We start from the raw sequence: 144,179 nt of genomic DNA on the forward strand, positions 1-144,179 counted from the left end.
TCCTAAGATGGTAGTCTTCAAAGTATAGTCCCAGACCAGCAGTACTAGCATCACATGGCAACTTGTTAGAAATGTAAATTCTGGCCCCAGACCTTTGGAATCAGAAACTCTGAAGTAGGCAGGGCAGCAGTATGTGGCTTTTAGAAACTCTCCCGTTGATTCCAAAGAAGGCTAAAATTTGAGATCCACTGGTGTAAGCCAATCATAATGTTCATTTCCTTCATCAGTGATGGGTTTAGAAACAGGAAGGCCTAAAGCCAGTTTGAGCCAATGAAATATAATAAGAGGCCAGCTGGAGATTTCTGGAAAAAATAAATCAATCTCTTGTTGAACGAGGGAATATATTGCCTTACGGGTTGAAGACAAATGACTCTGGGAACTACAGAGCAGACACTTGAAAAGGTGCTGGCACTGTTTGCCTGCTGGACCAAGCAATCCAGAAGTCCATCCAACCTCTGGATTATGTGAAAGAATTCCTTGGTTGAAGCCCTTTCAGTTTCAACCAGCTGAAAGCATCCTTCTACACCAGCACTCATTCCCACTTGTCTTGAACCTGCCTTTGCACCATTATCTTCTCCCACAGTGCCATCCTGTCTTACTTTTCTCTCTTCTATCCCCCCCCTTTTCTCCTGGTCAGATCCCACTCCTCCTTCAAAGTCCAGTTCACTCCCTTCCTCCTAAAGGCTCTACCCCAACTTGTCTCTTCTTCAGAATTCAGTTTCTCTTGCTTTCTGAACCACTGATCTGTGTTCATCATATACTACCTCTTACTGCTTTGTCTCCTGTTGAAGTGCCTTATCATGTGCAAGGATGTAGCCCCTGGCATTGGGTGTGACACTCCAGGATGCTCAGGAAATATTTGATGTAGATGATGGTTCCACTGGTCCACGGAGATGAGGGATTTGGTGTGGCACCAGTTTCTGCCACTGTTAGCAACTGCCTTCCCCAGGTCACAGGCGTTCCTTGACTATGACCACCACATCAAACCCTGCCTGGATTACAACTCTATTCCTGCCTTGGCCTAAAGCTAGAGTTAGACACCTTTATGACATCCATGAGCCAGAAACTCCAGGAGCAAAAAGAGATACCAGGTTAATGCTCGCACAGAAGAGGACTTCATGGCACCGAGGCAGATCTATGCAGTGAGTAGGAAATGGAGTTGCCAGACCATCACTAGCACCCTTCTTGGCATTTGCTTTCTTCAGAAACTGGATACCACCAACCAAGTTGTATTGGGGGCAGGAAGTTGAGAGTGAGGATGGATGTGAGCCAGAGATTACTCTGGCCCCTAAGAAGGCAGCATAGCTTACCATTTGAGGATGTGGGTTTTAGAATCAGACCACCTGGATTTGACTCTTCATAGAGTCTGATGTCTACTTATAATCTTGGGCAAGTTATTTGACATCTCTGACTCTCCATTTCCTCATCTGTAGAATGGGGATACTAATCATACCTCATTTTCTGACATGAAATCAATAGGATCGTGTATGTAAAACACTTGGCATCACTCCTGGTACCCAGGAAACACTCAGTAAACAGTAGTTCTTCTTAGTGACCCAGCCTCTCCATGGCCCAGTGCTGGCTTCCCTCCTCCCTGGGGATGTAGGAGGAGGAGGGCCTGACACTTCCCTGTTCATAGGCAGGGCAGTGAGTGAATAGTGAAGAGAGGAAACTGGAATCTCAAGTGCAGCTCCTGGCTTCCTGCCAGCACAGCAGCTGTGGTTTAGCATCTGAATATAAAACAGACCCATATCCTCCTCAGCACAACACTTCTTCACCCCACCTTCCCTAGCCACCACCCTCAGAGAGAGTCACAGGCAAAGCAAGCAAGTGCTGTGGTTGACATTAACTCCTTGCATTTACGCAGCACTTTGCGGTTTAGAAAGTCCTTTCCCATCTTTTCTCTCATTTGGCCCCCATGCCATCCTAGTGCTGTAGCCAGGGATTGCCCTTGTTAGCCCCATTTTACCCGTTAGGAATCAGAGTGATTGGGTGACTTGCCAAAGGCTGCAGAGTCAGGAAGTTACAGAGCCAGGACTCAGAGAAGCTCTGACTCCAACTTAGTCATCGGCCCGCCCCCTTCATGGCCCATATGCCCTGCACATGGAATCAGGTTTTCCAAAGAAAAGCATAATTCGTATGTTCTACAGGTAACATTATTTCAGCCAAATAGTCAAATAGAGAAAAACTTCTCACCTCTCTCTCCAGGATCCTTTGCTTAATGTCCAAGTATGTATATGGTTCCCAAGAAAAAGAGGGGACAGGTCTGCTTTCAGTTAGTTATGCAGAAAGTATTTACTGTCATGCCTTAACCCTAAGCAGGAACCAAATCCTATTTCACTTGAGTGTTTGCCCAGATCTCAACTTCTTATGTTAATTCAAACCAGACTTCCCATATTTGACTGTCATGGTTCTTTTCTTTCCCTTCATATTCAAGGAAGGAACCTGAAGTGTTTATGAAAACTGCAAGAGGACAAAATCAGATGGAAAGATTTAGAGATCTAGGGTCAAAACAGTGTGAATTCACTGCAACAGGGAAGGATTCTAAGAACTTGTTTGAAACAGAGAATCTTAGTGTGAATCACGTTAAGCAAGCAACTCTGGTTTGGCACAGCTGATTCTTGTGCAGAAGTCTTGTTCTCAGACTGGCTAGGAACTGAAAATGTGGCCACCAATGGAACAACCAGTCTTGGTCTCTGAGCCATCCATACCCACTACTCTAAGTGGTGTAAAGAACCTGGACTTCAAGATCTTACAGACCTGACTTAGAATCCTGCTTCTGAAATTTCCCAGTTTTGTGACCTTAAGTAACTTCCCTAGCCTCTCTGAGCTTTGATTTCTTTTTTTTTTTTTTAAGGATTTTATTTATTTACTTGAGAGAGAGAGAGAGCAAATGAGAGGGAGAACACAAGCAGGGGAGAGGGGCCGAAGGAGAGGGAGAATTAAACTCCCGGCTGAGCAGGGAACAAGACATGGGGCTCGATCCCAGGACGCCAGGACCATGACCTGAGCTGAAGGCAACCACTTAACCAACTCTGATTTCATCTGCAAAATGGGAGAGTAGTACCAACCTTCCAGACTGGTGGGAGGATTAAGTTATCCAATTTAAATAGAATACTTGGCACCAAATGGGTGATTAATAAATGGTAGGGATGACTTCTTAGTTTAAGCAGTTAACAAGAATTTTCTAAACAGCGTTTTCTAAACAATATCCTTACAGATAATACAATTTAATGATATCAAAAAAATGACAAAAATCCATTGGTTATTCTCAGCCCAAACAAGCCCTCCCTGGCCTTCATCAGGTTCAGCCAGCTACTCAAGAAACTCAATTATTTGCAGACAAAAGATTCTGCATCTCCATGTGATGAAATCACTTTAGGATTTAACATCAGATCTAGGCTGCTCCAAGTCGTTCATTCCTGTATCACATTTACTTGATGTGGTCAGCCTGATGTCATCCCCCTTCTGCCATTGACTATTTGTTTGAACCAAGGACTAATTGGAACTAATTGGCAAGTCCCAATTTCCTCATCTGCAAAGAAGTTTGGACATACAGTAAATTTTCTGCAGTCTCTACCAATTCTTTAAAATTGTGATTCTGAAATCTAGAAAGAATCCTGTCTTGACTGCTTGGCGAATAGGTAGCGAGAACTAGAAAGATGAAGAAATCTACCTCATCTTTACCAGGGCACCTACTAAACAAATTGCTCAGAGTGTGTGTGTGTGTGTGTGTGTGTGTGTGTGTGTAAAGATCTGACATTTATGTTTTTGTTGTTATTTTGAGACCCTAAACTGCAGACTCCTACTAAGCTATCACAGTTTAATGGTCAGTATGTAGGTCTTTCCATGACTCAGCTTAATAGTAATAATAATCATAATGCAATGATAACATATCTTCCCGTTTATATTATTTTTCCACATAAAGCAACTTTACATATATATCTTATTTAGGGGGGTATAGCTCAGTGGTAGAGCATTTGACTGCATATATATCTTATTTAGGTTTCATAATAACTTGCTGAAATAAATTGTATTCCCATATTACAGAAAAAGAAATGGAGGTTCAGACGAGACAAGTAATGCTCCTAAAGTTATAGAACGAATAAGGGGCAGAACCGTGTAGTCTTCTGTCTCCCCACCCCGTGATTCCTCTCCAACCCATCATCTTAAACAACAAATCATTACCGATTGTCCAGCATGTACAAGGTGTCGTGACTGCCTCTAGTTGCCTAACTGGTTGCTTCCACCAACGCCTGGCAGAACAGAAACCAGAACCCTCAGCCACCCATCCCATGGTCAGTGCCTTGCACCCTTGTACACAGTGTGATGACTAGGAACTATACTTAGAAACTAATACAAAATGTGACATCGGAAGGCACAAAACAACAATAAGTCTATCGGGGTTACTCCCTTTCTTCTAGAATGTTAGCTTTACAAATGCTATCATAGATTTTCCTCTAAGGCAGCTTCAATGATGTGACCCATTTCCTTGTGTGAGAAAGGCTCAAGAGTATTGGAACTCATTACTTGCCTCAAAGAAGAAAATATTTTGTTTGGCACGATGTCGACTGTTGATCCACAAGTTCAACCTGACTCTTCTACTTAGAAGACGCACAAATGAGTTTAGCTCCACAAATTCAGGATCTAAAGTATTCTGGCCAAATACTAAAGAAATTGGCCCCCTTACAAGTGAAAATTCCAACCAAAATGAAAAACACTTTGCACAGAGGCCATACTGTATATTTTTAGAGATGATGCCAGGGCCATGCTGAGGGTTTTCAGAGTTGTGCAATGATAGCGCTTTCTACCCACGATCTGTCATACTTCTAATTAATTTTTCCCATTGTTTGGTCTTTTTACCCCAAGTAGCAAGTTTCTCAGGTCATGAGGGAACATGTGTTGGTGTCTAAAGTTGTTCTGTTGGGGAATGTGGGGATGGGGCCAAGTGGGCCAGACTCTTCTGGCAAGTCTGAGCCTTCCGTCCTCTCTTCCTCTCCCTCACAAGCCAAATCCCAGAAGCCAAGCAAAGAGGGGCTTGAGGCGTGGCTGTAGGAGAGGCAAGAGTACTGAGGCGCAGTCTGGTATCTGCCCCCTTCCAAGACCAGACCCGGGCTAATTTGAAGTTATCATACCCTCCAGCTATGTCTTCTGCCAAGATTTATATCTGTGGAATCTGTTAAAAGATTTCATTGAGCTAATAAAAGCATTATGAGTGTAGTCAGTAAAATGAGCTTTTAACAACCTGGGAAATTGCTTAGGCCATAATGGTAAATGAAGAAACAAAACAAAACGGATATATAAGTAAAAAATATTCTTAGAAAATAAGATTTGAGGGGCTCCTGGGTGGCTCAGTCTTTAAGCGTCTGCCTTTGGCTCAGGTCATGATCCCAGGGTCCTGGGATCCAGCCCCGCATCGGGCTCCTTGCTCCACGGGAAGCCTGCTTCTCCCTCTCCCACTCCCCCTGCTTGTGTTCCCTCTCTCGCTGTGTCTCTCTCTGTCAAATAAATAAATAAAATCTTAAAAAAAAAAAGAAAAGATTTGAAGAAAAGACACCAAAATGTTAATACTCTGGGTTGGAAGGACTGTGGACTGCTGTATCCTGCCCAGTATACATTCTTCCTCCAGGAAGCAATCACCTATATTTGCTTTGGTGAACCACCCTCCCCTCTTTCTCAGACAAGTGTCTTGGGTAAGCTGCCAAGGTGGGACCCAATGGACTAAAGCTAATCATCTTATCTCATTCCCCGTGCCATGGTTTGTGCATGGACATGTAGCTGAATTCAAGCCAATGAGACACGAGGAGATGTTTGCTAGAATTTTGGGGAAAAGCGGATTTCACTGTTCTCTTCCTGCAATGGTATGTGATGCTAAGTTTCAAACTGTAGCAGTCATTTTGTCACCATAGAGTGAAAGCATGGTAGTGACTCGGGTGACCCCTGCGTAGAAAGCCCAGGGCTCCAGCCGTACTGTCCAATCCGAGTAAAGAGATGGAGAGAAGCCAGGTTCTTGGTGGCATCATTTGAGCCCATGGATCAAAGCTTGCCCGGAGCCTCTGGACTTCTCAGAAGTGGTATTGGGTTATTTTGTCGCTTGCAGTATAAGAAGCCCTAATTGATACAGAAATTGATACTGACTGTATTTTAAATTATAAAAGTAACTTTTCACTCTGTATTTATGAATAGCTGTTCCCACAGTGTTTAAGAGCACAGTCTCACTATTCAAATCCCATAGTCTCTATTAGGAGGAATGAGACCTTGGGATAGTAGCATTTCCATTCTGGGACTCAGTTTTCCCCTCTTTAAAAGGAGGATAATAATACCAGTTGCACAGAGTTGTTGTGAGAATTGCTAATTAAGATATAAAGCACTTAGAAAAATGTCTAGCACGTGGTAAACACTAAGTGTTTGTTATCACTCTGATTTTCACACACAGTAATCCCCAGAAGGAGCAGCGTGGCCGAACATTGTGGATAGAAAAGATTTTTCTTCCAACCCTCGCTATCCCATTACATTTTTGACAAGCTCAAAATATTTAAAATCATTAGAGTGAAATTCACAATTGAATTTCACAAATTTCAATTCACAAATGAAATATTTGTGAAACATGTGGTGAGGTGACAGTGTGGCATCACGAAAGAGCACGATTTTGAGAGCAATAAAGACTTAGGTCCCAGTCCCCATGAGCGAATATCTACTGGGTGGCCTTGAGCAGCTGTTTAAATTCTCAGAGCTTTTGCTTCCCCGTATATAAAATGGGAATGACAACAGCTTCCACACTGGTTTATTGCAAAGATTAATTGGGATAGTAGGTGCCTAGGACAGTGAGTTCCATGTCACACAGCCGGCACTCAAGGAAGGGTAGTATTATGACTGGTCATTTAGGCACTGAAAGTTTGTCTCTGATCAGTTGGAGAAAATAGCGCAACTTATTCCTACCTGGAAAAAAAAATCACTTTATCTTCTTCTTAAAATCAAAATCGCAGTGTAAATGATTTGGAATCCTTTTCTGTATATAAGGTTGGATCATTCAGTCCATTGGTAGCTAGACGCTAGAGGTTTAAAGATATACCGGGTTTCCCTTCTCCCACCTCCGACCATTACAGGTAAACATGTGAGAGGAATTGTCCATTCTTTCATTTCTTGTCTGGCCTTCATGCGTGCCAAAAAAAAAAAGCAGCATAGGAAAATACAGTCACAATAATGATATCAAGAGGTAAAGGGGGGAAGAAGAAAGGAAGGCAGGAAGGAAGAGCCAAGGGAGGGAGATGGGTGGCGGCACATCAGGGCTTTGGTGACCCTCTCTCACACGGCTCCGCAGGCAGAACCAGAGCTGGACACAGAAAGTTCAGTGCCAGGCAGCTTTTTTATTTTTTTCCTTTATTTACCACAATCAAGAGTGTGGGCTGCCTTGAATGTCCCTGGAAATTTTCTACATGACCTCTGAGGCTCAGCTCCCAAGTCAGTCAACCCTTGGGGAAAATGCTCCATTTTAAGCTCTGGCCCCGGGGAACTTGAAAGCAAGTTTTCATCTGGTTGATCTCTCCCCTCTTCTCATTCCCTACACAGCAAAAATCACATTCAGGACAGCAGACACTCTTTATTCTAATTTAGGGTTTCTTATCTATGACTGTCTTGGCAGATGGGAGAAGAGGGAACATGGATTTGGAAGAACTAAAAACTTTCTTCGGGCATGTCAAGTATTTTAGTCAAATTCATTCCAGATTATGCTTTTTCTCTTTGCACTCCCCATTTAGTAAATTTCCCCCATTGCTTCAGAAGAATTATCACAGCATTAGTAGGGATTAAAGGTGTCAAACTCTTGGCTTTCAAATTCCAAAGACTTGGTCAGATATAAGAAGGATTTGGGAAGAGTGTTTGCTGACCAGTTTTCATTGCCCCTTCTGGTAACATCAACCTCCCGCCCACACCCACCTCCGGGCCAGATAAAGACTTACCAAGTTGGGGAGATCAGAAGTACATAAATGAGTATAAGCAAGAGAAGTAGAGGTAGTAAAGGAAAAAAGGCTCCTCTACCATACCCTTTACCTTGAGGTTAACTCCAAGGTGAGGAAAGATGGTGGAGGCTCATGATGATGTTGGGGATCTGTTACACTGTGAAATCCTGGGAGGCAACAGCCTAGCAGTGTTTCCTAGCACACAGTGTTTTGACAGTAGTAAGTTAAAGATGGCCGCACAGAGTAGGGAAAGCGTAAGGCAGCCCTTCTGAATCTCTAGCAGCCCCAGAGAGGCATAGGTGAAGAGCTGAACTGCCCCTAGATCCCCAAGAAGGGCACAGAATTTAGCTGACAAAGGGCGCAAGGGGTCTTATAACGGAGTCACGAAAGTAGAAAGTGGCATGGATTGTGCACATCATGAGTCCAGGTGAGTCAAAAACATCTTCATGGGTGCCTACTGTGGCGGCCATGACACACAGGAACCACAGTGGGTTGTTGGTCATCTCAACAGATGCTAGGCCATGTCAAGACTGAGGACAGAAGCCCTTTCCCATTGCCCCAGAAGTTAGCTCACTCTGGAGAAAAGAAAGTAGAGGAGATCATCTGGACTCATTTGCATACTTTTGCTGTGAGTTTCTCATGGCCCAGAGCACGGGGAAGTCAGTTATATTTCTGGGGTGGAGATAACTCCTAAGATGAATATTGAAAGATGGTAATCAAGTTAGGAAATGAAAGTAAAGAAGGCAATGATAGGGCAAGGGAACAGCGTGAAGCTCTCTTTTCTTGGCATAGAAGCAAGAAACAGTATATTGGAAGCTAGCCCAGGAACCATTAGCAAATTGGTACTATGACAGCCTGGAGTTGGAGGTTATGATAAAGATAAGGTTGGAGAAGTAAGTAGAGGTCAGGTAATGGAGGACTTTTATGACACACAAAAGTGGCTTAGGTGATAGAAAGGCATTGAAAGAAATGGTCAGATTTTCAGCATTTGTGCATGATGGATTTGAGGGTTTCATCCTGGTTGTTTATTTCTCCCTGACATAACTTAGTGATTTAAAATAACATTTTATTATGTATTGGAGTTTTGGAGGTCTGGAATTTGGGCAGGGCTCAGGTAGGCAATTCTTCTGCTCTACGTGGCACCGATTGACACCACAGTAGTATCCATCTGGCAGTTGATGTGGTATGGACGTTACAAGATGGCTTTATACTCATGCCTGGTGACTGGGCAGCTGGGCCCCTGCCCCTCTCCATGTCATCTCAGCCCTCTCCATATGGTCTCACAAGGAAGTTGGACTTCTTCGTGGTGGCTCGGGACTTCCAGAGACCAAGGTGACAGCTTCTCTTAAAGGTTAGCCCCTGAACTGGTTTTTTTCTGTACTGTATTGATCAGTGCCATCCTCAAGCTTAGCTAAATTCACTAGGAAGGGAAATAGACTTCAGCCCTCCACAGAGAAGTATCAAAGAATTTCTGGCCATCTATAACCTACCAGAGTGAGAGGATGTGAGATTGGAGGTAGAGAGAAGTACAAGAGTTCTTATAATCCCCCGTTCCTTAAGTATTCCTGTGCGAGCACTTCCAAATGTTCTCTTAATACCTTTCCCATGGCACCAGGACATGGCTGTAATTACTGGCTTATTTACCTCTCTCTCTCATTAGACCTTGAGATTCTCAAGACCAACACATGTGTCTTACTCAGATCCATATCTAAGTGCCTGGCACATAGTGGATTTTCAGTAATTGTTTATGGGACAAATGAACTGAATAAATTGGACCATTTATTGGACTAATAAATAAATCCCCTTAATTCCTGGGTCTTTGGAATACCAGAGCAAGCTCCTATTTGATATAATTCCCTTCTCCAGATCCAGATCTTCTAACTGACTTAAGAAATGCTGGATTTAAATGTGTAAAAATAACATTCAGTATGAACATATATGTAAATAGCTTTCAACTTTTGCCTCCTGTGTTGGTTTTCTATTGCTGCACAACAAATTACTACAAACGTAGCATCTTAAAACAACACACATTTATTATCTCACAGTTTCTGTGGGTCAAGTGTCTGAGCACAGCTTGACTGGGTTCTCTGCCTTGGGTCTCACAAGGCTACAATCATTTTGTTGGCTGAGGTTGTTGTCTTATCCGAGGCTTGACTTGGGCAGGATCTGCTTTTGTTGGCAGAATTCACCTCCCTCAGTTGTAAGACTGAAGGCCTCAGTTTCTTACTAGCTGTTGGCCAGAGGCCACCCTTCATTTCTTGATACATAGATCTCTCCATATGACAGCTCATAGTATGGCAGTTTGCTTCATCAAAGCTAGCAAGGAAAAGTGAGTCTCCTCACAAGAGAAGTATTACAATTTCATATAACATCGAGGCCACCACATGGCAATTTGATTTTTCAAAGCTACAACAGAGAGACACTAGCAAGATGGGCACTGCAATCTTGCATAACACAGTCAAATCACACAAAGAACACCGAGAACCCAGAGGTCATAGAATTTGCACTAAGAGTCTGTCTATCATGCCCACTTACAGCAAACTAATGATTCTCATAATTTGAAATACGAGCTAATCTAGCTCATATTTTTCCCAGTTTCATTTGACTCTGACACTAAATTCCGTTTATTATTTGTTGATCCTGGAAAATGATCAAACCCTAAAATTCTAAAGGAAAACCGGAAAGAACAATTTTCAAGAAATTCCAGCTATGTCAAGAAGTATATTCATTTAATTTTTGCCTTTTCAGTGGGTACTGCCAGCTACCCTTGAGGAGACAGACACACATTTGCCTAAGCCATCATTTAATCCAATTAGTACCAAATCACTATCCAAATTCTAGGCAAAGGGCTGGGAATTCTTCGCCATACAAGCCCATAAAATAAAATATATATTTTTTTAAAGTTCATGTTGGTACTTTCTTATTTGTCTGGTTTTAGTATAAGTATCAGACTTGAAGCCAAGGAATCTATTTTGTAACTGAAAAGTATTCTTGCATATGAGGGTCAACAAAGGAAGTACCTTGGCTTCTCCAAGAGTTGTGTCAGTTAACAAAAGCAAAGTGTGGTGAAAATCCTCAGGATGATATTCTGAAGCTAGTCTGGGCTATTGCAAAATTACAGTCCCAATACCTGACTTCCTTATCCTGTGTATGTGTCTGGGAAAACGGTTCTCCCTCACTGCTGCTCACATTTCTGCACTGGCCTTTCCTGCTCCCTGAAAGCCCAGGGCTATTTGACAGGGTTTCCCAGAGGTCTAGTGTAACAAGAAGCTAAATGCCCTCTGCTTCAATTTGCGTCTGTGTTTAACCTTTATACAGAGTAGTATTTATTTCATTTCTAACTCTCTTGCTCTACTATAGTTATCCATTACAATGAAATAAAATAAGCAAATTCTAGTAAGATTAAGAAGTTTCTGCTAAATTCTCAATTTTAAAATGATAGCCATGAAACTATGGTGTTAGAAGTCAGAATAGTGGTCATCAGTGGCTTTGCAATCACTAGAAGGAAGCAGGAGGGGATCTTTGGGGGGTATTGGTCATGTTATTTTTCTTGATCTAGATGCTCATTATATGGCTTTGTTCGGTTTGTGGAAAACTTTCAAGTTGTGTTCTTACAGTATGCCCAGTGATTATGTGAAATTTTTTGAAATGGAGTTACGTTATTGCTTAGTTTTGTTGCTGTGAAATGAATTTGTCATGTTTTTGAGCTTGGAAACTTAGTTACAACTTGATTTAAGTTCCTGTTTCATGCTAAACTTATTAAGTAGATTACAGTGTGGCTGAAACTGCTTCATTTTTAAATTTATTTTGAATCACTTTTCATTCTGCTTGGTGAATTAGATGCTATTAGGTTATTACAAAAATTTTAACACATACTGAAACACTGTCCCGGACTCACCATTGATTAAATATTTAATTTTTAAATTTTTCTAAGGTATTTTATGCCAATAATGATAAATGTAAAACTAGGGGACTGAAATTGGTAAGGAGTGGGACCAAGAACGCAGAGGAGGAAACCTTTTTAAAAGAGTAAGGCAGTGGGAAAAGAGGGTAAGGCTATATACACTTGCCTCTTAAATTGGAGAAAAGTGAAGATCGCTCACAAATGATGGTACTGGTTTTTTCCAGGGAATAATGAAACAAGGTTCTGTACTAGGAACAGATGTTGGGGTGGGGCTGATAGTTCAAGGACAAGGGAAATAGTTAGGAAATAGCATTGATAAGGTAAACACGGCTGAAGGTCAAGGGAATTGAAAATACTAGTGAGAGTGCAGTTTCAAAAAAGTCGATAAAAGGGTTCCCACAACTTAGGGAGGTAAGCAAAGGTGGGAAATAACGGATAAACTTTGAGAACAAAGACTGGAGGTCACGCTGAGGACAAACCGTAGACACAATGGGAGAGAGCCAGTAAAAGAGATACAAGAGTATGTAGCTGTGGGTAGAGAGAAATTTAAAACAATTGAAAATTTTGCAGGTGGAGTGATTTCATCTGATGACTGGATTCAAGGAGTAACTACATCTGTGGGTTTCTGATAAGAGATGAAGTTGAAGATGATTGGAAAAGAGAAAGATGAGAAACCATGAGGTCTGAGTCATTATCATGGGTGCTGAAATCATTAGGCTGGGACAGGACATGCAGATCATTCCAAGGCTGACACAGAGTTTCAGAAAAACAACTGGGCACAGGCAAGGAAGTAAACGGCTATCTTGGTCATGGCCAACTGTATGCAAATAGCAAGCAGGCAAAATTGGTCTTCGGCATAGATTACCTTTATTATGTAGCATTTTTTTCCTGGCTTTATTCACCTACTCTGAGTAACCTCATTGTCCTCATGTCGCTCTCTCACTGTACACTTACCACCCTATGCTTTTGATATATGTGAAATCCCAAAGGACCGTAAGGCATACATGGCAAGTTCTTGATTGATATGTCACTTTTTCCCACTTACTGTTGCATCTTGACAGGGTTTTCTCATGACAAATCCTTAACTGCAAAGTGGTCATTTCAGGGCCAATACCCTAAAGAGGTGTCTGCAAAGTCATGCAATTCCAGCCCAGAGGGGAAGGGCTCTTCCTCTTCTGAAAAATCTTTCTTCAGTATTGATTCATTTTTTTAGCCCAGGACTTCAACCATCCCCACAAAATGTGAGTTTCTTAGAGGTTAGAACTGGGTTAAGCCAATCCAGAGATACCCATGAAAGGACTGACTCAGTCTTTTGCTCCCTTGACCAGTGCACAAGGCAGACTAGTGTGCTGTGAGATATCGATTCCCTCCCCATCTTTATTCCCTGTACCAGTAAAATACCATCATTTTCAATATATGCTTTGATGTAAAAGGTTTGGGAAGCCCTGACATAGCAGACATTCAATAACAGCTGGCAAGTATTGAGCACCTACTACATACCAAGCACCCTCACATATTTTAACTCATTTAACCTTTGTAGCAATCCCATTAGGTTGATACCATTATTCTCATTTTGCAGATAAAGAAACTGAGATGACCTGCCCACCATCACAGACATAGGAAGTGGCAGCATCAGGATGCAAAATCAGGCAATTTGCAACCAGAAAAGTACACTTAGCCACTATACATTGCCTCTAAATAAATGTTTGCTAGATCTAAATAAAAATTTTAATTTAAATTTTATACGTTTGTTTTAAACTTGCCTATAAATGGCAGAACTAGAATACAATCCAGTCACACTCTGTAGGTTAGCTGTAGCATGACAGGGAGCAGCAAGAGCTGAACACAGTGGAGCTTTGTCTCTCTTACATCCCCAGATTTGCTTGGAACTCCCTTAGCACTAGAGCTGCTTTTCCGTGTCTTTTCAAAATTATCTGATCGACAAGAGATCATAATTTGTTCTGTGTTTTTCTCTGTCCGAATCCTCAATATAATGAAAAACTTTGTAATTGTTAATTTATGAGTATAATTTGTTCAAGTCCATTAAACCATTATTGCCCTCCGACAGCCTGCCATTCTTCCACAAAAGTCCCTGGCCTCGGGTACACACACACAACCTTATCGTAGAAGTTTCCCATCTTGCTTTTGAGGGGAATAAAGAAATCACAGCCTTAAGGTCCATTTCCCAGGCGGGGCAGGAATATAATGGAATTAGTTTTTGCTAGGTATTTAAATCACAGACTGGGAGTACAAACCGCAAAGAACTAGCTTCTTGGCGTGTCACACCAGCTCTGGGTTCACTGATAAATCACAGCCAAACTCATTTAGCAACTTAAAAATATATGTCGTGGCAAGGTTCATTTATGTAAGACTTGGACCGAGGCCGCCGCCACCACGATCTGCGGTAATCTCGTGTGGAGTCACGACCATCGAGTCCTTCACTTTCCGTGAGAAACTCCCACGCCTGCCCTGTCCCCACGGGAGCCCGGCGGTCCCTCGCGGCTCTGAGTCCCTCGGGGAAGGACGCGAAGGCAGGCCGCGGGACCGCAACGAGAAGGGAGAGCGGCAGGCGTACAAAGCACCCGGGCTTCAATTCACGACCCTGTTATTCCACGAAAAAATGGAACATTCCGCTCCTTCCGCCCGCAGAGGGGAGGTGGGGGGAACCCTTCGATCTGGTCTAGGAAAAGCGACGCGGGCGCAGCCGCCGGAATCCCGGACGCCAGGATCCGCGTTACGGGAATCGTAGCTGCCTGGAGTCCCGCCCCCTCGCCGTCGGGCTACCGCCCGGCCAATACCCTGGCGCGCCGGGTCTCTCTCGAGCCAATCAGCATAGAGTCCCTAAGTCCGGGGGCGGGGCGCGGCGAGGGCGCTGCGGGGCGGGGTTGGGGGGGCGCAACGCCCCGCCGTGGGAGGAGGGCCGCGTGCCGCGTCTGCGGGAAGGAACTCGGAGCGACCCGGAGCAGAAGCGGGGAGCCGACAGGCCCGCGGAGCCGCGCGGGGAACGCCCGGGCGCAGCTGAGCCGGAGGCCGCGGCTGCGCGGCCGACGGGCCCGGCCCGGCCTGGCGCGGAGGGAGTCGTGCGCTATACAGACGCGGATGAGAGAGGCGCCGCGGCCTGAGGTGAGGAGGTGCCGTGGCCGAGTGAAGGGCCGTGTAGCGGGAGGGTGAGGGCTAGGTCGGGGAGTTCGGGCCTGGGGACCTGGCACTCGAGGGGGCCACCCTTCCCCGGGAGAGGGGCGCCCCAATACCGTGTCCGTCGAAAACTTGTTAGTTCCAGCCTGGAAATCCCCACATTCCTCCTTCCTTTCCGTGTTCACACACCTCTGAATTTGATTTCTACAACTTTGTCATCTATATTTCTCAAACGTAAGCGCAGACCTTATCTCCAGCACACACACACACACACACACACACACACACCCTTCTTAGGCCCACGCCCCCAGATCCCCACTTTTTGCCCTTTTCCATCTCCCCTTAATTTCCACTAGCCCCGCACTCGGTTCTTCATTTTCTAACCGGAGATTAGTATCTCTTCACCAAAGCCATCTTTCATCCTGAGGTTCTAATGTTTCACAGGGTTGAAAGTTCACCTTAATTAAAACATTTTAAACTAACGTCTTTTTTCTGCTTTTTACCTCTTACGTGTACCCGTCCTAACGAATCCTACATAACACTATATCTGAGAAGCACCGAATCCATCTTTAAAAGTTCACCCCTCCCCCAAGCTTAAAGGTTATTCCAAGCGGCAAGGTTCTGTTTTTCAGTAGATGAACAGCATTTTATTCATAACTCCAACTGAAAAAATATCACAAGTTAGAACTAAGACTTGCCACTTTTGTTTTTTGGGTTTTTCCTCCCTTAAGAACACCCATTTCGGTTTAATTTGTGTAGCATTGGCATTTTCAACAGTTACGCTGCTTTAAAATAATTAGTGATTAGGATGCCAGGATGACTCTTAGAAAAGATTGGAGCCTTTGGTTAAGTCAGTGCTGTAAACAAACCCTTTAGACTGTGTGACTGCCAGCTTCAAGTTGGAACAACTCTTAATTTGAAATTCCTGACTCAGATCATCATATGAGCTAGCTGTTCGCCATTATCTTAATTTCTTAAATTCATGATAATTCCCATTTGGAAGTATTTTTGAACTGTAAATGGAATTCTGCGTTTATAGGACCAACTTGATATTAAGTTAAATCATGTTTTCCAGCTATTTGTTTTGGGAGATTATTTTGAACATTTGTTTTTAATCACGTGGAAGAAAAAAATTACCTGATGGAGAAAGTGTGAGAAAAGGAGAATAAGTTTTGTAGTGGAATTTTTCCCTCAAGTCTGTATAATTGACAATGCTATACATGTTTAATTTTCTCATAGGTAATTTAGAATATTATAAATACTGCTGCCAGCTAAGTTAATATATTTTCTTATGAAAAACATGCACAGTGTTCTCATTTTTATTTATGAGTTCCAGTGTTTTGAGTTTATTTAAAAATTTTCCCAAGGGAATTTGCACTGCAGTTAAATTTTAGGGTGAATGTCGATTATTATATACCTATGAAGTAAAATGTTGTGATATCCTTTATAGAGAAGGAAGCTGAGGGTTAGGGTCCCTTTGAAACCTAGATCTGTGTAATTCCAAATCCTGTACTCTCAGTTGGTCATTTTGTCATGCTGACACATTTCTCCTAAAGGATCCACTACTACAGTTTGGTTTGGGAACTTGCCTACTCCCCATAACTGATCTGCAAGGAGGGTTTTTTCCCCCACAGAAAGAAGCAAGAGCTTCTCATTTTAACAGGAGTCGACTCCCTGGCCCTAATACATTAGCAGCCTGGCTCCCAGAGAAGTGTGGAATGTTCTCACAGTCTTCTCCATTTCTTTGATTGCAAGGTTGCATGATCACAGTTGAAGTTTCTACTCTTATTATTTTACACAACAAATACTAAACACTTACTGCTGGCTATAGGAATTCACAAAGAGGCATGAGGTATTCTTAGGACCTTTATAGAGTTTACAGAAATTGGGCTGACAGATGTATGAAAAATTGCAAGGATGCAAGGCAGTTTCAATTAAATGTGGAATGATAGGGAAACTGCTATATTTAAATTAGGGAGTGATTTTTTAACGGTTGGAATGATCAAAGGATTGAGCAGAGGTCAGACTTGAAACCTTTATGAGATGTGGATAAAGAGAAAAATGAAGGAAACCCATTCCAAATAAAGGTCTATGTAGAAAGAGTCAGAAATAACCAAGGTATATTAATTATAATAGGCGATACATATGTAATACTTATTTTGTGCCAGTCACTGTTCTGAGCACTTTGCCCGTATTAATTCTTTTAATCCTTATAACCTTAGGAGGTAAATGTTACTATCTTCCTTTTACAAAGAAGGAAACCAAAGCAAAGAGAGGTTAATTTGTCCAGTGCCACACAGTTATTAAGGGGTAGATCTAGAATTCCTACATAGCCTGGCTTCAGAATCTGAGGTCTTAACTGTGATGCATATATTCCCTCTTCATATAGTATACTTGACTGGCAGTGACTAGAATAATATGTCCATTCCAGGAGGTCTTTTAAACCCACTCTTAATTGTCCTCTATGTGTCTCAAAGTATCTTAGATTCTGAGGATATCAAGACATAGAAACAAATAATTACAGTGTTATCAGTCCTGTTACAGAACTGTACACAAGTGCATTGGGAGCAAAGATGTTTGTGGGAACAGGGAAATTTCACAGGAGAGATGATGTTTCATCGAAGTTATACATGGTGCAAAGCAGAGCCTGGGAAAAGACATTGTAGAGTCAGGGGATAGCATATGTAGAAGCAAACTCAGAAATAACAAAGTGCGTTAGAGAAAGTCTAGTAGTTTACTGTGGCTTGAGCTTAGTGTGTAGGAGTGAGCTTAGTCTGTAGGAGTAGGGAATGATAAAAAGTAGACCAAAATGTGAATGGCATGATGAGGTCAAGGAAAATAAGAGCTTAAATATTTGCTTTGTATATGGGAAACTACATAAATAATTTCAGCAGATTGTTTGCTATTCTCTTTAGATGTACAGTGGTGGGGTGGCCTGAGGGAGCTGCCTGAGTAGAGGGGGTTTTTATAATAGACTTTATTATTTGTTTAAGTAATCTCTTTACCCAACGTGGGGCTTGAACTCACAACCCCAAGATCAAGAGCCACTTGCTCTACCAGCTGAGCCAGTCAGGCCCCTCTGGAATAGATTTTAAATACTGGAGAAGATAGGTTAGACAGGCACATGAAGCCAAATTTTTAGGTTCTTAAATAGCTAGAATACTTGGCATTATTATTGACCCTTTAAAAAGCTTTTGAAGATAAGAGTGATGAGTTTAAAGTAGTGTTTTAGATAGATTCATCTACCTATAATGTCAGAATGATTTGGAGGATGCAAAGAGCCTGGAAGCAGGAAGGCAGATAAATAGTAAGGTGATCGGTGCCTAAATTATGTTAGTCATGGTAGAGGGTAGAAAAGAGACAAGTGGGAGAGACATCATGAAGGAAGATAAGCTATAATTTAATGGAAAGGTAAGAGGCAACAATTGACCCCATTGACTTAGGCAGTTCAAGAAGGGTGATCTTAGATGGGGGAAAAAGATAACGACTTTTCTTAGAAGTCAGTGCATTTATATCTATATGTGTGCACCAGCATGTGTGTATTTTTGTATTGTTTTTAGACCTTTCTATTTGAGTCAGAAGCAGAATATCCAAGACAATGATACATAACTGGAATCAAAGATCCCAGCCAGAATTCTTGAAATTATTTTGTTTAAAATAGTGATACTTCAAGTCCTGTGTCTTCATATGTTGGTATTTTTAAAAAATAGTAGATTCCAAATACTTGGGTACTTTCATAGCCAGGAGGTAAACCCTCGCAGAGAATTCAGTGAAGGAGACAAAGAAGCTAAATGAAAGAATTCCAACCATATGATATCATTCGATAGAAACCAGGAGATAAGAGAAATTCAAGAAACAACCGAAACCGGTCAACATGTTCAGAAACATTCCTGATATTGTTACAATGTCTACAGTTTCTTTTTCATTCTGTGTCTGTCTAGTATATCTTAATGAGACTTAATGAGGAATTAGTTAGGTAATGGATCTTGACTAAGAGAGCTATATGTGTTGAAATGTGGCTGTAGCATAGGTTATTATTTTAAAGCTTTATGTTTACATATTCAGAGCAGGAGCTTTATTCCTTTCAGCGCAGTAAATCTGTAGCCCTGTTAAAATTTGGATGTTCTGCCTCCAAATTTTCATTTTCTCTTTACTCAGACTCATCAGTTTCATCCTGTGCTCGGAGGTAGATTGGTTTCATCATTACTTCTGAAGAGTGCATTTCATATTGGTTGTGTACACAATCTGTTTTTGTTTGGATGTTCTGTTGTATGTATACCCTCACCTCCATTCCCTAACACAAAGTAAACTCATCAGAGCTGTGTTTCAGATAGCACAGCTCTGGTTTGTACACTGGCATGTGCTGGAATTTTGCCATTGATAATCTTCATTTGACATTCAGAGTCAAAGATGACTTATAGCTCATGTGTATGCTATTTTCTCTGTTTAGGAAAATCTTCACTTGTATTTCATTTCTGGGCCTTCCCGGACCCTTTGTGAATTGGGTTATTCTCTATGCTTCTGTAGCATTCTATGCATATTCTATCTCTCTAAATTTTAAACTTCTTAAGAGCAAGACCTGTTTATTTGGCTTCAACTATGTGTTTTGTTTTATTTCTTAAGCTGTAGTGAAAACGTAAATAGTCATCAAAATACTCTTTAAATCTTTTCATATGTGTAAAACAGTCAGTGATAATGTGTAGGGGGACTTGCCTGACTCTAAGGTCATAAACATAACTCTGTATTTTCCTCCCGTACTCGAAATCTAAAGATCCTTAATCTGGAGTGTGTATGTATGTGTAATGAAGTAGAACTCCATCTTTTTGCTTGTGGAGCCAGTTGTCCCAGTACTATTTATTAAATGGTCCTTTATTTCCCCAGTGGTACGAGGTGCTTTTTTTTTTTTTAATCAGATGATTAAATTCTTAAATATATATGGGTCTCTTTCTGGATTTTTTGTTTTATACCGTTGATCAGATTATTCACATGCAGTGCCCTGTCTTAATTACTATAATGTTGTGGTGTGCCTTAATAGATGACAGGGCAAGTATTTTTTTATTCTTCCTTTTGAAAATGGGCTTTTGGTTATTATCTAATGTCTTATATGACATTTTAAATTGGTTTGTAAAGTTCTATAATAAACCACTTTGTAATTTAGGTTGAAGTTGTGTTACATGAAGATAATTTGTGAAGAACTAATGTCTATTCTATGTATATTTTGTTTTCCATTCCATGGTATTTAAGTCTTAACTGATGAGCTGTTTAGTAAGGGTTTATAGTTTTCTGTATAAAGTTATTACATAGTTCTGATTAGATTTTTTCTTAGTTATTATAGTTTTTGATGTTGTGAATAGGATTTTTTCTTTTACATTTTAATTGGTTATTGCTGGTATATAGGAGAGCTATGTTTTTTGATGATCTTTTGTTTAACTATTATGTTAAACTCAGTAGTTGTGGTAGTTTGTCATTTGATTCTTTTTCTTAAAAAATAATATCATCTACAAGCTTTTCTTTTTCCATTTTTATATCGTCATTTGTTCTATTTTTGGTTAAGCCATCTAGAACAGTGTTGAATAAGTGATGACTCCAAGCATCTTGTTTGAATTTTGACTTTGATAGAAATGCTTCCAGTTTTTATTTTTGAATATGATGTTTGCTGTAGGTTTCTGATAACGGATTGTGGCAGCAACAGCAAGAGCGGCACTGATTAACGACAGATTACCGTTTATTGAGTACATACTATGAGCCAGGTAGATTGTAAGTGCTTTATGTTTATTGACTTATTCAATCTTCACAAAAGTCCTAGGTAGTATGTGGGTAGGTGGTGGTGTTATCCTCATTTTACAGATAAGGAAAATGAAAGTGAGGGATATCAAATAACTTGGCTAAGATGTTTTTCAAAAAAAATAAAGAGTTGGGATTTGAACAAAGGCAGTCTGATTCCAGAATCTGTCCTCTTCTTTGTTACACTTCATCAAGATAAGGATGGTGTCTTTCAGTCTTTGTTTTTTTGACACTTTTGTTATTATTTTTAAATTTTAAGTGAACAGTTGTTGAATATTATCAGATGATTTTCAAGCATCTGTTGGAATGACTGTATAGTTTTCTTAATACAGTGGGTAATATTTTATCTTTTTGCTTAATGGACCATACTTATACTTTTAGCCATTTTTTTTAAGATTTTTTAAATTAATTCGAGGGAGAGAGCACGAGCAGGATGGGGGGAGGGGTAGAGGGAGAGGGAGAAGCAGACTCCCCACTGAGCAAGGAGCCTGACTTGGGGCACCATCCCAGGACCCTGGGATTATGACCTGAGCCCAAGGCAGATGCATAACCAACTGAGCCACCCAGGCGCCCCTATTTTTAGGCTTAATACTTGTTAGTATTTATGGGGTTTTTTTTTGTTGTTGTTTTCATGTATGTTGCTAAAATTAATTTACAAATGCTTTAATTAGGATTTGTCACACCAATATGCGTAATAGTTTGACAGTAGTTTTATCATGTAATCCTTGCTTGATTTGGTATCCAAACGACTAGGCAGCTTGCACTTAGGGCCAAAATGGGATAAGGAGGGTAAGATTTACCCTTCTGCCTGAAACAATCATAAAACAAAAAAACATATGAAACAGTGATAATCAAGACTTGACACTGAATAACGAAAGGCAGTGGTCTTGATAGATGGGAAACAAATAAGATGAATCCTGTGATTGCACTAGCCTACTACCTTGAGAAAGTTTCCAGGCCATGGCACAGGTAGGGGGAATCCAGGGTCAGCTCTGTGGATTCTCTTTGACCTGTGGAAATGGCTGGGAATACCAAAGGAGCTAGAGTTCACAAAACAGAATACTAGAGGACTCTTGAAAGCTTCAGAGGTCCCATTCAGCTATTCACCTGAGTACTGACCAGTGCATGCATGTGAAGAAATTACTACAGACCAGGGAAAGAACCTCCTGGAGGCCGTAAAGGTAACAGGACTTGGTGCTTCCATTGGGTCAGGAAAGGTACCTGTCCTCACCAGCCAGGTTCGAAACCATTTGACTCATGGGATATTAGATAGAGACAAAGAAGGATCCTGCCTCAGTAGTAGGAAATAAATCACCCTAGAATAAGCATTGCTCCAGTCCCACCCAGTATATTTTAAGTTTTTGTTTAAATTCCTGGGATTTGAACATGATATTAATTTCAGGTTTACAATATAGTGATTCAACGCTTCATACTACACCCAGTGTTTGTCACAAGTGCACTCTTTAATCCCCATCATCTATTTCACCCATCCCCCCATGCATCTCTCCTCTGGTAACCATTAGTTTGTTTTCTATAGTTAACAGTCTGGGGGGCGCCAGCGTGGCTCAGTCAGTTAAGCATCTGCCTTCAGCTCGAGTCATGATCTCAGGGTCCCAGGATCAAGCCCTCCATCAGGCTACCTGCTCAGCAAGGGGTCTGCTCCCTCTCCCTCTGCCTCCCCCCCCACTTATGCTGTCTCTCTCAAATAAATAAATAAGATCTTTTTTTTTAAGTTTGTTTCTTTGCCTTTCTTTTCTTCCCCTTTGTTTTGTTTCTCAAATTCCATATATGAGTGAAATCATACGGTATTTGTCCTCTCCGACTTACTTCACTTAGCATAATATTCTCCAGTTCCATCCACGTCACTGAAAATGGCAAGATTTCATTCTTTTTAATGGCTGAGTAATATTCCTGTGTGTGTGTGTGTGTGTGTGTGTGTGTGTGTGTACACGTGTACATATATATGTATGTATATATGTACACACATTTTCTTTATCCATTCATCAGTCAGTGGACACTTGGGCTATTTCCATGATTTGGCTGTTAAAGATAATGCTACTATAAACATCGGGGTGCATGTATCCCTTTATATTAATATTTTTGTATTCTTTGGGTAAATACCTAGTTACCAGTGTATCTTAAAAGCAAGACCTGGGGGCGCCTGAGTGGCTCAGTTGGTTAAGCGACTGCCTTCAGCTCAGGTCATGATCCTGGAGTCCTGGGATCCGAGTCCCGCATCGGGCTCCCTGCTCAGCAGGGAGTCTGCTTCTCCCTCTGACCCTGCCCCCTCTCATGCTCTCTCTATCTCATTCTCTCTCTCAAATAAATAAATAAAATCTTAAAAAAAAAAAAAAAAAGCAAGACCTGAAAGGACCATACTGTTTCCAAGTAACTTAACTGTGTCCTGGAACAAAGTTCAAGAGTATAGAAATACAGGGGTGTTTGGGTGGCCCAGTTGATCTTTAAAAAGAAAAGATTATAGAAATAGAAAAAAACCCAGTACAGATGCAGTAGCAAATAAGGTGAAATTCAGTGTGCAACATCCAATCAGAAATTATTAGGCATGTAAGAGGCTTGAAAGTACAATGTATAATAAGAAAAATTAATTAAAACTAACCCAGAGCTGACATAGATGTTAGAATTACCAAAGAAATTAAAAGTTATTATAACTGTGTCCTATATGTTCAAAAAGTTAGGTAGAATTATAGAATATATGAAAAAGACCCAATTAAACATCTAGAGATGATAAATATGTGTGAAATGAAAAATACACAAGTTAGGATTCATGGCAGATTAGACATGCAGACAAAAAGATCAGTAAACCTAAAGACACAGCAGTAGAAATTATAAAACAGAGAAAAAAAGGAAAAAGTGGACTGAGCTTCAGTGAGCTGGGGGACTACTTCAAGCATCCTAATAATACATGTTATTAGATCCTCAAGGGTAGGAGCAGGAGGGTCAGAGATAAATATACTCAAAGAAATAATGGCCACAATTTTTCTAGATTTGATGAAAACTATTGAAACTAGCAGATCCTAGGAGTTCCACAAACTCTTAAGCACCAGAAACATGACGAAAACTTTACCAAGGTGCATTACAGTCAGATTGCTCAAAATTAGTGATAAACTAGTTATAAAAAACTTATATGCATCCAGAGGAGAAAAGAGACTTTTCATACAAAAGAAGAAAGATAAGGATGATAGTAGATCTCTCATTAGAAACAGTGCATGCAAGAACTTAATAACTACATTTTTAAAGTACTGAAAGAAAAATGGATTGATTGAGAATCTATATCTAGTGAAAATATCTATGAAAAATAATAATGAAGTATTTTTAGGTATATAGAAACTTAATCCATCACCAGCAGACCCACACTTAAATAATAATAAAATAATAATAATCCTTCAGACAGAAGGAAAATATTAGATGAAAATGTAGACCTTAGACATAGGGTGAGAAGCTCTGGAAATGGTAGTAGACATGGATGTATACACAAGATATTTGTATTATTGAAATCTCTTTTAAAATAATTTAAACAAAAACAATGACAGTATGGTTTACAACATATATAAGGTACATCTGAAGTTTATAAAATATGTAAAAATAAGTTGTATGCCAAAAATAGCATAAAGATCCAGAGGGGAGAAATGGATGTGTACTCTAGTATACTTTACTGTGCATGAGGTGCTGTAGACTGATAAGTTTAAGATGTATACTATAAATCTTAGAGTAGTCACTAAGATAACAAAACAAAGAATTAATAGCTTATAAGCCAAAAAGAAAGACAAAATGGAAATCATAAAAAATACTCACTTAACACAAATGACAGAAATAGAAGAAGAGAGAGAACAGAGATCAAACAGGTAGAAAGCAAATATAAAGATGATAGCTTTAAACCTAACTATATCAAGAATGATATTAAATATAAGTGGCCTGAAAGCAGAGGTTGTCAGATTAGATACAACTGTACGCTACCTACCAAAACAAAACATAACAAAAAACAAAGCTCTTTAAATATGAAGAAAGAAATAGGTAAAATATAAAAGAATGGGGAAAGATATACCATGATAACCCTAATGGAAGAGAAGATTAGATGTCTATAATGATGTCAAAGTAGATTTCAGAGCCAAGAATATGACCATTGGTAAAGAAAGTCATTGCACAATGATATAAGAGTCACTTCATTGAGACCTTACATTTATGTGCCTAATAATGTAGCTTCAAAATAGGGCAAAATCTAAAGAACTGCAAGAAGAAATAAATAAAGCTACAGTTATATTTGGGGATATCAAACCCCCTTTTCAGTAATTGATAGAGGATATAGACAGAAAATGACTAAAGATATAGAAGATTTGAATAACGCTATAACCAGATTGGCCTGATTGACATTTATATAAAACTCCATCCAGCAGTAGCCATGGTTTTTAACTACACACAGAACACTGATTTCAATACTTAAAAGTAAATAGATCAATGGAACAGAATAGAGCAGAAATTGGGTAATTAGAGCTCACAGGTAAAATCCAGGGTGCCTCCTATTTTTGTAAAGTATTGTTAGGACACAGCAACACCCGTTTGCTTATATATTATCTATGGTTGCTTTTGTGCTACAACAGCAGATGGTGTAGTTCCAGCAGAAACATTGTGGTCTACAAAGCCTAAAACATTTATTCTCTGGACCTTTACATAAAAAGTTTGCCCGACCATGGAATAGAGAGGACATAAATAGACCCACACATGTATGGATAACTGATTTTTGATGAAAGTGTAAAGGCAATTCACTTGAGAAAGGGTAGTTTTTCTACAAATAGTTCAGAAACAATTCGCTACCCATATGTAACAAAATGAACTTGAATACCTGCTTTACACCATATATAAAAATTATCTCAAAATAGTTGATAGACTTAAATATAAAACCTAAAACTATAAAACTTTTAGCTAGAAAAAATATAGAAGACCTTTGCGACTTTGGGTTAGGCAAGGATTTCTTAGATACAATACCAGAAGTACTAGTTAATAAATTGGACTTGATTAAAATGAAAATTTCTGCTCTTTAAAAAGCACAGTAAAAGAATGGGAAGATAAGCCACAGATTGGGAGAAAATACTTAAAAAAGGATTTTCTAATAAAGACCTTGTATATAGAATTTTATTTTTTAAAACTTTCTAAACAATACTGAGAAAACAACACACCCAGTTTAAAAACGAGCAAAATATTTGAACAGACACATCACCAAAGAAGAATATGAATATATACCTACCATAGATATGACCTAGCTAGTCTACTAGGTATTTTCCCAAGAGAAATGAAAGCTTATGCCCATACAGAGACTTGGGACTAGTTATATTACAGTATATTTATTCCACTATTATGCACCTGCTTACAGCAAGAAAGTCAGTTTATCTATTCAACAAAGATACTGAGGTGCTTACTATGCTGGATGTGATTCTTGATGGTAGGAAGATAGGAGGGAACAAAACAGACAAAATTTCTTGCCTAATTTGCTAACATTCTATTTTAGGTGCACAGACAATGAGTTAGTTTCCCAGGGCCGCTGTAACAAAGTGCCACAAACTGGGTGACTTAAAATAACAGGAGTATATTCTCTTAAGGTTCTGGAGGCCAGAAGTCCTTCTGAAACTCTGGATAGAATCATTCCTTTCCATAGCTCCTGGTGGTAGCCCTTAGTTAGTCCTTGGCATTTCTTAGCTTATAGCTACATCACTCCAGTGCCTGCTTGTGTTGTCACACAGCATTGTGCCTGTTTGTTTCTGTTTCATAACAACAACCAGTCATACTGTATCAAGGGCCCACTCTGCTCCTTTATGACATCTTAACCAATTACATCAGCCACAGCCCTATTTCCAAACAGGGTCACATTTTGAGATACTGAGGGTTAGGACATCAACATATCTTTAGGGAGGAAAACTCAATTCAACCTATGACAGCCAATAAAATAAACTATTTTAGAACAGGGGTTGGCAAACTATGGTCTGCAGTCCAAATCTAGCATGCATCCTATTTTAATAAATAGTTTTATTAGAATTCAGCCATGCCCATTTGTTTACATACTATCTATAACAAAGTCGCCTAGTTGCAACAGAGACCTTAATAGCCACAAAACTTAAAATATTTATTATCTGGCCCTTTACAAGAAATGTTTGCCAAGTCATTTTAGAAAGTGGTAAGTGCCCTTGAGAAGAAATAGGAAAGGGGGATAAGCAATACTGGGTGGTCAGGGAAGACCTGTATGAGAAAGTGAATTTGAACAAATGCTATAAGTAGAATTAATTTTTATGTATTGACTTAGAAATATATCCAAATGTAGTAAGTGAAAAAAGCAAGTTATAGCACATTTTTGTGATCCCATTTTTGTAAAAGTATATATTTATACAATGTTGTAATATATAAATAGAAAATTTTGCAAAAGTATTCACCAATTGTTCACATTAGTTACCTTGGTGGGATTATAGGGGACTTCTACATGATGTATTTTCAACTTCTCTTCATTTGAGAACTTAAAAATAATTATTTCTTTTGCATTTTAATATATCATTGTAAATTTAATTTCTTATATATTAAATTATATCAAAGGCATAATATGTGTGAAACAGTAATGGAGGATTGAACTCCTTGCCTAAGTTTGAAGTTATCATTTACATTTCAAAGAGGAACCACCATTACTTACACTAGAATTTAACCTAGTACTGAAATATAAACTGAATTTTTATGTCTGTGTGCATAAAATAGTATGGCAGTTGAAGAGTCAGTAGCTTTAACTGCTAGTGAAAGGTAAAAGGTATGATTCTCTTAAAGATTTGCTTTAACTGCTTTTGTCAGATTCAACAAAATGTCCCTTTCATGTTTCTGTGATATTAAATGAACATCAGGGAAGTTTGAAGTAGGCATGGAGGAGCTGATAATGTTTCCAAGTATTTTTTCAAAACAACAGTGGGATGTTTAAATATTGTTATACGAGTGTTTATGGGATTGTTTTATACTGAGGGTCAGAAGGTATCTAAAATGGGATACTTTCAGGAAGGCTTACAGCAGGCAAGGATTTAAGAAGAATGCATATTATTATCAAAGCCAGCTTTCTGAACAAGGCTCTCCTCTCTTTATAGTGAGACCTAATGAAAAGAGCATGACTTTTGGAGGCAGAAGACTTGGTTTCAAGTCCCTGTTTCTTCACTTCCTAATTTTGTGATTTGGGTAAGTAACTTAACCTGTCAGAATTTTTCTTTTGTGAAGTTCCAGTAATTAATCCTTGCCATTCAAAAACCATTGGATGTACAACACCATGAGTGGACCCTAAGGTAAACTACAGACTTAGGGTGGTTAAAGTGTGTCAGTATAGGTTCATCCGAGGTAAAATATACTGTTCTGGTGAGTGATACTGATAATAGGAGAGGCTGTGCATGTGTGGGGGTAGAGGGTATGTGGGAATTCTCTGTATCTTCTTCTCAATTTCATTTTAAGCCTGAAGCTGTTCTAAAAATATAAACTCTTAAAATAATAAAATAATGATTCCTGCCCTACCAGCCTCCTTCTCTAGGATATTAGGAGAATCAGGTGGAGTAATTTACATAAAAGCACTTGTGTAATGTAAAGTAGTATACAAGTGTTACTATGAATTAATAATTAGTAATAATAGAGCAGAGTTGGATAATTTTTAAAATAATAATTAATATAATGTAGGTATGACTAACTCTTTGCAGATTTATTCAGACTAACACTGTAATGTGTGTACATGATACCCTATTGAAATTTTCCTCATCCTGATCCCTATCCAGCTTATTTATTCAACAAACATTACTTTGCCTTCTTTTTGGCAATTGTAGTTCATCTACTAGTAGTTCTACCATTATAGGAGTAATGTTACCATAGTAACTAAGTTTATATTGACATTCTTCCTCCCCTGAAATCTATATCTAAATATATTACTCATGCTTTTTCATTTTGTCCTTGCATCAAAGTAAAAAAAAAAGACTCAAAAATCGTAATCTATAAGTAACAAAAAGAATTTATGAAGGGCAAAACTATTAAATATTTATCAGTTATAACTCCAGTGCATTTTCTCCCACTTAAGAAAATTCATGGGAATGAAAATGAATAAGAGTGATCAACTATAGGGATAATCTTGATTTGTTTTAATTTTTAAAAATCATTTGTAAGCTTTATTACTTTAACAATAGTGAATTAGTTGTGATGCATCTTACAGCACCTTTCAGCACATTACCGTGTTTGAACCACCATAGTTGAGGAGTTGCCACTCTAGAAGGACCACTCAGTGCTTGGGATAAACCTTCCCTGTATCTCTGCTTAGTAGTTAATGTTTTGGTTTCATAGAATCTTCCAAAATAAGATGCAAATTTCAAGGAAAATCATTGTATGCAATATGTGGTTATAATATATACATGGAAAATTCTGCCAGAGATGCGGGAGGATAATGTGTACTGTTGTCAAAATGAAAAGAGAGGAACAGTATGCACTATACTGTCAATTTTGTCCACTTTAAAACAAGATAAGCCCCAAAATGAAGTTGACTATATTGCATTTAATATTTTAGGTAGTGCTACTGTGTTCCATCTCTTAGGTTGGGACTTTGAAAAGATCTTTCTTCATCACATCTCAATGACAATCCTTTAAAAATTAGGAAATGTTACCTTTTTTTTTTTTAAGATTTTATTTATTTGAGAGAGAACGTGCGCACAAACAGGGGAGGGGCGTAGGGAGAGGGAAAAGTAGACTCCTGGCTGAGCAGGAAGCCTGACTCAGGGCTCAGTCCTAGGATCCTGGGATCATGACCTGAGCTGAAGGCAGGTGCTTGATGCTTAACTGATGGAGCCACCTAGGCGTCCGTCCCAGGAAACGTTACTTTCTAACTATTAAAATGTGAAACCTTCTTTGCCTGTTTTCCTTTTATATACTGTGTTTCATGGCCCTGCTTAGATAAATCTAATTGCTTTGTGGTAACTATAAATACCTTTATGGGACCTCTTGTGTCAGAGTTTTGTTCTAAGAATATAGTGCATCAATGAAAAGATTGCCAGTTTCCAGGAACTATAGAGAATCCTCTCCACAGTGTGAACAAGGTACTTGGTGTGGGTGGTCAGGGTGGCATGACCACATACTGCTCTACCAGCATGCAGAGATATTTTCTTCATTTTGTTTTGATGAACAGTTGAATGATGTGGATTTTTCTGATACGGGACTATTTGAAGTTAGGAAGTAAATAAAACAGGTGGAGGAAAATGGTTCCTACAACTTCATTCTTTTATCCTGAGCAAATTATAGAGTGACTGTTACATGGGTAGGGAGTACATAAAGTCAAGTTAGTATTGATATTTAATAAAAAAACACTGTATTCCAAATGCAGTACTGTGATGAAGCCCTCATCAAGAAGTTGATAGTTTTATTTGGGAGAGAGTTTACACAAATATTTTTTAATTTAAATTTAGTTTTTGACTAAGTACTGAAGTCACATGGTACAACATTGGAAAGGTGCAAGGAGTATATGGTAGAGCATCTCCTCCCTACCCTGGTATCTCATCCAGTGGCAGCCAGTCTTTGAGTTTTTATCCTTGTAGAGGTATTTTATGCGTATATAAGGAAATGAGTGTGTGTTTTGTCTTTTTTTGGTTTCTCCCCACAAATAAATACACTGTTCTCTACCTTAACAGTATTTTATTTTTTTATTTTATGTATTTTAGATATCATTACACATCTCTAGGTAGAGATCTAGAGCGTCCTCATTTTTTTCGTAGCTACTTGTATGCTATATTTGGATGTACCATAATTTAGTCCCCTATTTGTGCATCAACCTTTTATTATTAAAAACTGCTATAGTGAATAACCATATATGTATTGTTCTGCTCATATCTGTAGGATAAAATACTAGAAATAGAATCATTAGATTCAAACATATAGATATTTTAATTTTGATCGATAATGCAAAACTGGGCATACACCTTATCTGGATAGTTGTTTTATTTATAATTGAGCTCTAATTTACAAACAGTAAAATTCAGTTTTAAATTCCCACAGTTTGTTGGGAAGCTTATGCCATTTTAGACTGTAAGTGCAGAGTTGAGAATGCCTTTATGTCATAGTCTCAAAATACTGTGTTGATAGTTTTTTATTTTTTATATTTTTGCCAAAACTGGAAATGATACTGGGGTTGTTTTGTTTTGTTTGTTTACTGTTTTTACTAAGTACAACTTACATACAATAAAGTCCACAGATCACAAGGTTATAGCTCAGTGAATTTTTAATCACCATCTAGTTCAAAGTATAGAGCATGTCCGCATCCCAGAATGCTCACTTCTGCCCTCTTCCCCACTCCCCAAAAAGGATAACCACTGTTCTCTATCACCACAGATTACATTTGCCTGATTTTGAACTTCATACACATTTTTGTCTCATTTCTTCTCTGTTATATAGGAAATTCAGTCATATTGTCAGTACCTGTAATTCTTTTTTCATTGCTATGATTGAGTTACTTGAATTTTTCTGTTCTACTGTGTTTGTGTTTTTGGTTGCTTCTACTTTTCAGTACTTAAATAAAACTTGTATGAACATTCTTGTACGTGTCTTTTAGAGGAGTGAAGCACTCATTTCTTTTGACTACCTTGCCTGGGTAGATTCTGTTGGGTTTTAATTGAGGTCTAATTTATAAAAAATAAAATTCATCAATTTTTAGTGTACAGTTTGTTAGGAAACAATTCCCCATATGTCTCTTGAAGATTTGTTTACAGCCTTGGAAAATAGAGATAGTATCTGTCTCCAGAGTAAAAGGCAGGCATGCTTACTGCCATTTTAAAAGATCTGGGTCTCTTAAGCTCAGTCTTCCCCTCCTATAACATGACCCACTGTGTGTACAGGTGTTACCAGTCCCTCTTCACAATGCTCTGTCGGAATTGGGGCCCAGGCAGCTGGCTCAAGAAAATGCTGATACTCTGAGAATGCTGCTCCTGGTATGAGTAACAAGGTCCTTTGTCTCTGACACAGGAGTCTCATGTCTTCTCCCAGTATCCATGGAACTAGCAGGCTAACTTGTTCGCTTGCAAGTAGGGTAAAATCTCATTGCTTTCATAATTCTTGATACAATTCAGTGAATTTTGACAAATTATATATAGAGTTTTATCACTACCCCAATCAGGTCATGGAACATTCCTGTCACCCCTGAAAGTTCTTTTGTGCCTCTTTACATTTATTCCCCTTTTCCACTTCAGCCCAAGCCAGCCCCCTGATCTGCTTTCTGTCACCCTGGTTGTGCCATTTGTCAAATACCCTGTAAATGGAATTCAGCAGTACATAGCCTGTTTTGTGTGTCTTCCTTTATTCAGCGTAATGCTTTTGAGATTCATTCTCATTCATGCTCTTGCAGGTATCACTAATTCATTCCCTTTTATTGGTGAATGGTATTCTATTGTATGGATATACCATTGTTTGGGTATTTGTTTATCCATTCTCCAGTTGATAGACATTTGGGTTGTTTTTAGTTTGGGACTGTTACGAATAAAGCTGCTATGAACATTTGAGTATAAGTCTTCATGTGGACGTGTATTTTTAGTTCTCTTGGATACATTCTTAGTGGAAATATGGATTATTATGTACATTTAACTTGGTAAAGAACTGCCAAATTGTTTTCCAAAGTGTCTGTATCATCTTGCATTCCTTTCTGGGGTAGTTTAATTTGCACCTCTCATTATGAGTGAGGTTGAAAGTATCATTTCATATGTTTTAAATAATTTGTATATTCTTTTCTATAAATTGCCTATTCAGCTCACCTTGCTAGTTTTTCTACTAGGTGTTGGAATTTTTTAGTGATTTGTAGACATTCTTCATATAGCAGGGGATATTTTTGGTCATGGTATGAATTAGAAACTTTTTTTTCCATTTTGGCAAATATCTTTTGAGGTTGCTTTTGGTGGGTTTTGCCATGTAGAAATTTGTCTGTCTGAAGTACTGTCTCACACAGTATTTACTAATAGTGTAAGTCTTCACATAATAAAGAAACAGGATTGCTCTTTTAATTAATCTTAAAGTATAAGTTGTGTTCCATCACTATTTTACGTAACCATAACTCCAGTGGGAATAAAGGAAAATATTCTGAAGATTTAAATTTGTTTTCTGCATTCTCATAAAATTTTACCACCTTTTAGAAGACAGCTATCCAGTGGAAACAAGAGCATTAGGAATTGTGTCTTCACTTACTGTGTGTAATAAGAGGAAAAATAATAAAAATAATACTATATGTGTCTTTTACAGAAATATCTAATGCAAGATGTTGGCATTGCAGACTTGGATAGTGCACGCATTGTTTATCTTCTTCACCACTGAATCTGTAGGTAAGGTTCATGAAAATACCCTACCTCCCAATCTCACAAATCAGGTTTATATATTTTTGTATAATTATATAATTAAGCGGCTTCATAATTATGTAATTATGTTAATGTGTTTTTTTTTTTTTAGGCTCACTATTGAGAGAATAATGCTGTCCTAACCTAAAAATGATTTTGAAATGTAAAAATACTCCTGATAAATTACAGTTTGAGTAGAAACAGTCACCCAGTAATCCTAAATGCTGTTTAGGTATACTAACAATAACTTTAAGGTGGGAGGGGGGGAAATATGTTGTTGGTTTTTTGGGCATTTTTTTAATACATAGGAGAAAATCTGTTAACTTTTAGCACTTCACTTTTTAATAGCCAAAGGTGTCACTGAACAGCAGTGTGATCGTGATACCAGAATAAAGAGGTCTGGAGCAGTACTGCTCAAACTGGTCCACAGCCTGATGCCTGTCTGAGAACTGGTTGTTATTAATTCACAATGAGAGCAGTACAGAAATTAAGAATATATGTTTAGAAACTCTTAACAATTTGACATAGCTGTGACATCCAAGCATGTGATCACTGGACTTAACTCATTAAACATGGTATAGAGCAAAAGTGTAAGTCTGTGAAAGATTGGGGGTAAAAAACCAAACTGATCTTTCACCACAGATAGTTTGAGAAGCACTGCTGTAAATCATCCCCTTTCTAAATCTAGGAATGCGACTTCTTTTTGAACACTTCAAGTGACATAAAACTGATTTTGGAAATTGTTGTTTAGAAAATCTTCCCTTATTCTTGAGCCCAAATTTTCCTTCTTGTTACTTTTTCCCATTATCCCTAGTTCTAGAGTAATCCTACTTTCTCTTCCCACTGTTCAACTCTTGGAAAATATTGAAGGACTGCTTTCATGTGTCTCTAAGGCCTCTCTTGCCCAAACTAAACTTACCCAGTTGTCCTCATTTTTCTTTATAGGACTTGGCTTCTAACCCTGTACATGCTGATTGCCCTCCTGATTCTTCTCTTGGTTGCCCATAGCACATTTGAAATACTAGACCATCACACCTCTTGCACTTACTAGCTATAGGACTTCGGCCAGTCACTTGATCTGTATCAGTTTCTTGATCTATAAGATGGAGATAATAATGATTCCTGACTCCTAGGGGTATTGTGAGGATTAAATGAGTTACTATACACAAGGCATCTGGACAATGCCTGGCCCACAGTAAACATTATAAAAAGGATAGTAATTATAGAATTATTATTGAGGTTCTAATAAAAATGCACTTAAAAATTAATGTACCAGAACTGTACATGGTCTAAGTATAGTCATTTTATTACTTACTTTGATCTGAACATCATTCTTATTCAGTCAGCCTAGTTTTTTGCCAGCTAAGATAGACCATAGTTTCTTGTTAAGCTACTGGTCAGTGAAAATTCTTAGGTTTTCACATGAATTACTTTTAATCCACTTCTGCCTTACCCTATATTTATTTAATCTCAGCCTAAATGAGCGATATTTTCTTTTCTAGCAAATTTCATTATATTAGTTTTGGCCTTTTGGTCTAATCTTTTAAAGTAATTTTAATTCTAATACTAACATCCAAAGTGTTGGCAATCCTTCATAGTCTTGTCCTTTGCTAATTTTGTATGTGTTTGTGTGTGTCTGTTTTCTGCCAAATTACTGAAAAACACGTTCCAAATAACGGAAGTATGTTATTGCCGCCTCACAAATTACTCTAAAACTTCACGACTTGAAATGACAGTAATTATTATTTCTTACAGTTTGTGTGTGTGTCAGGAATAAAGTTGGGCATAGCTAGACTATTCCATCTTTGCTCTGTGATGTCTGGGGCGTTACCTGGAATATTCAAAGATTGGGGACTAGAATCATCTGAAGGCACATTCATTTATATGTCTGGTGTTGATGCTGGCTGTAGGCTGAGGGCTTTGCTAGGCTTGTTGGCCAGAACACCACATGTGGTCTCCCCATGTGGCCTTGGCTTCCCTGCAACATGTGACTGGGTTCCAAGGACAAATGTCCCAAGAGAAAAAGAACACTAGTCGAAAGTTGTGTTGTTTTAACAGTCTAGATAGTCACATAGCACACTCCATTGGCTGGGGCAGACATAAGCACCCACACACATCTGAGGGCAGGAGGGGAATGTTGACCCCATTTCTTTGTGGAAGGAGTACCAGTCACATTGTAAGAAAAGCATGTGGGATAGGATAAATATATAGGTGTGACCATGTTTGGAAAATACAGTCTGCTGCAAGGATTGAAAGCAGGTACTTCAGCATACTTTACTTAGACCTCTCTCGCTGACTTTTTTTTGTAGTATTTTTTTATATATGAGTAATCAACCAGTTTTTTTTTTTTTTTAAGATTTTGTTTATTCATTTGACAGAGACACAGCGAGAAAGGGAACACAAGCAGGGGGAGTGGGAGAGGGAGAAGCAGGCCTCCTGCGGAGCAGGGAGCCCGATGCGGGGCTCAATCCCAGGACCCTGGGACCATGACGTGAGCCGAAGGCAGACGCTTAACGACTTAGCCACCCAGGCGCCCCGAGTAATCAACCAATTAAGAATCTCTTTTTTGAACCTATTAAATTTCTGTTTTTGTAGATCAAGAACAGCCGGGTATCAGCAGTTTTGTAATGTTAAGCTGTTACCTGTTATGGTATATTCTAATCCGTATATCTTCATCTTGTCTACATGATCCCAACTAAGTTTATCAAATACCTTTTTAAAATTAAAATGTTCTCTTTCTACAATTTAATCTCAAATAGCTTAGTAGCCCCGTAAAAATGGGATTAATTTGGCATGGGAAGATTTTAATGAGCCTATGTTTCACTTTGGAACATTACTCATTTCTAGTATCTATCTTACTCTGTGTGATTAAAAATTATTAATACTGAGTCTGTAGTTATGTCTTATGTTCTTTAGTACTCTGTATTTCATAACTCTTTAGTTATGAAGTATATCAAAGTATAAGTATACTTTATATAGTATATATATATGAAGTATATATGTATATATATTTCATATTTACTCTTCCTTATTACTTTAGAGAAAGTAAGTAAAACAGGAGCGATTTTACCAAGGAAATAAAGTGAGGTCTAGGGAGTTGTAAGGACTGGCCCAGTATCACAGGATAACTTACTAGTATCCCACAAGATGAAGTTCCATACGTATGGAAGTGTGGAGTAATATGTGCACTGGGATTTACTGTAGCTATGTATAAATAATAGCAAGGTCATATAAAGAGCCCACCTTATAAGTTTTGAAACAAAGAAATACACTTTCCTACTCGGGGCATTATAGATTTTATGAGGTTCCAGGATTCCATTTGGGAGTATAGTTTTAACTGCAAAAAACTGTTTTTAATTCTTCCTGCTGACTTTGAGAGTCTTCCAGACCCTATCAGTGTGACTTGATATTCTTTGGAGAGTAATAATAATTATGATAGACTACCATTTGTTATTGGTGGACTGTTGAATATCGGGCATTGTAATAGGTGCTTTTATATAAGTAATTTTTAATCTCAAAAACTCTTCAAGATAGCTTTTATTATGGGCGCCTGGGTGGCTCATTTGGTTAAGTGTCTGCCTTCGGCTCAGTTCATGATCTCAGGGGCCTGTGATTGAGTCCCACATCAGGCTCCCTGTCCAGCGGAGAGTCTGCTTCTCCCTCTGCCTGCCATTCCCCCTGCTTGTACTTTCTCTCTCTCTGTCAAATAAATAAATAAAATCTTAAAAAAAAAAAGATAGGTTTTATTAACTTCATTTTCCAAGTGAAAAAACTGAACTTCAGTTAGGATGGGTTGCCACGCAAGAACCCATTGGCAAAAGGATTCACTAGGGAAAGTTGCCTTATGTTTCTGGGCAATGAGGCTCGTGAATCAAGCCAAGTAATTAGGATTTTATCTTGATGGTGTAGGCAGCCATTAAATAATTTAAAATACGGAAATGGCCTGATCATTTTGAATAGTAACTCTGATAGCAACATAAAGGATAAACTGGAAGGAGGTCAGACTGCAGTATAATGGCCTGAGCTTCAGGAGGCAAAAAGGGCTGGTGAGAAAGAGGTTGATAGACATATTAAGAATACAGAACCAACAAGACACACTGCAATATTGTGAAGTTGGAAGAGGTGTTGAAGATGACTACAAGGTATCCGGCCTGGATAACTGGATATAAATAGTGCTGTTAGCAGAAGTAGAGAAATAAGAGTAAGTTTGAAAGGGACTGTGATGCATAAAGTTTTAGATGTGTGTTTTGTTTTTTTTTTTTAAAGATTTATTTGAGAGAAAGAGCGGGTCATTGGGGGGAAGGGCAGAGGGAGAGAATCTCAAGCAGATTCACTGAGCACAGAGCCTGACATGGGGCTCGATCCTAGGACCCATGAGATGAAAAACCTGAGCCAAAACCAAGAGTCAGACGCTCAACCAGTTGGGCCAGCCTGGTGCCCTTTAGATATGTTCATCTTAAAGTACTTAGGAAGTATCTCAGATGGATAGGTCTCGCAAGTTATTGAAAACAGTAGGAAGTTAGAGCTGGAGATACGGATTTAGTTGTCATCAGCATGGAGTTAGGTGATAGTTAAAGCATACAGCTGTGGTATAGTTACTTTTTATACAGGCTGATTTTTTTGTTTTTAATATGGGATTTTATCCCATACATTTATTGTTAAAACTAATAATATTTGACCATCTTGTTCTAGTTATGTTTTTTGTTGCTCTCTTGCTATTTCCTTTGTTGTCTGAATTTTGATAAAATGAGCAATGTATACTATCTTCCCTGGCCCCATCCACATCCCCAACACCATTCAGGACTAGAGAGGGATAAAGCCTACCACTGCCTGTTTGCTGGAGGGTTTTAGACCCTGGGTCTGAATAGAGGAACAGAATTGGTGGTGGAGTAAGTGTGAATCATGCTGCAGGCAGTCTGTTTTTCTAAAGCAAAGTTACAATATTATAAAAAGGGCTGAAGCTTGCATAGATAGGTTTTTTTCATCAGCCTTATAATTTGTATATTTCTTTATACTGTGAGGCACTGAATTCTCGCCATATTATTTTTCACTGTGTAATTCTTTTTCCCTGTCTTCAAGAGATATTTTAGTGAAGATTGAGGGACTGCATTGATATGAAATACCATTTTATACTAGAATAATTCAGTCCATTTTTATATTTTCTCTTGTTTCTTTTCAGGTGAACTTCTAGATCCATGTGGTTATATCAAACCTGAATCTCCAGTTCTACAACTTGGTTCTAATTTCACTGCAGTTTGTGTGCTAAAAGAAAAATGTATGGATTATTTTCATGTAAATGCTAGTTACATTTTCTGGAAAACAAACCATCTTACGGTTCCTAAAGAACAGTACACCATCATAAATAGAACAGCATCTAGTGTCACGTTTACAGATACATCTTTATTAAATACTCAGCTCACTTGCAACATTCGTACATTTGGACAGATTGATCAGAATGTTTATGGAATCAGAATAATTTCAGGCTGTAAGTTTTGTTTTTGTCTTATTTCAAACTTTGTTATGACTCTTGAATTTCATTTGTAATGTCTGTTGGTCTTCATGAAGTGCAGTTATTTTTTGGTTCATTGACTTTTGGACATACTTGTTTTTAAAAAAGGTTTGAAGTGGAATTCCATTTGTTGTATTACTACTATACAAAAAGTTTGAAGAGTAACATAAGATTTATATCTTTCTTGAAAGTCAAGTATCTCTCAGTTTTCTAGAAAACTTTTTACATGAGACCCGCAAAAAGGCAGTGTTGAATTGAAATTTGTGAGTGTATTCATAGTAACTTTCAGTATCCTTTAATTGCTGAAAAGATGCACATATAGAACAAACTATCTGAAGAAAGTGAATAAATACTGGAGAAAGTCCTTCTGTGTCAGAGTAAATAAACTTAGTATGATCCAAGAGTGCATTGTCAAATTGATGGATCCCCAAAACCATAATTTTGGTATTTGCTTTTCCTCCAGCGGAGTTTCAGAAAACAATAGGAAGAGAAATATGTGAATCATTTGTTTCCATTTACTTGGCTTTTACTAACATGCAGTAATACTTTTTAAAATACACTTCATGGAGAAATCAGTTAATATTCTTATCCAGTTATAAATGAAGTTGATTTTGTGTAGAAAATTAATTTGAAACATGCTAGTTAGGGACAGTTATAGAAAATGTATATTACTTAATCTAAAAAGTACAAATTTAAATAGAAATTATTTTTTTAGTCACTAGTCGAATTTCATTATGTCCATACATTTTGCTCATGTTTGTTTGTTTTTTTCCATCTAATTTAGATTGCATATGTCTTGGGTAGTATATAAACTGCATGTTATTTGTGGATATAAAGCTTTTTGAAAATGGCTCATTTTTCCCTTTTAGTGCCTCCAGAAAAACCTAAAAATTTGAGTTGCATTGTGAATGAAGGAAAGAAAATGATGTGTCAGTGGGATCCTGGAAGGGAAACATACCTGGAAACAAACTTCACTTTAAAATCTGAATGGCAAGTTGTTTTTAAATTTTTTGTAGATTGAACTTACTAATTTAGTCATTTGTGCTGGAGTATTTCTTCAAGTGGAAATATTAAATGCAAATTTTTAAGCTTTTAAAGCATCTAAACATATAAAAGTGGAAAGAATAGTTTAATAAATTCCCATGTGTTTGTCATCCAGCGCATGACCAGTCTTCTATATACCCCATCCCAAATTATCTTGAAGAAAATCTCAGACGTCATATCATCTCATCCATAAATATTTTAGTTCATATCTAAAAGATAGGGATACTTTTTTAAGACACATTATATACCATTATAATACCATTGAAGAAACTTTAATAGGTTACCCCATTTTCAGTTAGTATTCATGTTTCCTCAGATGTTTCATGAATATATGTATATACATATTTTTTAATTTTTTTGAGTATAGTTGACATACAGTGTTATAATAGTTTCAGCCATACAACATAGTGATTCAACTTCTCCATATCTTAGGCAATGCTCACCACAAGCATAGCTTCTGTCATTATATAACACTGTTAAAATATCATTGACTGTATTTCCTATGCTGTGCCATGAATATTTTTTTTAAAGATTTTATTTATTTATTTGAGAGAGAGAATGAGAGAGAGAGCATGAGAGGGGGGAGAGTCAGAGGGAGAAGCAGACTCCCCGCTGAGCAGGGAGCCCAATGCGGGACTCGATCCCAGGACTCCAGGATCATGACCTGAGCCGAAGGCAGTCGCTTAACCAACTGAGCCACCCAGGCGCCCTGTGCCATGAATATTTGTATATATTTTTACAAGTCATCAAATCATGATCTAAATAATTTCCATGCATTGCAAATTGATATGTAAAAACATATCACAGTTTTACTATAGATTCTGCCTGGTTTTCTCATCTTTTTCTTTGCAATTCAATTGTTAAAGTAACAGTTAATACATTGTTTAACATATTCCTCTGTCCCTTTTTTTTTCCTAGAAGTTGCTGTTAGATCTAGACACTTGATTAGATTAGGGTTTGATCTTTTTTTTCCCGAAAGTAATCCGTAGGGGTGGTATATACTTCCAGTCAGGACCCACCACGGAGTGTTAGATTCTTTTTCTTCCCTTTTTCTTCTTTTCTTTCTTTTTTTTTTAGGTGCACACCATATTTTATCTTAATGTAACGTGGAGTAATAAACAATTAGACAATTTATGTCTACTATTTCTGTCATTTTTATCTTTTCCAGTTTTATTGTGAAATCATTGATACACATTACTGTATAAGTTTAAGGCATATAGCGTAGTGGTTTGATTTACCTAAATTGTGAAGTGATTTCCACAATTGGTTTATCTAACATCCTTCTTTTTGTATAGATAAAAAAGAAGGAAAAAAATTTTCTCCTTGTGGTAATTCATAGGCTTTACTCTATCCACACCTTTCCTATATATCATACAATAATGTTGGCTATAGTCATGTTGTACATTATCCCTAGTTCTTAGTATTTTATAAATAGAAGTTTGTACCTTTTGACCACCTTCCTCCAATTTCCCCTCTCCCCACCCTCTGCCTCTGGTAACCACAAGTCTTATCTCTTTTTTGTGAGTTTGGTCTTTTTGTTTGTTTCTTTTAGATTCCACAAACAAGTGAAATCCTAAGTATTTGTCTTTATCTCTATTATTTCATGTAGCATAATGCCTTCAAGGTATACCTATGTTCTTGCAAATGTAGGATTTCTGCATTTTTTATGGCTGAATAATAGTCCACAACTTCTTTATCCATTCATCCATTGATGGACACTTAATCCTGTTTCCATGTCTTGGCTGTTGTAAATAATGTTGCTGTGAACAAGGAGGTGCAGATACCTTTTTGAGATAGTGTTTTTGATTCATTTGGATGTATTCCCAGAAGTGGAATTCCTGGATCATACAGTAGTTTTATTTTGAATTTTTTTTAGGATCTTCCATCTTTTTCATAGTGGCTATAGCACTTTATAATTTCACCAACAGTGCATAAGGGTTCCCTTTTCTCCATATGCAAACAAACATTTGTTATCTTTTTGATCATGGCCATTCTCACAGGCATGAGGCAATATCTCATTATGGTTTTAATTAACATTCTTCCCATGACAGGTGATGCTGAGTGTCTTCTCATGTACCGATTGCCCTTTCATATATCTTCTTTGGAGAAATGTCTGTTCAGGTCTTCTACCAATTTTTTATTTGGGTTGTTTTTTTGCTGTTGAGTTGTAGGAGTTCTTTATATATTATGAATATTAACCCCTTATCAGATCTATGGCTTCCAAATATTTTTTCCTATTCTGTAGGTTGTCTTTGCACTTTGTTAATGGTTTCTATGCAGATTTTTATTTTTATTTTAAATTTTTTTATTTATTTGACAGAGCAAGAGAGCACAAGTAGGGGGAGTAGCAAAGGGAGAGCCCAACATGGGGCTCGATCCCAGGACTCTGGAATCATGACCTGAGCCAAAGGCAGACAGATACTCAACTGATTGAGCCAGGCAGGTGCCCCACATTTTTAGTTTCATGTAGTTCTACTTGTCTCTTTTTTATTTTTGCTTGTGCTTTGAGTGTCATATCCAAAAAATCAGTACTATGACCCATGTCACAGAGCTTTATTCCTGTATTTTCTTATAGGAGTTTCATGGTTTGAAGTCATACATTGAAGTCTTTAATCTATTTTGAGTTCATTTTTGTGAAAGGTATAAGATAGGGGATAATTTCATTCTTTTGTAGGTGAATATCCAATTATCCCAGCACTATTCCATCAGGAATTCCCCTGGCTCCCTTGTCAAATATTAATTGGCATAATTAGTTGAATTGTGTTTGGGTTTATTTTCAGGCTTTCTGTTCTGTTCCATTGGTGTGTTTGTTTTTATGGTAGAACTGTTTTGATGACTTAAACTTTATAGTATAGCTTGAAATCAGGAAGTGTGATGTTTCCAGCTTTATTCTTTTTTTCTCAGGATATTTTTGACTATTCAGTCCTTTGTGTTTCCACATAAATTTTAGGAGTGTTTTTCTCTACTTTTGTAAAAAATTACCATTGGAAGCTTGATAAGGATTGCATTGAATCTATAGATGGCTTCTGTGACGTTTTAATGGTATTCGTTCTTTGAATTCATGAGCACATTTATTGTGTCTTTGATTTCTTTCATCAGTGTCTTGTAGTTTTCAGAGTAGAGGTCTTTTACCTTCCTAGTTAAATTTATTCCTATTTTATAGTTCTTGATGCTGTTGTAAGTGGGATAGATTTCTTTCTTTTTCAGAAAATTCATTGTAAGTGTATAGAAGCACTACTGATTTTTGTATTTTAATTTTGTATTGTGCAACTTTACTGAATTCATCCATTAGATCTAACAAATCTTTTGGTTGAGAGCTTTTGTTTTTCTGATACTAAGATTGAGAGGTGGTTTCAGGTGCTGTCAGCTTGATACATTTGTTATAAAATTTCCTTTTTTTTGTTTTTCAAAGATAGGTTTTTGTTTTTTGGACTTGGCTTTGACATGACTGACACACTCTGCATACATTAGTACAAATTGATCTAAAACAGTTCTTACCAGCAGTTTTTATCATATAAAAGCTGGAGGAACTTCACAGTGAATGCTTATACAGATCCATCACCTAGATCCTACAATTAACATTTTACTGTGTTTGCCTTATCACATATATGTTTATCTCTGCATCCTTCTCTCCACCTGTCCATCTTTTATGTATTTGAAAGTGACTTGCAGGCATTAGTATACTTCATCCTTAAACACCTCAGTGTTTACATTATTAATTAGATGTAATTAGAATTTATGTGCATCTTTAAATATACTTAGATACCTTAAGTGTATCAGTCAATGCCTTTTGACTAGTACAGTTATGTAACTCAGACCCTTATCAAGATATAAAACATTACTCATACCCCCAGAAAGTTCACTTCTGCTCCTGCCCAGTCAGTCCTATCCACCACCCTATCTCACCCCATCCCACAAGGCAACTACTGAATTGATTTTCTTCACTATAAAGTTTTGCTTGTTCTGAATGTCATGTAAATGTAATGATACAGTATGTCCTCTTCTGTGAAAGGTTATGACTCAGCAGAATGTTTTGGGAATTTAACCGTGTTGCGTCCCATTAGTTTTTCATTTAAAGGTTTGAGCCATCAGCGATCATTATTTGTACATGAGGTACAAAATAGTGGTATTCTTTTTTTTAAAACCTGATATACTTAAAACTTTCAACTGTTGGTTACCCTGAGGGACAGTTTGTATAGAGAACCAAAATGGTATTAATGTTTTCCCTTTCTAACCAATTTTATAAAGAGTTAGTTCTCTAGCATCCTCCAAAGGATGAGGGGTTTTTCCCTTCATTATGAATTTATATTGAAAAATATTTGATGTGTTTCAGTCCATTACCATTGTTTTTCTTGATACTTATGTTGTCCCATCCTTGGTTAGTAGGAACTTAGACTCAGGTTGGCTCTTCCTTTTGACTTCATTCATTAGTCTTGGACAGCTTCCTTCCTTTCTGATATGACGTGATTTTCCAGATTCACCTTCGTATATATGTCCTGCCCCAGACCTAGAATCAGCCATTTCCTATATAGCCATGGTTCCATTTAGTAGGAACTGCTGTTTAGAGACTACAGTCTGGGTGCTAGGGGAGCTTGTTACTTCTAGGCTTTTACAGCAGAAACAGCTAGGAAATGTTTTTAAGGTAAAATACATCATGCGCTAATACTGGTATTTCCAGTTTAAAATCTGGACTACCTGTTTTTACTTAATTTCATCCATCTAACATCTACATCTTTCTTCTGTGCTGAAAACCTTGGTCTCCAGAAGCACCAATATAATAACTCATTTGCTTTATCTCAGTAAGCATAACAGCTGCAGAATAGCAATGCCAGTATCGGTACCAACAATGTGAATACTAAAAAGAATTTTAAGATTGTTTTTCTTCACTAAGGATATAGTTAAATTACTGTTTTAAAAAGCTACTTAAATTTTAAAGCTACTTAAAGGGGCCGCCTGTGTGGTGCAGTCGGTTCAGCATCTGCCTTCGGCTCAGTTCATGATCCCGGGTTCCAAACTGAGCTCTGAATCAGGCTCCTTGCCCAGCAAGGAGCCTGCTTCTCCCTCTCCCGCTCCCCCTGATTCTGCTCTCTCTCTCTCTGTCAAGTAAATGAATAAAATCTTTAAACAAAAAAAGACACTTAAAATAGTTTTCTATGTGTTACAGCACCAACTCAATACAAGAGTTCATGTTTTCATTTTGCTTTTGAGTTTTAGGAATTTTTAAAGTGAGATATAATTGATATACAGTATCCTGTTTGTTTCAGGTATACATCATAGTAATTCATAAAAGTTACCTGTTGTGGTTTTGACTTACCCTTTTATTTTAAAAAAATGTGTGTATGTGTGTGTATATGTCTTTTTAATTGATGCATAATTTAAATATAAGTGAGTAAATAGTATTATCCACTTGAAACTTTTTTGGTGATAGAAATCAGAAAGTGTTTACCTGGGTTTGACTGGAAAGAGGCTAAGGGGATTTTCTGGGGTTGACAGAAATACTTATCCCTGTCCTCCTGTCACCTCCTAGCATATTGTGCTTAGAAAAATCATACTGTGCTTAAAGAAGGACATTGCAGGTACAGTAAGGATTCTGTTTCAGGAATGGAAAGAAGATCACAGGAAATTATTTTTGGAGAAGGGTCATTGGGGATAGAGTATAGTATTCTAAATGTAATGTTCTTGGGGTAAAAATTTGAAAATAATATGTTTTAAGATATAGATCAAACTCAGTTTTAAAGGAAAGCATGATAGTTTTTAAGAAATTTTATTTTAAGCTGTAACAATCTGGGTCTCATCAAGTAACCTTTTTTACTCTAATTTTTTAAAATCTGTTTTTAATGACCGATTCTTCCATTTTTGTATTTAGGGCAACAGAGAAGTTTGCTGATTGTAAAACAAAACGTGATACTCCCACCTCATGTACTGTTGATTATTCTCCTGTGTATTTTGTCAACATTGAAGTCTGGGTAGAAGCAGAGAATGCTCTTGGGAAGGTTACATCAGATCATATAAATTTTGATCCTGTAGATAAAGGTAGTTATAAATCTGAATTTGAGAATTTATTAGGATATATGCAGTGGCTTATTAATTTAGTTTTTAGATTTTAATTAATACAGAAATAATCATTATTTTAGTGATTTTTACAAATTTATTTTATCAACATTAAAAATAATCTGGAAAAATCTTAATAATCCAACTATACTACAGTAGTTTTCACTTTGAATGTTATCTGCTAGTATTTATGCAATTATCAAACATTTTACAACATAGCAATTATAGTACACGTTTTTTTAATTGTCTTTTTCTTTACATATATCATAAATATTTGTCTTTTGATAACTGAACCTAAAAAGATTAACAAGCATACAATTACTTGACAGAGAAAACTAAAATTTCTTTGGAAACCTTTCCTCTCCAATATAATAGTATGATATCACATTGTTTTCAAAAAAATTAGTTCATTTGGTAAGAATAAATAAATATTGTGAAATAAAATATAAGTAGTATGTTTGAGTTTGTATAAGAAGTTGTAAAAATAAACCATGATAAACATTCGGATTTATTTTATTCTTCAGTGAAGCCCAATCCGCCACATAATTTATCCGTAAGCAACTCAGAGGAACTTTCCAGTATCTTAAAATTGACATGGATCAACTCAAGTATTCAGGGTTTTATAAGACTGAAATACAACATTCAATATAAGACCAGAGATGCCTCAATTTGGAGCCAGGTAAATTGCAAGTTACTGTTTATGCAAAAAGTCTTACAACCCTCTAACCTAAAAGTCTCAATATCCTAAGGTGGTGGTTATATGAAATATTTTGCTTGACACATCTTCTTGATCTGTATTTCATGCAAGGGCAAACAGGAAGACATTCAGATAGAAAAAACAGTTTTGCTGAGTGCAGTAGCTTTTAAGTGAAGTATGGAAGTGATACCAGGTGATAAGGACTAGTATTTTTGATGGGAGGTGAAAGGAACACAAAACATAAGCAAATTAAGTGGGGAGTACATGAAGAGATTATTTGACTAAGGTAGAGCAGGGGTTGGCAAACTAAATCTGCAGGCCAATTTCAGCCTGCCATCTGTCTCTATAAATAAAGTTTTATTGGAACACAGCCACACTCGGTTTTTTGTTTTTTATTGTCTTTGGCTATTTTGTGCTGCAGTGGGCAAGTTGAGTAGTTGGAACAGAGACTATCTGGCCCACAGCCTAAAATATTTACTATCTAGACCTTTTTTAGAAAGCATGTCAACTTCTTAGTAAAGGAAGGAGTTGTGGGGAACTTACAAGACTGAAAAGGAACAGAACACGTGTATCCAGAGATGATGCTGTCACCAAAAGAAGTACTTAGAACTTTTAAAAAGACCAATACCATATAATTGCGCTCCACAAAATATTCTTTGTTATAATTTCATTTGGCACAAACACTATGCTTTTGCTTTTTCTTGTTGCAATAATGAGCTCATAAGGGATTTGAGCCCATGATGTTAATACTTCTGCTCTCCATTCCACTTATCTGAAGGGCTGCTCAAAATAAAGTTAGAAAAAGCAACAAATGAACATGGATTCATGCTTCATGTTGTAGAGAGGATGCATACCTGAACTTCAAAATAGTTTTTTGATATCATAGACTCTTAATTCATTGATAACAAAAAAAATTGACACCTACTTTGTATTCAGTATTGAAATCTCAGAGTAGTAGAATCAGTTATTTATATTCTCTCTTTTCCTGAAAACCAAGTTTGTATACAATGATACCTTTTGTTTTTCTTGATTGAGCTGGATATCTTCCTTTTTCCTATTGAGAGCTGCACTGTGCTCTTCTCTTCTCTACTCTGTCTTGGAATGCTGACCTGTATGGATTTCATCTGTGGGTTCATATTCTCTCTGGTTTCCTAGTGAATGTGGTTAATGGGAGCAGGGGGTCTGGCAAGAGGGACAAGTGAGATCAGCATTACTTATTTTCCCTCCTTCCTCCCTGGAGCTGCCCATGTCTTTCAGCCTAAGGTCACTGCTCCTCTCAGATTAACCCCATCTGACCCTCTTCTCCCAGTTTCTGGTACCTCCCCTCATCCCTTTTGGCCTAGGGGTAGTAACAGCTACAAGCCCCTGAGTAATGACCACTATCTAAGGTTTCCCTACACTCAGCCCATACTTCCTTTTGTGTAAACCCTTCTTGAATTAAATTCTACTTGGAGTATACCATCTTTTTCCTGCTGAGACCGTAAGCGATACAGGCCCCATGGAAGAAAAAAAATAAATAAATGAAGGATTAATAATAGATGTTTTCCATACTTCCCACATCTATTTACTTCATTAACTTAGACTGCTTTTTGATTTCCATTTATATCTCCAGAGCTTAATTTATTAGTCTTGTTTCATTAAATCAGTTTCCAAAATCTTGGAGAATTTAGGACAGTTAAAATAAATGCCATCGGGTTTTTTATTGGTTGATCTGCTTTGATTTCAGATTCCTCCTGAAGATACAGCATCCACCCGATCTTCATTCACTGTCCAGGACCTTAAACCTTTTACAGAATATGTGTTTAGGATTCGTTGTATGAAGGAAGATGGTAAAGGATTCTGGAGTGACTGGAGTGAAGAAGCAAGTGGTATTACATATGAAGATAGTGAGTAACTAAGATATATGAGGAAGGTTTTGGAATTAACGACTATGAATTGTGTCTGGTTTTAATAATACAGACCTCGTTCCTTCTTATTTTGTGATCATTTTATTCAAACTTGTATTTTACACTTTTATTCTCTTTAAGGACATCGGGATATAAAGTGTGCATTATTGATGGTATAAATCTATTTGATTCCTAATAAAATTATCATGGAATGACCAAGAGAAAACCACTGACCTAACAGTTAAGTCCAGAACATTTTATTAAAGGACAGTGGTTCAGAGATATCCCTAGAGAATCATATCCCGACTCATTAAAATGATACTAACAAAATATACCATGGTCCCTCACTGTCAGAAGTAATGTTTGTACTATTATTTGTTTATTTCTACCAGCACTTAATAAACCCCTGGAAAAGAATCCTGGAGTTTTGGTTTATTTTCATTTTCCTTTTTTTCCCCCCACGATCATATAGGGCATATAGTACAGAATCCAAAATTCATAAAAGGGTATATGGGGTCCAAGGTAAGATCCCTGCCCATAGCAGTTAACATCAGTAATTTCTTTTGTAGCAGTCAAGAAATAGTCCTGTAGCATACAGATTTTTCTTTTTGAACAGTTTTCTTCCATAGTTTCACCCTTCAGGTGTCAATGGCAACAGCTCTGGCTTTAAAACCTCCTGTACCACCTCTATCCCTTCACTTCCAGCTCCACCAGAGGTTTAGATAGTGAAATGAGAGAGGCAAAAAAGTAAACTACCTTTCTCCACTAAGAATTTTCTCTTATTCTCATAAATGACATGAAAGAAAGCAATTCTGCTATTGCTGATTTGGGGGTCTTCAACTGGATTTCTTTGTCTCAGCCAGGAATTCTTAAACTGGGATGCTTGGGGCCTTGAAAGCTGGTGGGTCAGTTGCAGAAGGGAGGCGAGAGGAGGGTGGTTCCTGAACTACTTCAGGTGTGGGCAAAATATTATCATTAGTGCCTCTGTACGTTTTCTGGGGAGATGGTACATAACCTTTGTCAGAAAGATACCTGGAAAATTATGAACCATTAGATTAAGCATTTCTTCAACTTAATGAATGATTCCTCTAGGTTCTTTTTATGTTAGGAAGTCTTTCTGGCCTGTAACATTTTCATTATAGTTTCTTGGTCTTTATTTTGTATACTCATGTATGTGTATCTCTTTGAACCTCCTATATGGGCAGCCTTGTCCCCAGTCTTGCCTCTTTCTTTTCTCTCTTTTGTTCTCTGTAATCCCTCTTTATAATCATCATATCACTGCTTAGATTTTATTCAGATCCTTTTTTATTCTATTGAACCATATCTTATAATTGCACTTACAAAAATTTTGAAACATCAGTTGATTCCATAGGAATTTTTAAAACCTAATAGCATTTGATACTTGGTTTTATAAAGTGGATTTTCATTTTTCACATTGTTGGTGATTATGATAACAACACTGTGAATTCATATTTATTACATCCTGTCAACAGTCATCCTAACATAAGGTAATAAACTTAGCCCACATTTACTCCCATTTATTTTGTTTTATATTCTTACATACATACATTTAGGAGTTTTAAGTATATACTTAAATAAAATTTTTCAGTTTGATTTTTAGCAGTAAGAAATGGTGATCCATCTTTGGTTATACCTTAGGATATGTTTGTAGCTTTACAATTTAAAGATTAGAAAAGTATCCCGATATAATCTAAATTATCAAGCTTCATCCTGACTAAAGAAAGACCCAGGCATAGCATGCTAGGGTGGGGCAAATGACAGTTTAAACAGTGACTGAAGGGCAAGAATATTAAGAACAAAGGAAGAGAATAATTTCCAGGATTATATTTTATTGTTAAAAAATTTTATTTTAAAAAGTTTATGTCATTTCTCTAGGACCATCCAAGGCACCAAGTTTCTGGTATAAGATAGAGCCATCCCATACTCATGGCTATAGATCTGTACAACTCATATGGAAGGTAAAAAATTGCATGTTTATGTTCTTTTATCACTTAACATAAATACATTTTATATGGCATTGTGAGTGTAGTTTCACTTAAATTTTTATTCATCTTAATATCAGGAAAACACTTGATAAATAGAAACACAAAGCTTTGTATATACTACATAAAAGGGCCATAAGCTGCAGGTTTTTTTTCATAAATACTTCATCACAATTCCATTTAAAGTTCTATGAGAAGGATCTTATCTGTCATTGAACTTTCCTGAGTGCCTCATAGAAAATAATTATTAAAGGTTTTGAGTAATCAAAATGTATGCCAATAATAGGAAATACAAAATTATTGTCAACTCCATAAGTCTGCAAGCATATCATACTAAAAAAAAAAAATAGAAAAATACTCAGGCATAAAATATAATTTAGGGCCAGATAGCCACAGTGCAGGTACTATACAGAACTAAAAGCTAATGAAATAGTGCTACTTTCCCTCCTAGTCAGAGTCATGGGTTTACTCTTCATTTACTATGTAGTAGTTTTACTTAAGGTACTGACTTGTAAATGAGGTTGCCAGGACCTTTCAGTTAAACATTTAGAGGTTTGACATAACAGTAGAATTTGTGAACATGGAGAAAACTGATTAACTTTTATTAAATACATTTTTAAAATAAACTATTTTATTATAGACATTGCCTCCTTTTGAAGCCAATGGAAAAATTTTGGATTATGAAGTGACTCTCACAAGATGGAAATCACGTTTACGGAATTACACAGTTAATGACACAAAATGGACAGTAAACATCACAAATGATCGTTACATAGCAACTCTGACAGCAAGAAATCTGGTTGGCAAATCAGATGCAGCTGTTTTAACTATTCCTGCTTATGATTTTCAAGGTTTGTGTCTGTGAGATGGAGTTGACTTACGGATGGGAAAAAGTGGTTCCACATGTAGAAGATATTCTGAGGCATAGTGCATAATTATTCTAAGTCAACAGCCAAATAATTTGTTCCATTATTATGTGGCTCACTTAAATAGACTTTGGAGTAAACTGCTTAATTCATTTCGGCCTTTTCTGATTGGTTACCTGGTTTTTTAAATATTAAGGCTCTGGGAACCAAAGGTGAATATGACTTAAATATATTGTTCATTGCTTTCAAAGAAGAAAAAATGCCATTTATATGTAGAAAACATTTGAAGAATTTTAGTTTCAAATAAATTGTAAATGGAAATACATATTAATATGTGCTACAAAAACTGGTTATGGAAATGTAAAATATCAAAATTTCAAGTTTTTTTAATGTTCATTTATCATATCAGTATTCAAACTTTGTTTTAAAGCTACTCGCCCTGTAACGGATCTTAAAGCATTTCCCAAAGATAATATGCTTTGGGTAGAATGGACTGCTCCAAATGAATCTGTAAACAAATACGTACTTGAATGGTGTGTATTATCAGATAAATCGCCCTGTATCCCAGACTGGCAACAAGAAGATGGTACTGTACACCGCACCTATTTAAGAGGTATACCTGGCTAGAAAAAATTTTAAGTTGATATCCTTTAGACAGATTTTTCTTTTACATATTTTTGTGTGCTTTACAGATGTTGTGGTCCCCTGAAAAGATTTTCAGTTTATCAGTTACTAGTTACATCTAGTTTGCCAGATGTGTAACTCTCACCAAGTCACATATAACCTCATTCAATTGCAGGGTCTGTTTATTGACAAAGTGGGTCTAATAGTATCTTCTCTTTAGAGTTAAGTGTTTTGATCTCAAAGGAACACTTAAAACACTGTAAAGAGAACTATAAGATAATATGACCTCTGCTTGTAATTAGTTGCATTTTTTCTATACCTGATTTAACTCCTCATCCTGCAATGAGAAAATATTTTCCTGTAGCATCTGAATGACTTGTTAAACTCTTAAAGCTGTTGAATAGGGGAAGCAGAATTAGAACTCAGATTTCCTTATGTCTTTTAACTGGAAGTTGTAATGGACAGAAAGTAATGATGTTGTAGAGCTCCAAAATAGTGATTGCCCTGTGTTTTAAGATACAACTTACTCTGTGGCTTTGAAGTGATAAAACAGCTTTAAAGAGAAAACACTCAGCTTGTATGTGTTTTGTTTTGTTTTGTTTTAGTAAAGAAGGAGAACCATTAGAATTCAGCTATGAATAATATGATTAATTAGAGAAAAGCTGTAAACAAGGACAAATCTGCCATAAAGTTTGTTTTATTTATAAAACAGGCTATTTGGCCCTCATTAACCTCTTATTTAATAAACAATTTTAATAAGATTGGTTAGTTTATCAGCCTTATCAAAAGCAAGGTGGAGCTAGAGAGAAGATGCATGTTGGTAGTAACTAGACAATAGAAATGTTTTTAAGAAAGCATAGCATAATCTCCAGAGACCTTCAGGTTGCACAGGGAGCCCCAATAGCTCATAGTTCTGATAACATCACTGTATTACAGCAGAGTTCAACACTTAATTTATCTTCTTGATAATATTGAGTCATCAAGAAAAAGTAAAATACTCTGTTTAAGAAAGCAAAGGAGCATATATAACTTTATGAGTAATAGTTAAGGAAATAAAAGTTCTTGTTGAATGTATAAATTTCAGTATAACAAATACCTTATTTTCTGATGTGGACAGATAAAATTCTATATAAAAAGCTTTAAAAAAGATTTTACTATTGTGTATTAAAGGAATAGATTACTTTGTTAATTTGAAGAGATTATAAATGAGGTATTCAAGATAACTTTATTTAAAAATTTTTTTTTACCCTTTGGGGGAAATAGTACTAATTCTTTTTTTCCCCAGTTACAAACCAGGGCCATTTCCCTAGCTCTTACTAGTGGGTCTTTAGGCAGTTTTCTGAGAATTAGTTGAGATGTACAAACACTGAAGCTATAAGACCAAGGATAATTTGAAATCAGTGTTTTATAAGTCCTGATATAAATATAATAATTACTTTTACTGATAAATATTTCCACCATATTGGCAATGAAAGTAAGCTTATACTTTCATAAATAGCTTTACTCTATTAAGCTTGAATCCAGGACACAAAAAGCAATGCTTTAAAGCTGCAGTTTGATGAGTGTTGCTGAGTGGTGGGTGGTGGGAGGGATGGGGTGGCTGGGTGATAGACATTGGGAAGGGTATGTGCCATGGTGAGTGCTGTGAATTGTGCAAGACTGTTGAATCACAGATCTGTACTTGTGAAACAAATAATGCAACATATGTTAAGAAAAAAAAAAGGAGATAGGAGGGGAAGAATGAAGGGGAGTAAGTCGGAGGGGGAGATGAACCATGAGAGACGATGGACTCTGAAAAACAAACTGAGGGTTCTAGAGGGTAGGGGGGGTGGGGGGATGGGTTAGCCTGGTGATGGGCATTAAAGAGGGCACATTCTGCGTGGAGCACTGGGTGTTATGCACAAACAATCATGGAACACTACATCAATAATAATGTATGGTGATTCACATAACAAAAAAATTAAAAAAAAACTGCAGTTTGAAAAGAAAGTTCAATAACCATGAAATTATAGTGTAAAAATAAATAATGGAGTTAGACTTTTTTTTTATTACGGGAAAAAAACGCTTACTCTCCTATTCTTTCTTTAGGGAACCTAGCAGAGAGCAAATGTTATTTGATAACAGTTACTCCAATATATGCTGATGGACCAGGAAGCCCTGAGTCTATAAAAGCATACCTTAAACAAGCTCGTAAGTCCAAATTCATTTTCTTTGAAATATGTTGAGTTTTCTATTAACAAAGACATTTTATCTTTTTTTAAATAAGGATATGTCTTACGGTGTTCAAATATAATAAATTTTAGTAAATTCTAGTGATATACTGAATTATAATGATTTTCAGTTATCAAATACTTCTATTCTAGCACCTTCCAAAGGACCTACTGTTCGGACAAAAAAAGTGGGGAAAAATGAAGCTGTCTTAGAGTGGGACCAACTTCCTGTTGATGTTCAGAATGGATTTATCCGGAATTATACTATATTTTATAGAACCATCATTGGAAATGAAACTGGTAATAAAACTATCAGTTATTAAGAATTACTGGTTTTTTTCTTAAGCTTTTAAATGTTAAGTCTCACCTCCTTAAGTTATATATCTTAGAGTATATTATCATCAGAAAAGAGACATCTGAAGAATATGCCTTATGGTTGCTTTCATGATCCTATTAAAGAAATAACTGCATTGTGCTTATGGGAGAAGAATATTATGTCAGAGATACGAAAGTTATTTTCTGAAAAATATATTTTTTTCCTTTTTAATACTTTGGCAATGTCAAATAAAAGCCAAATCAAGCAGAGACATTGAGCAGTTGAATAAGCCACACTTATGATTTCTTCTAGCTGTGAATGTGGATTCTTCCCACACAGAATATACACTGTCCTCTTTGACCAGTGACACTTTGTACATGGTACGAATGGCAGCATATACAGATGAAGGGGGAAAGGATGGCCCAGAATTCACTTTCACTACACCAAAGTTTGGTAAGAAAGATTGATGTTTGCTCTTTTCTCCTCTTTTTTTCTTTTTAAAATTTATTTATTTTTAGATTTTGTTTATTTATTTGAGAGAGAATGAGAGACAGCACGAGAGGGAAGAGGGTCAGAGGGAGAAGCAGACTCCCTGCTGAGCAGGGAGCCCGATGCGGGACTCGATCCCGGGACTCCAGGGTCATGACCTGAGCCGAAGGCAGTCGCTTAACCAACTGAGCCACCCAGGGGCCCCTCTTTTTAAAATTTAATCAGACTAAAAATGGACTTAGTTAATCTAAAATTTTGTTAAAAATGCATCTTTGGATCATAGAAATGCAATTTTCATAAATTATGGTTTTTGTATTTATGTGATTTTGGTTGTTTCTTTAAACTGTCAAAACTCACCTCTGTTATTTCATTAACTGCTTCTCACTGACTTCATCTATACTCTACAAATGGCAAAAGAATTTGTGTATCTTTCTAAATGGGCTCATACGTTCACTGGCAAAAATCGAGTGTGGTCTCTTTCTTCCTTCTCTTACTCCTTTTTATAGGCAGGTTGCTGGAAAGATGAGTGCACATTTGCAGGCTCTACTGCCATTCCTCCAGCTCAGTCTTCGACTTGCTGAACCCAGGCATCCAGCCCACCACGCCACTGAAATCTCCCTGATGTCACTCAGGGAAGTCCTCTTAGTTATGATCTCCAGGGCCTGCTTTTTAGTCTTTTTTCTGTACTTCTCAGCATTTGACTCTGTTGGCTTCTCCATCCTTGAAACTGCTTCTTCCCTTGGTTCTTCTAAACTTCTTTTTGTAATAGCACTCTCCTGAATCTTCTTCCTCTCTGGTACTTCCTTCTTGGCCTCCTGTTCACTCTTCTTTTTATAAAATGGTTTGTATTTTCCAGAGCTCTATTCTCAGCCCTCTTTTATTATCTACCTGTTCACACTACCTGTCCGTGACTTCAGCCATCCTTTCTCTCCTTCCCAAATACATTTCTCTTTTCCCTGACACAACCATCCGAGTCTTTGCCAAAGCCAGAAATTTAGATAATGATAGTAAACTTCTTCCTATCTTTTTTGCTTACATAAGCCAAGTATAAAGTCCTATTGATCATGCCTTCTAATTACTGCTTTTGCATGCCCTTTGATAGTCTCTTTCCTTGACCCTAAGCTTCTCATGACTTTCTCCATCTTTTTCTGCTTTTCCTAATGTGTAGCCCTATGTTAGTTCCTCACCTTCCCTTGTTTTGGCTCTTCCTTTAGCCTCCCTAATGCAGACTGAAGCTACATTCTTTCTTGTTCCCACATTTTGAATCAGTATAGAAATTACCTTATTTTATTATAAAGTATTTGTAACCTCCACCGTGATTGATAAATAGAAACTACATATTCCTTATTGATTGAATGATTACTGAATGAGCAAATGAATGAATAACTACATAAAATAGATAGTAAAAGATCCTGAGCTTTGCTGTGATAGCCAGTAATGAACATAGTTTCTGGAATAAGATTTGTGGTGACATGTTAATAAAATATATATGTAACAAGTAATAATTGAAGTTGATCTTAAAAAAAAGCTTTTAAAATATTATCCTGATTATGAAAGTAACATTCTATAGAGCAGAAAAGAAGTCCACTCCTAATCCCTCATCTAGAATAATCTCTTAATATATTTGTATATCCTTGTATATCCTTCTGGTATTATCTATGCATATGTTTTTTCCCAAAAATTAGAGCATACTTGTTAGGATTTACTTCATCATCTGCTTTTTTCACTGATTTGTTTATTGTTTTATGGAACTATTATGGCTTCTTAATATAGCGTGGGTCTTGCTCCCAAAGGACCTTACAGTGTATTTGAAGAAATACAGCATAAGTAAAGTAACTGAATGGAAAGGCATTTGGGCCATGGAGGCTGTAAATAGAGTAGGAATTTAAAGATAATTAGTAGGGGGGAGTTTCATCTTCAGAGATGATTTTATAAAGGAGACAGTACTTGAGCCTCGAGGTTAGGTTGTGAACAAATAGGAAGAGGGCATCTTAGGACAGAGTGAGCAAAGGCCCAAGATATAAAAACCTAGTAAGTTTAGCAGCAGTAAAGAAAATGTTCTGCCTGAATTTGATTTGGTATGTATATGAAACCTGAGCATACAAGAGTTAGTATTTGCCAGTCTACACTTTTTTCCTGAGCATTGATCTGACTTACTGATTTGTGTTAAGCTTCATAGAAAATAAAGTTACTTGCAAAGGGATATGTGTGGTGCAAAGATTAGACTAAGTGAATAGCGTATGATTGCAATATTACTTTTATAAAGTTTTCCCATAAAAGACTAATTAGAAGGAGACTGGAGGAGTTAACTGGAAACAACCATAAGGTAAATCATTAAAAAATAACTCCAGTATGAACTATCCAATTAATGATTCATTTGATTAAGTAAGCCCTCTTTTAAATGCAGATTAGGTATCATCTATTTAGAAACCTTATGCTTACTGATTCGGTGATACTGTTCCTACTACCGCCACTCCTTGTACTCAAGATTCTTAAAAATTCTGGGGTGCCTGGGTGGCTCAGTCAGTTAAGTGTCTGCTTTCCGCTCAGGTCATGATCCCAGAGTCTTGGGATGGAGCCCTGCCTGCTCCCTGCTTAGCAGGGAATCTGCTTCTCTCTCTCCCTCTGCCCCTCCCCACTGCTCATGTTCTCTCCTCTCTCTCTCTCAACTAATTGAGATCTTAAAAAAAAAAAAAAAAAAATTCTTATAAATTCTTAGCTATTTATCAGATATGCCTTTTTTTTTTTTTCTAAGATTTATTTATTTATTTGAAAGCACACAACGTGGGGTTGGGGAGTGCAGAGAGAGGGAGAGAGAATCTCCAGCAGACTCCTTGCTGAAATGCAGAGCCTGACTTGGGGCTCGATCCTACTGCCCTGAGATCATGACCTGAGCCAAAATCAAGAGTTGGACACTTAACCAACTGAGCCATCCAGGGGCCCTGACGCCATCTTTTTGAAAATAGTAAATAGCTACTAAAAATTTTGCCTGAACCTTTTATTTTTATTCCTCATAGAGGATCATATTTGTAGTTTCAGTTATTAAGATTGTTTTACAACTTTTCCACTTCTCCCCAAAGATAAGCTTTTGTTAAGATTCTGCCGGCAGATCATAAATGTTGGGCGCCTGGGTGGCTCAGTCATTGGGCGTCTGCCTTCAGCTCAGGTCATGATCCCAGATCCTGGGATCGAGTCCCGCATCAGGCTCCCTGCTCAGCGGGAAGCCTGCTTCTCCCTCTCCCACTCCCCCTGCTTCTGTTCCCTCTCTCGCTGTGTCTCTCTCTGTCAAATAAATGAATAAAATCTTTAAAAAAAATGTAATAAATGGTTAGGTTTGGGAGCTCTAACTTCTAGATTATCTGTCCAATAAAATGAACTTAGTCATTTTATTCCCCTAACCAACATCCTGTGGCCAGGTTACAGTGTAAGGTATAAAGGGCTAGGATATCATTTGCCAAGAAGAGGGAGAGGGGAGAAAACAGCCATTTAAGTTTGAAAAGGCTATAAAAACAGGATGGTATTTCATCTCTTCAACAATCCTCTGGCTGGGAAGTTTTATTATTTGTGTCAACATATGCATTGACCATTATTTTCCTTCTTACCCCTTTCTGTTTTTTAGCTCAAGGAGAAATTGAAGCTATAGTTGTCCCTGTTTGCTTAGCATTCCTCTTGACAACCCTTTTGGGAGTATTGTTCTGCTTTAATAAGCGAGACCTGTAAGTAGCCCTATTTTTATTTTTGCAGTTTTTCCCCTGGATTTATGCTCTATTCTCTCCCTCAACCTCTGGCCCCAAGTAATTACTGATTTGCTTTCTTTGTAGTTTTGCCTTTTCTAGGATTTCATATAAATAGAATCAAATAATAGTGTTTTTTCTATAATGTCTTTCATTTCACATGTTATTGAGACTTGTTGCATATACTATTTTTCTATTTATTGAATAGTATTCTATAGTATAGATTTATCAAAATTTGTTGATAATATCTGTTACAGAAGTTCAGGTTGTTTCTTTGAATTGGGGCTATTGTGAATAATGTTGCCATGAATGTTCACCTACAGATCTTTGCGTGGGCATGTTATCATTTGTCTTGTGTAAATACCTAGTAGTGGGATTGCTGGGTCAGATAGTAAGTGCATATTTAACTTTATAAGAAACTGTCAGACTATTTTTCGAAGCACATATACCATCTTGTATTCTCACCAGCTCTGTGAGCCTTCCAGTTGTTCCATAGTATCAACTCTTGGTACTGTTACAGTTTTTAATTGTAGCCACTTCCTTATCAGTGTGTAATGCTATTTCATTGTAATTTTAATTTCCATTTCCCTAGTAACTAGTAATGGAGCTTTTCATGTGCCGTTTCTATATATTCTTTTGTGATATATCTTCTGAAATCTTGCCCATTTTTACATTGGGTTGTTTGCCTTAATATTGAACTTTAAGAGTTCTTTATATATTCTGATTACAAAATTATTCTCAAATGTGTTTTGGACAATCTGGTCTTGTGGCTTTGCCTTCTCATTTTCTTCACTGTGACTTTAGAAGAACAAAGTTTTTAATTTTGATGAAGTCCATTTTATCAGTTTTTTTGTGATTCTTGTGTTTTATGTCCTATGTAGGAAATCTTTGCCTAAGTCAGTCACAAATACGTTCTGCATTCTTTTCCTCTAGAACTTTAATTATTGTAGCCATATGTCTGTGGTCTATTCAGAATTTTTGTGCATGGTATAAGGTCAGGGTCAAGGTTCATTTATTTTTTTTTTCCATAGATCACTTAGTTGTTCCAGCTTTATTTAGTGAAAATACTTTTTTCCCCATTGTATTAAAGATATCTATCTTTGCCAAAATCAATTATCCACATAAGTCTGGTTTTTTTTATGAACTCTCAGTTCTATTCCATTGATCTGTCTGTTCATCCCAATACCATACTGTCTTAATTTTTACTGCTCTATAATAAGTTTTGAGAGCAGTTAGAATTCTATTATTTTTCAAAATTATTTTGGCTAGAATCTTTGATAAGCTGATACTAATATTTATATGAAAAGGAAATTTCTTTTTAAAAAGATCTTGTACATCATTGATTGAGATTTTATTGAATCTGCAGGTCAATTTTGGGAAAAACTCTAATCTGAACATGAGTTCACATCTTCATAAGTCACATGTTTTTCAGTTCAGGGATATGTTAAGAACTCTTTAGGTTTTAATTTTCTTTTGCAGTATGTTGTTTCCATTAGATAGACCTTACACATCTGATGTTAAATTTATTCCTAAGTATTTTTTATACAATTCTAAATGGCATTTTCAGAAATTTTTATTTTCTAATTGTTCATTGCTAGAAATAGAAATGCAGTTTAAAAAATATATTGTCCTTGTATACTAAGATGGGATACATTCATCTACTCTAGTACCTTTTTGGATTTAGCATTTTCGCTGCTAACCAGTAAAGATGGTTATTCTGATGTTTGTTTTCAGTTATTTTTCTTATTATACTGGTTAAGTAAAACTTTACATTATCACCAGTTTTAAGGGAGAAAGCCGTTCAGTTTTTGATCATTACATGTGATGTTGGTTTTAAGTTGAGGAAGTTCTCTTATATTTCTATTTTGCTGAGAGTTTTTGTCATGAGTGGGTGTTGAATTTTGGCAAATGCTTTTTTGGCATCTGCTGATGATCATATGATTTTTCTCCTTCCTACGTATATGGTGAATTTTATTCATTGATTTTTTTCACACCTTAAACCGTTCTTCCATTTCTCAGACTTTTCTGGATTCAGTTTAATTTTTGCATTTATGTTTATGAGTGACACGGGTTTTTTTGTGTTTTTTTGTTTTTGTGGTGTCTTCACCTACTTTTGAAATCAGGGTAATAGTGATTACCTCATCAAATGAATGGGGACATGTTACCTTCTCTGTCTTCGGGAGAGTTTACATAGGATTCGTATTATTTCTCTTTAAGTGTTTGCTAGAATTTACCATTTGAGCCTGAGATTTTCTTGTGGGAAGAATGTTAGTTTACTTCAAATTTTCTTTCAGTCTCTTTCAAGGAATTCATCCATTGACTGGTTGCTATTTTTGTTTAGGTTAACTTTACTGCTTTTTATATTATACCCAGATTTTATAGTTGTTTCCACAGGAGAGTCTGTCGGGATCTTACTACTCATTTTTATTTTTATATTTGAACTTATTCTAAAGACGACTCACTTCCTGTACACTTATATACACTTAGGGATCTCTAACTTTGGGTTAGGAACTATATTAAATACTCTTGTGAAAAAATGAAATTTGTTTTTTTTCTGGTAGTTATGTGAAAATTTTTTATGTGGTTTTAGTTGGAAATTCAACATTTTTGCTTTTTTTTGTTGTTGGGAAGGGGTGTACTCTAAGGTTTTGTGACCTGGCTCAACTTTTTAATTGTTTTTTATTGCAGAATTTTATTTCAGTTTAACTTGAGTACTTAACAGTTTTTCATTACGCTAGATTAAGCTCATGTTTAGAATCAGGGACTATTCGTTGTTTATTAGTTGTGGTTTTACAGACATTATATTTCCTTTCTCTCCAGAATTAAAAAACATATCTGGCCTAATGTTCCAGATCCTTCAAAGAGTCATATTGCCCAGTGGTCACCTCATACACCTCCTAGGGTAAGATACAATTTTTCTGACTTGTTTATACACGGGCATGTTAGGGTACATTTATAGAGTTGAACCAGATGATGAGCCCAAATTGAAAAGTAAATGATAATAAAGTATCATCACAACATATTCTGATATTCCTTATTCTGTTCAGTAAACATGAAAAGAACTTGATTGAACTTGCAAAATAGAAAAGTTAATGTATAAATACTGCTCTGTGGTAACTGTGTTGTAAGACAAGCATTTTATATAGGATATTAAAATCAAATTTAACAGTATACCAGTTTGATACTGTTGAAATGATTTCTAGAAACCTAGACTAAATTCTTTGAACCTCCTTAAAGGTGAAATGACTGAACTTCATTACCTTCTAATAATCCTTGAATTTAATGTTAAAATATAGAACACATTTTAATCTTACCTTCTATGAGACTTAAGTCATTTGGGTTTGATTTTTCTAGTTTTTATATCCTGGTAATCCTAGGCTGCATAGTCTAGTAATGAAATAGTCTTTGTACACCAGTAGCTTATCAGAATTGAACAACAGTATTAATTTGGAGTTCTGGTGAAATACAGCCTGATTCATGCTTCTCAGAATCATTTCCACAGTATCTGTAGTTCAGCTAGTTGGCAGGGCTCAGTGATCCAGCTTATCTCCGCACCATAGGAATTACTGAGAAGTTTCAGAGATGCATTTCTCTGTGGTTTTAACTAGAACTTGCCATATATGTATGTTTCAGAGTTTCTGAATGAACATATGCCAGAGGTAATAATACATTTTTTCTTTCTTTCTTAGCATAATTTTAATTCAAAAGATCAAATATATTCAGATGGTAATTTCACTGATGTAAGTGTTGTGGAAATAGAAGCAGCAAATGACAAGAAGCCTTTTCCAGAAGATCTGAAATCACTGGACCTGTTCAAGAAGGAAAAAATTAGTACTGAAGGACACAGCAGTGGTATTGGAGGGTCTTCATGCATGTCCTCCTCTAGGCCAAGCATTTCTAGCAGCGATGAAAATGAGTCTGCACAAAACACTTCGGGCACTGTCCAGTATTCCACAGTGGTGCACAGTGGCTACAGACACCAGGTTCCATCGGTCCAAGTCTTCTCAAGATCTGAGTCCACCCAACCCTTGTTAGATTCTGAGGAGCGGCCAGAAGAGCTCCAGCTGGTAGAGAACACAGAGAGCAGTGTTGGCAGTCTGCTCAGGCCACAGTATTTCAAACAAAACTGCAGTCAACGTGAAACCAGCCCAGATATTTCACGTTTTGAAAGGTCAAAGCAAGTTTCATCAGTCAGTGAAGAAGATTTTGTGAGACTCAAACAGCAGATTTCAGATATTTCACAGCCCTATGGATCTGGGCAAATGAAAATGTTTCAAGAAATTTCTGTAGCAGATGCTTTTGGCCCACGTACTGAGGGACAGGTGGAGAGATTTGAAACAGTTGGGATGGAGGCTGCAGTTGATGAAGGAATGCCTAAAAGTTACCTACCGCAGACTGTCAGACGAGGTGGCTACATGCCTCAGTGAAGACTAGTTCCTGTTACAACTTCAGCAGTACCTGTAAACTAAAGCTAATTTTATCTGTTATTTCAGATAAAAATAATCTTCACTCACTGAAGATGATCATTTGCCCTTGAGGACAACAATAAACTGCCCTCCCACATGGGCTGTTTCCCTTCCAGAATATCTGGGATTCTACTTTCAAGCACTACATGAACTGACTTCATCCTCTGAATAGCTGAATGATTTTGTGCTGTTTCAGGATGTTTGCACTGAAGAAAAACAGAAAGCTTGTCTGAAATTTATAAAGTAAAACTTTGTTTTGGTAGCTAGAAAACAGAGGGTATTTAAATAATAAGCAGTGATATACTTAGTACAGCTATACTGATTTTAAGGAGAATAGGCACCAAATAAAGTGGCTGAGATAAGACAAACAGATGAGTGAGATCTAGACGCTCTACTTAGCTGACAGCGTAGAGCTGCAGGTGGCATGATTACAAGAACCCAGCTTCTATTGTCTGACCAAAACCAACAAGAAAAAAATAGTGGGTTTAATTATAATATCGCCCACAGGAGTAGTAGACATTCTCTTCCATTGGTAATGATGCTGCCAGTTACTAGACAAATGGATTTCGAGTGTGAATTTTGCAAATTAAAAATATTTTTGAATATTATATAATCCTAAGTAATCTAAAATTTTCAAAATTTGCTTTCGGTCATTATTTACAAATTCAGCAGAGTGCCCAGTTAAGAGCTAGGAATGAATGCCAAACTATGTTAGCCATCTTAAAAATTCTTTGCCATTTATAAAGACTTAAATTATTAACATTTTTCTATATATATAAACATTGACCCTTTGTTAAAAATGCTGGAGAATTTGGTTGATGAAGCACTTTATACAATGTTAAATTAAAACATTTTAAGGTGAAGATAAATGTTTTGTTTTTATTTTTAAGTAGGCCAAGATTCAAAGGTTTTTGTTTTTTTTTTCTAGTGTTTGAAGCAAACGAAGAGCACATGGGCACTACTTACCAAAATAAAGCACCATCCAAAAATGTACATGTTGATGTTAGTAAATGTCACAGCGCATACCCTGTTATAAAGGCACTTAAGGGATAGTATTTTAATATCTGCCAGTTCTGAGGTAAGTGGAACTTACTTAGTTCCACATTGTGATTTAGATTTTAAACCTCTCCCTGCAAGTTCTTTTCTTCCCAGAGAGAAGTGAGCCAGGCTCGAGTTTAGCACTTAACCCCACTTTTGCATTTCTGCCATACCCTACCCACCACATTTGACAAGGAGGCAGGCTAAAGACAGGAACAAGAAGTATGAAGAGATTTTCATAAATCATTAGTGGCTGACCAGTGCTACAGGTACATCTGCAGAAAGTATGTTTCAGTTTTCTGTCATAATTAAATCACCAAAACCAGGACAACTTCAAATATTTTGTAGAGGTTATTCAAGAATAAAAGGCTAAGAAAAGTTGGTATCCATTGACAGTTGAAATTTAATTCTACTCACTACACTCTCAGAATATTGTTCCTGTTAGACCTTCTGTTTATTAGACCTTATCCTTCATATTCTTGCCTACTGTGTTTCAGAGCACTTTCACACACATGGTCTTTGTGAGACGGGGTGGAGGCAACATGAGAGTGGCAGAATGACAGGATGAGAAGTACATGAGGAAGACTGGACACAGAGAAGCCAAATAGGGACAGAGGGACCCCAAAGTCACACTACAGGATAATGGCACCACCACCATTTAGGTTGGTCAAAGCCTGATCCAAACTAGGATTACATTTATCTTGCTAAGAATCTGTCAAGAAATATGTATCAGCTTTATTTTTCATTTCCTCCAAGTAAGTAGTCATGTTATTTGTAAAAATGGTCAGCTCTGCCCTTCCTCATGCTAAATAGCAGTGTTACGAATAATTCTAGGGTGACGTTTGTACTTGGGGGCATGGGAGCAGTTATAAAATGTAAACTCACAATCTAAGGGAATGAGAATGAAGTCATTGAAGAAAGAATATAAGCAAGTCTTTTGAAACTTGTATAGAACATGGTGCCCTGAGTGCCTCCCCCCCAGGTGCAAGAGCGCTATAGACATACTGAATGGATGGTTGCTGAACCAATAATCCATTCAGAAATAGCCCTAGAATTGATTACTAATACGTGATAGTATTATTAGATAGGTCTTTGCCCAACAAAAGAGAAGCATTCATGAAACTTGTTTAAAGTACAAAATTACTTTCCTAAGCCATGTCTTAGGATAATTTGTGCGGTTTTCTTCAGGTTTTTAAGATAATTTGTTTTGAGGCATGTAAATTGTATTTTACATAGAGAAACAAATCTGGTTTGTATGAAAATTAGTCTATATATGTTAGTAGATGTGATCCTTACTAAATCTTGAGTATCCAGAAATTTCCTTTAAAGTAATGCTGGCAAAGCCTCTCTATGGACAAAACTAATGCACTGCTTCTGATGCACTTGGCCTCACAGAGGAGTAAAAAATAAGCATGTGTGCCACAGGTATTGCCATCGTAGTTTGACTGTTACTGGTGTGTTTGGTACCCTACCCTCATCCCTTATAAAGGCATGATGCTGAGCAACTATGGGAAAACTCCCAAACTTAAAACCCATTAAAATCTAAAAAAAAAAAATTTTTTTCACTTGGATCAGTCAGCACTCAGGAACATACCCAACATGTAAGTAGAAGCAGGGGAAAAAGAACCATTCACACGTTCTGTGTTCACATCAGTTCTCCACCTAGCTGTTCATTTAATTTCAACCTTACACATGAAGTTACCTAATCTTCCTAGCTTACTGTGAAGTTCAAGGTTCATGAAGTAGAAATGTACTTGTAAAACATTTATTTATGAAAGCTCATCCTTTAAGTAGAACATCTTAGTTTCGTAAGTAGAAATCCAAAAAAAATTTTTAATGTCTTTTTTCTATCCAGAGTTAACTAGTAACATCATGACAAATAATGTAGAAGTAGGATAATATCATACAATTCTCTAAAATTTGTTAATTGGCATGTATTGACCAAATATAAGTCAAATAGGAGAGCTCTTCCTCCATTCTGTTATATTCTACATCATTTTCCTATGTTTGGTTTTAAGAAGAAATTTTTAAACCATATACTTAACGTTTTGTTGAAATGGGTAATAATGTAATAAGCTATATAACATTTTTTAAATCAATTGCTAAAAGTTAACTGGGATAGCTTTCTGTTGCAGGTCATGTTCAATTCTATTGCCTAAGTAAGATTGCTTTTAAAAATTCATTGCCCTTTTCTGCATATTGAGAATGTGGAGCCGTCACATGGCAAGTGTTTACGTTTAATGTAGAATTGGTGATTGTCGGGGTGCCTGGCTAGCTCAGTTGGAAGGGCATGTGACTCTTGATCTCAGGGGTCGTGGGCTCAAGCCCCACCTTGGGTGTAGATATTACTAAAAAAAAGAAGTTTTAAAAAATAATAAATTTGGTCATTCTCATGGATTTCAAAGATGGTATAAACTAGCAACTTACAGCTAGTTCTTCTTTCAGACAGTCTTTTGACAGCAGTTCCTTTTCAGAATACTTATAAACAATTGAGATGTAAGTCAAAAGAAACTTTCCAGAGCCAAATGTACTATCTTTTCGATTAATCTTTTTTTTTTTTGTCGTATGTGCTACTAGTATGCATTAGCATGATATTCTAGTATACATTGCATTCAAAAGAAAAAGAAGGCAACTTGGTGTGTGCTCTACTGTTGTCCATTTTTTCCTAAATTTTTAAGAGCTTTTTGCAGTCAGCATCTCCTTCAAGTGGATTAGTTATTTAACTTCATTACCCAGTGCTTTACCTTTGATTATGATGAAAATGCATTGAAGACCAATGGAGATAGCTAGATGTTCTAGATCTTTTATCCCTTAGAGACAAGCTTTGTCTGAATGGTAACTACACGTTTCAAATGCTGTAACATGAATACCAAAATGTGATGTCAAAGGGATATTTTAAAGGCAGATATTTGAAAATTCTTTAGTCTCTTATGTTACTGAGTATACTCTAAATAAGTGTGCAATTTGCTAGTACTACAGTACAGTGATTAGCATTAGGTGTGTATCCTGTTTATATCCTAGCTATGTACCTTTTACTTGTAAGTGCAATCCTTTGAAGTTCACTTGCTATTTTACCGCCCCCCCGTCTACTTCATATAGGTTTGTCTAGAGAGAGTATTGTATTTTTACCTCTGTAGTGAGTTGCATGTGCTAATTGTTACCGTAGCTATCGGTCTTATGTTAACATAACTCTAAACGTTATTGTAAACATTCTTATGTATCAGCTCTAATCTTTCAAGTAAATTTAAGAAATAAATTCTTGTTTAAATTTTTTTCTGTGTGTGATCACTAGTGTGATGTCATTACATGTAATGCTTGAGTTAACAGTATTTGTCACTCCTGCTGTTGGGTCTTAGTGTGAACTAGATGCTTTTAGAGGGTTCTGTGGCTTTTTAAATGTCCATTTAGCATAACGGAATAGGTTTTAGAAGAAAATCGATACATTATCTTGGTCTTAATAACACAGAATGGACCAAGAGATTGTAAATCTGGAAAACTGGTAAATGAATTTGCCAAGATGAGTTCTGGAATCCCAGCACCGTCCCACCTCCCAGTGGATTTTTTTCTACTGGGCTGCCAAGGGACCAGCCAAGTACAGAGGTACTGCGCCATCTAGTGGCTGGTCTGTAGCCACGATGCTAAAGTCTCCTTAACAGAGAGGCATGAAGCCAACTGATAACACAGCATCCCACTGCTACCCCGAGGTTAGTCTACAAAACCAAGGCAACAATTCCACCTGGAAGAAAATCCTGAACTATTAGATCTGCACATCTTCACATTGTGAATTTATCTAAAATATGCAGTGAGTCAAATCCACAAACCAAGTTAACTTTATCCCTTCACATATATACTACAGGTTACAAAAATCTGGCTTTGGGCTAAGCGTTCCTTTGTTTAAAATCCTTCATTTGGCTCTAACAGACTCAGCCTGACTTCTTTGTGGTACCTCTCATCTTATCCTGATTTATATTATGCATCTAGTACATCCTGCTTCCAGAAAGATGACAGAGTTCCCTCAGAGCATTGTTACCCTAGCCCAGGGGCAGAGAAACTGTTTAAGTTCGTGTTTAAGTCGGATGCTTCAGCCAGTTCCCAAGTAAGCAGAAGAGCAGGAGGAAAGCAGAACTCAGGTAGAAAAAGGAGAGCGTGCAGGGAAGCAGAGAGCAGCTCAACCCACCAAATCCAGGTCAGCAGTTCGTGGCCCTGTTGATGCTTGGTTTCTCAACAGCTTAAAATAGTTCTGTCTCCACTGAGGGAGAAAATCTGCCTTTAAATGCAAAGTCCATTTAAACGGCTTCAGATTTAAACAGACGGGACAGCATAGCTTAGTTTTAGAAATCTTTGGTCATCCAAAACCTCCATCTTCTACTTTCATTCTTTGTCACTATGGTTATGTCCCTTAACATATTAGAAAAGTCTAACTAGACCTGTGTTATTCTTGAACTTTTAGTGAGAATTATCTCCCACTTGAATAGTATTTCTTGATTCCTTTATGCATTTGTGCGAAACTGCAATCTCACTAGGATAACATGGTGAGATATATAGGGGAATCCTCGTACAAAAATGAAAGTGGGGGAAAACAACCCCACCTCCGATGAAGTGTATCTCATTCCAAGGGCCCCATCATCCAGGGCCACGCACAATCCTTTAGAGACAGAGTAGCCAGAGTTACCCAGCAATCGCTAGTTTATCCCCCAGAGCACTCGTTCAGATGCTGAGCGACACCCTTGGACTGAGTCCAGACCCCCTTGGATAAAATTGTCTCAATGAACGGGTCCATGCTACAACCAGTACGTCCACATCTCGGTCGCGTCCCTGTAGGAAACTGTTTCCCATGCAGTTCTGGCTACATCCATGAGAAGCCTGTGGCCTAGTGACAGTTTTTAAATGAATTACTATAAATTTCTCTGGAATTGGTTCTGTAAGCTTCCAGGAAGGGGATCATGCCTTTAAATGAATCACCTAAAAGAATATTTAAGGAAGAAGGTACTCAAAGGCACTGAGATTCTGACAACAAAAAACCTAACGCTGCAGGAGCACGCAAAGAATGGAAAGGCAGCCATTCTTCCCTCTCAGACCAAGCCAGCGTGGATTTGACTTATGAACACCTGGACTCCCAACTGGCCTCAGAGCCTAGCTAAGGACCCCGGAGAAAGTAGAAGCTCCACGTGCAGAATTTTGACTGGCAAGGTTTGGCTGCTCATTGCTGGGCTGCATGTTCACTGCACACCCGACAGTTCTCATTACCTACCAGGGGCCACAGGCTGGTGCGGGTGTTTAAAGGTGAACACGTATGTACCATCTATGAAACACTCATGTTGGGTCAGTAAATCCTTAACTCTTCTGAGGTAAGCATCAGAATTATTGGCTGACTCAGGTTTTACAACTTGCTCAGCGTCATATGTTAGACAGCGCAATGGGGTTCCAACTCTAACCTGACCCCAAAGCCCACATCCTTTGCTGTATACACCATCTGTCCCTAGCTGCTTTTAGTGAAAACCTTGCTCGTCAGCACCTCTGCGGCCGGCGTGCACAGTGAATCACTTCTGTTTCCTAGACCTTGCTAACTCTTCAGAGTTTCCCCCCTCCTCACCGCAGCCTCCGCATCACCAGCTCCTGCCCCCAAGATTCCCCGTTCCCAGCCCTGAGCCCAGAACAGTGTTTCTTCATCAGGATCCCCTTAGGCCCTCATCTGAGTTGGCTCAGAAGCCTGCCTTCCCCCTCAGCTCATGCATTTGCTCTAAGCACATAGAGCAACACCTGCAAGGGAGGTAAATGTACTGGAATTTAAATAAAAACAAAAGAAAGAAAAAGAAACAAACAGGGAGGGAGGGAGGAAAGGGAGGTAAATATGTCCCTCTTTCCTCAGAATGCATTTTAACACAACTCCTACAGTCTCATTTGTCCCAAGGAAATGTCCTCTAATGGTGGAATCGGGCCCACGGCAGCTCGTGACCAAAGGGCCTGGGGGCAGGACACCTTCCCTGAGTACTCAGATCCCACACATCCTGTCCGCGGCTGTTCTGCCACGGGATGCCCACGTCTGCTGCCCTGTGCACAGATCCATCCCCACTTGTCCACCTCTGGGGCCTCTCCTTCAGGATGGCTTCCCCCAGCTCCCTCCCATCTCCTGCCAATCCACTAGGGGGCAGCACCAGCAGCATGAAAGGCTTGCCGCGGTCCCACTTTGACCCACGGCCAACATTTGCGTTTCTGGCTACATCATCTTTCCAGAGATACACTCTCTAGTTGCTGGAACATACTGTTTTCTCTTACCTCCCAGCCTATGCACAGGATTTGTTCTTCTAATATGTTCTCCTAGTCCTCGTCCCAGTCCCTCGTTTAGCTAGAAAATTCTTACTTATTAATGAAGAAACTCAAACGATCCTCCTGGATGAGACCTTTCATTCTTCTCTCATTTTCTCCCCAGACTTAGGGCCTTCTGTGTCTTGCGACCACACTGCTGGCCAGTGTTTGACTCTCTCTAACCTAGGAGCCACACCCCCTGGAGGAAGGTTCCTGGGTTTTTTTCAATCTCTGGGTCCCTGGCACCTAGGACGCCAGGTAGATATAGGTGCTTGGTAGATCTTGTTTAGAGGAAGAAATGGAAGCATGAGTAGACAGAACAGATTTCCAAATATGTTAATGAAATTTTTTTTAGCCCTGGTCTCAGGTTTCTTTTTACCCAGGGGTGCATAGTGCCATGGGCAGTCAGGGATTTGGCCTCTTTTTCACCGCCAACATGAAAACGTCTCCTGATACCCAGCCCTACACACCAAGGGCTTAAAAGTTTTAAAAGCAACATAGACACTCAGTAAGCCAAAACACAAAAATTCAAAAAAAAATTTTTTTTAAAGCCAGGATGGATCCTTACAGATCATCTTATTCCATCTCCTCATCCCACAGCCAAGGACCATGAGAAGATAGACTAGCAACCGTTCCCACACCACAGGAGGGGAAAACTCCATTTGGGAGGGGTTACAGCAAAAAGACAAGAGCCCTGTCCTCAGATGTTATTCTGGAGAGGAAAATGAAGTAAACACGATTGGCCTCAGCCTTAAAAAAGAGCACATCAGAAAAGGCACATTAAGTGCAGACTAGGGAAATCAGGTTCTTAGTTATCTCAGGGCTTGAATATAAGGCAGCCCCAAATACAGAGTCATCTCCCAATTTTCCAGTGACGAGATCTAAAGAAAATTCTTGAACATGAATGTATACATTTTATAAATGTTGATTAAATAGCTGCATGTCTACCTATTGTTCCTATTTTAAGTCAGACCATATCCAATACCCAAATATACTGATTTTTCCCTCCTACTTATGAAATAATTCTATCCAGATCTTAGCATGCTCGTGGACAGCGCATTTTTCCGTGTCATCACTAGTTCCTCTTTTTGAATCAGCAGTTTTCCAGAGCTCATTTCTGTCCCTGCCATGCAGCTGTTGGAGAAACAGTGTGATGAAGCTGTCGCTGGAAACAGTCTCCCAAGTCCTGAGTACCTACTTTTGTAATATTAACAGTTTCACCAACTACCTCAGAAGTGCCTATGTATCATCTCCATAAAGTAACTGCTTACCCATTTTGCTTTTTAAAAGGGTCTTTAAAAAACTTGTTTAAAATGAAATCATATATATTTCATAGTGAGCTCATATCATGGGAGTCATGACTAAATCTTTGGGTTTGCCTTTGGCTCCTTTTATGGCAATTCTTCTGGAGATCTCCACTATAACTCCCAAACTAAGCCCAATTGAGGTCATTTTTGTGAATGGGTCTTTCCCAAACACTCCCATTTTCAAAGTAATTGAGAAAGAGCGTGTGATAAGAGAAACTTTGCAAGGAATTTATTATTAAGGAACTCCTCCTTTTCTGGGAAATGATTTTAGGGAAAATACTCATTTGATACTCAGGCAAAAATCTGTTCATCAGGAATGTCTTCCTGGGGGGGAAAAAAAACTTTCTATAAAACTTTGAAGTGATGGACATGCACGGGTCGGAGGAGAGACCAGTATGCGCACACTGTTCTCAAGTTAAAGCTGCCTCACTTCTCTGGTTCAGATTCAACTATGATTCTCTTTATAGTATGAGATTTAAATTTCAAAACCATAAGATGAGATCAAAATTTCAAAGGAATTTTGTTGTCCTTTTTAGAAACACCCAGATATTACCTGCCCTACTTCTAGCACACAGCCCAAAGTGTGATTTTTCTCAAGCAATCAAGGACCCTCGGGGCCCTAACACCATTACTCCCAGGCCGGCCACCGTCAGACTGATCCACAGTCCACAGTCATATGCCAGGGGGAGGTTATCCTGCACTTTTTCTAGTCCCAGGACAGAAATAGGAAGGCCTTCTAATCAACCGAGCAAGGCTTAAGAGAAATATCCAATTGCAACCTTTTTCCTGAATTTGAACAGGATTCTCTCTCCTCCAAAAGAATCATGGAAAGCAAACCTGCCCCATTTCCAAGGAACAAGGCTCTGTGCAAATAATTCTGCAGGTGAGAGTCTCCCCTGATCCTCTGATAATCCAAGTGTCAGGATTTGATGATGTTGGACAGCCTCCCTAGGGCCTCCCATAGCACAAAGGGGGTAGTCAGAAATAAAGTGAGCAGGACAGACAGGAACTTGGTGAGAGGCTGGCGGCTGAGGCCGTCCTGACACTCAGAATACCTAAGTAAGGGAAGCACTTGGTGCACGTGCATGGCTCTGGGGGTAAGCAGGTGCCTCCCTTGTTCCTGTCATGGTTGGAGATGGTGGAGTTCTGGGTTTTCTGTCATCACATGAGACAGGGAGTATTCCTGGTTCTCCAGCTGGGCAAGTGGGGTAACCATGAGATTATTCTAGCACTTGACTGAGGAATGGACAAAAGAGGGTAAACTGGGTGGGGAGGCGGTGGGGGGAGGGAATGACAAACTGTTACAAAAAGTTTCATTGATGCTCATGAAGACTGACACGAGCTTAGTCCTGGAGGAAAACAGGAAGGCTAAGATAACTCACCAGACATCCCAGAAGCCACACTGCCCATCAGGAAAGAGATAAAGGAAGTATATCTGGGTAAATGAGCCAATGAGGTGAGGGACAGATTACAGGCTTTTTGATGCTGTGGATAATGTGTCCAAGGAGAGACATCCTGCAGATAATGAAGGAAGACTAAGGATCTAGGACCCTGACTTATGAGACCAGGTCCTATGTCCCTTCTTTAGTACTGGCAGGTGTCTGTCTTGGGGAGGCAATTTTATTGATTTCAGGGGCTCATGTCTATGCCATGTCTCTGGCTGTGCCCACCAGTTGGGGAGGGTGAAGCCAACAGGAAGGAATGGTTTCCTGGGTGTGACTAGATAGGGAATCTCGCAAAGGTGTCTCCACGCAACCACTAATGGCAAAGAGCTGAGAAAGAGCTCATTTCCTTTTTTAACACAATTGTAGTCAATACCTCTGCCCAGTCAATATTTGCCTTTATCTGTCCTTCCAAGGTTCCAGCATCAACTGCCTAGCCTCAGGCACTCAGTGCCCTGACACTACAGGCCTCACCTGAGGTTCTGTTTGTGGAAAGCATCAAGAAAGACAGTAGTGATGGGTGTGGGGTGGGGGATAGGAAACTGTGGGACTCCTGCCCCAGCTGCTCCCCAGGTTTTCAGTAACAGCCAGGTTCACACCCCATCCAAATTTAGCTGTCCCTAGTTACACACACAGACCCACACAGAAGTCAACAAACTATGCAAGACTACCCATTAGGATCAGCACGGGCTTTGGAGGCACACTAACTTGGTACCACTTCTCTGACCCTCATTTACCTTATCTATAACAACAAGAAGCATACAGCAACCAACTAGACAACCTCTAAGACATGGATAAATTCCTAGAAACACACAACTACCAAGACTGAATAATGCATAGAAAATCTTAACAGACTGATTACTAATAAGAAGATTGAATCAGTAATCCAAAATCTCCTTAAACACAGAAGTTCAGGACCAAATGACTTCCCTAGTAAGTTCTATCAGTCATTCGAAGAAGAAATCATACCAATCCTTCCCAAACTCTCCCCCCACACAAAAAAAAAAAAAAGAAGAAGAGGAAGGAGCACTTCCAAACTTATTTCACTAGGCCAGTATTACCCTGAAACCAAAATCAGATGATGACACTACAAGAAAATTACAGGTCAGTAGCCCTGATGAACATAGATGCAAAAATCCTCAATAAGTCTACAGCCATACCACCCTGAACTTGCCCAATCTCATCTATCTTGGAAGCTGAGCAGGGTCAGGCCTGTTAGTGCTTCGATAGGAGAAGTATTGAATCTCTGTATTGTGCACTTGAAACTAACATTACACTGTAGGTTAAGTAATTGGAATTTAAATAAAAATTTTAAAAATTCTCAATAAAATATTACCAAATTGAATTCAACAATACATTAAAAAAATCATACACCATGACTGAATGGGCTTTATTACAGAGATGCCAGAAAGGACCAACATTTTGACAGAAGTCAACATCCACTTCTGATAAGAAACTCCCAACCAAGTGGGAACAGAAAACACATACCTCAAAATAATTAAGATCATATATGACAAACCCCCAGCTAATATCCTACTCAACAGTTAAAATTTTAAAGCCTTTTTTTTTCTTCAGGAATAACACAAGAATGTCTACTCTTGCCACTTTTATTCAATGAAGTATTAGCAGTCCTAGCCAGAGCAATTAGGCAAGAAAAAGAAATGGCATCTAAATTGGACAGGAAGAATTGTCACTATTTGCAGATGACATAGTTCTATATATAAAAAAACCAAAAGACTATCAAAAAGCTGTTAGAACAAATTTAATAAAGCTGAAGGATACAAAAATCAATATAAAAATCTCTTGCATTCCTACACACTAGTAACAACCTAGAAGAGAAATTAAAAAAAACAATCCCATTTACAAGTGCCATAAATAAATTTAACCCAAGAGGTGAAAGACTTGTGTTCTAAAAACTATAAGACACTGATGAAAGATCATGAAGACACAAATAAATGGGAAGATATTCCATGCTCATGGATTGGAAGAATATTGCTTAAAAGTCCATACTAAGAGGAGTCCAAGATGGCAATGTAACAAGACTCTGACCTCCTCCAGTGGACTCACCAACTCTACCTACATTTAGAGCAACTCTTCCTGAAGAACTCATGGCTGACTGAACAACTTCTGTACATCAAAGGATGGAGGGACCACAAAGAGAACAGCAGGAGACATGGAGACACAATAATAACAGGAACCGCAGCCTCAATGCTACAAATTTCAGTAGGGAGGGATATCACTGAGGGGCCCACATACAGATTCACTTGACCAGCAGCACAGCAAAAAGAAAAAAACAAAACAAAACAAAAAACCCAGCTGTAAGTGAAAGAAAGCTGTTTACTAACCCAAGACAATGCCCTAAATGGTGGGAGAGCTGCTACAACTTTCCTCAGGGTTGGAGGTGCTGCTGAGTGCTACTGTTTGCATTCCCCCTCCACCTTGACAAAGCACATGGAAGCAGGGTCCAAGCACTCTAGCTGTCCCACAGCAGCCCCAGCCATCACCTCAAGGCATCACCCCCACCCATGCCACCTGAGCTACAGCCATCCCACCAAGGTTGCCGTGGTACAGCATTCCCTGGGAAATCTTCAGCCTGTGCCCACTACAACTCCATCCATCCTGCCAGGTGTCCCGGCAAAAAGGATGCTGGCCAGTGTCTGCCCTGGCTCCAGCCATCCTGCTAGGGTGGCCCTGGCATGGAGCACCTGAGGATCTGCCAGGACATACCCACTTCAGTTCCAGCCATCCCAATGTGACACCCCCTGTGAGGAATGCCCCAAACCATACTTGCTGAAGCTCTGGTCATCCCAGCAGGGTGGCCCCAGCATGGAAAGGCCCAAGACCCTGGCCTACACCCACCCAGATCCAACAAACCAGCCAAACCTGCCAGGCATATGCAGTCTACACAAGGGAATTCCAACACAAGCCCACTCGGTCAAGACAGAGAAGTAGAGTTTTCACCTATTTCATAGGAACAAACAAAGTCAAATAAAATGAAAAGGCAGAGGAATAGGTCACAAAAAAACAACATAAAACTTCAGAAAAAGAACAAAACAAAATGGAGATAAACAATCTACCTGATAAAGAGTTCAAAGTATGGTCATAAAGATGCTCACTCAATGTGAGAGAGGAGTAGATGAACTCAGTGAGAACTTCAAAAAAGAAACAGAAAATGTAAAAAACAACCAGTGTTAAAGAATACAGTAACTAAAATGAAAAGTCCACCAAAGGGAATCAACAGCACATTAGAGGATGCAGAACAGATCAGCTATGTAATAGGAGGTAGTGGAAAGCACCCAAGCTGAATGGTAAAAAGAAAAAGAATTTTTAAAAAATTATAAAGGTAGGGGAACTCTGGGACAATATCAAGCATGTGAACATTCACATTATAGGGGTCCCAGAAGGAGAAGAGAAAAACTAAGGGGCAAAAAACTTATTTGGAGAAATAATAGCTGAAAACTTCTCTGACCCAGGGAAGGAAACAGATATCCAGATCCAAGAAGGACTGAGAGCCCCCAAAAACATGAACCCAAGGAGAGCCACACGAAGACACATAGTAATGAAAACGGCACAAATTAAAAAAAAAAAAGAGAGAATCTTAAAATCAGCAAGAGAGAGAGGGGAGGAGAAAGATGGTGGAGGAGTAGGAAAACTAAATTTTGTCTGGTTCCAGGAATTCAGCTAGATAGGGATCAAACCATTCTGAACACCTACAAACTCAACAGGAGATCAAAGAAAAGAATAGCAGCAACTCTGAATAGAAAAATGACCTTCCTGGAAGGTCTTCCTGGAAGATCTCTTCTGATTTGTTTAGTGTATATTTATCTGGGGACGTTGTTACCCTGTTAGCATTTTGTTCTCTCATTCATCTATTCTCCTCTCGACAAAATGACAAAATGGAAAAAAATCACCTCAAGAAAAAGAAAAAGAGGCAGTATTGACTGCCAGGGACCTAATCAATACGGACATTAGTAAAATGTTGGAACTAGAGTTCAGAATGACGATTTTAAAGATACTAGCTGGGCTTGAAAAAAGCATGGAAGTTACTAGAGAAACCCTTTCTGGAGAAATAAGAGAACTGAAATCTAACCAAGTTGAAATCAAAAAGGCTATTAATGAGGTGCAATAAAAAATGGAAGCTCTAACTGCTAGGATAAATGAGGCAGAAGAGAGAATTAGTGATATAGAAGACCAAATGATGGAAAATAAAGAAGCTGAGGGGGAAAAAAAAGATAAACAAAAGATCATGAGGGAAGAATTAGAGAGATAAGTGATACCATAACACAAAATAACATTAGAATAATTGGGATCACAGAAGAAGAATGACAGAGAGGGGCAGAAGGTATATTGGAGCAAAATATAGCAGAGAACTTCCTTAATTTGGGGGAAGGAAACGGGCATCAAAATCCAGAAGGTACAGGGAGCCGCCCTCAAAATCAATAAAAATAGGTCAACACCCCAACATCTAATAGTAAAACTTACGAGTCTGAGAGACAAAGAGAAAATCCTGAAAGCAGCTCGAGAGAAGACGTATGTAACCTATAATGGTAGAAACATTAGATTGGCAACAGACCTATCCACAGAGACCAGGCAGGCCAGAAAGGACTGGCATGATATATTCAGAGCACTAAATGAGAAAAATATGCAGCCAAGAATACTATATCCAGCTAGGCTGTCACTGAAAACAGAAGGAGAGATAAAAAGCTTGCAGGACAAACAAAACCTAAAAGAATTAGCAAACACGAAACCAGCCCTATGAGAAATATTGAAAGGGGTCCTCTAAGCAAAGAGAGAGCCTAAAAGCAGCATAGATCAGAAAGGAACACAGACAATATACAGGAACAGTCACCTTACAGGCAATACAATGGAACTAAATTCATATCTTTCAATAGTTACCCTGAATGTAAATGGACTAAATGCCCCAATCAAAAGACACAGGCTATCAGATTGGATTAAAAAACAAGACCCATCAATATGCTGTCTGCAAGAGACTCATTTTAGACCCAAAGACACCCCCAGATTGAAAGTGAAGGGGTGGAAACACATTTACCATGCCAATCGACACCAAAAGAAAGCTGGGGTGGCAATCCTTATATCAGACAAATTAGATTTTAAACCAAAGAATGTAATAAGAGATGAGGAAGGACACTCTATCCTACTTAAAGGGTCTATCCAACAAGAAGATCTAACAATTGTAAATATCTATGCCCCTAACATGGGAGCAGCCAATTATATAAGCCAATTAATAACAAAAGCAAAGAAACACATCAGCAACAGTACAATAATAGTGGGGGACTTTAACACCCCCTGACTGAAATGGGCAGATCATCTAAGCAAAAATCGACAAGGAAATAAAGACTGTAAATGACACACTGGACCAAATGGACTTCAGATATATTCAGAACATTCCATCCCAAAGCAACGGAATACACATTCTTCTCTAGTGCCCATGGAACCTTCTCCAGAATAGATCACATCCTAGGTCACAAATCAGGTCTCAACTGGTACCAAAAGATTGGGATCATTCCCTGCATATTTTCAGACCACAATGCTTTGAAACTAGAACTCAATCACAAGAGGAAAGTCGGGAAGAACTCAAATACATGGAAGCTAAAGAGCATCCTACTAAAGAATGAATGGGTCAACCAGGAAATTAAAGAAGAATTTAAAAACTTCATGGAAACAAATGAAAATGAACACACAACTGTTCAAAATCTTTGGGATGCAGCAAAGGCAGTCCTAAGAGGAAAGTATATAGAAATACAAGCCTTTCTCAAGAAACAAGAAAGGTCTCAAATACACAACCTAACCCTACACCTAAAGGAGCTAGAGAAAAAACAGCAAATAAAGCCTAAACCCAGCACGAGAAGAGAAATAATAAAGATCAGAGCAGAGATCAATGAAATAGAAACCAAAAGAACAGTAGAACAGATCAACGAAACTAGGACCTGGTTCTTTGAAAGAATTAACAAGATTGATAAACCCCTGGCCAAACTTATCAAGAAGAAAAGAGAAATGATCCAAATCAACAAAATCATGAATGAAAGAGGAGAGATCACAACCAACACCAAAGAAATACAAACAATTATAAGAACATATTAAGAGCAACTATATGCCAGCAAATTAGATAATCTGGAAGAAATGGATGCATTCCTAGAGATGTATCAACTACCAAAATTGAACCAGGAAGAAATAGAAAACCTGAACAGACCTATAACCATTAAGGAGATTGAAGCAGCCATCAAAAATCTCCCAACAAGGGCGCCTGGGTGGCTCAGTTGGTTAAGCAACTGCCTTAGGCTCAGGTCATGATCCAGGAATCCTGGGATTGAGTCCCACATCGGGCTCCTTGCTCAGCGGGGAGTCTTCTTCTCCCTCTGACCCTCCGTCCTCTCATGCTCTCTCTCTCTCTCTCTCTCATTCTCTCTCTCAAATAAATACATAAAATCTTAAAAAAAAAAAAATCTCCCAACAAACACACGCCCAGGGCCAGATGGCTTCCCAGGGGAATTCTACCAAACATTTAAAAGAAGAATTAATACCTATTCTCCTGAAACTGTTCCAAAAAATAGAAATGGAAGGAAAACTTCCAAACTCATTTTATGAGGCCAACATTACCTTGATCCCCAAACCAGACAAAGACCCCATCAAAAAGGAGAATTACAGACCAATATCCTTGATGAACATGAATGCAAAAATTCTCAACAAAATACTAGCAGATAGGATCCAACAGTACATTCAAAGGATTATTCACCACGACGAAGTGGGATTTATCCCTGGGTTGCAAGGTTGGTTCAACATCCGCAAACTAATCAATGTGATATAATACATTAATAAAAGAACCAGAACCATATGATCCTCTCAATACATGCAGAAAAAGCATTTGACAAAGTACAGCATCCTTTCTTGATCAAAAGTCTTCAGAGTACAGAGATAGAGGGTACATACCTTAATATCATAAAAGCCATCTATGAAAAACCCACAGCAAATATCATTCTCAATGGGGAAAAAACAGAGCTTTCCCCTAAGGTCAGGAACACGGCAGGGATGTCCACTATCACCACTGCTATTCAACATAGTATTAGAAGTCCTAGCCACAGCATTCAGACAACAAAAAGAAATAAGAGGCATCCGAATCAGCAAAGAAGTCATCAAACTCTCACTCTTCGCAGATGATACGATACTTTATGTGGAAAACCCAAAAGATTCCACCCCAAAACTGCTAGAACTCATACAAGAATTCAGTAAAGTGGTAGGATATAAAAGCAATGCACAGAAATCAGTGGCATTTCTATACACCAACGACAAGACAGAAGAAAGAGAAATTAAGGAGTCGATCCCATTTACAATTGCACCCAAAACCATAAGATACCTAGGAATAAATCTAACCAAAGAGGCAAAGAATTTGTACTCTGAAAACTATAAAATACTCATGAAAGAAATTGAGGAAGACACAAAGAAATGGAAAAACGTTCCATGCTCATGGATTGGAGGAACAAATATTGTGAAGACCTCAATGCTACCTAGAGCAATCTACACATTCAATGCAATCCCTATCAAAATACCATCCACTTTTTTCAAAGAAATGGAACAAATTATCCTAAAATTTTTATGGACCCAGAAAAGACCCCTAATAGCCAGAGGAATGTGGAAAAAGAAAAGCAAATCTGGCGGCATCAAGCCAGTCCAATTCCAGATTTCAAGCTCTATTACAAAGCTGTAATCATTAAGACAGTATGGGACTGGCACAAAAACAGACACATAGATCAATGGAACAGAATCGAGAGCCCAGAAATGGACCCTGAACTCTATGGTCAACTAATCTTCGACAAAGCAGGAAAGAATGTCCAATGGAAAAAAGACAGTCTCTTCAACAAATGGTATTGGGAAAATTGGACAGCCACATGCAGAAGAATGAAACTGGACCAGTTCCTTACACCACACACAAAAATAGACTCCAAATGGTTGAAAGACCTAAATGTGAGACAGGAGTCCCTCAAAATCCTAAAGGAGAACACAGGCAGCAACCTCTTCGACCTCAGCCACAGCAACTTCTTCCTAAAACACCACCAAAGGCAAGGGAAGCAAGGGCAAAAATGAACTATTGGGACTTCATCAAGATAAGAAGCTTTTGCACAGCAAAAGAAATAGTCCACAAAACCAAAAGACAGCTGACAGAATGGGAGAAAATATTTGCAAATGACATATCAGATAAAGGGCTAGTATCCAAAATCTATAAAGAACTTAAACTCAACACCCAAAGAACAAATGATCCAATCAAGAAATGGGCAGAAGACATGAACAGACATTTTTCCAAAGAAGACATCCAAATGGCCAACAGGCACATGAAAAAGTGCTCAACATCGCTCGGCATCAGGGAAATCCAAATCAAAACCTCCATGAGATACCACCTCACACCAGTCAGAATGGCTAAAATTAACAAGTCAAGAAACGACAGATGTTGGCGAGGATGCGGAGAAAGGGGAACCCTCCTACACTGTTGGTGGGAATGCAAGCTGGTGCAGCCACTTGAAAAGAGTATGGAGGTTCCTCAAACAGTTGAAAATAGAGCTACCATACGATCCAGCAATTGTACTACTGGGTATTACCCCAAAGATACAAATGTAGGGATCTGAAGGGGTACGTACACCCCGATGTTTATAGCAGCAATGTCCACAATAGCCAAACTGTGGAAAGAGCCAAGATGTCCATCGACAGATGAATGGATAAAGAAGATGTGGTATATACATACAATGGAATATTATGCAGCCACCAAAAGGAATGAAATCTTGCCATTTAGAATAATGTGGATGGAATTGGAGGGTATTATGCTGAGTGAAATAAGTCAGTCAGAGAAAGACATGTATCATATGACCTCACTGATATGAGGAATTCTTAATCTCAGGAAACAAACTGACGGTTGCTGGAGTGGTGGGGGGTGGGAGGGATGGGGTGGCTGGGTGATAGACATTGGGGAGGGTATGTGCTATGGTGAGCACTGTGAATTGTGTAAGACTGTTGAGTCACAGACCTGTACCTCTGAAACAAATAATACATTATTTGTTTAAAAAAGAAGAAGAAGAAGAAGAAAAGAAGAAGAAGAAGAAGAAGAAGAAGAAGAAGAAGAAGAAGAAGAAGAAGAAGAAGATAGCAGGAAGGGAAAAATGAAGGGGGGGACATCAGAGGGTGAGACGAACCATGAGAGACTATGGACTCTGAGAAACAAACTGAGGGTTCTAGAGGGGAGGGGGTGGGGGGATGGCTAGCCTGGTGATGGGTATTAAAGAGGGCACATACTGCATGGAGCACTGGGTGTTATATGCAAACAATGAATCGCGGAACACTACATCAAAAACTAATGATGTAATGTATGGTGATTAACATAATAAAAAAAATCAGGAAGAGAAAAGCAACTGGTTGTGAACAAGAGAAACCTCATAAGGCTATCAGCTGATTTTTCAGCAGAAATTTTGCAAGCCAGAAGAGAGTAGCAGGATACATTGAAATGTCAAAAGGAAAAACCAACAACAAAAATACCCTAACTGGCAAAAATAGTCATTCAGAACTGAAGGAGAGAGAGTTTCCCAGACAAACAAAAGTTAAAGGAGTTCATCACCACTAAACAAACCTTATATACTATGCAAATTATGTAGAGGGGAAAGATTAAAAATGTATTGCTTTTATAATGCGTTCAAATTTAAGTGACTATCAACTTAATAGATATCTATATACTTAGGACATAATAGATGAACACTGTACCACACAACAAACCTATTACAGATACATAAAATAAAAAGAAAGCCAAGCATAACACTACAGAAAGTTATCACAAAGAAAGAGAGCAAGAGGGAAAAACTGCAAAAACAACCAGAAAACAATTAAGAAAATGGCAGTAAGTGCCTAACAATCAATAATTGCTTTAAATGTAAATGGTGTAAATACTCCAGTCAAAAGACACAGATTGATGTAATGGATTAAAAAAAAATAAGACCCATCTATATGCTGCTTACAAGGAAGTCACTTTAGACATAAAGACAAATACAGATTAGAGTGAAGGAAATGAAAAAGATACTTTACCCAAACTGAAATAAAAAATAAGCTAGGGTACCAAGACCTTTATCAGATAAAATTGACTTTTTTTAAAAAAGATTTTATTTATTTGTCAGAGAGAGAAAGAGAACACAAGCAGGGCGAGTGACAGGCAGAAGGAGAAGTAGACTCCCCACTACACGGATCCCCAAAATTTGGAGTTTTGAAAACTAGCCTCACTCAACACTGGTAGAACTGTGCTGCCTGGCTAGGCACACAGCTCAGACACAAACAGGGTGAAGGCAGGGATTTGATGGAAGCTGGAGACACAGGAGGGGTGACTGTTCTTCTGTAAGGGCTTCCTGAAGAATGGTAGGTGTGAACTCCCTGCTCCAAGAAGGAGAGAGTGGGGCAAGGCCATTTTCCCCCCACCCATCAGCACTGACCAACTTCCCTGAGCAACAAAGCGCCACCCAGTGGAGGGTGGAGCCACTTACACTAAGGCCCTCCACCCTGTGCCCTGCAGGTGCATCCTTACTAGGGCAAGTCTTCCCGAGACTCAGCACAGCAGGCCCCTCCCCCAGAAGATCAGCACAAACCCCTCACTTGTACTACTTACTGTTCCTAGAGTGCTGCAAAGCTTCACCTCTAGGGGAAATAGGACCCAGCTTTTTTCTTTTTCTTTTTTTCCCCTTTTGGATCTAACTTCTTGTAACAAGCAGACCAAAACACATCTAGTTTAAACCTGCCACACAGTGGACAAGGGCCAAACACCACCCCCACCCACCCCGCCCTACCGCAGTCAAGGAGCAACTCCTTAAAGATTGACCTGAGGGAAGGAGCAGCCAAAACACAACAGCAGAGTGTACATTCTGAAACACCTTCTGAAGCCCCAGGCCCAAGACAGTATAGGACCTCTTCCTAATATAGTCATTACTCTCAGGAGCAGAACTATAACAGGCTTTCCTAACTGTCACACACACAAAAAAACAGTGACCTAGACAAAATAACAAGATGGAGGAATTCACCCCAAAAGAAAGAAAAGGAAGAAGGAACAGCCAGGGATTTTATCAATACACATTTAAGTAAAATACCTGAACCAGAATTTCAAAATGACAATAATAAAGACACTAGCTGCACTTGAGAAAAGCATAGAAGATTCTAGAGAATCCCTTACTGCAGAGATAAAAGAACTAAAAATTAGTCAGGCTGAAATAAAAAAAAAATGCTATAACCAAGATACAAAGTCAACTGGATGTAATAACAAGGATGGATGGATGAAGCAGAGGAACAAATCAGTGATACTGAAGGTAAAATTATGGAAAACAATAAAGCTGAAAAGAAGAGGGAAAGATTTTGTATCATGAATGTATACTTAGGGAAATCAGCGATTCCTTAAAAAGTAGTAACATTTGTACCATAGGAGTCCCAGAAAAAGAAGAGTAAAAGGAGCAAAAGACTTATTTGAGCAAATTATAGTTGAAAACTTCCCTAATATGGGAAAGAAAACAGACATCAAAATCCAAGAAGCACAGAGGACTCCCATTAAATTCAACAAAAGCAGGTCATCACTGAGATACATCATAGTCAAATTCACAAAATACACAGAGACAAGGAAAGAATCCTGAAAGCAGCAAGGGGAAAAAAAGATCCTTTACCTACAATGGAAGACACACCAGGTTTGCAGCATAACTGTCCACAGAAACTTGGCAGGCCAGAAAAGAGTGGTATGATATAGTCAACGTGCTGAATGGGAAAAATATGCAGCCAACAATACTTTGTCCACCAAAGCTGTCATTCAGATTAGAATGAGAGATAAAGAGTTTCCAAGACAAGCAAAAAATAAGGAGTTTACCACTAAACAAACCCTGCAAGAAATATTAAAGGGGACTCTTTCAGTGGAAAAAGAAAAGAATAGAAATACCAACTTTACAAGTAACACAAAGGAACTAAAATTTTATCAATAATCATTCTGAACATAAATGGACTAAATGCTCCAATCCAAAGACATAGGGTATCATAATAGATTAAAAAACAAGACCCATCTGTATGTTGCCTACAAGAGACTGATTTTAGACCTAAAGACACCTGCAGATTGAAAGTGAGGTGATGGAGAACCATCTATCATGCTAATGGATGTAAAAAGAAAGGCAGAGTAGCCATACTTGTATCAGACAAGCTAGATTTTAAACCAAAGACTGTAGCAAGAGATGAAAAGGGGCATTATATCATAATTAAGGGGTCCACCCATCAAGAAGATCTAACAATTATAAATATGTCCCCAACTTTGGAGCACCCAAATATATAAATCACTTAATAACAACCAAAGGAACTAATTGATATAATAATAGCAGGGGACTTTAACACCCCTCTTATAGCAATGGACAGATCATCTAAGTAGAAAATCAACAAAGAAACAATGACTTTGAATGACACACTGGACCAGATGGACTTAACAGATAAATGCAAAACATGTCATCCTAAAGCAGCAGAATACACATTTTTTTTTTTTGAGGGCACATGAAACATTCTTCAGAATTGATCACATACTGGGACTCAAATCAGGCCTCAACAAGTAGAAAAAGTTTCAGATCATACCATGAATACTTTCAAACCACAATGCTATGAAACTTGAAGTCAACAAGAAAAAATTTTGAAAAGACCACAAATACATGGAAGTTAAAAAACATCCTACTGAAGAATTAATGGGTTAACCAGGAAATTAAAGAAGAAATAAAAATACATGGAAGCAAATGAAAATGAAAACATGACAAAGAGGTAAAAGACCTGTACTCTGAAAACTATAAAACACTGATGAAAGAAACTGAAGGTGACACAAAGAAATGGAAAGACAGTCCATGCTCATGGATTGGAAGAATACTGTTAAAATGTCGATAGTACCCAAAGAAACCTACACATTTAATGCAATCCCTATCAAAAGACCAATGGCATTTTTCACAGAATTAGAACAAACAACCCTAAAATTTATATGCAACCACAAAAGACCCTAAATAGACAAAGCAACCTTGAAAAAGAAAAGCAAACCTGGACGCATCACAATTCCAGACTTCAAATTATATTACAAAGCTGTCATAATCAAAACAGTATGATAGCGGCACACAAAAACAGACACATAGATCAATAAAAGAGAATATAAAACTCAGAAATAAACCCACAATTCTATGGTCAATTATTCTTTGAGAAAGCAGAAATGTATATCCAATGGGAAAAAGACAGTGTCTTCAATAAATGGTGGTGGGGACACTGGAAAGCCACATGCAGAATGAAACTGGACCACTTTCTTACACCACACACAAAAATAAATTCAAAATGGATGAAAGACCTAAATGTGAAACCTGAAACTATAAAAATCCTAGAAGATGGGTGCCTGGTGGCACAGTTAGTTGGGCGTTTGACTCTTGGTTTCAGCTTAGGTTGTGATCTCGGGGTCCTGAGATCAAGCCCTGCGTTGGGCTCTGTGGTCAGCATGGGTCTGCTTGGGATTCTCTTTCCCTCTCACTCTTTTTCACCCACATGCTCTCTCTCTCTCTCTCTCTCTCAAATACATAAGTAAATCTTTTTAAAAAATCCTAGAAGAGAGCACAGGAGGTAATTTCTCTGATATTAGCCATAGGAACTTTTTTCTAGATAGGGCCCCTAAAGCAAGGGAAACAAAAGTAAAAATAAACTATTGGTACTTCATAAAAATAAAAGGCTTCTGCATAATGAAGGAAACAATCAACAATGTTAAAAGACAACCTATGGAATGGGAGAAAATATTTGCAAATGGTATTTCTAATAAAGAGTTAATATCCAAAATATATAAGGAACTGACACAACTCAACACCCCAAAACCAAATAATCCAATTAAAAAATGGGCAGAAGACATAAAAAGACATTTCTCCAAAGAAGACATCATGGGATTGGGTCCTGCAATGGGCATCTCCCTCAGCAGGGAATCTGCTTGAAGATTCTCTCCCTCTGCCCCTAAACCCTCCTCTCTGAAATAAATAAATCTTTAAAATAGTAATAATAATAAAATGTTCATTCTACCCAAAGCAATCAGATTCTATACAACCCCTATCTAAATTCCAATGGCATTTTTCACAGAAATAGAACAATTTTCACATGGTTAAGGAAGCACAAAAGAACTCAAATAGCCAAAACAATCTAGATAAAGAACAACAAAGCTGGAAGTACCCTGTTTCCTGATTTCAAACTGTATTATGTAGCTACAGTAATCCAAATAGTATGCTATTGTCATAAAAACAGACACATCCATCTAAGGAACATAAAAGAGAGCCCAGAAATAAACATATGCATTCAAGGTCAGTTAATTTGTAACAAAGAAGCCAAGAATATACAATAGGGAGAGGATAGTCTCTTCAATAAATGGTTTTGGAAACACTGGGCAGCCACATGCAGAAGAATGAATCTGTACCACTATCTTACACCATACATGAAAATTAACTTACCAAGTGGATTAAAGACTTGAATGTAAGACCAGAAACCATACAACTCCTGAACTAAATTCATTTAAGCTCCCAATCCACTCTGCACCACACCAAAATTGTGGGTTTGGTTTTAAGATTTTATTTATTTATTCAACAGAGAGAGGGTGCGAGAGAGCACAAGCAGGGAGGGGGGAGTGGCAGAGGAAGAAGCAGGCTCTCTGCTGAGCAGGGAGCCCGACCAGGGGCTCCATCCCAGGACCGTGAGGTCATGACCTGAGCTGGAGGCAGATACTTAACCGACTCAGCCACCCAGTCATCCCAGAATTTTTAAGAATCTTAAGCACAAGGAGTGGCAGTAGTAGGAACTTTAAAATGAAAATGATGGGGCACCTGGATTGGTTCAGGTCAGGGTCCTGGAGTCCTGGGATCTATCTCCCTGCTCAGCGGGGAGTCTTGCTTCTCCCTCTCCCTGCTCATGCTTGCTCTCTCTCAAATAAATAAATAAAATCTTAAAAAAATAAAATGAAAATGATTATTGAACTCACCTCCTGGAATTGTTGTGAGGCTTAAATGAAGTAGGACCCATAAAACTTTGACATGGTGACTGGTCCCTAGTAAATGCTCAATAAATGGCATTTAGTGTTGGTAACATGATACATAAGGTAGGAAGAAAGAATATAAAACCTGGATTTCTAAGTTTCCTTTTCCTTCCTAATATACCTCAGGGAGGCTGAACATTAAAGAACACAAAATGGGTGGGAGTATTACTTTATCAGGAGGTGAGAGCAGGTCCCACCACTGTTGTTCCAAACATAATCTTGAAGGGAGTTGAGCAGAGAAGAAAGTACAGGCTGCCCGCACAAAGACCCCCCCGGCCCGGCAAGCCTTAAGAAAGTCACCGCTAGAGGCACGTGGGGGCTGTGGCGGGGCCTTGGGTCGGAGAGGCCAGCAGCAATGTCGGTGCCAATTAGGTGCAACAAGCAGGAACAGAACAGTGAAAACACCGCTTTATTCAGGGGGGAGAAATGCTTGGTATAAGGTAGGGTGCGCGAACAGGCGGGGACAGCAGTGGGGAGGCTGCTACTCTAATTCAGGGAGAGGCAGGAAAGGCCCCAACGGTGACCACCGGGTCAGAAAGACAAAGAGGAAGGGATGGAGAAGAAAGGGTATTGATGAGGTGGGATCATCAGTGTGTGATCAGGCGATGACATACGGGGAGGAAGGGAGAGGGGCCACGCCGGCTGCTTTACCGAGCTTACAGGAAAGGAAGGTGAAGGGGGAAGAGGCGTTGGGGACCTCCCCAGGACACACTGGATTCAAAAATGTGTATGTGGCAGGTGCAAGATCACACCCTGAATTCCATTCCCTCCACCTGAGGCCCCCCCCCACCCCCGAGTGACCAAGTCCCACCTCTCACTCTCCAACCGCCTCCCCTCCCCCTCCCCCTCCCACAGGAGAACCTCCGCGCCCTCATCTACGCTTCCGTTTGATCACCAACACCTCCCCACTTTCTCTGTCAGCTTCATGGGTTTTTACCCTCACCACAAGTCCGCCAGGGCCTGTCCCACCCCGCCACACGCACGTGCACGTGACATCCTTCCCTGGATAAACCTCGTTACCAAACTCACACAGGGCCCATCAGCATTACTTGTTTATGAGTCCCATGTAATAGCCAGGCTATTGGACGGAAGAGAGCCTACATCCAGATCCCATCAGCCCCAGCGGTACTGTCCTGCGTCCCCACCCACAACACGAGCTGACTCCTGATCCCAAGGCCCTCCACCTGGAAACAGCCTGCCCCTGAGTAAACAGTGTTGCCCCATTTTCTTCCAGGTTCCATTTTCAAGATGTTGGACTCCACAGCAGTTCCTACTTAGATGCCAGTTGGGTATTTTCAGTTAGAACACTCAGGCAGAGATATTCTACACTCTAGCACTAGAGGTGCAGTATCCAAGGCCAGGGAGTTTGTCAGGAACCTATGAAAACATACGCATCCTTAGAAAAACAATTATTGGCTGAAGCCAAGAAAAGAGCGTTGCTAAGTTGAAATATAAGGATATTTAAGTAAGTAGTTATAAAACAAAATAAATTCATTATTTTAGAAGTTAGAAAAATGTTATGTTGGTAAAAATTTTACAAATTAGAATAGATAGATTTGCTAAAGTCATAAGAATCCCTATAGATACAGGACGATTGCTGAGAAATGTAATCATAAAATAGTTACATATAGTCAAATAATTTCAAAAATGAAACAAAAATCCTTACAAAATTCTTATGGAAAAAATATTATAATTAATGTGAATTGTGGAAACTTCAATGTATTTGACAGTATGTGGGCTCGCTAAGGTCTATGAAAGCTCTCAGGGGGCCCAGGTTTTAGCACATTTAACATCTCCAACCAACATGCCCCAAATGCTGAACCAAATTCTGGCAGACCAGCCAGAAATCAACCTATTCTTCATCGTGTTGCAGGGGATGGTACATTTGACCAATCTAACCTGAGAGGGCCAGTCAGAGCCTCCAAGTGCAGACAAGGTTGCACACAGCAGACTTTGCCAGGGGCTTGGCAGGGCTGTGGGTCTGTTGGAAGGAGCAGATGCTTCTGTGGCACCCGTGCCCTCCAGGAAAGACAAGGGGCCGAGGTCATCCTAGGAGATGCAACAGAGCAAACCCTGAGATCTGTGGTCCCACACCCAGCTGGCTCAAAGGCAAAACCAGGTTAAAATGAACACTGGCTACAGGGGGGGGAAGCCAGAGGATAGAGCATAGCCCATTTTGTTGCTGTTGTTTAAAAAAAAAAATGGAATGAATGTGTCATGGGGTGATTTTCTGTGACATGATCAGGTGTACTGAGGGGGCCAGCTGGGGCCACAAGGAGCATCATGGGTATAGGGAGGGACACCAGAGCCTTACTGGAAGCTGATCGAACCTCAGGAGCAAGCCTGCCGAGAAATGGGGAGTAATGGCCGCCCTCATAACCCCAGCTGATGTTCCAGTTAGAGGATGGCTCCCTGAGGGTATGGTCACAGAGCACAAGCTGACTGAGGGCGTGGCGGCAGGACACATCAAACTGTAGGTAACACCAGCACAAGTACATAACTTTAAAAGAGGGAACGAGCCCACGGAACTACAGTATAGGATCACGCTATTCGGGTTCATGTCCTGAAAAATGCCCCAGTCCCACACAGCTGGGCACTCTAACCACAGGTCCGGCTCCACACAGGCCCTCAGGAGCTGGGGACACACCTGGGCAGGAGCGAAAACCTGGTAGCCACATAACCCTAGAAAAGAGGGCTTTGTTGCCTGGGTTCTGTAGCCTTGATGGTGAGAATAAGCCAGAGAATCCCTGCTTTGTTATTGGGCCTCTGTCTAATCCCACCAGAGTGTGGCCTGGGGGCGCTAGGGTGCCGGGGTGCAAATGCCCCAGAGCTTCCCCATCGGTCATTTCCTCCCAGGCTGCTACACGGGATTTGCCCTGCTCTCCCCTGAAACCACAGGCTGAGCAATGGACAGAGGCAGCAGGCAGCCAGAGGGAGATGAAGATCAGGTTCACACTTTGTTCTCTCGTAACATGGGAGTGACCTGAGCATGTTTAGAAGCTGATGGGAAGGAATCAAGGGGGAGACGTTGGAAAGTACAAGAGAGCCAGAGGGAGGGATTTGCGCGAGCAGGGCCACCTCCGCCTCTGAGACCTACCCAGAAGTCTGGCCTGAAGGAGAGAAGAGACAGGGGCTGGCGCATCCTCCATGAAATTGGGAAACACGTCATCTGCTGAGAGCAGTGAGGGGAGACCCTGAGGGAACTTGAGGAGCTGGGAGTTTGAAAATGCTGCCAAGAGGAATCAAATAGAGAGTGAGAACTGCGGTGAGAGGCAGGTCCAACCGAATCCCTGGTGGGGTAATTCCTACTCATTCCTGCTCTCCCGTAGCTCTTCTGTGTGTCCCCTTAACCAAGAGACTCCCTTGATCTCTACCAAAGGTGGATATTTACATTTTGAAGTCCCATTTTTTAAACACCTGAGTGGGGGCGCCTGGGTGGCTCAGCCAGTTAAGCGCCTGCCTTCGGGTCAGGTCATGATCCGGGGTCCTAGGATCGAGCCCCGCATCGGGCTCCCTGCTCAGGAGGGAGTCTGCTTCTCCCTTTGCCCTTGCCCCTCCCCTTCCCTCCCTGCTCTCTCTCTCTCTCTCTCTCAAATAAATAAATAAAATCTTAAAAAAAGAAAAAAAACCCACACCTGAGTGGGTAAAACTTTAAAACAGAAGTGTAGCTTTACGTGAGAATGTTATTATAGCTTTATTACCTGAAAGACTGAAATACAAACGCATTTATAGTAAAGCATTTTAAAGGCTGTTCTCATTATACTAAAACCCTGTTTTCATACTCTGCTTAGGAGGACAGAACTGCCAGGCACATGCATTACACACTGTAGCGATTTATGAACAATATGTGGAAAAGACAGCATGCACAGCCTACAAAGAGTGGTTCTCTCGGTACAGAGGTCCCATCTTCTGCATTACTATAATCATTCAGAATATTCTGCACATCCATTCTGACTTGCACATTTTGACTTCTTTTTCAAAGTCCAGGCCTCAGGCTACTTTCCTCTCATTTTACCCCACACATATAGTGAAGTTGGGCAGGACAGAGAATCTGGCTCCTAAAAATGAAATCAGCAGGAGGTGCACCTAGATTCCCTTGAATAACCATCTGAGGCATGTGGCTGCTGGCTTTGTGCCCTTGTGGGCTTCCTCCCCTTGCCCTTCTCCCACACCATTCTCCACAGCAAGGGGCAGGCATGTCCAGGCTTTTGCCAACATGGACTGGGGCTGTTTGTGCTTCTGAGCAAACTCTCTCCCTGCTGACCCCAAGGTCTAGTAAAAGCTGCAGAGAGATAAGAACTGCTAATGATGTGTCATACGTGGTCCAGATACCCTCCACCCAAAAGTGCAAGACACAGGTAATGCCACATACAGTAATTACAAATAGACCTTGTCACTAACACAAAACACATCAATGTGAAATTTCTTTTTAAATGCTCTACAAAACCCACATATTTTAAATAGTCAAACAAATGACAAAGTCAACCAGTTGTAAAGTTTGGCTGAGGGCCTCTAATGTCTAGCAGCTCACCTGCTCTCTTAATGCCCCAATGGCTTGGAGGTAGAACATTCTGTATTGTCAACAGGTGGACATGTGGACTATAAAATACACATGAGGAAGTTTGCCTTCACAATGACTTAAGCAACACAAAAACTATGAACTGTCTTTAACCATAGCCAATAAATTGACAAAATTCAGTTTACAGCAGTAAAGAGTTGATTATCATTAGCAAGGACAAAGGAGGCCCCAGACACCCCTAGTGATACTGCAAATCATTGTAACGTTGAGGACAGAGTTGTGCAATATGTGACAACAACTATAAAAGTTTGACCCGGCAATTCCACCTTTAGAAAGAGCCCCCACGGAGTTAGGACAAAGGTGGAAAAAGAAATTGTACAAAGAACAACATTTATTGAAGTTGCTCTCTATACAAAGAAGACATTTAAAACAATCCTATCAACTAAGGGGCCTTAGCAAAACATAATATGCAGGTACACCATGGAGTTCTGAGTGTCCATTCAAAATGCTACCACGATGAACTTTGTTTGTGCATGAAACTTTAAACAGGAAATAGTAAGTGAAAGTGACGGTAAAATACAATAGAATCAATATATAACATGCAATGAGATAAACATGTATATTAGCGCACACAGATCATATAAGGGACTAAAAATGATACAGATAATTGGTATTTAGAGATTTTTGTTGTTGATGGTGTTGTTATAGTACATACAGTCCAAAACAAATTTTAAATTTACCAAAAAAAAAAAAAAAGAACACCTGTGAACGATGAGTAGGACCCATGCAAGTGGGCAGATGGAGCTCAGCCAGGATTTCTAAATCTCGATACTACTGAGGTTTGGGGCCAGAGAATTCTTTGTTGTGGGGGTATTTGGTGCATTGCAGGGTCACTACCAGCACTGCAGGCTTCTACCCACTAGATGCCAGCAGCATCCTCCCAAAACTACCTCCAGGCAGTGCCAAATGTCGAGGTAGGGGACAAAGTAAGCTCTCTTAAGAACCACTGGAGGGGCCCCCGGGTGGCTCAGTCGGTTAAGGGATCGAGCCCCGCATCGGGCTCAGTGGGAGGCCTGCTTCTCTCTCCCTCTGCCGTTCCCTGTGCTTGTGCTTCTCTCTCAAATAAATAAAATCTTTTTTTAAAAAAATCTTAAAAAAAAAAAAAAGAACCACTGGAGTAAGTGATAACCAACCATCAACTCTCCACCCTAGCTATGGGCAGTTGTGAGGCCTGGGACGGGGAGCCAGTGTGTGCCCTTCCTACAGAAGCTGTTCCTACTCAGTTAGAAATCCAGAATGACCATAACATTTTTCTTTCCTTAGCAGCTAATTCAAAGTTAAAACACTTTGTGGGCCAACACTGTGCCATCCGAGCCTCGTGTCTGCGGGCTACCCAGGCGTAAGCGAACTTTCTCTGCACAGGGCCAGGTGGTGAACATTTTAGGCTTTGTGGGAGAAATTCTCTCTCACAACTACTCAGTTGTGGGAGGAAAGCTGATGGATGGTATGTAAACAATGGGCGTGGCTCTTCCTATGAAGTTTCATTTATGGACACTGAAATTAGAATTCCATAGAATTTTCACACGTCATTAAACATGATTCTTCCTTTGATTTTGTTATCCAGCCTTTACAAATATCAACAGCATTTCTGGGTCATGGGCCTTGGAAAAAACATGGCCCAGATTTAGCCTGAGGGCCAATGTGCAGTCAGCAGGCAGTAAGTAGGGGCGTGCCAGGAGAGGGCGCTAGAGCCCCCTCGGCGCGATGGGGCAGCCAGGCACAGGCTTCTCCCACACAAAGCGGGGGAACAGCAGTGGGCATCCCAGGACACACACAGGATGCCTCTCAGTTCCCAACAACCTCTCCCCATCTCCTGCCTCTTTTCAAAACTCAGCTTCCCGCCTGCCCACCCATAGTCTGTGTACTGGGTGTGGTTTACTGCTGCCTCCTGAGAAACCACAGAGTATCACTTTTTTTTTTCCCAGACACAGATTGGCTTTTCTGCCATTCTTTTAAAATTTTCCGGTATTATTAGAAGGGCCATTAAAAAGGCACTGACAAAGCTGCTTACACGATTCCCAGAGCCCCAGAAAACTTCATTGGGGATGTTGTCAGTTTTTAATGAATTTACCCAAACACAAGTTTTCCTGTTTGTGTTCTGTCTGTTTGACATAACAGAGAAAATGTAGATGGCTTTTTCAGACCACAGAGGCAGCCCAGGATGCTGCGAGTGGGAACGGTTTGAGACTCAATCCCAGGAAAGAAAGGCCACCGTGGCCTCGTATATTTTAGGCCTGTGCCCTGTCAATGTGCTCTGGAGAGAGCAGTGTGTGGCCCGCTGAAGGAGCTTCGGGGGTCCTGCTCCCCTTACTGGCAGGAAACACTGACTCCTGGGCCCTACCTTGGGCCATCTAGGACACAACACTGAGCCCCAGTTTCCTTAGCCCTCAAGGCAGAAAAGTCAGTTGAAAAATGATAAAAGGAGGCTAGTGGGAAAGGAAGAAGAAATGAAAAGAAAAGAAAGCAGAAAACACTGAATTTAAATAAAATTAAATTAGAAAAAAAAAAAAGGAAGTGTTAAAAAGATGAGAAGCTGCTGGGAGAGGCGGGAAAGCCAAAGACGGGAGGCAAGAAGGGAGGAAGGGGCGAAGCAGAGGAGGGGCCAGGAGTGTGGCACTTGCCAACCGTCCACCAGAAGACACCTCAGGCTTTAATGAGTGATTAAGGGAGGGGGAGCAGAGGGGAATGGCTGCACCTCTGAGACCCACTCACAGGAGCCATCTGGGACCCCTCCTCTCTCCTCAGACATCTCATTCTTGGGTTTTAGGTTCAAAAGCCTCATCCAGGTGTAATACAGGTAAGATTGGGGGAACTCACTCCAGGCACTCCCTTCCCCCTCCACTTCACCCCTACAGAATTTGAGAAGATCCCTCAGCGGGAGTGGGCATATGGCCACAGGAAAGAGAACAGTTGTGCGGTACAAGGCTAGCGCCTCCCTATAAGTTCACAAGTCCAAAGGCACAGGTGGAAAGGGCCCCATTGGGAACTCGGGGGACAGGGGGCTCACAGAAGTGCCTGAGTCACCACAGATGGGCTGGGGAAGACAGGGCAGAGGGAGCCTACCACAGCTGGATCCAGGGGACCCCTTCTGTTTGGCTCCGTTCTACTCCCAGGACAAAGGGGCAGTTTCCCCAGTGCCCCGCCCCCGGCCTCCCTCATTCCTTGCCTCCTAAGTGGTCACTGTTCTGTACACTAGGCGTGAAGAATTCGGCACAGGGCGGGAGATCACTGTGTGTGGGAAGGTGCTGCAGACACTGGAGATTTCACCGGGAGAAAGCTCTGGGAGAACAGCTCCGCCTGCTTGTGCCTGAGGTAAGGAGGCAGCAATTGGCTGAGGAAAGCGGCAGGTGACCCAACAGGTGGGGCCACAGGCACGTCTCTAGACCAGAGTTAGGCAGACACCAGATGGGAGAGAAAACCCTGCTGCCCCTCTGAATACCCTGTGGCACTCACAGTCAGCCCCAGGGTGGACGGGGGAATCAGAATCCTGAATGTGACTGAGTTATACACCCAAAGACACTCAGAAACCATCAAATTGGTTACCTCAAAATATCCAGGGCTTGGGACAGAAATTGATTTCAGTTTTAATTCCAGAACCCTGGACAGTAAAGTGATAATTTTGCACACCTGAACTGGGAGCCTGTGAAGTTCATGTCTGCTACTCAAGTACTGACTTCTCAAGCCCTCCCATGAAAAAATACCGTCAGCCTTTCTGGCTGGTAAATGCCAGGTTCACAGCACCTCAGCCTCTTGCTTGCTGCCTGCCCTCCCCCGATCTCACCAGGCTCTCAGCCACCTCCACCAACAGGCAGATCAGTCAAAGCCACACCCTAGGAAGTCATCTGGCATCACTGTGGTCAAGATGCGAGGTCTTGGTAACTGAATCCTGCCCTTGACTGTAGTAAGCTCTGTGTTTGGCTGAGGCAAAGGAGAGAGGAGTCCTGGTGTCAGAGTGTTTCCACAGCCTACTCAGGTCGTTCTGGGAAAAGGCCTTGGAAGGTTGTGCTCAGGAAGCGTTCCCAGGCTCTGAGGCCGCATGAGGGGCCAGAGTCCCTGGCTAAAAGCAGGGCAGTGTTTGGTGCCTTCCTGCTCCCAGGCTTGGGTGCAAGATAAAGCGGCAGCAAAGGCCTCTGGGAATTTTTTCCAGGGCTGGGCAATGTGAAGACTGGGGTGGACCTTCTGGCCCAGCCTAGAGTACACTCCCCAGTGTCCTGCTGAGACCTCCCCACATTCCTTGATTTACCAGCAGCCAGTGTGCTGTGAACTAGGGCCAAGAATCCTGGGTGGAGGTACAGCTGCAGACACTTGAGATTTATGAAGTAAGGAGAAGCCTCAGGCAGGCACACCATCAGGAAGGCCTCTCCACTGCCCCTGCCTCTATACGGAGGGAAAAACAAAATCACGAAAGTGAGATTTCAGTGCTGCCTTGGAGGTAGAGCCCAGACCCCAAGGGAGATCAAGGTATAGAGACCCTCACCTCCTACCACACCCTGTCCTCTAGCAGTGGGGAGTCTGCCGGAACTCTGAGGTTCTTCACCAAAAGCTGTGACAATGACTTAATTCCTAGAAGGCCAGACAAATCCACCTTAGGGGCCCCACTGTCCCTTAAAGTCAATGTCAGAGGCCTCAGTGTGAAATTGAAAAAAAATAAATACATAAACTGCTTTTCCTGGGCAACGTGCTCAGACATATGACCATGTTACACGTTTGTGCCAACCAAGCTCAACAAGCCACTCGGGTGTGTGAGAGTTTCTCTAACACAAGCAAGGGTGGGGGGACAGCCAAGGAAGCTCTTCTGGCCAAGTCATGATATATGCTCTCTGCAGGAGTCACCCAAACTGAGGCCCAGAGGGATTTGGGCCACAGCAACAGCTAAACTTCTCTTCTGGCTTCGTCTTGAGGTTTTTCAGATGTGACAAATTCTCTGGTTGTCACTGAATTTTTCAAGTATGGATTTGGTTCTCCTTCCTCACAGAGATGCTCTGGCCCTAAACTCTGAACAGAAGAGAGAGGTTGCTCTTTGGTTTCTGAGCAGGTCCCTTCTAATATTCTAGAGCACAGCTGTTGGGATTTTCTCTGTGGAATCTCGGTTGAAACGGGAGGACGATAAGGCCAATATGGAGAAGTCACATACTCATTCTTCTCCTCTCTCAAAATGTTTTCCTGACCCTTTCCAGGTTCCTCGGGGGAAACCTCTTCCAAAAAATTCTCAAAGTTCACCACCAACTTGTCAATAAAGTCACTGGGGGCCGAGTACGGTTTTAGAACCCTGTCTTCTTCCACGTTCACAGAGTCATCAAACTCCTTCAGATTTAGCTTATCCTGAAAAAGAGAAAGGGACACCTCCAGTGATCATTTGGGAGCTTCACACGAGGTAGTCAAAAGCTCATTAGACTTGGAATAACCAATGTCTCACCTCTTAACCAGCCCCCCACATTCCTTCCAGAGACCAGAAGGGATGTCCAGTCACCTCCACATGCCCTTCCAAAGGAGCTTGGCAAGACTGGCCCATTTCCTGAGAAACGGCACATGGTATTCAAAAACTTTTTTTCCTCTAGAGAGCTCAAGGCTATTTTCCACACAATCATAAGCTCACAAAACCCCAGTTGAGATGGGAGCATCAAAATTAGAGCGCTTACATAAGATGAAAAACCACAATCATGAAGACAAGTGACTTGCCCAACATCACCAGAAAATCAAAGATGGCCACCTGGGCAGAGACAGTATCTTTGTCATCTTTGTGTCCCCAGAGCCTAGCTCACTACTTGGCATTCAGTGAGTGATTAATATGTGCATGCTGTCGAGGCCAGCCCTATATTATTCAAAAAGCATTTTAGACATCAGACAATACTGCCTATAAACTCATTTACTCTCGTAACAACTTTTAATAAGTAGCAAATAGGGTAACACACAGCTGATAAAGGAGAGAAGAAAATAGAAACAACACAAATAACAAAAATTTAAAAAAATACATAAAAATGTCCATGTTTAAAAAAGACTTCTGAGTTGAAACAAGCAAGGGCTAGTACTAAAAATTCCTGCCTCAAGAAATACTAGAAACAGTCTTTCAATAATAAAAATTTAAAGGTTATATTTGATAGGGCTTATTTTTACTTAGCTAAGAAATTATACCTTAAAAATTGCAAAACAGTTTTCAATTTAAACTTATGAAAAAGGAAGTTTTATACTTATGGATAACTCACTAAAAAACCTTATTACCAGTTAAAGTCTGACTATAACTTCCCCAATCTGAGAAAAACAACCGGAGGCAGCCCTGTCAGCCTGTGGATGGCTGTATACATCAACATCCCCTCACGGTCTCTGGTGGTCTCTAGACTAACTTGCTCTTGACTGTTTTTTTAAACAGTCTTGAATCTTATAGCCAGGCTATCTCTTGCTCCCTAATTAAACAGTCAGGTCCCTGAGGGTAGGGCCAGTGTCCTTCAGTGGCATCCCTTATAGGACCAGTTCCATGCCCAGCACACACCGGGTCCTCTGAGCCTAGTCAAGTCCTTTCTGCTGGTTCAAGAGGATGAGGGCCAAAGTCATTCCAGGAAGGCTCATTCCACCTGTCCTGCCAGCCATACGCTGGGACTTCTTAACCTCAAGTTCTATTGCTGTGAACCCTGACAAATCTCAGCCCAGGACTCCTCCCCACCTCCATCGCCCTTCCTTGTCTTCTGCAACCAACCTGCTCAATGATTTCCTTAACAAAAGCAGAAGTATTTACCTTGAAATCATCTCCACGCCACGTGGCTATGCTGCTTTCAGCAGGGTTGGGGACATCAGGCCAACATAAGTGCTTCAATTTGCTAATAAGAGATAAGATTTTAAAACAGGAAGTAAGTTCAAGAAGTATCTTACTTACACTGCATGGCTCTGCCAGAAGAGTGGAGCTTTGCTACAGGGAATAAATAAGGGCAAGCTTCTGACCTCCTAACGGAAGCTGAGAACACATAGTCTGGAGAGTGAAATTCCAAGTCATCAGTGGGATGTGATGGAAAGACACCTTTCTTACCCTCTCCTGCCCCTGCATCCCCATCCCAAGACCTGATGCTGGAAACTACACCATCACAGAACCATGTCTTTGAGATTTATTCTCCAGGAAGGGTAATGCTCTAAGCCTGATAGGATACCCACACTTTAGTGCAGTGATTCTCAAAGTGTGGTCCCAACCAGCAGCAGCTGCACCACCTGGAAGCCTGTTAGACATGCAAAATGTACAAGAGTTTGGCTGGTGGCTTGGTTTCTACCTATGGTTGGGAAATGAGGTTGACATTCACTTCACTAGAACTAAGCATAGCTGCTTGGCAGAGAAGGCCCTCAACTGTGCCATTCCGGAGAGAGAGGTCTACCAGGGAGGGAGCCCTTGACCAGCAGGGTAGCATGAGGCTCTCTGGGAAGAGAAAGCACAAGACCCTGAAGACAAGCTTCCTTTCCCACAGTGGCCCGGGCACGCAGGACAAATGTCCCCGCGGCCAGCCCTCCAACACTGTGCCACGAACAAGGAACAAGTCTATGCTGGGCATACTGCTGGCCAGTGCTCTAATTCCATGGGTACGTTCCCTCTCTACCCAGGAGGTAAGCAAGTGGCCTGAGGCCTCTGCTGCTGAGAGAAACAACCTTCTCCCTAACGTTAGAGGCAGATGCCAAATATGGAAGACAAAGCCTGTGGGGCGGCTGGTAATCCCCTGGCATAAGCCTGCTGCGTGGGCTGTGGGGAGTGAAAGTCCTCTCGTTTGGTCAGTTCTGATGAGCAGGGTATGGCATATAAATAAACTCAGTCAATATGTACCAAATTAATAAACGAATCAACACCCCCTTAATAAGAGAGGGCCCTCTCCACCCACGAAGACTTCCACCCATTTCGATCCCTGCTTTTGAGGGTACGTGCTGTTGCCTATAAACTCACTTGGGTTTTTTGAGACCATATGCCACTGTCAACATGATGAGAATGAGAAGACCACCTCCAACCAAAGAAGTTAAAAAGAAAATCTCAAGGACACCTTTGGGAATAGGAGAACAAAAGTCAGTAAAAGGATGAGCTCCTCACTTTCTTGACAAAAATTAAAAATTAATTTTTTTTCTTCCAGTAGTTTCAGCAACACGTTCCTTATGAGTTTTCTTTCAGTTCAATTAAAATGTATTCATAAAAAGAAACTTGGCATTCATGGCTCCTCTTCTACCTGAATAATAGTGATATTGTAATAATCATAGATCACGACTGGTTAATAATTATGTTCACCAGGTTCATTCTCCAACTTCGTTCATTTAGCACATATTTATGAGCACTTACCATTTTCCAAACACTATTCTGGGTAATAAAACAAACAGCAATAAGGAAGAAATACAAGATCCTTGCTTGCATGGAGCCCACATTCTGGTAGAAGGATTCAGACAATAAAGAAAGATTATTTCAGATACAACAGGATGATAGAGTGTGTTTAGGCAAGACAGTTAGTAACGTTACATATCAGCAAAGGAAGACTTCTCTGAGAGGTGAAATCTGAGCTAATGTTAATAATGAGAGAAACCACTCATGCAAAAATACGGAGAAAGCATTCCTGGCAGAAGAAACGGCAGATGCAAAAGCCCTGAAGCAGGAAGAAGTTAGCACAAATGGAATCAGAACATGGTAGGAGTTGAGGTCAGTAAACCCCAGCTCACGAAGGACCCTGAAAGCAATGGGTAGGAATTTGTATTTTATTTAACACAAAACAGAAGCCACTGGGGGTTTCAAGAAGGGGGCTAGGGTTTTAAACTCTGACTGCAGTGTGGAGAATAGACTGCAGAGGAACAAAGACAGAAGCAGGGAGATCTGTAATCTGCAGACAAGTGTAAGAAATATTGAGGCTCCAAGGCAGGCTCTTGCCTTAAATTTGACCCATGGAGAAAATTCTAGTAGATGATGCAATCTGTGCCTAGTGCTATGAAAATACAATATGAGGGCACCTGAGTGGCTCAGTTGTTAAGCGTCTGCCTTTAGCTCAGGTCATAATCCCAAGGGTCCTGGGATCGAGCCCCGCATCAGGCTCCCTGCTCACCGGGGAGCCTGCTTCTCCCTCTCCCACTCCCCCTGCTTCTGTTCCCTCTCTAGCTGTCTCTCTCTCTGTCAAATAAATAAATAAAATCTTTAAAAAAAAAAAAGAAAGGAAAATACAATATGATTTTAAAAGATTCTACAGAACAGTATCAAAAAGAACTCCAAAAAAGGCAGTATTAGTCCATAAAAACAGAACATATTTTCTATATGGAAACACATGCTATATTCACATTTTCCAGAGCCATAAAGATATTTTTATTCTTTTCAAAATGTGATGAGCAAGAGGCTTTCAAGAGTACTTAAACCAGGGGTGTCTGGATGGCTCAGTGGGTTGGGCGTCTTGATTTTGGCTCCGGTCTCAGGGTCATGAGGTTGAGCCCCGCAATGGGCTCCACACTGAGCGTGGAGCCTGCTTAAAATTCTCTCTCTCCCTCTCCCTTTGCCCCTCCCCACCCTCTGCTCACACACTCTCTTTCACTAAAAAAAAAAAGAGAGAGAGAGTACTTAAACCAGAATATTTTTAATTTTTACTGCAAAAATTGGCAATGCCTCCTACTTTTAATATAAATAATTCTTAAAACAGTTCTAGTATATCTTTAAAATCAAATCTCTGCCCCTCCCTGGGTGGCTCAGGTCATGATCCCAGGGTCCTGGGATTGAGCTCCGCATTGGGCCCCTGCTCAGTGGGAAGCCTGCTTCTCCCTCTCCCACTCCCCCTGCTTGTGCTCCCTCTCTCGCTGTTGCTCTCTCTGTGTCAAATAAATAAAATCTTTTTTTAAAAAATTAAAAAAATATCTCTGCCCCTCAAGGACTTGAGAAAATTAACATATCTCTGTTTCTCCCATTCCCCTTCTTTCTTTCTTCTTCATCTCTCCTCATTCTATCTTCTTTTCCTCTTGAATATTTCCCATAACCATCATACAACACTATATTGTATTTTATATTGTTATTAAATTTTTCTTGCTATTTTTTAATGTAAAAGCTGATAAGTAGAACATATTAGGTACTTTTTTGCTCTAGAATCTCCACAAATGATGGAAGTAAATCTATTTGCTCTAAAATCTCCACAAATGATGGAAGTAAGTCCACCTATGGACAATGGTGCTTGTTCTACCAAAGTTTTCCCTCCAAGGCCCCACTATGTAGTAACCACTGAAACACAGAAACTGGAGACTATGAACGTGGGGACAGCTTTGAAGTAGGGGCTGGTTTGTACTGAGAGTGAAGTTGGAATTAACCTGAACCCTTTTCCTCAAGGTGACATGGGACTACCCATGATGAAAGAGCAAAATGACCGATCTTTTCAAATTCAGTTCTCAATGTGTTTGCTCTCCCTACTCTCTCCTCACTTCCTACTTCTTCCTACTTATGTACTTCTCTTTCATTAGGCTTCCCCTGCCTTTGGCAAACATCATCTCTAACTGGCCTAAGAGAAATGCCAAGGAGACTTATCCAAGGCATAAAGGAAATACTCACTAATTGATAATGTCTTGAAGTTTATCTTGGTGCCGTTGGTTCCCCCAGCACTGGTGCTGGCCATGACTTGAAGAGTATAAGAGGTCTTTCGTGTCAGGGACTCTAGGCCATACTGCAGGATGTTGGAGTTGACTGTCTTGGCTAAAGGAAAAATACAGAAGTCAAACATGATAGCCAAGCCCAAGTAAAAATTGTGCTTTAGGAAGAGTGAAATAAGAGGGACTGGGACCTGTACCTCCAAGTCAGCCAATCTAATACCCCAATCCTTCTGTCCATGTTCCGCTTAACATTAGGCTATAAAGATATATCAAAGACCTAAACATAAAAGCTAACACTATAAAATTCTTAGAAGACAACATAGGGTAAATGGTGGCCTTGAACTTGGCAGTGGTTTCTTGGATATGATACCAAATACATAAGGAACGAAAGAAAACAGATTAATCTGGACTTCACCAAAATTAAAAGCTTTTGTGCATCAAAAGACATTATCCAGAGAGTGAAAAGACAATCCACAGAAAGGGAAAAATATTTGCAAATCATATATTTTATAAGGAACTTTTATCCAGAATATATATATATAACTCTTATGACTCAATAAGTGAAAGACAAACAACCCAATTTAAAAATGGGCAAAGAAATTGAGCAGACTTTCTCAGAGAAGATATACAAATGGCCAATAAGCACATGCAAAGATGCTCAACATCATTAGTTAAGGAAATACAAAATTACAGGAAATACAAAACGAAATCACACTGAGAAACCATTTCACACCCACTAGGATAGTTATAATAATTTTTTTAACAGAAAATAAGTGTTGGTAAGAATGTGGAGAAATTGTAACTCTCATCCATTGCTGGTGGGCATGTAACATGGGGCAGCCACTATGGTAAAAGAGTTGGGTGGTTTCTCAAAAAGTTAAACTAGAATTATCATATGGGCCAGCAATTCCACTCCTAGGTAAATGCCCCAAAGAATTAAAAGCAGAAACTCAAACAGTATTTGCATACCCATGTTCACAGCAGCATTAATTACAGTAGCCAAAAAGTGGAAACAACCCAAATGCCCATCAACTGATGAATGGATAAACAAAATGCAGAATATCCATAGAATAGAATATTCTTCAGCTATAAAAAGGAATGAGATATTATTACAATCTACAAGATGGATAAACTTTGAAAACACAATGCTAAGAAGCCAGATACAAAAAGCCTCATATTGTATGATTCCATTTATATGAGATAGCCAGAATATGTAAATCCAAAAGATGGAAAGCAATTTTGTGGTTTCCAGGGACTGTGGGAAGAAGACAATGAGAAGAGATGATTGGTGCAGTTTTTCTATTTGGGGTGGAAACAGGTAAAGATGATGGTTGCACAACATTACTGATATACTCAATGCCACTAAATTGTACATTGTTCAATGTTTTAAGTGGTAAATTTTATGTTTTATGTATTTTATCATAACAACAAAAAAAGTTAGCCTAAATAGGAATCCAAGCCTAGCCCAGAATTTAGGATGTCAGTAGATACTGTGGATTCAAGACAAAAGTATGACTTGGCAGTGGGCAACAGGAGTCAGGGTAAAGAGTCCTGCACTGAGGTAAGTGTCATCACTCTACTCTTTAATCCAGGCACATCCCACTCTGCGTTAATAATTGGAAAGTTCCCAGGAGACCCACTTGTTCATAGCCTGACCAGGACAAATTGTATCAACTCCTGTGGTTCCTACAGGATTCTTAAGTACAGTCACTTCATTCTCATTTGACTCCAAAAAGCTCAAGAGGTAGGGGCGCCTGGGTGGCTCACTCGTTAAGCATCTGCCTTCAGCTCAGGTCATGATCCCAGGGTCCTGGGATTGAGCCCTGCATCGGGCTCCCTGCTCAGCAGGAAGCCTGCTTCTCCCTCTCCCACTCCCCTGCTTGTGTTCCCTTTCTCGCCGTGTCTCTCTTTGTCAAATAAATAAATAAAATCTTAAAAAAAAAAGAAAAAGCTCAAGGGGTCGGTGCTCTTGGCCTCGTTCTCAGAGAGAATCAAAGAGGCTAAGTGACTCATGCAAGATTGTAGGGCACCAACCCCTATGGCAGGTGTATCCATAGCATCTCTTTGGGGCTTGGGGTTTTCCAACTTGGCTACAAGCACACTTACAGAACTCCTTTCCATCTTCAGCTTGGTAAAATATGGTGTAGTTGCTGATGAAACCATTTCTCTGACTCTTGGGAATCTCTTTCCATGTGACTGTGACTGTGTTCACACCGATGTTGTCTGCCTCAGTCACAGGACCCACTGATGGAACTTTACAGGCCAGGGAGAAGAATAATAAGGACTGAATCACAGCTGAGTAGATCCTTTCCCCACAAATGTTGTGGCTAGTACTCAAAGCAAAATCAGTGCCAGAGGTGGGAGGTAGGGGCAGAGTAGGGATGCAGTGCAACACCTTGTTTGGGAAGAACATAGTTTTCTGGAATTACCCATCTTGAACAGAAGAAAAGCACTGTCAGAGGCCTGCAAAAAAGTACTTTCTTACAGAGCCCTCACTCTCAATTGGCATTCACATACAGTTACACTCTCAATTGGCATTCAGCTTTCACTCATATCGGTAACAGCTATTATCAGATATAGCTGAAGGACATGCCCCTATGGGTTACCTTTGAGCGACAGGATATATTTTCTAATGTTGAATCTGGAAAAGGTTAACTTCCAAGTGATAAAAATAAAGTCTGAGCAATTCATCAGTACAACCCTTGATTACTGCTACACAATTAAAAATAATTTTTTTAGCATCTCCAACTTATGATTAACTCTGTAAGTCCCTAACTTGGTCTTTAAAAAATGTTGTTTCTGCTTACAGGGCTATTGGCACTAAGCTCCTTTGTGGGGTTGGACAAACTATTTCACCTCTCTGAGCCTTGATTTTCCACTTGTAGAATGAGGGGCTTGGACTTGAGGAGCTCTATATTCTACGCCAGCTTTGAAATCCAGTGAACCTACAACCTGACCACAATTGTGTCAAGCATATGTAGCTTACAAGCTGAAGGTGCAACACAGCTAAGCACTAAGGCAACTGTGAATGAGCTACAGACATTCACAGCCTTATCTGGATGTTGGACAGGCCCCAGGGTTTCCTCGCCCCATGGGGCCTTTCCATACATACTGCCTTCTCGGACATAAGCCTGGATGGAATGCGACTGGCCCACTCGGTCTCCCAACACTGGATACACAGAGATGTTATAGCACCAGAAGGGCTTTAATTCATCTGTAAAAAAGAGAGAGAGGGAGAGAGACAGACAGAAAATAAGCCTTAAGCTCAGAGCCTGGCAAAGGAGAACTGTTAGACCGAGTTACATCTACGACTATGGGACATACTCTATTTCTCTACAGTTTCCACATCTGGAAAATAAGGAGGTTAGGTTGGATGGTCTCCAATGTCTATTCCAGTTCTAATCTTTTTAAATTAATTCTTAGAACTAAGTCTTCACCACTCCGATGAAATGACAGAGCCATCCAAGAAGGGAAAAGTAAGAGATCCGGTCCCTCTTCCACCATGGATTTTGTTACATGATTTGGAAGCACTACAGAATAAAACTTAATCCTTCTGTCAATAGCATATCAACCTGAGAACTCAAGTACCATGAATTCTAGCTCCTCTACCATGAACCTCTGCATGAATATAATTCTTTATATGGGTGCCATTAAGTATTAAGAAATGGTTGGACAGACAGGATTGGGAGGGTGAAACCTCACTCATCTGTCTTTCAAGGAGCAGGGACTTTCTTAAAAAGAAGACTATTCTCTATATCATTGACCTGGGGAGGGGACCTAGATCTTAAACAGGGAACCAGAACTAAAAGGGTAGCCTGGGAAGGACTGATGAGAGACAAACTCTAGTGTTACCCACATGATCAAGATATCCAGGAAGGGCTCTCTGATGGCGAGGTCAACATGGTGTTTTCCACTTGGAAACAGACCAGATACCTGGTCTGATATCCATGGCTTCCTGGCCCAGCCTAAGTGGGAACCACCAAGAAATAGGGCAGTTCACTAGGCTTGCACTCACTTTGTCAAATGCTATTCCCCCATATCTACAGCTTTGAAGTCAAAGTTAAAGATTTTAAAACCAGTGGAAATGAAACTGAATCCTATATAGAGGGAACTTATGGGGTCCACAGTGGCTACCTTTCTGGATTGTCCAGTTCCTGGCCTGAGACACAGATTCCCAGGAAAAAGTGGAGGGCTCTGAGTCCAAATCTGGAAACCATTCAACCATCCACGTGTCCACCTCTGGAGCAGAGCTTTGCCACTCCACCACTAGCTGGTCCCGAGTGAGGCAGGCCTGCATGGCCTCAATGCACTGAAATGCTAAGAGAAGGGAAAAAAAAAGAGAGAGAGAGAGAGAGAGAGAAAGCTGCCCAACTCATCCTCCAAATGCACCAACCACACTGGCATCCATTCACTGCCCAAATCATAAAGAAGGTCAAAATTCAGGATCTCCCCTGCAACCTCCGCTTATGGTTGTTTCCATCCTTTTTACTGTATCACTTTTCCTTGCCTCCCACTTTTGATGATTAAGTACCTTCTTAATCTTTCCTTATGTCCCCAAAATTTACCTGTTTCCAAGAAAAGATCTCCCTAGAGAGTTGCTGACTCACAAGACTTACCTTCCACAGGTGCCTATGCAAGTAAAAGGAAGCAAGTCTAAGACAAAGAATGGATCTCTAAAAGCAGAATTTCAGGTACCTGAATTCTACGGCTGGGAGCTGGGAAATGGTGCCCTTACAGTCATACCTGGGAGATGGCTTCAAATTTCGACTATCTAGGCTGGCCCTACACAACCTGGCTATGGACTGCTATCCGCAAGGCAGTGAAAATTGTATCTGTACCAGAAAGATGCAGACACACCCTCCAAAGCACTTAGGTATGGACTGATATGCAAATGACAACATTTTCTGCAGGCCTAACCAAAAAACTCATGTTTGGAAACAAGCAACAAGGACTCCTTTAATAGAAAAGTTATAAATAAAATCCTAAAAAATGGGGGGAAGGACTCGCCTGGGTGGCTCAGTTGGTTAAGTGTCTGCCTTCAGCTCAGGTCATGATCCCAGGGTCCTGGGATCGAGTCCCATGTCAGGCTCTCTGCTCAGCAAGGAGCCTGCTTCTCTCTCTCCCTCTGCCTGCCACTCTGCCTGCTTGTGTGTGCTCTCTCTCTCTTTCTCTGTCAAATAAATAAATAAAATCTTTAAAAAAAAAAAAAGGAAAAGTTGAACATGTGAGTTCAAATACAATACCTAGGATTTAATTAGAATCAGAGAGCTATCTTATTAAAAATGTTCTAAGTAAGAAGAGAGGAGAACTACTGGAGGGCAGTGTGGCAGAGAAGGAGGGCACAAAAGGGGTGGAGCCCAGAAGATCAGAGTTCCACTCTCCCCTCTCCTCCACCCCTTACCACCCACAACATCCCTGAGGCTTCAAAATTGCAATTAACAGAAAGTATGATTCAATGAACACAAAAGACAGTCCTGGATAAAGGCAGGAAACAGTGTCTTTCAAAAAAATTAAAAAGCCTTCTGAAGCTAGAAGCCTAGGCCAAGCATAGGAATTTGGTGTGAGGTCTGGGAGTACTGAATCCTGCTATTTCTAGGCAACAAGCCCTAGCAAGCTGTGTGCATATTTAGGAGCCTCTGTTCTTGAAGGTCACAGTTTATGAATCTTTTTCTCAAACTGGGCCTTTATGAGACACTCCAGCTGCTAGTCCCAGAAGGAAGGCCAGGTAACTTGTCAATTTCCTGAAAGGGTCAGGAAAAGCAACTGAGGCATATAGGAAATGTGAAGCTGGAATAGGGGTGGGGGCCAGGACGTCAACCCCGTGTGATCCCTAGAGCTCCTATTACCCCACCTCCCACCCCCCTGCTCATAGCCTCTAAGCATCCTCATTTACCATTCCAGTCAGGCTATAAAAGGCATTTCTAGAGCTTCTAGAATCCTCCCGAACCTCTGGTAGTGGGTAATGTTCATGCTCCCTGATCTTCTCAATTCCTTCTTACTGTTTGTGTGTGTCTGTATATTTTGCTTGGTTGGAAGAACTGTGTGATATAACTCACACCCCAGAGTCCCTTTGCAGGTCACGCTGGAACCACCCTCCCCAAGATTTTTCTTGCAAATTGTACCTATTATGGTTGAACTCTGTCCCCCCAAAAAGATATCCTCAGTACTGCAGAATGTAACCTTATCAGGAAATCAGATTGTTGTGGATGTTAGTAGTTAAGACAGTGGGTCCTTAACCCAATATGACTGATATCCTCATGAGTGGAATTTGGACACAGAAATAAAGAGACATAGGAAGCTGGCCACATGAAGACCCAGGCAGAGACTGAAGTTATGCTGTTACAAGCCAAGGAATGCCCTGCCAATATCTTCAGTTTAGACTTCTAGCCTCCAGAACAATGGGACAGTAAATTTCTGTTGTTAGAAGCCACTCAGTCTGTGGTGCATTGTTACAGCAACCCTGGGAAGATCACACACCACCTTTGGCCTGGCCAACCCCCCTTCCCTGGCCTTGATTCCTTCACATCCTTTTCTGGTCTCCCAGAGGCACTTTCGTAATAATTACTTGCACACAAATCCTGACCTGAAGACAGGAGTGAGTGTTGGTTCCTAAGCCCACACTCCTTTTCTTCACCAACACTGGCTGTCTGCAGAGCAGGTGTCAGGTTGAAAGAGCCAAACATGCTGCAGGGATGAAGGGAACAGCCCAGGCTCTGGGCCAGAGAGGAGTGGAAAAGGTTCAATTAAGTCATAAGTCAACAGTGAAAGGGCCTGGGCAGGGCTAAGGGTGCTGAAAGAGAAGTTTCCAAATCATCACACTGCTGTGTGTAAACTCACTCCTGAATTCTTCCATTGTTCAACAAGAACATCTAAACAATTTCTACAAATACAACATACCCCCAGGTGTAGTAGAAAATCCATATTCTTCCTGGGAGAGGTGGAGAGGGGCTTTGACTGCCAACACCTTTAAGTTCTTGTGGTTTGCATGAAGGCAGTCACTGTGGGCCCTCAAATACAACCCTCAGGCACTATGGTGCCTCACCTTAGCTGTCCGAGCCTACCCTCAGCTCTGCCCCAGTCTCAACCGCCTCCTCACCCTGCACCACACAGTGGCTGCGGTCTTCTGGGCCCTGCCTCAGATCACTCCAGGGCCACCTGCTGGCTAAGGTCCTTTAAAAACTCAGAGATGTTCAGGGCAGAAGGAATCTGAAGGTGTATCTATTCCAAACCCTTATTTTAAAGATGGTAAAATGGAGGCCCACAGAGGTAAAGAACCGGTTCAGTGTCAAAGAGCATCAAGTCCAAGATTCTGATATATTGTACAAGTTTGGATCATGCAGACTTGGGTTTGAATTCCACCTGAGCAACTGTGGGCAGATTCCTAAGCTTTCCTGAATCTCAGCTTCATCATCTATGAAATGATTCTAATATCATCTACCTTGTGGACCATTTCAGGATTAGCATTAAATTAACCTATGTCATCTGAGCGCAATGCCTGACATATACTAATGAACAGTATATGATAATTGTACTTACTTAGTGATTGTTACATTTATAACAATTATTATTATTATTATTATAACTATTCTCTAGTTGACTCCACCTTATTAAACAAAATTCTGTAAAGCATTACTTTCTTATATGTCTAAAACAGGAGTCTTTAAACTTTCTCTGTAAAAAGCCAAATAGTAAATATTTTAGGTTTTATAACACCTGTGGTCTTCGTCACAACGATTCAACTCTGCCACTGTTGCACAAAAGGAGACATAAGCAAATGTAAACAAATAGGTGTGGCTATGTTTCAATAAAATTTTATTTACAAAAACAGGTATCAGGCCAGGTTTGGTCCACAGCTGTAGCTTGCCTACATCTGGTCTGGGATTATTATAACCGATGATCATGCTGACGATTCTGACACAAACCAAGTACCTTCAGAATTGGGAAAAATTAACAAAAACCCTATGGGAATTTAGCATAACTTTAGTTAAAATATTATTTTATAGTATTTTTAAAGTTGATAATCCCTGACTAATAAAAATTTAATCATTCAGAAATTTTATTAAGAATAACAATGGTGGGATGCCTGGGTAGCTCAGTCTGTTAAGCGTCTGACTCTTGGTTTTGGCTCAGGTCATGATCTCGTGGTTGTGAGATCAAGGCCCCATTGGGGTGTGCTCAACACAGAGCCTGCTTCAGATTCTCTCTCTCTGCCCCTCCCTCCTACACTCTCTCTCTCTCTCTATCTCTCTCTCAAATAAATAAATAAATAAAATCTTTTTAAAAAAGAATGACAATAGTAATAATTAGCATTAGGCAAATCATTTTAAATACACCATCTCATTTCATCCTCACAACGGCTCTGTAAAGGAGGTATTACTATATAATTGCTCCATTTTACAAGTAGCTGAGTTTTAGAGAGGTTACATAACTTGCCCAAAGTTTATGGTATCTAGATACCATAGTGAAAAAGCCAAGATATGAATACAGGGCTGTTGGACTCCAAGACCCATGTTTCTATCCCCTATTCTTTACTGCCTCCCACTCCAGGGCCACACCAAGAAACTGGCTTTACCATGCACCAGTGCCTCTGCTAACAAAGAATGTTCATTCTATGACACATGCATTTGTCAGGAACCTCATCACTAGAGGTCCTGGATAGGCAGAAAGTAGGATGCCAGGAACTAAGGATGGTGGGGAATATTATTAAACACTATAGTAATGTCAAGTGTAGCTCAAAACACAGATTATGTATACAACTGACCCTTGAACAACACGGGGCACCAACCCCCCTGGGCAGTTGAAAATCTATGTATAACTTTTGACTCCCCCAAAACTTAACTACTAATAGCCTACTTTTGACTGGAAGCCTTACTGATAACAGAAGGGATTAACACATGTATTGTATGTTACATGTATTACGTATTGTATTTTTTAAAACATTTTATTTATTTATTTGACAGAGAGAGAGAGCACGCACAAGCAGGGGGAGCGACAGGGAGAGAAGCAGGCTCCCCGCTGAGCAGGGAGCCCGATGTGGGGCTTGATCCCAGGAGTCTGGGATCATGACCTGAGCTGAAGGCAGACGCTTAACTGACTGAGCCACCCAGGCGCCCCTCTGTATTGTATTTTTACAATAAAGAATGCTAGAGAAAGTAAAATGTTATTTAGAAAGTCATAATAGAAAATACATTTATACTACTGTACAGTAAAAAATTTGCATATAAGTGGACCCACCCAGTTCAAACCCATATTGTTCAAGAGTCATCTGTGTATAGAAGTTCTAAAATGAGGCAAGGGAAGAAACTGGTTCAGTTTAAGGGGAAGAGGAAGAAGGGAGTATAGGCCAATAGGTCTAGAGCTGGTAGTGCAAAGGCCTGAACCAGTCTAGGTCTAAGTGAAGAGAAGTAAAATATCGGAGAGTGTGTTACCTAACTATGATGTGTTTCAACAAATAGTTACTGAGCACCTTTTCTCTGCCAACTGCTCTATGCCTGTTCTGGGTGCTACAGGCGGGGAGAGTGGTATGAGGAAGAGGAAGAAGAGGAAAAGAAAAATGGACAAAAATCTCTGCACTCAAGGAACTTGCATCCAACTGAGGGAGAAGTAGGTATTAAACAAAATAAATGAGAAAATCTATGTAATGAGAAACAGTAAGATTTATAGAGAAAAGAAAGTAGGAGAGAAGAAATCCCTTGCCTGCAATTCCTTGCCTAAGAATCAAAGAAGGTATTTTATTCTAATATGCGATTTAAAAGATGAGTTTGCCTGGGATCGGTAAATTGTTTAAAACTACTTAATCAAAAGTATAAGGAGCACTTTATTGACAAGTATAAACATCAGAAATTTTCTTAACTTAGGAGTCACATGGAAAAAAGAAGAACATGGAAGAGTGAGCAAACACAGGCTGGGACTTTGCCAATACCGTGAGAGGGAAAGCTCAAAAGAGAAGTTTCTTGCCACTGAGGACAAACGTGGTTTATCAGACAGTTTTATATGGCTCACTCAGACCAAAATAAGTACAAGCTGCTTGTAGAACTTTTAGGTGTATGACTTTGTCTCATACGACTTTATGAAGTCTCTGCTTTTCAATACAGGCTTTGTTCCAAAGGAAGTGTATTTCAAGGGGCTCATTAATTGCCACAAGATTTTGGTCTCCTCACCATAACCTAAAAAGCTCCCACTTCATTTTCATTTTGACTTGAGAGAAAGAGCAATCCTTGAGGGGACTTCCTGGCCAACTCGTTGGGACCAGGCATCTAAGTAAGAAGTTTACACTCTACTTACGCTTTTCATCAATAGCTGGAATCCTCAGGGTGGCCACTGGAGATTCCCCAAGAGAATTATAAGAAATCACATACACCCAATGGGTCTTGCCTCCCAGATACAGTTCATGCGTCTGGTTGGTGGTGTTCACTGTTTCTGTGAGATTAGTGTTGTTTTCTGGAAAGTACCATATGTTGTAGCCAAGGGCCTTCTCCAGGACCGGAGCTCCGTTTGCCTTCTGAACCCAAAGGAAACAAAATGTATTGCCAGAAACAAGAAAAGATAGGCACTGAGATGGTAATAAATGGTGAACATGAGGGGTGAGGGGTAATGTTAATTATTAGGTGCTAAACTACAATTAGGTCATCACCCTTCTGGGATGAATAACACACCCCGTGTTGTGTTATTCATCCTTCAAGGGCCAAAAGAGATTTGATAAATGGTCCCTTGGTATCAACCCTTAACAGAAGTCTAATTCCATGAGGCTTAACTAGGAGAAGGTGCAAGCCAATGTAAGCAAGTCATTCTGATGCTTATCTTTCTTTCCCTCCCACATGCACAGGACAGTATAAGCTAAAAATGTGAGGCATTCACTCCAAGAATCCCAATTCTGTTCTAGCCCGGGGTCATCTCTTCTCTGGAAGCTTCCAAGGGCCGGAAAGTACATGCGCTGTTACATAAAAAGCAGCACACCTCCTCCTTTGAGAAAGGAGCTAGCTTCCCTGGACCAGCCATACCAAATATCCCAGCTAAGAGGCCTAAAACATTCACAGTTGCCCTACCAGTCCTAAATCTGTGGTGAGAAGCCTAAGGTGACCCCAGAGATTCCAAGCCAAACTCTTCTTTTCCACCTTGAACCTGAACCTACTAATCCTATGTTTTTGCCTAGGGTTCAGCTTGCTGAGTATTTCCCAGGAATTATAGGGCTTTCCAGTTGTTCACTTTGTGTTACTGACAGCACACACAGATGGAGTAAAGTGACTGAATGTAAGGTCAGACAGGACTTTAGAAGTCACTTTGTCCCACTGCCTTTCCAGTTCAGGAATGGACAGAAACTTCGTAATGACTGGGAGGTTTTTACCTCTTAGGACAATGCATTCTCTTCTGTAAACAACAGCTTTATTGAGATGTACTTCAGATACCATAAAATTCACTACTTTAAGGTATATGGTTAAGGGATTTTTTTTTAGTGTATTCACAGAGCTGTGCAACCATTACCACCATTCAGTTTTAGTCCAATCTCTTTAACCAACTTTAATTCTTAGAAACCTCTCCTACTGAGGCAAAATAAGGACCAGTCCCCAGGTGAGGAGGAGAAGGAGGAGGGCATTTAAGTCCATTTCACCAGCTTCACATGTTGGCCTACTTGACCCAACACTCTGTGGGTGGGTGCCTATGTGGATATGCACCATTGTTTGCTTTCCTTCCCCAAAAATATGTTGACTGAGTGATTTGTTTCCACACTTAATCAGTGAGAAAGAAACCACAACATCTGGGATTCACACAATCTTGATTTGCAAAGGTTTCCCAGTGTGCCTGGTTGAGCCCCCCCGCCCCTGGCCTGCTGTCCCTACAACCTGAGGGTGCCCCATAGCCCCAGGGCGTGAAGGGAGTGGGGAGATGCAGGGAACATAATTGGGATTAGAATATCATTTGGTAAAGCAGGTGATTTCTCCATTTTCTGAAGGATTTTAAACTTGCCTGGACTTTAGCGAGTACGAAATAGTATGATGACTGTTCCCTGGGCACTCTGGACACCACGACAGAGTTCGGACATCTCACTGCTCTCCTCCCCCATCTTTTCTCTCCTGGTTCCTGGCTGGGTTTTTCCCCCTCATATTTGCCCTTTTCCTTTCCTGTTTATTCCTTCTTCCCCTCCTTTTCTGTTCTTTGTCCAACCTTCTCTTCTCTTCTTTTCTCCTCTCTGCATGATGCCCGCACCTTCTCCTTCATTCCTCAACCCCAGGCCTCCATCCTAGAAAGGACCATTTGGCCCCCGTTCTGTCCTTGCACCCCACTATACCAGTACGCAAAGGGACACATGTGCAATATATGTCTTCAATGACCTGAGGACACATTAGTGAGCTGACCCCAAGTCAGTGCTCTTCTCCCATGTCAGGGTGGGTGCTATACAACATTACACTGCCTTCTAATGCAGCCAGCCAGGAGGGTTTCCCCAGAAGGTCAACGTGCCCCCTGCATGTGCACTTTGTACCTTAAATGTTAATGTTTCAGAACAAAGAAGAGAGGCGGCAGCATCTGAAGGCACGTTTAGGCCAACTATAAGATGACCTATGAGGCTTTGTGAACTGAGAAACCACAGTGAGATTTGGGGCATTTTAAAGCCTCCAGGGAAGGAAATTCAGGAGGTAAAAGTTCAAGAATTACAGTTCTTGGAGGTGTAAAAGACCAAGGGTTTTAAACAGAAAAACAAAAATCAACATCAAAAAAACTGTAAGAAGGTCACCTTCCACATCAACTGCACTGGCCTTCTTCCATCGACCCTGGCTGGTCTCAGGACTCTCCACAGATCCAGGCCATAGGGAGCTGTAGGGAAACAAGGGTGAGGTGCTCAACATAAGACAGAAGGGAGCTGAAACAGAATACAGTGCAATTAGCTGGGCTGCCTATTAGTAATGCAGTTGGGAAGGGTTTGCTGGAGGGAGTAAGGAGGAGTAAAGTGGTTGGTGGAGGGATGGCAGCATTGCAACAACCCACGATGTCTTCATTTTGTAGCCAAAGGATTGGCATCAACCAAAGTAAAAAATAAAACTGCTCTTGGATCTGATGACTTAATGTAAGGTAAAAAAAAAAAAAAGTACAATAGGTAGTACTGTAATATAATTTATCACTGATATCTGGATTGAAAGGTAACATCTCATGTCCTGTAAGATATAACAACTATATACGTTAAAGCTGGGAATGACACAGAAACTGATAAGGAGATAGATACATAGATAGAGATATATTATTATATTAAATATACTCTTTGAGGGTGTGAAAGAGAGAAAGAAAGAGGCAGGGAGAAAGAGAGACCAAGATCTACTCCCAAAAATGTTAAGATGTTATAAAATATAAGAAGGAATTAAAGAAGAAAGGAGCAGAGAAATAATCTTTACTAGGTCATTTCCTGAGCTTTAAATTCAATGCTAATCTTTGTGGCAGAAAAAGCAAAAAAGGATCATATTGAATTGCACGTTTCTCATAGCATGACAAAACACAACCATATGAAGGAGCAAGTATTTTCTGGCTAGTGGAATGAATTAATAAATGGAATTTATCATGGGGATGCTCTTAAAAAGACAATGGGAAACATAAAGTCCAATGTCTGCAATCACAGTTGAGAAATATGACATATGTACGTTTTTCATATTTGTGTTCTACAAAATGCAAGGGCATAAGGTTAAACCTAATTTATACATTTCTCCAATGAATAACATAATCCAAGACAATACAGTTCAAGTGTGTTAGCTTCTGATGATCTAACCAGACAGAAATAATTTCAAAATTCTGAGTTTCTGATTTAAGAATGACCTATGCATGTTAGCCATGAGAAGAAAGCAGAGAATTCTAAAGAACTGCCCAGAAAGCTAGTGGCCTGTAATTTGGAGAAGGAAGGAAATGTCTCTAATTGAAGATGCAGTTAATGAACTCTGAATTTTTTCTTGAGGAAACCACATGGCTGAAGATAATGTAAGTAGGTCTGCAGAGAATGGGGTCAACCACTCAGGCCAAGATCTAAACTATTTTAGTACTGACAGACTGTTTTCAGGTATCTGAAATCACACTTCAGGTAACTGCTGTCTTAGGGTGAAATGAGCCAAAGGGCAATTAAGTCAGTAACCTGTTTTGTCATCAATGGAGAGTCACATTTCTACAACCACTCTTGCAGAAGCTGAAACATGGGTAAAACAGTGTAACTGGTAGGTCCCGATCTTGATGAGATCTGTAAGTTGCATATGAGGAAATTGGAACTATTTAGACTTTAAACATGACTTCATTTGTACTCCACTAAGATGTTGTCTTACTGTCTTACAAGCTCTGTCAGAAGTTATCTGATTTCCCAAAGAAATCAATATTCTTCAATATCAATGTCTTCAAACTGATTCTTCAATAAAAAATCATAAGACAGCCTGTACTCAACTTTCTCAGACAGGGAACAAGAGGCTGGTTTCAACCTGTCTACAAGCCAATGAGATGTGAACACAGACAGAGTTCCTCCTGGCAGATAGCTTTAGCACAAGGCTCCAGTGTTGTGAGAACTTCAAAGGCAACCCACGGAATTGGAAGGACTCTCACTCCATCTCTCACTTTCAGAATCTCTCTATTCCCATTATGTTCAGTCAGACTCAGAGATAATAGCACTGAGAGTAAGAAAGAAAAAATCTAAAGGCAAAGTGTGTTTTACAATCCAGCCCCGAATATTCATCTAAAGGACAGAGGCAAAATAAACTGATTATTAGATAATCAATCATTGCAAGGACTTGGTTAGAAATATGAGCGAAATTCTCCTTAGATTTATCCCACAGGCAGGCATTTAGTTGTAGTAGATGGTGATGGCAAATGAACTTAATCAGGTATTTTCTCCTTTCACTGAGGCCACTATTTCCTGCAGATAAAGGCCAAAAAGGGAACCATCTTCCCACACTATCAAATTCCCACAGATGCAGCTTTTAGTAAAGCCATTACCTGAGTAGCCTGTAAATCTTCTACAATGAACAGCAATTTTCCATTAACCATGAGCTGGTAATGGCTTTGCCATATAATCAAAGTTAGAAAAGTAAGAATTCTATATTTGTAAAAGAGCAAAATTAAATTTTTCCAAATCCATCAAAATATCTACATATTCAAAGGCATCAATTCTTTGGATGCATTAGCAACAATTTCATGCTATTTTGCTTCCATTGCAATCTGGGAATGTCCACAAGTACCACCAGTCAGACATGTCAGACAACCTGGTGCCCTTGCTGACGACCAATAATAAGATAGTGAACTTATAGCCAAGTGTCACTATGCTAAGCATTTTACCTGATTCACCTCACTGAATCTCCACACCCTTATAATTAGGTAGAGTAGTACTGTCATCACCATTTCTGAAACACAGAGAAGCATGTTTCAGTGCTACAAGCTTTTAGGTAATAAAGCCAGGATCAGAATATAATTACATCTGTGTCATGTAGTAGGTACTTATATGTTTAAATGTGGGTAAATTGCCCCAATAATCAATCTATCGAAATCCAAATGAAAATAAGTAATGTTTCACATTTGACTTAGAAAATTTCAAATTAGAAATGGTTTGAGGCGGTGTATATTAAACAACTGGCATTTCATTGTGAAATAGGGAAACAAATTATTTATGAATTGGAAAAGGGGACATTAGGATTTGCTGGGAGCCAGGGGGTGTGTCTTCATCAATTTTCTCTGGGATCCTGAAAAAATGAAGAGAAACAAAAGCAAAAACTCTACAGGAGTGACTTTGAGAAATAAGTGGTTTGATGTAATCAGCCACAGGCACAGACAACACCAGCATCTAGGGCTCTGCTAATGAATCCCAGCCCAACTAGCCGAAATAACAAATCAGCCGAAACGGTAAATCTTGTTTCTGGCAGCAAAACAAGTGGATGAAACTGAAAGTGAAACTGACATGAGAGAGCAGCTGGGCTGTCGTGAGCTAAGGGAGGACACAGAGCCACTGTGGCACCAGGAGGTCACTGGAGAGAAGACTGCCAACTACAGGGCAGGGAAGGGCCATGCAAAACAGGGTTATACCTGAAGTAGAACTTAATCTCCCAGACCTGCTAAAAGGTATAGCAAAGGCAGAGGACACTTCACCCAACAATACTGCATGCATTGCTTTCTAATCTTTTCAAAGGGAGGGCTCAGTTAAGACAGACAACAACCAACTACTCCTACAGATTATAAACAATGGGCCATTTTTTTGCTGTGTAATTTATGTGCTGTTTAGTATTTGTAAACTATATTTGTATTCATTTGACACTTTGAGGTGATGTCTGTAGAATGTAAATGTGTTCCCAAATAGTGTGTGTAATTTTAATCAAAAGTTACATGAGATCCACAAACTGACTAGTTTTGTTTTAATCGTGTCTGTATTTCTATTGATGTAAAATTTATACAGCCCTTACTATTTGTAAGGTACTGTTGTTCTAAGTACTTAAAGACGTAAAGATTTGGGATTTTCTATGACTTTTTCTTGGACTGCTAGAGCCTGACATAGAAAACTAGATGCCTGAATGGCATAGATGAATGGAATCTAAGGGTAAGAAGGGCCTTCAGAAATTATCTAGCGTGGGGCTCCTGGGTGGCTCAGTCAGTTAATCCTCTGCCTTCGGCTCAGGTCATGATCTCAGGGTCCTGGCATCGAGCCCCATGTCAGGCTCTCTGCTCAGCGGGGAGTCTGCTTCTCCTTTCACTCTCCCTCTATGTTCGTTCTATCTCTACATCTCTCTCAAATAAATTATTTTTTTTTTAAAAAGGAAGTCATCTAGCCCAATTTCCCATGCGCTGCATGAACCCCTGTTGTGTAACCACATCCACCAAGGGTAGTTTAGACTGAACTAACACAAACATCTCCAGTGGGGGCTACAAAATTCAGAAGACGCTGGATTATTTCCAGACATCTGTCCATATGGGGCGAATGTGTTAAACAGCTGTTAGTACCAACTTGGTCTCATAGGAAACTCAAGCAAGATCCAGAGGAATAAATTGTTGTCATATGGACTAGGGAGCACAGAAATTGACTTCAAATGTTACCTGAGACCTGTGTGGTACTTGGCTATAAGACTGAATAAGACTTACAAGAATATGACTGAAATTATGGCTGGGTGTGCAGCTGAGGAAAATTCAGGGTCTAGAACCCATGTGTCTTACAAACAAATGACAGTAAAGCCTCAGAAGGTTAGCAGGATCAGCATTTTGCATTTCTTCTCCTTATTTCAAAAGATGTGTGGACATACCAAGTATTCAACTACTCATTCATTCATTCATTCATTCATGGTGTTAGGCTGAAAAATGTACCCCAAAGATCTAAGTCCTAATCCCTGCCATTTGTAAGGTTACCTTATATGGCCAAAGGGATTTGCAGATGTGATTAAGTTAGGATCCTGAGTTGGGGAGATTATCCTGCATTATCTGGGTGGGCCCTAAATGTTTTCACAAGGTCATTATAAGAGTGAGGCAAAGAGATTTGACACAGAAGAAGAGAAAAAAGTAATGTGATGATGGAAGCAGAGATCAGAGTGATATGTTTAGTTGATGGGGGAAGGGGCCGCAAGGAATACAGGCAACCACTAGAAGCTGGGAACAGCAAGAAAACCTATTCTACCCTCAGAGTCTCCAAAAGGTAAACAACCCTGCCAACACCTTGACTTTAGTCTAGTGAAACTGATTTTGGACTTCTCACTTCCAGAACTGTTAGAGAAAAAAAAATGTGTTGTTTTAAGTCATTAAATTTGTGATAACTTATTACAGTGGCCATAGGAAACTGATACATTCATCAAACATTTATTACTACTGAGGGACAGGCACTGGGCAAGACTCTTGATTTACAAAGAACGGTAACACCTGCTGAGTGACCCTGAGCAATTGGCTAATATGTCTGAGACTCAGGTCCTTCACCTCCAAGTGGGGGTGACTCCAGATACTTTCTAGGGCTCCTAGAAGGTTTAATAAAAATAATAGAAAGCCTGACATTTATTGAATGTTTATGGTGAGCTAAATACATTATGTCATTGAATCTTTAAAATAACACTAAAAAGTAGCTACTACTTTTAACTCAGTTTTATAAATTATATTCCATTATGGAAAAGGGGAATAAATAGTGAGAAAACTAAGGCTTAGAGATTAGGTATCTAGCCCAAAGTCACTCCACAGCCAGGCTGGGATTTCAGCCAAGCCCACGGAGTTAAAGTATTGCTCTGAATGACCATACCTGACTCACAACAAGCATTCACTCATCATACAATCCCTTTCTCTTTCTTTTCCTCACTGTCATTAAGAATCTGACTTTTTTTTCCTCATTAATTATACTTTTATCTACCTTTTAGTGGTAGCTCCAGGGTTTACAATATATAGCTTTAATTTATCATAGGACACTTTTAAATGATATTACACTGCTTCATGTATAGTGTAAGAAGTTTCTAAGAGTATTAAAGATGTGATCATTTGCCTTTGGGGAAAGAGATGCTAACTAAGGCCATCTGAGGAGCGCTGCTGGCTTACCGTGTGGGCTCAGGTGGGCACAGTGAGTGCCCTGTGGAGAGGTAATGTACAGACTGCGAGAATCGATGAATCCCAAGTACAGAGCTTGACAAAACCCAAAAAGGCCAGGCCCAGGCCACCCGAAACCAGACCAGGCAGAAAAGGAATTGCAAGGGACCAGCTTGCCTTCTTCCTCAGTTGTTCCCACTTTCTCTTGGCTCCAACCACTCCAGAACATGGACTCCGCAGGGGCACATCGCAGAGCTATAACATACTCTGTAAAAGCCTGCAGCCCTGTGAGATTGTAGGTCTCATCTCTATCGATATCTTCTTTGGTGAAGTTGACTTCCATCTAAAAGACAGAGATGACCCTGAGCTGGATGGGAGAACCCCTGTTATCTTTCCATTTTTCTTCTCCACTCCCCAACCATTTCAGAACTAGAAGCATTGTACCTAAAGTTTTAAAAAATATAGTTTTCGTTAATAAACCTCCATGCATGCCTGGGAATCATTTGCGCCTAAGCAGATGTGAGTCGCCCCATGAACCACCACCCTCCCCATTTCCCATCTCTGAGCTTGGAAGGCAGAGATTCCTGCCTCTGGGCTGGACGTGAGTGAGTAGTCGTGTTGTTCTGGAAAATACAAGGTGGAGTCCTGGGACCCAGGCAACCCAGGCCTCAGTTCAAACACAGCAGGTGACTCCAACACCTAGATATAAGGCCTCACAGAACAATAGGCAACAGAGACTTTAGTGGCATCACGTTCAACCTCAGGTCATAGACAAGACCTCAAAAGTTAAGTGACCACGAACTACCTCAGTGTTTGTTATGAGCAGAACTGGGATCAGAATACAGATTTCCTCCCTCCTAGACACTTTCCCTTTACCCAAATCTTCCACTGCAAATTACTGGTCTTTGGGTGACCAGTAGGTCTGCTAAGGATCTCAGCAGCCTGGATGCATGAATTCATTTTGACATTCTCTTGGGGCATGGAGGGGGAGAGGTAAATAAATCACTTCTCCTTTCTAGACCTCAGTATCCTCACTAATAAAATGAGCACATTGCTTTATATAATCCCTAAATTCCCTTCTGGATTCAACTTTCCAAGAGAAACTAAAAATTCAAATATTTGTTTTTGAGCATGATCACGGTTGCTGCAATAAGAACTTTTAGCTGTTGGTTTATATAAACTCATATCGAGTTGATTAATAAACTGCACTAATGGGCATATCTATTTTGTGAGTATGCCCACTAGTCCCATAAAACCCTGTGAGAGAAGGAAGTCCTGACATTTCCCATATGCATATAACAGCTATGAAAATAAGTACATAATTATAGGTATTGGGCCTAAAGGAAACTGGGCAAAATGACAATGTATAGCAAAAAGCTGAACATCCCAGCTGCAGATGGACATTTCTGAACTCCCAGCCTAGTAAGATGGTGCTGGGAAAAAGACGTAGGAGCCAGAGGTGAGGAGAGTTCCACTGCTGAATCCAAAGTTCCCTGAGCTCCCTCCTCCAATCACCCGTGGAAATGTTGCAATGGCAGAACAAGGTCACTGGGACAATCCGTCATCTCTGGGACAGTGGCCTCCCCAACTTAAGCCTAGTTATGGGGCCCAGGTGTAACCAGATTAAGACCTTTAGAAGAAAGTCACATGGTGACTTCCATACACAAATCAAAGTGAAAACTATACTAATCTACAAAATAAATGCAAAGAAGCCTAATAAAGTTCTGTTTTCCTTTTATGCTCTTTTAAACATATAATATTCTTTTAAAACAATCTTTCAAAGTTTTCTTCCTGCATTACTAGCATCCTCAAGCGTATGCTTGGCCTGTGTGTTGGGGCTCCTCGCATTCATGCTCATAAAGTTCTGTCTAATGTAACTATGCTAGCATGTTCTGTTCAGCCCTACCCCAAAGCAAAAAAAAAAAAAAAAAAAATCTGCTCAGTCTTTCAAACAGTGTGCCTGTCTGAAAGGCTTCTTTTAGTTTGGCTTTTTGTCTGGGCATGTGCCTTTGGCCCACACAAGGTCCAGGACAAACTGATCCTCCCTATACAGGCTTAACTAAAACTTCCCCAGCTCAACACAGACAAAGGACTCTTAACAAAACACTAATTAACTTTATCAGATTTGTTTCTAACAATCTATACTTTGTGCCAAATCCTAGTTCGCCCAAAGTGTTTATGTTCTAAGAGATGAGTCAAAAGTGTTGGTACAAAGCCTAAGCCTGAATCAAACTTTTTTTTTTTTTTAAGATTTTATTTGACAGAGAGAGAGACAGAAAGAGAGGGAACAAAAGGGGGAGTGGGAGAGGGAGAAGCAGGCTTCCTGATGAGCAAGGAGCCCCGACGTGGGGCTGGATCCTGGCATTATGACCTGAGCCGAAGGCGGACGCTTAACGACTGAGCCACCCAGGCGCCCCTGAGTCAAATTCTTAAAACAGTCTTGAGATCCTTTGGCAGAGTGCTCATATGGTTCCATTTTATAAAGGTGGAAACTCCTTAGAATAGGCAACAGGAAGATGGTCTGGAGATTGCTAAAATATGTCCAAATGAATGACAGCTTGGAGTTAGAAAACCGGGGCTCCGGTTTGCAACTTACAAACCTTGCCATCTTGGACAGGTGATTTAAGCTCTCTACATCAGTTTCCTAATCTGTAAAAATAAGAATAGTGATGCCTCATTGACAAGATATATGCAAGAATTAAATAGTCTGGAGTATAAGAAAGTACTTTGCAACCCACATAGCATCACACAAACCTAAGTCTTGCTATATGATCATAGTGGGTATTTTTTTACAGTCTAATGCAGGGAGAGATGACTTTAAATGACTGTGCTGCATGTTAAGTGCAGTGACAGAGGAGGAGCACCTAGCTCAGGTTCTCAGAAGGAAATATGTCAGAACTGAGTTCTGAGACATGAGCAGATTCAACATGGTTTGGGGAAGGAGGAGAGGTGCAAAGGCAGAGACACAGAATAGTGAAACGACATAACATAAGGGAAGCTAGCAGTTTAGAACCACTAGAGAAGCAAGCCAGGGCAGGGTGAAAGATGAGGTCCGAGGGATTGACAGGGGCCAGGTCTTGGAGGTTTAAGGATTTGGACCTTTCTCCATGGAAATGTTGGGTTGGTATAATTGGGCTTAGAACTGATTGTGTGTGAAAGCTGAAAGGAGAAAGATACTATATAATGGAATACAACAATTAAAATGTATAAACTATACAACATGGATGAACCTTAAAAGTACAATATTGAAAGAAGCCAAATATTTACAAAATACAAAATGTATGGGTTCCTATCATATAATGTCTCAAACTATGTTGTTCAGGGATGCAGGTTTAAAGGGCAAACCCATAATAAAAAGTGAAGAAGTATTTACCATGAAAAATCAAGATAAAAGCTCTAAGGAGGTATGTCTTCAGGAAAGAACAGGGCAGGGGACCTTGGCATGCTATTTTGGGCCTCCCTGGTTTTAACATAATGTTGACTTAATAATAATTCATTAAATGTAATATTTATGTTTTGTTCACTTTTCTAACTATAAGTCATATATCACAATTTCATAAAAGGTTGGAAAAATAAAAAAGGAAATGGCCAAGCCATAGAATCTCTGGCCACCAAAACATCTAGACACAAACCAGAGTGGAATGCAAAAGTAAATTTCTCACTTTTTAATATGTCCCTGTGTTTGGAATGCAAGACGCCTAGAGTGAAACACTTATCCATTCTAAAAGGCCCAAATGGGAAACTGGGAAGAAAAGTACTCACTGTTATCTGTCTTTTATTTTTTAAGGTAGAAAATGGAAAAAAAAATGATTCCAGGTCAAAAATAGGTTATCAATAATTCTCTTCTTTGGGCCCTGTAATGGAAACACTGTAATGGCATAACTTACCCAGTGGGCACTATTTACTGTTCTGAATCGAAGAGTGTATTTTAAAGTAGATGAAAAAGGAGCCAACACAGGCCTTATCCATTTTATTTGAAGCATTCGTTTGATGCCCAAAACTGATTTCACACTGAAAATCTCAGGTGGTTCAATTTTCACTGAAAATAAAAATCATAAATTTCTCACATTTGCAAAAAAGATCAGAAGGTGCTAATAACATCCATCTAAAACTGGAAAAAAAGAAAACTAGGAAGGAAATGATAATGCATATTTTGTAACTCACCATATGCAGAAGGCATTAGGAAGGCAGGGCAAAAGGAATGGTGCCACCCCCACTTCTCCCACCCACCCCCAACCAAAAAAAGGAATGGCCAATGAGGAGAAGATACATTTCTATGATTTTTCTGCAAATACACCTTTTACTGATTGGTTCAGATCTTATGCCAAGAAGAAAGGAGGTCAAAAGAAAAGACTACACAGCTAGAAAATGGGCTGTTTCTCTTATCTCCATTCCCCTCAACCTCTCTTTCCTTGACCCCCAAAAGTGTCCAGTTAAAAGCACCTCTCATTTCCCTTGAACACTACAAACACGATCACTCAAAATCTCTCTCTTTCAAAAACATAATATTTTTCTGGTTTTAAAAGTAGCATATGGTCATTCCAAAAAATGTTTTAAATATAGAAAAATACAAAGAAAAAGCTTAAATCATCCATAATGCCATTAACCAGAGCCATTATAACATTCTGGTGTATTTCCAGGCTTTTATCCTATGTAAGTATTTGTATATTTTTTAAACAAAATTGATATTATGCTAAATAAAAACTTTGTCTTCTTAAATAACACTATTCATTCAACATACACCCTCTTGCATTAGAAATTCTAGAAACAATGAATTTAATAAGATTGCAGGATATAAAGTTAATATACAGAAATCTGTTGCACTTCTATACACTAGTAATGAAGTAGGAGAAAGAGAAATTAAGAAAACAATCCCACTTACAATTGCATCAAAAAGAATAAAATGCCTAGGAATAAATTTAAACAAAGAAGTGAAAGACCTGTACTCTGAAAACTATAAGACACTGATGAAAGAAATTGAAGATAACGCTAACAACTGAAAAGATATACCATGCTCACGGATTGGAAGAATTAAAAATTTTTAAATGCCCATACTACCCAAAGCAATATACAGATTCAATGCAATCCCTATCAAAATAACAACAGCATTTTTCACAGAACTGGAAAAAAAATACTAAAATATGTATGGAACCACAAAAGACCCCAAGTAACCAAAGCAATCTTGAAAAACAAGAATAAAGCTGAAAGTATCACAATCCAAGATTTCAAGCTATACTACAAAGCTATAGTAATCAAAACAGTATGGTGCAGGCATAAAAACAGACACACATCAGTGGGACAGGATCGAGAGTCCAGAAAGAAACATATACTTATATCATCAATTACCATACGACAAAGGAGGCAAGAATATACAATGGGGAAAAGACAGTCTCTTTGATAAACGGTTGGGAAAACTGGACAGTTACATGCAAAAGGATGAAACTGGGGACCACTGTCCCACACCATGTACAAAAATAAACTCAAAATGGATTAAAGACTTAAATGTGAGACCTGAGACCATAAAACTCCTAAAGAAAACATAGGCAACAATCCCTTGGACATCAGCCTTAGCAACATTTTTCTAGATATGTCTCCTCAGGCAAGGGAAATAAAAGCAAAAATAAACTATTGGGACTTCATCAAAATAAAAAGCTTTTGCAGAGTGAGGAAATCATCAACAAAATGAAAAAAGCAATTTACTGTATGGGAAGAGACATTTGCAAATGATATATCTAAATAGGGGCTAATATCCAAAATATATAAAGAACTCATACAACTCAACACCAAAAAAAAAACAAACACAATTTGAATTAAAAAATGGGCAGAAGAGCTGAATAGACATTTTCCAAAGACAAACAGAGGGCCAAGAGATACATGTAAAGATGCTCAACATCACTACTAATCGGAGAAATGCAAATTAAACCACAAAGAGATATTACCTCATAGCAGTGAGAATGGCTAATATCAAAAAAAAAACAAAACAAGAAATAACAAGTATTGGTGAAGATGTGGAGAAAACGGAAGCCTCATACATATCCACAACCCTTGGTGTACCTACTATATCCTTGAGCTTTGAGTTTACTTTTGTGTTTGAATCTCTTCCGAGAAAAAGAGGGGAGGGTCTTATCTTTTAATAATAGAGTATATAAGAATAAAAAATGATACTTACTTATGGCATCTAAGTTCCAATGTGTTATATCAGATTTAATTATACCATCTGCATTTTGAGCTTCCACTTGAATGGTGTAATTATCTGGGTTTGTTATTGTTGGAGGAAGAAAGGAGCAAGAAGCATGATTTCCCCTTGTAGAATTATCAGTTGGACAAATATCACTTTTATATCCATAAGAGCTTTGAAGGAAAAAGCAATTCAACATGAGTTTAGTACAGCAGTTTTGAAATAAAGCCATACTTAATATATTAAGCATGTATTTATTAGTTTCACTCTGGGTTTCTCTTGAGGACTATATCATCCCGAAGATGATGCCCTTCTCTCCAAATTCCCTCCTCATCTCTTCTAAGGAGAGATCAAAGTTACCCGCTTCTTGCCTGAGATGCTATGAGCCATGGAGACTTCCTTGGAACTCTCTGTAAGTTCATCAAAATCTATGCTTATAATACATTTCCACTTGGTAAGAAATACTGACTAGGATCCTGAAAACCCCAGATTCTAGCCTTGAGAAGTTATTTTTAAAAGAAAAATAAAATCAATGAGGATTTGTTATATAAAGTATGGTAGATACATAAATAGAATTAAAAATACAGTTTTTAATACATCTAGAGTTATTGATATGGAAAGATGCCCATACTCTTATTGGTGGTAAAAGAAAAAAAAGGATGTGTATTTTGTACAGAATAATCACATTTATATAAACATATATTTATATAACTATTCTCAGAGATGTCTGGAAAAGTATTCATCAAAATGTTAAAGTTGTTATCTTTGGTGGTGGAATTTCAAGTGATTTTTTTACATTCTTTATATTTTTCAGATTGACTTTTTTACCACTGCCATATATTGTTTTCAGAAAGCTCATTAAATTTTTTTCCCTAGACATATAGATAACTTAAATCCTATCAAGTTATAACTTAATGAAGACAAGTACAAAGATTGGTAGGAATCAGATGTGTGGGTAGAGCCATAATCCCCACGGCTGTGAGGATGAGGGAGGAGATGAAATAGGCAGAGAACACAAAAGGCCCCACTTTGCAAGATGCCAAAGCTGGCTGGGGCTGGGGGCAAAGGAGCAGAACTTAAATGTATAGAATCATAGAATTTTGAAAGTAGTAAAGACTTTAAAGGCTTTCTACGGTTGTTGTACAATATAAAAATGGCCTCCAGAGCAATGTTGGGTCGTGGTTACAAGCATGAGCTCTGGAAGCCGACCAGGTTTGAATCTTGTGCCTTGGGCAAGTTTCCTAACCTCTCCATGCCTGAGTTTTCTCATCTCTAAAATAAGAATAGTAATGTACCTATAACATAGCACTGTTATGAGGATGAAATGAACTAATATACATAATGTCAGCCACTTAGAAACGTTACTATCATTGTTATTAGTACTATTAATATAGCTGAATATTTTTGCCTTTATTCATGCTATAACCTTTAAGAAATAAACTTTCTTCCCTTTTCTGCACCTCTAGGGCTCCTTCACATCTCAGTTCAAAAGTCAGTACTTCCTTAAAGGTATCCCAACTCCTCTTATTGTTCCCCAAGAAAAAATCCATTCTTATCATATCTGAGCATCAGTAGGTTTTTTTGTTCATACCACTGACCCACCATCATCTGTCCTCAGGGTTGACCATCCACAAGAAATTCTTCCATTCTACATGGAAGAGAAATTCTCAGTGATAAACTGACAAAAGTACAAACCAGTCTGGGAGTCCTGGAGAGCCCAGCAAGCTTGAGGCCATCGACATGGATTGTATACAGGCCTAAGAACACCTAGGCGTGAGGCACCTGCGTGGCTCAGTCAGTTAAGCATCTGACTTTGGCTCAGGTCATGGTCTCAGGATCCTGGGACAGAGCCCCACGTTGGGCTCCCCACTCAGCAGGGAGTCTGCTTGACCCTTCTCCCCACCACAGCCTCTCCCCTCTCCTCCTCTCCCAGTCCCCCTCCCCACACTTGTGCTCTCTCTCTCAAATAAGTAAATAAAATCTTAAAAAAAAAAAAAGAACACCCAGGCGTTTCCCACTTCTACGTGACCAGTGGGTGAGAATAATGATAATACACGGGGAGTGATGGAAGGGGGTAAATGACTCCTTAAAAGAGAAAAATAGGAGTACACTTATTGGTTTCCAGATTTTCGTTCTACTGGTACTTTCTATTAAACACTGGGCCTTTAACTGATTAGTCTGGGAGAAGATAAGACACAGAGACCATGGATTGTTGGGCCTTTATCACTCTGATTTTCAGAAGCAGGGCTCAGGAAACTAGGCCTGCAGACCAAATACAGCCCATCTCCTCATATGGTGCATAACAACCATTGTTAAATGGTTGGGGAAAATACATAAAAAGAAAAATACTTTGTGTCATGTGAAAATTATATGAAATTCAAATTTCAGTGTTCACAGATAAAGTTTTATTGGACAATAGTCCAGTCCATTGGTTTACATATTGTTTAGGTAGCTTTCCTGGTAGAGCAGCAGTGGTGTTAAATAGTCTCACAGAGACCCAATCTCCTCTAGGCCTAAAATATTTACTATCTGTCCCTTTATAGAAAAAGTTTCCTGACCTCTGTTTTAAATCATCTCTCTGATGTATCACTGATACATGAGTAATGCAAGGAATAGTGTTCGCTTTTATCTTTTTCTTCTACTGTAAAACATGAAGTAGACCTCCCTGATAACACTAGTTACCAATTTTCTAAGGAGTGGGGGAAAAAAGAATATGTATGAGATCTTATATTTAAAAACAAAACAAAAACTTGGAATTACAGACTCTCTTTCTGAAATGGAAAAGATTTAAAGATCATCTTTCAATATTTCCTAATGCGGGCTTCCTTATTCTTAGGGGAACATGAAGGACATAAAGGGTTTCATGAGCTATTTTCAAAATTTCAAAAAATTCCCTGCACAAACTCACTAAAACATCTAGCTTTTGGCTAGAATTATAATAAAAACTTTTAAATTTTTATTCTTATTAGAATAAAAAAGGATGCTTGAGGTAGTGAAAAATTTAGGAATCACTGTCCTGGTGGAATACTGTTTGACAGAGGTCACACAGCAAATTAGTGGCAGACTGAGAAAAATTTGCTCCTTAATTCTGGCTTTATAACCCCACTTACTATAATTGGGTCCATGAAGAAGGAATAGTTTTATGACGCATTCTGGAAAGAGGACGAATATAGCTGAATATAGTAAATAAGCAGATTTTTCCACTGTGCTTATAACTGGTGACTATTCTCAGCCAATTCAGTGCCCCTCAGAGAAGGTCTTCATGAATCTACACCCCCCCCCCCCCCCCCCCCCCCATAGCTGCAGATCCTGTCACACACTTACAGCAGCCAAGGTGTCACCCCAGACACTGGGCGCAAATAGGGGTCACTCAGAAGCTGTAATGAAGAAAACGTTTCACTTCATAAGTGATTTGAATCCTGAATGAACCAGGAGCCTCTGCCTCCTTCCCTTACTCCCACTGATAGCACACAAGCTCCCATACTTACTACGTTCTCTTCACTCTGTACCATGTATAACTGGCTTCTTTCTCTGGACTCCAGGTGCAGGTAAAATTTTCCTCATAGTAAAAGACACAGGAAATGTTCTCAGGCTTAGCTGGCACAACTATATAAATAGATAAATACATACATACATACATACATACACAAATAAATACATAAATAAATACATATGTACGTACACACACACACACACAGTGAGAGACACAATCATTTCACGAAAATAAGCAGATCAAAAGCTAGTCTTTTTTGGTTAGTTTATACATATAATAAATTCGCCCATTCAGGACCAAGGAAAGAATCTAACTCCCGCTCTTGAATTATTCCCCTTGAAGAATTAGATTTTTGCCTTTCAAAAAAATTATATTCTCACTCAAAAGCAACATTTGAGAAGCAAAAATCATTAAAATACCAGGAAATATGAAGTGTTAGTGAAATACTAAGTAGAGCATCAAATGATGGAACCGGTCTGGGTAACTGGGCAATGGATGATATGTGGAAAAGAGAAAAACACAAAATGTTCAACTATGCCACACTTCAACCTTATGTATCAATAATTTTTCCCCAGAAGATTACATTAATAGGGAAAATTTCTGAAATATATTCATCTGTATTTCATAGCTTACAAATCTTGCTCTTTGTAGTTTCTCACCCAATAACACCTATCCCTTCATAGGGAAAATAGATACAATCCAGAATATGGAGCTAGACCCTGCAAGGGTCCAGAGATACAATCTATTGGTACATGAACTTAAAAAGGAAAATTTTTCACATACCTATTGTTGAAATTTACAGTTTCCTTCTGTCATAAATGTAGTCAACAACCTACAGTTGTATCATTACTTGTTACTTTGTCACCATTAAATGTCAGAGTATTTTCATATTATATTTCAGTTGTTGCAGATACCTTGATGTATCGATTAAGAAGCACATATAGTACTGTCACAAATTTGTTTCCTTAATACTTTCTTTTTCTCTTTTTATTTTTATTTGCATTTATTCTGTACAGAATTAGCTCCCGGGCCGTAAGTTTTTGTTTCTTCAGTTTCTTCTGGGATATCTTTTTCTTCTGTGCAACCTCTTTTCCTGGTTTAGGAACAATCTGCTCTTTTTAAGTAAGGATCATCTCTACATGGCAGGGAGAGCTCATGTATGGGTTAGTCCAACCACGAGCCCTGTACGTTCTATGCCGCATCTTGGGGGCTTTGTTCACCTGGATGTGCTCAGTGACCAGAGAACTGACATCTAACCCTTAAGTTCAGCATTACTCTTTGCATTTTTAAGCATGTGCAGTAACAATTCAGCACTCTTCTTGGGCCACCGACCCTGTGTCCAGCCCCACTGTTTGGCCGGGGCACACCTACCAACTCCACCATTGTAGCAACGGAATGGCACACACTGCTTCTGCAAAGTGATGTCTTTCAGATACTTGGGGGCTTTTCGGATCTGCAGACCCGTGATGGCCTGGGCAGTTTCACGTGTGTTCTTAAAGTGAACACGAAGTTTTGAACCTCTTGATTTGCATGATTTCGTAGGGTTTTCTGGGTCAAGCGAATAGCAAGCCATTTTCAGAGGTCACCTCAGGCCGCTTAGGGGAAGAGGAAGAGCAGTGGCTCCTGGGAGAATTCCTGTTTCCTTAATACTTTGATAACATTCTTTCATTATATTTGAATTCCTTTGTAATCCTATGTATACTATTTATGCACTTACACATATTGAGAAGTGGTCCAGATGTTTCACCAGATGCCCAAGGGGTTAATCATACATGCTCATGCATTCACATACACACATACATAATTAAGAACAAAGACAATTTTACCCTAAGGGGCAATGTTCAATTCTGAGACTCTAACTTCTTTTTGAGTCTTTGGTAAAATCAGTCTTAAGAAGCAGGCTTTTTCCACATGCAGAAGAAGGAAACCATTTCCTTACACCACACACAAAAATAGACTCCAAATGGTTGAAAGACCTACACGTGAGACAGGAGTCCATCAAAATCCTAAAGGAGAACACAGGCAGCAACCTCTTCGACCTCAGCTGCAGCAACTTCTTCCTAGAAACGTCGCCAAAGGCAAGGGAAGCAAGGGCAAAAATGAACTATTGAGATTTCATCAAGATAAAAAGCTTTTGCACAGCAAAAGAAACAGTCCACAAAACCAAAAGTCAACCGACAGAATGGGAGAAAATATTTGCAAATGACATATCAGATAAAGGGCTAGTATCCAGAATCTATAAAGAACTTCTTAAACTCACACCCAAAGAACAAATGATCCAATCAAGAAATGGGCAGAAGACATGAACAGACATTTTTCCAAAGAAGACATCCAAATGGCCCAACAGACACATGAAAAGGTGCTCAACATCGCTCGGCATCAGGGAAATCCAAATCAAAACCTCAATGAGATACCACCTCACACCAGTCAGAATGGCTAAAATTAACAAGTCAGGAGACGACAGATGTTGGCGGGGATGTGGAGAAAGGGGAACCCTCCTACACTGTTGGTGGGAATGCAAGCTGGTGCAACCCCTCTGGAAAACAGTATGGAGGTTCCTCAAACAGTTGAAAATAGAGCTACCATACGATCCAGCAATCGCACTACTGGGTATTTACCACAAAGATACAAATGTAGGGATCCAAAGGGGTACATGAACCCTGATGTTTAAAGCAGCAATGTCCACAAAGGCCAAACTGTGGAAAGAGCCAAGATGTCCATCGACAGATGAATGGATAAAGAAGATGTGGTATATATATATATACACACACACACACACACACACACACACACACACACACACAATGGAATATTATGCAGCCATCAAAAGGAATGAGATCTTGCCATTTGCAACGACGTGGATGGAACTGGAGGGTGTTATGCTGAGTGAAATAAGTCAATCAGAGAAAGATATGTATCACATGACCTCACTGATATGAGGAATTCTTAATCTCAGGAAACAAACTGAGGGTTGCTGGAGTGGGGGTAGGGTGGGAGGGATGGGGTGACTGGGTGATAGACATTGGGGAGGGTATGTGCTATGGGGAGCGCTGTGAATTGTGCAAGACTGTTGAATTACAGGTCTGTACCTCTGAAACAAATTATGCAAAAAATGTTAAGAAAGAAAAAAAAACAGAGGAAGATAGCAGGAGGGAAAGAATGAAGCGGGGGAAATCGGAGGGGAAGATGAACCATGAGAGATGATGGACTCTGAAAAACAAACAGAGGGTTCTAGAGGGGAGGGGGGTGGGGGGATGGGTTAGCCTGGTGATGGGTATTAAAGAGGGCACGTTCTGCATGGAGCACTGGGTGTTATGCACAAACAATGAATCATGGAACGCTACATCAAAAACTAATGATGGAATATATGGTGATTAACATAACAATAAAAAAATTTAAAAAAACTAATGACGTAATGTATGGTGATTAACATAACAATAAAAATTTAAAGAAATAAAGAAGCAGGCTTTTTTTTAAAAGATTTTATTTATTTATTTATTTACTTATTTATTTGACAGAGAGAGAGAGAGACAGCGAGAGAGGGAACACAAGCAGGGGGAGTGGGAGAGGCCTGCCGAGCAGGAAGCCCAATGCAGGGCTTGATCTCAGGACCCTGGAATAATGACCTGAGCCAAAGGCAGACGCTTAACAACTGAGCCACCCAGGTGCCCCAGGAGCAGGCATTTTTGAGAGACGAAGACAACTTTACATATCAAAGCAAAGCTCTAGTCCGTCCAGGAAGGAAGCCCCTACCAGACGAGAAATAGGAAAAAGCCCATCAATTCTAGCAAGTAAAATAGGGGGTGGGTAGGTAGATAATGAAAGTAAGAGTAAGGAGCTCAGATGTCAGTGTTCTTGATAGAGCAGTAGAAACACACAGATGGATCTGTGAAACTAGATCATCTGGGCTGGTGACCTACTTCACCAGGCACAGCCTGGGGCAGGTCACAAGCCTTTAGTCTAAAAGAAGGCTCAAGTTCCATTCAGCTTCAACTCCAACATAATGCAGAAGTCCTAACACTGCAATGGCACAGCTCTTCAGAGAAGCCCCACACAGGCAAGTGTAGCATTCTGGGATCCAGAAGTCCCTGGTATCTCAGGGTGGGGAGTGGGTATAGACGTGTGAGGTTGGTCCAAGCCTGGGATTCAGATGAAGAGACTGCTATGCACAGGGGACTTCAGAACCACAGGAAAACAAATGGGACATGAACTTCAGGAATAGGTGCCAATATGATGCCCCAAAGTCTAGGCAAAGCCAGCTGTCCTGCAGAGGAGGCATGAGACCAAAGCAGGCAGTCCAAAGGAGACCAGAAGGCAACACAAAGACTTTCTTACATAGATTCACAATCCCTTGCAGGAGGTTCTTCATTCAGTCATATAAACCCTGCTCATGTACCCAGACACCATCTTAAAAAGGAGGAGAAAGGCAGGAACTCTGGAAGGTGGGCATTTACTCCAGAGAGACTGAATTAGCTAAAAAACACTACAAACCATAGAAAATGAGCTGATGTTAACAAATAAGAGTGCTACCCACCCCCTCCTCTTCCTCAACCCTGCCTGGCTTTCCAGGGGAGAAGGAACTTTTGGAATTGATTGGCTTGATCATAAACTATAAGGATGTTATATGTTCTCTGCACACCTAACTAATACTGTATTTATTTCACCAGTGTCAGAGGTATTACCTTCTAACAAAAAAGCAATAGTAATAGCTTCCAGAATTGATGACATTCACTGTTTTGTTTAGGTTTAGGATTTTTAAATTTGTATATATATTCATATATTTGTTTTATGAAATGAGCATTATCCACAGGGGAAAAGTAGCCCCTGGAAATGATAAATAAGAATGAGGGAGAGCTAGGTGCCTGCATGTTGTGTCAACACTTCCAGCTCTTTCTTGAGAAGTTGCCTTCCTCTGAATGCTACACCCCATCCTTTTTTTTAAGAGTTTATTTTTATTTTATTTGAGAGAGAGAGAGAGAGAACAAGCAGGGGGGAGGGAGAAGCAGACTCCCTGCTGAGCAGGAGCCCAACATGGGGCTCTATCCCAAGACCCTAAGATCATGAGCCGAGCTGAAGGCAGACGCTTAACCAACTGAGCCACCCAGGCACCCCTACTGCTGCACCCCATCCTTGAAGCACCCATTAGTAGTGAAGTCAAAGATTTTTTATCTTGTGCTTTTGGGAAGATGGCAGAGTAGGAGGACCCTAAACTCACCTCGTTCCACAGATACAACTAGGTAACATTCACATCAGCTTGAATATTCCAGAAAAAGACCCAAAGACTGACAGAACAAACCCCACAAACAAAGGTAGAGAAAAGGCCACATCGAAGAAGGAGGAGATGCGATTTGAGACCTAAAGGGATTGGGGCCATCCACAAACAGGAGGGAGCTGGGAGTACAGTGAAAGGCAAGAAACAGACAATCACACTGGGGACTCAAAATGGGGAAGACGAAACCCCATAACATTTGGCTTTGAAAACAAGAGGGGCCTGATTTTGTGAGTTCTTAAAAACAGTAGGACTCACAGCCTGGAATTCTTAAAATAAGGTGTTCGGCTCTAGAAGAGCTCTGTGGGCATTAGGAAGCTGAGTCCTCACCCATAAAGAGGCAGCATGACAAGCAGCCTGAGCAGATACAGTGGAGGACCAGCAGTTTGAAAACCACTGGGTGGCAGGGGATCCTGTGAGGATCAGTCACTTAGGTGTCTGACTCCTGATATCAGCTCAGGTCATGATCCCAAGCCCTGTGTCTGGCTCTGCACTCAGCACAGAGTCTGCTTCAGATTCTCTCTCTCTCCCCTCTCCTTCAATCCCTCCCCCCACTTGTGTGCTCTCTAAATAAATAAATAAATAAAATCTTAAAAATAAAAAAAAAAAGGAAAGAAAAACACTGGTGGCAAGTGGGAGGGAGAGTGATTTACTCATTACAGAGTATGTCCTGGAGAGCTATGGATCTCAGAAAGACACCTCCAGGAACAAAGGAGTTTGTAGGCAAAATTTCCCATCCCGGCCCACCAGCATAAACACGTAGACGCCTATGGGAACCAGTACTTTGCCCACACTCCCTAGCTAACTTGCTTGCACCAAGCCCCCCACCCCATGCTTCAATGTATCTGCCCTTTCCAGTCACACTTGCCTGGTCCTAGCAATGCGGAGCCCCTCCCATAGAAGATCAACACAAACCTCACCAGCACTGCATCTTCTGACCTCTGCCTTTTGCAGAGCCCTGGTCTTGTTGGTGGCAGGCTCTGCAGAAGCCTGAGGCCTTGTTAAAAGTGCAAGACCTTCCCACATGCCTTTTGCAGATCCCCTTAGGCTGGCCAGTACCAATAGCAGCAGCTCCAGGTCTCAATTAGCAAACAGACCAGAGTGTACCTTGTTTAAATACAGGTCACAAATGTCGGGAACCAAACACTACCCACAACAGGCACAGAGAGCCACTGCAGACAACTGAACCAAAGCAAAAAGAGACAAGAACATAAGACACATGCAACACCCAGAAGAGAAACTCCCTGAAGGACTAGGTCTTTGGGAGCAGGGGACAATGCACTGCAGGGTAATTCAGGACCTCTTCTTCCTAAAGCCATTACCTTCAAGAACAGGAGACATAGCTGACTTACTTTACACAGAGAAACAGACACAGACAGTTACAAAAAATGAGAAGTCAGAGAAATATATCCAAGTGAAAGAATACGACCAAACCACAGAAAAGACCGAAGCAAAACAGACATAAGTAATATGCCTGATAGAGAATTTAAAAAACGATCATAAAGATATTCATTAGACTGGAGAAGAGAATAGAGGACATCAGTAAGACACTTAATTAAGAGATAAAAAAGAATCAATCAGAGATAAAGACCACAATAAATGAAATTAAAAATACACTTGATGGAATAAGTAGCAGGCTAAACGAAACAGAGAAATAATGACCTGGAAGACAGAGTAGTAGAAAGTAACCACACTGGGCAAATGAGAGGAAAAAAATTATGAAACTTGAGAACAGTCTAGGGAACTCAGTGACTCCATCAAGTCTGAAAAAAATACTCGCATTACAGGGAGCCCAGAGGAAGAAAATAGAGAAAAGGGGGCAAAAAATTTATCTGAAGAAATAAGAGCTGAAAACTTCCAAGAGGCATAGAGTGCCCTTTGTAGGTCCAAGAGGTACAGAGACCCACATGGAACATTCTCCAGAATAGATCACATATTAGGCTGCAAGACAAATCTCAAAAAATTCAAAAAGATCGAAATCATAGATAACATTCACTTTTTTCTGATCACAACACTATGAAACTAGAAGTCAACCACAGGAAAAAATCTGGAAAGACCACAAATTCACAGAGGTTAAATAACATGCTACTCAACAATGAATGCGTCAAACAAGAAATCAAAAGAAGAAATAAAAAATTACATGGAAACAAATGAAAATGAAAACAGAACGGTCCAAATCTTTGGGACACAGCAAAAGTGGTTCTAAGAGGGAAGTTTATAGCAATACAGGCATGCTTCAAGAAGCAAGAAAAGTCTCAAATAAACAACCTAATCTTACACGCAAAGGAGCTAGAAAAAGAACAACAAATGAAATCCCAAACCAGCAAAAAGAAGGAAATAATTAAGATTAGAACAGAAATAAATGATATAGAAACTAAAAAACAGTAGAACACATCAATGACCAGGAGCTGGTTCTTTGAAAAGATCAGTAAAATTGATAAACCTCTAGCCAGACTCATTAAAAGACGGGGGGGGGGGCTCAACTAAACAAAATCACAAATATAAGAGGAGAAATAACAACCAACACCACAGAAAGATAAACAAATGTAAAAGAGTGTTATGAAAAATTATATGACAACAAATTGGACAACCTAGAAGAAATGGATAATTTCCTAGAAACATAAAACTACTAAAACTGAAACAGGAAGAAACAGAAAATCTGAATAGATCCATTACTAGAAAGGAAATTGAGTCAGTACTCAAAAAACTCCCAACAAACAAAAGTCCAGGACCAGATAACTTCACAGGAGAATTCTACCAAACATATAAAGAAGAGTTAATACCTATTCTTCTCAAACTATTCAAAAAATAGAACAGGAAGGAAAATTTCCAAATTCATTCTATGAAGCCAGCATTACCCTAAAACCAAAACCAGATTAAGACTCCACCAAAAAAAAGAAAACTACAGGCCAATATCTCTGATGAATATAGATGCAAAAATCCTCAACAAAATACCAGCAAAGTGAATTCAATGATACATTAAAAGAAGTTGTTCACCATGATCAACTGGGATTTATTCTAGGGTTGCAAGGGTGGTTCAATATTCTCAAATCAATCAGTGTGATACATCACATCTATAAGAGAAACTATAGATGGGGTAGGGTGGGAGGGATGGGGTGGCTGGGTGATAGACATTGGGTGGGTATGTGTTATGGTGAGCGCTGTGAATTGTGCAAGACTGTTGAATCACAGATCTGTACCTCTGAAACAAATAATGCAATATATGTTAAGAAAAAAAAAAGAAGAAGATAGCAGGAAGGGAAGAATGAAGGGGGGGAAATCGGAGGGGGGAGACGAACCATGAGAGATGATGGACTCTGAAAAACAAACTGAGGGTTCTAGAGGGGAGGGGGTGGGGAGATGGGTTAGCCTGGTGATGGGTATTAAAGAGGGCACGTTCTGCGTGGAGCACTGGGGGTTATGCACAAACAATGAATCATGGAACACTACATCAAAAACTAATGATGTAATGTATGATTAACATAACAATAAAAAATAAAATAAAATGATTTTCCATTCCACATGAGCTTATTAATGGAGCTACATTTGTCTTGCCCTTACTGCTTGGAATATGGCAAGAAAGCAATATTCTTATAGAGATATTGGTGTATAAGAAGAAAAAATTCCTATTCCTTCTACCCTCGTAGGTTCTGCAGCTAGGGCCTTATAAAATAAAATAACAAAAAACAGATTAAAAAGAAAAAAACAGTATATTAATGCATGCAGCACACATCATGCAGGAGAAACCTCAATAAAGAGTAATCCAAAGAGGTGGTTAGATCTTGGGCTCACATAGCGTCTTAACAAAAACCCAATAAATTTATGCAGAAGAGACAGGACAAAGGAAAAGGAATTTAGGTTTCCAAGGGTAGCAAACTGCAGGAAGGTAAATACGTGTGGGAAAATAATGCAGTAGGCTTCATTTCTGCATCTGTTGAATCTTATCTGCCTCCACATCAAAATAATCCCCATGTCAAAGTAGCATATTTTGGAATGGAATATTTTAATCCCTTACCCTAGTATTACAGAAGAGATCTGTGATAAATAAAATGTGCATTCAGAAGTATTTCCAGTGCTCGGGCACCTGGGTGGCTCAGTTGGTTAAGCGACTGCCTTCGGCTCAGGTCATGATCCTGGAGTCCTGGGATGGAGTCCCGCATCGGGCTCCCTGCTCAGCAGGGAGTCTGCTTCTCCCTCTGACCCTCCCCCCTCCATGTGCTCTCTCTCTCTCTCTCTCGTTCTCACTCTCTCAAATAAATAAATAAAATCTTTTTTTAAAAAAAGAAGTATTTCCAGTGCTTATCAATATCTCCCCTTCTTGGACATACAGCAAGATTTTATTTTCTTGCCCCCTTGAAATTAGGCATGGCCATGTGACTTGCTCTGGCCAAATGAGTGAATCATTTCAGTTCTGGTGCATGATTCTCCTTTCTCTCCTTCCTGTGTTCATGCACACCCTGCAAATCCATGCTGAGATGATAGTGTCTTAGGATGGTAGAGCCTTCATCAGTCTGGGCTCCTGCTTGCCTCCTGCTGTTTTAAACACTGAGATATGGGGCTTTTTATTTTTACAGCATAAACTACTTTTCCTGACTAATGTAAAAAATAGACAGTCTGCTCTGAAAATCCAGGATTCTAAGACTTGGGAGAAGAATTCATTTTATCAGTAGTTTTCTCTCTTCACGTGTCCTCATGACATTCGAATTCTGCATATGTATCTCAGGTCATTTGAGATTAGTTTTATCACAATTAAGTTTAGGAGGAACTGGAATAAGAAGGAACCAGATGAATAAACAATATTAGGCTTCACTTTGACTTACTTGCTTTACTTACAATTACATTTCTGCCTGTTATCTGGTGTGACCCTGCACGTATGAACTGCTTTTACTTTACATAATGGAACCACCACTATTCTCAAAGCCTATACATCTATCATCCTCTCTTTCCACTTGTTGGAAAACAGGGTGCTGATTTTAAGCCTTATCCATTATCTCTAGTTAGAGTATCAGCTCTTCATCTGAAGACTGTTACATGTGATAGAGCACAAAGGGCACTTCATTTCTGTTATATTTTTTATAAAAACCCAGGAGTACTGGGTTTTACTTGAGTACTTGAGCAAGTACTCAAGAGTGTTAAGGTCATGAGAAACAAGGAAAGACTAAGAAACTATCACAGACCACAAGAGACTAGGGAGATATGATAATGCAATGCAATATGGTACCATGAATTTGATCTTGGAACAGAGAACATTAATGAAAAAAACTAGTGAAATCCAAATAAAGTCTGGAATTTAGTCTACAATAATGTGTCAATATCACTTTCTTAGTTTGGGCAAATGTATTATAAGATATTAACAATGGGGGAAACTGGATGAGGGGTATACAAGAACTCTCTGTACTGTCTTCACAAGTTTTCTATAAATCTAAAACAATTCAAAAACAGAATTTTTATTTTTATTATTTTTTTAAAGATTTTATTTATTTATTTGTCAGAGAGAGAGAGTGAGAGTGAGCAGTAGGCAGAGGGAGATGCAGGCTCCCTGCTGAGCAGGGAGCCCAATGCAGGACTCAATCCCAGGACCCTGGGATCATGGCCTGAGCCAAAGGCTGACATTTAACTGACTGAGCCAACCAGGTGTCCTGCAGAACTTTTATTTTTTAAAAATAGACACCTGAAGGATAGATTTACCATTTGTGCCTATCTATCCTTCCCCCACATCTTCAAAAAAAAAAAAAGCCATAACTATATTCCTATGTTTCTAAAAATTACTATTTCTCCTACATCTTGAAATAAGGGGAAATATTCATTAACCTTCCTCTAAGAAACATAAAGAGAATATTCTTGCTTATGAGAGAATTTCCCACATGCAAAAAGAACATTTTTCAAAACTCATTGTTCTTGATTTCCCTTCTTCCCTATATGCTCATATCACCTAGAGCTGTTGCAAAATTAGTGTTTTGAAAAATGTCTCGAATGAGAAGAAGGGCAGGGCTGATTGAGACCTAGGGAAGGATATTCTAAAAGGGAAGTCAGGTGGAAACTGGAGCCAGTTGTTGTAGGACATGGTATAAGTAAAAGGTAATAAGAAGAGAAGAAGCCAGAGATAGAAGACAGAAGAGGTAAGTTGAGCAGAAGGGTGAGTTGATAGGAGCCATGATGCATATAACTTCAACTGTAAATTGCATAACTGGGACCAATTTTTGGTCTCTGAGCTGGCCAGGAGAGGCTAGATGAGACAGAGAGATATAGGCCTACCTGCCCATAGTGTCTATAAAACTCCTAAGCACCACAGGTATACCCTAGGGGGCTACAAGTCAGGCCAAGCCAGGGGAGAGGTCTGGAAGACATTATCTGTGGATTATGGCGGCCTCTTGGTCACCCCCAATTACTACATGTTACGGTCTTAATTATATATGGCCAAATTCATAAGTTGAGGCCCTAACCCCCATTACCTCAGAAAGTGACTCTATCTGGAGACGGTTGGAGACGGGTTTTTAAGGAGGTAGTAGTTAACCCGAGGCCATTAGGGTAGGCCCTAATCTAATCCTACTGGCATTCTTAGAAGAGAAGGAGATTAGGACACACAGAGGGATGACCATATGAAGAGGAATCAAGAGGAATGTCATTTATGCACCAAGGAGACAGGTGTCAGGAAATCAACACTTTGGACACTTTGATTTTGGACTTCCAGTCTCCAGAACTATGAGAAAATAAATTTCTGTTCTTTAAGCCACTCAGTGTGTAGTAATGAGAGCCCTAGCAAACTGGTACATGACGTGATGCCTTCTCTACATTCAGAGTAACCAATCCCCACTTTTCCTCTCTGGTCTTTATTTTTTTTAATATAAGATGCAATCAAAGTAATGGATAATAAATCTGCAAGGATTTTAGGATATTAGGCCCATAGTCTTAAATTGGACCATTGTAAAAATGTGTTATTTCATCATTTCCCTTTATATCCTTGGAAATTATTGAAAATACTGTGAAAGTCGTATATTTTTGTTTTTATGTGTGTGTTTTACATGAAACGACTGCTCCTAACACAAAAACCATTGAGATAAGAACTTACTACCACACTAAAACAGTGGATCTGGGCCTTTTGGGGGGTCATATCTCCCTCTGAAAATATGATAGGACATCTTGCCAAATTTACACACACATATGTATACATCAACATGCACACACCCATCCACAGAAATTCAGGGAGTTCACAAATCCCTTTTTGCTCATCCACATATGCCCAAGCTCCAGGAGTCCCTTCGCACTCAGATTCACAGTTCTTGTCCAAAGAAGTTAGTAAGAATCACATAATCCGTAAAAGGGCACCTGTCAACCTACCTGCCAGGCTGAATTTGTAGAGTAGAAGGAACATCCACAGTGCCCAGGCCCACATCGTCC

General features: G+C 39.6%; 2 protein-coding genes across 5 annotated transcripts; one reads left to right on the forward strand and one right to left on the reverse strand.

Moving 5' to 3' along the window:
- Nucleotides 1-14,774: 14,774 nt before the first annotated feature.
- On the forward strand, nt 14,775-67,351 carry IL6ST (interleukin 6 cytokine family signal transducer). 4 transcript variants are annotated; one of them, XM_025892334.2, is made up of 17 exons: nt 14,775-14,985; nt 27,906-27,993; nt 33,055-33,134; nt 38,326-38,631; nt 39,525-39,645; nt 45,566-45,732; nt 46,275-46,429; nt 48,174-48,333; nt 50,230-50,312; nt 50,977-51,187; nt 51,633-51,815; nt 53,915-54,016; nt 54,190-54,336; nt 54,665-54,805; nt 58,461-58,557; nt 61,396-61,477; nt 62,265-67,351. In XM_025892334.2, exons 3-17 carry the CDS (start codon nt 33,071-33,073, stop codon nt 63,000-63,002), a joined length of 2,757 nt encoding a protein of 918 aa, XP_025748119.1. In that variant the 5' UTR covers nt 14,775-14,985; nt 27,906-27,993; nt 33,055-33,070; the 3' UTR covers nt 63,003-67,351. The 4 variants fall into 4 exon arrangements, with proteins under 4 accessions (XP_025748119.1, XP_073761576.1, XP_073761575.1 ...); XM_073905475.1 differs by having other exon boundaries at nt 38,326-38,421; XM_073905474.1 differs by lacking the exon at nt 27,906-27,993.
- A 30,161-nt stretch (nt 67,352-97,512) lies between these two features.
- On the reverse strand, nt 97,513-128,142 carry IL31RA (interleukin 31 receptor A). The gene is made up of 12 exons (XM_025892363.2): nt 128,011-128,142; nt 125,729-125,880; nt 122,019-122,184; nt 116,083-116,162; nt 113,637-113,853; nt 107,487-107,669; nt 106,465-106,566; nt 105,459-105,605; nt 103,315-103,455; nt 100,708-100,801; nt 99,526-99,607; nt 97,513-98,117 (listed from the first exon to the last, which is right to left on the reverse strand). Coding segments are annotated over exons 1-12 (1,815 nt in total). The 5' UTR covers nt 128,012-128,142; the 3' UTR covers nt 97,513-97,667.
- Between the last annotated feature and the right edge of the window lie 16,037 nt (nt 128,143-144,179).

Source organism: Callorhinus ursinus, unplaced genomic scaffold, assembly GCF_003265705.2.
Source record: "Callorhinus ursinus isolate GAN/ISIS: 27379988/994484 unplaced genomic scaffold, GSC_fseal_2.0 scaffold23, whole genome shotgun sequence".
Classification (NCBI taxonomy): Eukaryota; Metazoa; Chordata; class Mammalia; order Carnivora; family Otariidae; genus Callorhinus; species Callorhinus ursinus.

Excerpts from the sequence above, each read along its gene's own strand:
- IL31RA (XM_025892363.2), bottom strand. Across the intron at positions 105,606-106,464 it reads GGCTTATGTCCGAGAAGGCA|TTCCATCAGTGGGTCCTGTG; the intron begins GTATGTATGGAA and ends TGGCCTGTAAAG. Across the intron at positions 100,802-103,314 it reads CTTCAAGACATTATCAATTA|GTGTCCTTGAGATTTTCTTT; the intron begins GTGAGTATTTCC and ends CTATTCCCAAAG.
- IL6ST (XM_025892334.2), top strand. The coding sequence starts at position 33,071 with ATGTTGGCATTGCAGACTTGGATAGTGCACGCATTGTTTATCTTCTTC. Across the intron at positions 46,430-48,173 it reads ATGCCTCAATTTGGAGCCAG|ATTCCTCCTGAAGATACAGC; the intron begins GTAAATTGCAAG and ends CTTTGATTTCAG. Across the intron at positions 50,313-50,976 it reads CTGTACAACTCATATGGAAG|ACATTGCCTCCTTTTGAAGC; the intron begins GTAAAAAATTGC and ends ATTTTATTATAG.